Genomic DNA, 144,179 nt, shown 5'->3' with positions numbered 1-144,179 from the left:
ACAGAAAGGTAAGAAATACAACACAGCAACACTCTAAAGCAGTGATGTGCCTTTTCAAGGCTGCTCTGACATATTGCAATTGTTTATAAAGTCTCCATCAGCTCAACACAGATACATTTGGAACTTCTGACTCTTTGTCAGAGAGCTGTGTCCAAGGACTGGACTTTGGGTAGTCATCTGATAGTTTTATCTGATTCATCGCTTTGTGAAGAGGCATGACAGTCCCAAATCTCCATTATCCTGCCTGTTTGCCCTATTCAGTGAGACAAAGCTTCTTACAACAAGAACTGTTCTACCTTCCTTTTCTCTGTGAAGGATCCAACATATTTTTGGATGTTATAGAAACACCCCAGCAACTTAGGAGTACTACCTTATCTTTAATTGTTTTCTAATCTTATAGAGCAATCATGTCTCTGAAGATTAATGTCTGAAATTTAAATACTTCTCAGTACTTTTAGTCTGGACAGGTCCTGGTGTTGTTAGAATCTTCTGTTTCAAGCTTCTAGATTAACACCTATTCAGACTCTATGTAATTACTTTATTTGTTTAACTTATTATGGAAAGGGAATTCACACTGATTTCAGGTTGGGAACAAATTGTCCTATAAAGGTAATTTCATATTTTCATTTAATCTTCTGCTTCTTCTTTTCTATTTCTCAGGTATGGCTTTTAAAATAAGAACTGGTCTTCAGCTCACAAGCTCCCCAATAGTCATTCAGTGAAATCATAACCCTTTTTTCTGTCCTAAGCCTGCAGCTGAGGCACAACTTAAATATTACCTTTTGCTGCACAGATGAAAGACAAGAATACAACCTTGAAAACAGAGAGCTCAAAAACAATACAAACACCACTGATATTCATAAAAGGTAAAGGGAATAAAACCCGAAAAGTAGACACTAAGTAAAACAATAAATATATGCTATGGATTTAATCTCAAATTACTCCCTAAAGACAGAAATCTCTGTAGATTACAAGGCTTTATATCTCAGTCACCCAGTGAAGAAATATCTATATAAAAGATGGAGCATATTAACTCTCCAATTGTGTGGAGAGTTAAAGTGTTGAACTCATAACCAAGTGACACTTCCAGTTTGGCAGAGTAGGTGTAGGACTTGACAGTATAAACAGGTTCAGTTTTGTAGGCAGTTTTCTCCATAGTCCTGTGTGGATAAATAAACCAGAATTACAAAAAAAACCAAAACCAACCAACCAAACAAACAAAAAACCACCCTGAAAAAAACCCCAAAGATTTATAGAACACAATGAACACATGAAATGTGGTCTTTTTTCTTACAGCATTTTGATCCCTATATATTTGTTTATTTATATTTTTTAAGAGCCTTTTGGTCATTATAGCTTTTGCAGGGTACTGCATAGGTACTTTGTGGGTACTGTTCAATTGCTGGACAGGCTAGAGAAAAGCTGTCATTTGTTGAACATCAACAGGAGCTACATAAAGCATTTAAGTTTTCAAGTCCAAAATATGTTCATTTCAATTCGGATACATTTCATAGACTCAGCCTTTTTTAATCTTTTTTTCTTTTTTTTTAATAGATCCATTAATACATTAATTATTCTAATTAGAAAACTCTCCTTTATATTCCTATTGATTTGACTAGTAATTTTCCCATCAGATTTAATGGTACAGTACAAAACTACAGTTCCTCATCAGAATTAAGACCCCTCATTCAACAGCTTTTATAAATTTATGTGGGTCAGGTATGGTAGGCATAAAACATGCAAGTTACTAGAGTCACATATTTTCTTCCTAATGAAGGTGTATTTTTTGGTGACTCTGCTCAAAGTTGTTCTATGCTTTGAATTTACACATTTTCTCTGTGACTATTTTGTGTCCTCTTTTCAGGTTACTTTAGACACAAATAAAAAAATATAATCATTGCATTTACAAAGCTTTTTTTTTAATTTTCAATATGTGATTTTTAGTACTTATAGCTAAGCATCAAATAATGTTCTGGATATCAGTAAACATTTGTTTTAAGTGTGTTTGGTGTGAAACATATATTTCTTCTAGCACTGGCTAGTAAAGTCTGTCACTTGCATTATGTCATTATTCCATCACTGATGGCACCACTGATTTTCAGAGAATCTCTGAATTGAAATTACATATATATATTCTTGAAAATTTTGGTGACTGGCCATAATAATCTTATATATCTATGGATATTCTCAAAGTCTTCTTTTTAATAAAAGAAATAACATTCTCACATGTCTGTTTTTGTAGACATCACTATATTCTTTATTAACACGATGCTCCAACTCAACAGAAGGCAGAGAAGGAGCAGATATGGAAGGCACACATCATCCAGAGAACACGTATGTAGGTAGAGGTATCTAGAAGACACAGTGGATTGAGCAATTTGCTACAGCAATTCAGTATTCAATAGACAAAGAGTTACAAGCCTGGTTTTGCTAAAAATCCAAAGGCCATCAGTTAAGAAAAAACAAATCCTAAAAACTTTTAAAATAGTCCTTGAAAGAGAAAAAAGTTATCTAGGAAGTCTGAAATAGCACATATTAGAAACCTTCAGAAAAAGTTCAAGGATGGGGCAGACAAGGCTGATTCAACATAGTTGAATCATAGTTTCTGATTCAATATCAGAATTCCAGCTTGATCTCTGATAGTGCAATTTACACAGTAAATTGACTCGGTAACTTAAGAAGATTTTGTTCTTCCCCTCCATCTCCCAGTCCCTGATCTCTTGTCTTACTCTCATTCAATACCTTGTGTTGAACAATCGGTTTTGTAGACCAGTCAGAAAGCATCTGATTTTTATCTGATTTTGTAGGGGACTGGACAAAATTAATTTCTGAATCTAGTGTAACTTTTCAAATTCATAGACTAATTTATGCTTGAAGGGATCTCTGAATTCCATCTGGTCCAATTCCCTACTCATATAAGTTATTCTGGCAGAATTCATGCCGTTGCATCTCTCCATCTGGAGAGATGTTGAACTAAGTACTACTGAGAGTTCCTCTCTCTTTGAACCATTTCCTCTGTTGAGTTCATGTGGTGTGTCATCTTTTCTCAAAGAGACTATGCAGAAAGAACATGGGTCTGAAATACATCCAAACGTGTTCAGAATATTTCTTGTGTCTCCAAACTCAGAACCCTGTGAACAAATTTTCTTCTAAGTTTTTTGCCACTTGGGACTGAGTGCACTAAATAGAGGAGGAGATTGATTCCACGCCCACATCCCTTGAACACCAACTTAATAGCAAGACCAAGCCAGACTTTTATTCACATATCTCATTTTTCTCTGAGTGGTTTAGCCTGTGCTTGCCCCCTACCTGTGTATTCGAGGTGCTCTCTGCAGGCTTGTCTATGTAAAGGAGGTTGCTTTGATGGGATCTCATTAGCACCTGCTGCTCTTTAAAGTGCTAGCACTCGGAAGTTGTGGCCATCAATACAACACAGAGCCACTCTTTCTCCACTGTCTATGCCTCTCATGCATCAGAGTAAAGCAAGTGAAATATGAAATCAAATGCTATCACTGGTTTCATTAAGTAAGTATGAAATCATTAGTTTCACCCCCTTAAACTCATGCAGATACCTTCCTTTGCCTCATCTTGCTTTACCCTCGCTTGATTTATGGGGAGCATAATAACATAAGACTTTGATGAAAGATGTGCTCGATGGGTAAATTAATATCTCAAGACCATATTCTGTTTAACTAAAGACCATACTGTTTAACTAAAGAGAAATCCAAAATGATCCTGTGAATGTATGTAAATGGAAATATATCACTTCTTTTTGACTCACTCTCTTCTGTGTATTTAATTCTAAAACTTCTTTATAATATACAATAAAAGAATCACTCTGTTATGTTCTTTTCAAAACAGCATATCGTTGCTTCAATTTTCATAGGAGCAGATGTTTTTTCCTTTTGATCAGATTATCCAACTACTTGCCTACTCCATCAGGAAAGGAAATCCAAGGCCAGCTGCGTGCATCTGGGCTTTTCTCATCAATCCATCAATCTACATGGAAAACCTGTACTCACAAACACAGCAGCACTTTGAGGGATGCATGCATGAATTTAAATGAGAACTAAAGGCATGATGCACTGAATAATAGCTTAAACAACAGTTTATTGTTCGCTGGTGTTAACTTGTCCAGTGTGTCTGTCAAGAGAAACATCAGTTACAAGCATGCCTGTTAGACTGATGGATGGAGAACCGTAGTGTTTTAGTGCCTTCTTGTGCTGATGCCTAGAAGTGCAGGTAAGTGAAACCTCGAGATGAATTTCGACCTGCTTAGACATAGTAAAGGAGCAAACTCCTGCTGCAATTTTTCAACTCTTTGCTAATAATGCCCAGTAGCAAACTAAAATTTATCAGAGAGAAAGATTTTTTTTCCTTCAGAGGCAGAAAAGCATTTTAACTCGGACAGTTGCCACTGTAATAGCTGTGGCTCAAAAAACCCAAAGAAACCACTTTTATATTAGAAATGTCTGAGCTGGAAAAAGGTGCTGCCTGGAATATTGTAATGCTATGAGAATTGCTGTTAGTCCTACAGACCCCACAAGTATCTTACTCAGACTTGTACCCAGACAAAGTCAGTCACATGAAAAAGTCCCCCTTTGTTTTGAGTTGGTTATTTAGGTCAGGGATGTTCATGAATAGAATTTAGGCAAACCTCATACCCATATAATCATCTGAGGGGAGAAAGTTGAAACTGAATTAGAAGGACTTAGAAAAGGGGAGCTGAAGTGACTGTAAAATGTCATAGCATTGCTCCTAAATGCAAAGGACAGCACCATCTCTCTCAGTAGGCTCAGGATGCAGCACTTCATTCTCTCCTTTGGGCAAAACCATGACAACTCCCAGCCTAGTTCCCTCCCCCCAGAGCAAGTGCACAAATGGACACAAGGGTAAATTTCTTCTATCTCCATCTTCTTCTTACTTGTCTAGATAACTTGGAAACGCAGAGATGGTAAAGTTTTATAGACTCATGCTTACTTTGCAATATGAGAGTAATCACTCCCTCAAATCTCTACCTTCTGGGTTGCAAAATCCAGTCAGATTTCACTCAGGCAAATGGTCAAAAGGCTTGAGAACTAGAAGGCAAGTAAGATTACTAATAAGATTACTCATTCTTTTAGTAACTTATTTTGACATTTTCAGGCTACACATGAACCAATATTGTCACTGTTTGAGAATTTTTTATAGCCTCCAAAAGTACTTTTCTTACTTTCTTATCATGGAATTTTCTATTTTCTCTTGAAATATGTTGCAGGGAAAAACAGTGGTGTTAAGATACATATATTTCTGTGGTGTAAGTGTGCTACATACTTCATGAAATACGTTAGAAAATGTAATGGATTGAAATTTAAAAAAGAAAATATACACGAGGTCTGGAGACATAGATCAAATGCATGGCCTATTAATCTTTGAGAGTTGTTCAAAGAAAATCCCAGAAGAAATCCTGGCTCTTGAATCATTTTGAGTGCAGTGGCATTTTGAAAAGTAGCTTGGTAACACTGATATGTTGAAGATTGCTGTGACTCAATTATTTCACAGGCCTATACTCTCAAGATGATAGCTGTCAGCCCTGAACACTCAACATGAGAGCTAAGCTACAGACTTGATTATTTCCACTTTGCACATTGTCACTAGCAATAAAGATTACACCATGCGAATTATGTCCCCTCTTTGGCTTTGCACAGGTGCAGTTGATGGAGGCACTGGAAATATTTCTTCTGCTGAACAGGTCCTACAGCACAACTTCCCTCTATACAACCTTTCAGGAACAAAAGAAGTTAAAAAGCAGGAACACAGGGTCAGGGTTTAGGGGTGGCTTTTAAAAATTATTTCAGTTAGCCAAGAAAACATTTATCTTTTCATTAAAATTAGTAAAGGGAATGAACTGCAGTTTTGTGTGATAAAATAAAACCATTTTTACAGACCCACCAAAAATGGCTCTAAATTAAATAGCTTGAAATTTTCCTGTACAGGAGATAGTAATTTATTCACGGAGGATAGGCATAAAAGACTTAATACACATTCCCAAATCTAATTACTATTAAGTTATCTACCAGTTTAGGATGTATTTCAGATTATATTTATGAATGAACTGTTTTTAAAGGCTGCACTGATTTCATTGAGAGTATTCTGTCACTAGTTTTCCTAGGCCTCCAGCAAGTTAATCCATTAAGGTCTCTTTGGAAAAACAACAACAAAAAAATTCCCAATCCATTTGGGTCACTGTGTGAAATAAAAATGTCATTACTGTGGGAGTGCCTTTGTCCAAATGCAGAAATATGCTTCAGCCTGGAGCCAGCTTTCCACAGGTCACGACATCAGCTGATGTAAGTTTAGAGTAAGTTATTTTATTCTGCAGTAAAATGGAAAGAAGAAATGTCAGTCTCTTACAGAGTAATTCTCTTCTTGCTCCAAATAAAGGCCTGGCAATTGGCAATGCATTTCACTACTTATATTCTTAGCATTTTCTTCAGTTCTGTTTTCCACTATGATAACAAGTGGTTTGAAAAACTGGCCTAAATCAATCAGGGTATTAACAAGTTTCAACGGAAGAAGTTCATTTGTAGTTTTGGTTCTCAACACATATTTAGAGTACTTGCAGAGTAACACAAAGATAAATTAAGCACTTACAATTTCAGATGCATTTTTATACAAAATTATAGAAAAATGCAGAAGAGAAATAACATGTCTTCTGTTGTTTAGTATTGACCGAGATCATCCTTAGAAATGTCTGCAGTAGCTTGTGTATATATATTTATGTACAGACCTAGGTATGATTACTCTGTTAAATCTCACATTCCAACCCAGTAGAGGGCAATATAAGTATATGCTCAAAAGCCAAAGATTTCCTACATCTTATTTAACTTGCTAATTACTTAGAAAGAACAAGAAATGTTCTCCCTTCTATGAGAGAAACAGGCAGTCTATGGAGAAGAAGGGCGTGCACTGTTCTTCCTGTGCACTGGAGTTAGAATAATAAGCAATGAGTCGAAATTAGAGCAAGGTAAATCATTCTTAGGCATAAGAGAAAGTCCTCTAATTGCAAGGACAATTCAGCGTAAAAGTAGATTTCCTGATTGTGGGATCTTTATCAAAATCCCCAAATAACCTCTACTTCTGGTTTTGGAGGAGGAATGCTGTTACTTAGTAAGTGTATAAATATTACATTATAGAAACATCCCTGTACTGGTTAAGCATAGTACCAGTTTCAGAAATGGTCTTTGATCTATGTGCACACTTAGGTTGGTAGGGTCAGATGTTTATGGTTACATGTGGCAATCAAGAAATGATCCCTAAAAAAATCAGAAAAGCACAGAACTCAGAGATATATAAAATTACTTTAATTAAAGGTCTTATTCTGGTTCAACCCCTTCTCTGCAAAGTCCAAATTATATCTGATTGTTTGATAAAAATTTTTTAAAGAAAAGGAGAGAGTCTCGTATTCTTTCTTTCAAAAAACCCATTGTGAATATAAGCATTCAGAAAAAAATATTGGCTACTGCTATTTCCTTAAAGTTTTTGAGTTACCTAATATAAATGAATAATAAAACTCTATCTGCAGAACAGTAGTATTACAATTACTATTACATATTATAATTCTCTCTGCTGACACAAAGGTATAAGCCAATCTTTCTTCATCATGTTCCAAACCCCACTGAATCTCTGGAGAAATAAGAACGTACATATCTAAAGGAATAACAAACTCATAAAAAAAAAAAAAAAAAAAAAGGTGAAATTATGTAATACAGTCATTCACAGTAATGTCAAGTAGCAGATTAATCATAGAATCATAGAATCATAGAATCATAGAATGACCTGAGTTGGAAGAGATGTTAAAGAACATCTAGTTACTATCCCTCTGCCATGGGCAAGGACACCTCCCACTAAACCACATTGCTCAAAGCCCCTCCAACCTGGCCTGGAACACCTCCAGGAATGAGGTATCCACAGCTTCTCTGGGCAACCTGTTCCAGTGCTTCACCACCTTCACAGTAAAGAATCTCTTCCTAACATCTAACCTAAACCTACTCTCTTTTAGCATAAGGCCATTCCCCCTTGTCCTATCACTACAGTTCCTAACGAAAAGTCCCTCTCCAGCTTCCCTGCAGGCCCTGTTCAGGTACCAGAAGGCTGCTATGAGGTCTCCAACAACCTTCTCTCCTCCAGGCTGAACAGCCTCAACTTGCTCAGTCTCTTTTCTTAGGGGAGTTGCTCCAGTCCTCTTGGCAACTTCGTGACCCTTCTCTGGACTTGCTCTAGCAGTTTCATATCATTGTTATGTTGGAGACACCAGAACTGTATGCCAGATGGGATCTCAAAACAGCAGAGTAGAGGGGCAGAGTCACCTCCATTGACCTGCTGGCCACACTGCTTCTGATGCAGCCATGAATACAGTTGGCTTTCTAGTCTGCAAGCACACATTGCTCGTTCATGTTGAGGTTTTTCTCAACAATCACCCCAAGTCCTTCTCCTTGGGGCTACTCAGTCACTTCTCTGACTAACCTGTATTTATACCTGAGATTGCTGAGATACAGGTGTAGCCTCTCGCACATCTGAAAAAAAAAAAGCTTGAGCTGTGAAGAAGGAGTTGCTCTTAAAGATCTTCTGGAAGCATCACAATCAAACATCCAAAGCCAAAACTGCAAGGCGAAATAGTAATCAAAAGAGATAGAAAACTACATATGCTATACTTTAATCATAAAATGATATATACACTTCTACAGCAGAATTAGAAAGAATAGCTATAAAATATATTTTACACCTGGGTAGAGTCCATTTTTCTATCTTGTGTTCTTTTTTGGTTGTTGATATTCAGAATATTCAAAAAATATTCAAAAATGCAGGTGCAGTGGCAAAACAGGAGGAGACTTGAGGTTCAGAGTAAGAGAAGCCGAACAAGTGGATAAAAGAAAGTAGAGGGAAAACAAGGATAAAGAAAGAGCAGCAGGAGATGGAAAGAGCAGTAGAGTATCTGGGCTCCCTTTAATTCACACCATTCTAGAAGGTGTTTAGGCCCCTGAGGGAAACAGTAAAAGGGATTCATTATAACAGGTATATCTTATTAATCTAGCCTTGGAAGAAAAAATTATTTTTCTTAAAGAGGAAGGAAAAAGAGGTTTACAAAAATTTATCTCCATGGAATACAATTCATACATGGAAATCATTGCTGCAGGCTATTCTATTGAAAAATTGTGCATGATAGAAAACAATATTCTGTAAAAAAGATAGGTTTTTCAGCTTAGTCTGGTATAGGTAACACTGCAATAGTTACCTGTGTCTTTCATAAAGTGACGTATATAGTAATCATCAGCTACATTTTTGAAGGGAATTGTTTTGTGATATCCTGTAACAACATTATATCTGAAATATTTATGTTTCACCTATCCGGAGCATTCCTCCACTAGGGGAATAGAATAAGAGGCTTGGAGGAACCTGGGACAGTAGTAGTAGTGGTGTCTTTGCACTTTTATTCTTTGTTTACCTTTGAATCATAGCATCATAAAATGGTTTGGGTTTGAAGGGATCTTAAAGTTCCAATCTGCTTCCCATGGACAGGGACACCCTCCATTAGACCATGCCCAAAGCCCCATGCAGCCTGGCCTGGAACACTTTAATGGATATGGCACCCGTAGCTTCTCTGGGCAACCTGCTCCAGTGTCTGGGAATCTCGATTGCAGAAATTGGTGCTTTTCATATATGAAAAGCTTAATTATTTGTGTGCTGAACTTTCACTGTTCAGGCTATTCAAGGCAGTTAATATCCCCTAAATTTAGGCATATATGTGTAGAAACCGAGTCTGAATTATTTCTGGTTGTCCCACTAGTCAGTGGAAGAAGATAGGCAGAGGTGCTTACTCAGTCCTAAAATTGGTGGCTAAAATACAAGTGATGCCTTTCAGGAGGTGCCCTAATTTCTCTAGGACTATAGGAAGAGATATAAGGCAATTACAGAATCACAGAATCATAGAATGTGCAAGGGTGACAGGGATCACGGCGGGTCTTGTGGTCCAAACCCCTGCTCAAACAGGGTCATTTAGGAATGGGCCCACAATGGGCCCACATCTCCTTTGTTTTTCTTTTGTTACTGATGAATTTGAAAAATACAAGTTTTGAAGTTTTCAGGCCAAGTTGTCATTGCCATCCTTGGCCACATTTAATCCCAAATAGGCCTTGGTCTACCTTGTCTTATTTCTACTTACTCTGACAACCTCTGCATATTCATTCCAAGTGGCCTGACCCTACATCCATCTCCTGTGCGTTTTTTGCTTACTCCTCAGTAATTACAGGAGTTCTTTATTCATCCACACAGGTGTCTTGCCCCCTTTGCCCAATTTCTTACTCATCAGGATGCAAGATTCTTGAGCCTGGAGGAAGTGATCCTTGGATATCAATCATGTCTCTTGGACTCCTCTTCCCTGCAGGGCCTGCTCCCATGGGATTCTTCGAAGAAGAAGTAAATTAGATTAAATTTAGGTTTAATTGAATCTCCAATTAAATGGAGATTAATCACTCCTTTAAGGTCTCATCCTCCTCAGTCACTGAATTTACTTTGAGGTATTATATAATATATAATATTATGTACCTATACATAATGTATATAATTTTATGTATGTAACATAATATAGATTTTATATAGCAGCTCCATTTCAAGACAGCTCCAGCACCAGCACAGTGACATTTCACCTAGTGTATAAAAATCAGTGCAGGGAGATTCGGATGTTGAGATTGAAGAAGCTACTCCATGTGTGTGTGCACATGTGCACGTGCATATGTGCACCAACATCTGCTCGTGTTCTATGCAGAAAACATGAATTTACTGTTTTCCTTGCAAGGATATTTAGTTGAAGAGAGTTTTTTCTTGTTTTTCACAATGAGTGTAATAGCATGGTAATCCAGATTAGCATGGGGCAAGGAGTATTGCAGCATCTACAATTCATATAATGACAATGTCAAATGGATGACTTGTCCGTGTGTGCTACGTCCTAATGCAGGTGTTAGCTGAGGTATTCAATAGATACATTGTTTCCAGAAATTGATCCTGCTTCTGCCCGAGTGCTTAAATGTGCTAGTGCAGTTTTTTGCACCTGTGAGGAAGAATGTAATGATTATGATAATGAGGCTTGCTCATTATCAGAGCCAAGTCCACTTGTCTGAGCCCTTAACTAGTCTGCTGAAGATACAGTCAACTAATGCTTCTGAAGAGTGCTTAATATTCTAGGCACTTTAGATGACCTTTATTCCATGCACCTCTGAACACACTGTCCAATAGGATTAGTTAATTATAAAAGGAAGAGAGATATATAAAAAGGACAGAGGGAAAAATTTGAAATTTAGCCCTTTCACAATTTAAATGTAGATCTATCCATGGATTAAAACTGGTCATTTCTTAAAAAAAAACAAAAACAAACAAAAAACAAAACAAACAAACAAACAAACAAACACCCAAACAACTAAAAACCCACAAAAAAACCAACCAACCAACCAACCAAAAACCAAAATCCAAACAAATGAACAAAAAAACCACCCACCAACAACAACAACCAAAAAACCCAACAAACTAAAAGTAAGTCAAAAACCTTATTAAGCAGAATAGTTAATCATTGTAACCATGTCTCTATTTCTCTCAGGAAAACCAGAAATGTTGTACTGACTCAAATACTTCACTCTTTCTCAAGGATAACAAGGACAGGAATTTTCACTGTTTTTTAGTTAAGTAACCAAAATCCATTGAGGACCAAGCCCTCCCCCTCCCAAAAAAAAAAAAAAGTCCTTTGAAATCTTTTAGGAATTTGATTTTGTTGTATGAAAGACAAAAAAGCATGATGAAAACAGCAGCACATGAGTGCATTGCACCACCAGGAGAGGAGTTAATGTATGTGCAAAATAAGATCTGAAGTGGCCTCAGCTGAGTCTTCTTACTGATCCACTCAAAAAAACTGGCTTTTAGATAATTTTTGCTCAGCTTTAGTTGTAGCTTTGCTCAGCTTTGTAAGACACTTAAGCAATTAGAGATAATAAAAAATATGCTTGCCTTCCTTGGAAATATTTTTCTGTTGTTACTTGCAAGAGCCTCTACACACTTAACTCCTCTTGAAAATCATAGTGGGTACATATCTGCATATTTTCATACTCAGATACTTGTGTGAACCCAGACAGTAACTGAATTTTCCTAAACTGAAGGAACTTTCTTTTAAAAGGACAGAATACAAGTATCGAGTGCTCAGCTTAAGTCATTATTTACTTTTATTAACTATCTAATCTGGATCCTCCTGCTCTTTTCTGCCTTCTAATTTAGTATTTAAAAATTCCTAAGCAACTATTGCTGATTTTTAGGAAATCAGGTTACTACATTAGTCGTGATCCTTTGAAGATTTAAATGTAGAATACCAGAAAATCTTTGCCACATATATGTATTTCTATAAATGACAGTTGTACGTAGGTAACTTGTAAGTTCCCACAGTAGTTTTTCATCTGATGGAAAAGAAGACCTTTGTAGGTTCTGGTCTTCATGACTACTGACTCAGGAGCCAAGCAAGCATCTTGTACTTGCTGAATTAAGCTAATTTTTATGGTCTTAACATCTAAGAGGTTCTTCTGGGTGACCTATTAAAAAGACTTTTCTGATATTTCAGAGTAACAGAAAGAGATCCCATAAAGAGCGCTTAGCAGTCTTGATGTATCGCTGTGGGGTAACCCAGGCTGGATTCCAAGAGTGCCATCACTGGTGTTTATAGCTGACTGGTTTGTGGAGGATTACAAATTATAAACACTCTACGAAATAGTGTTAATTTACACTTTCATTCACTGAAACATACTCAGTTAGAAGCGATCATGTCGTAGTTTCCAAGAGACATTTTCTAATTTGACCACTTTTTTTGTTAAAAATGTGATGTATCAAAATCTGTATCAACTTTGGCTAAGAAACGGTAGCTTTAGCCCTAAATATTTTCATATTCAATGATAATAAATTAGGAAGTTTTATGTTTCTGTGGCAATTGCTCATGCCTTTGAATATGTTGTGTTACACAGTTTAATGTTACATTGTGCATGAGTTTTGTTAAATACTTGCAATAATGTCTTAGTTTTATTCTTTTTCCCCATAAAATCTGATATTTTGCTTTTTAACAGATAAACTTCTACTCATTTATGTAAATAAATGTTTCATGTATTGAAATATGCTCTCATTTTCATAATTCTGGTGACATTAACATCACTTCTTGTGACAATTTATTTCAGAAAGCTGCTTGAAAGAGATGACTTTCCACTAAACAATTATTTTTGTAGAATTGTGAAATAAACTTATTGCAAGAATTTCTCTGCTTGTCTGATGATAGCAATTAAGTCAATATGAGTCACATGAGAAAAAAATGGTTTATAATTCTCAAGGATAATGCCCTGAAACTCTGGGGAGAGACATTTTCCCTCTTAGCATGTAGTTAAATTTATAATAGTTTTGGAACAGTAGTTTTTAGAAGTTTTTGAAGACCTTGCCCAGAACTCTGATAATTATACATGCTGATTTTTTGGTAGATCTTAGAAGAAGAGAAAATTCCAAAGATCTTGAAGAAAAACAATTTTGTGCTAATAATTAGAAAGTATAAATAGAAATTATCACCTGGTGATAGGTCTTCCAGTCTGATTTTGTTCATGAAAATATAATGAAACTGTTCAAGCTGGACTCAGTTAATAAAAAAGGTCAGCTGACTAAATATGTGGCATATCCAAAAAAAAAAAAGGAAAGGAAAATAAAAGGGAAATTAAAGTTTTTATTACACCAGTAGATGGCAACGTAATATATTTCATTTTCTGGAAGACATTCTAGTCATTTTAAAAACTAAGGTAGACTACAAAATAAACCTTGCAAACATTAGATGTATTAAACTTGATGAACTAACTATTATATTTTGAAATATGTCAATAGGTAATTATGTCTGAAAGTTTGTGTTTCCAGAAATATTTTGCAGATACTAGATCTTGGTATTAATGAAATTAACACCTTTATCTGTAAATTGGTAGAAAACATGGAACCATTACTAATAAATTGTGCAAGTGAACTCAATGGTCTAGGGAAGCCTCAACTAAGAGTGAGCTGTCTGTCTCCAAAGGCTTCAAGCAAACTTAAAATATGCATTTAATGGGGCCAAATGAGAATTGACCTATCTGACAACAGAGCAAATAATCCATATGTTCAGATGTGGCACTTCTAAGGAATGATCTGGGATTTAGAGAGGATAATCAAATAAACATGAGCCTTCAGAATAGCTCTGTCACCAGGAGGGCTAACACTCCGTGTTGCAGAAACTTGGGTCGATAAGCTCACCTTTTCTGTGAGTGCAGACATGAGAAACAACACAGCTGATATTAGGACAGCCTGTAACAATAAAAAGTGGAAAAAAAAAAGGAATTTGAAAAGGAGATAGATAGATAGATTGGACTTATCCTACTGAAAAAAAAAAAGATAAACTGGATCATAACTAACATCACCCATGGATCAGCAAGAACCCCAACACCAACATTCGTGAAACCTCTCAGCCATCACCTTCCCCTTCCCCAGTGTTGAGGAGCACAGGTGACCTTTCTGGTCCCACCAGGATGAGATGGGTTCCTTTTGGAGCCCCTGCCCAGCCAGGCAACATGAGAGCCAAAAGAGTGAGCCAGGACCAGAAAAACAGCTGCCAAAGCCAGCCAGCTGACCTCTGGCATTGCATGGGCAAAAGATGCATTGCTCTCTCCTTGATAAACTTTTCTCTTTTCTGTGGATTTGTTAATTTCCAAGAAAATTCAAGGGCATTTTCTGAAACTATATTTTATGGAAATAATTTCTGAATCTTTTTCAGCCATACTTTTCATGTGCAGCCCATAGTACACTAAAGATACCATGTTTTGGTAATTTCCAATAAAAGAGGATAGAGCTAAAAAGCCTTTAATATCTCTGTATTTAGTGATGATGTGCTTGAAATACAGTTGCTGTGCTCATTTTGTTGGCAGTTGCAGTGCAAGGAGAGAATATTGCTACATAGAAGATCCAAAAGGATGGTTAAAGGACTGGGAAACAAGCGATTTCATCAAGGGTTAAGAAAATATTGAATTAGAACATGTAATATTATCTCAGAGTAAAATTACCTTTAGGCATCTGATAGCAGTGTCTTAAAACAATTTTGGCAACAGATATTTGTAACAGCAGAATGAGATATTGCAAAGCTTGGTAACTGGGTGAAGAAGAAGCTAGAGAAATTCATATGTGCAAAATGGAAGGTATAAAAAAATCTCTGATCAGTTGCATTCTGTTATTTATCACTGAAATTATTCAAACTGAGGTAATTTTCCATAAAAGATACGTGTTCTATTTCAAAATATATTAGTTACAGTATATACATTGAATTTCATCTTATGAAAGGTGCTTCTCTGATAAAGCCACTATCCAGAGAACAGAGAAAGTAAATTGTCATTCATGTAAAATTGTGCATGGCTCAAATGCAAGGAGAAACTCAGCATGTTCAGTTAATATGTCAGTGCTTCTGCCTTTGATTCCATGAACTTCCATTCAGGTCTTTGGATTTAGAGTTTGTGGGGAGGACATTCAGTCCAGTAATTTTGTTTTGGAATAACAGGATTAATGATTAATGGTGGTCTGAGACTGACAGCTCCCTTACTGCAAAATTTTTGAGGCTTCAGTAGTTTTGTTCATACTACATCAGCATGAAAGGAAAGCCTTCAGATGTTTTACAAACTAATAAAAAAAATGAACCACAGCAATGACTCTATTTATGATCAAAAGGTTCCTTTTTTCATGCAAGTTTTCTTCTTTCCCCTGGGAACAGATTAGAGACTGTATGCTGAACTGCAAAAAAGTTTTTCGTTTAATGTGTTACCATGATAAAAATAAATTTTTCTGAAAATGTTTTGCATGTTCACTTAAAGAATTAAACAATAGACCAAGGGGCTTTAATAGCACAGAACCCCAGGTGTGTCATAACTGTAATTAGCTGAAACATAAGACCATATATGGAATTTGGCTCTCAGATTATGCTTGTAATGATTTCATAGGTAAAATTGTATCAAATAAATCTCTCTTTTTGGACTACCAACATCATTAAAGACTCTTATAATTAATTTTCAAAATACTCAGAAGTAAAAACCTCAAATGGGATCTCTCAAACTCTGTTTGGAGATATTCTTATTCACCTGAAAACACTTCACTAGAGCCATTAGATTTGCCATGTGTTTCTTCTTCATCATCATCTTCCTTAAAATAGCCTGCTTTTGTTGAAAGTTTCTGGTTTCTAGGTTTCTGGTGTCGTGATTTAACCCCAGATGGCAATTAAGAACCACGGAGTTGCTCACTCACATTTCACCCAGTGGGATGGGGAGGAGAATCAGAAAAAACAAAACAAAACAAAACAACCCACAAAAACAAAACAAAACAAAAAAAAAGGGTTGAAACAAGAGCAGTTTAAGAATTGAATTAAAATAAAATATAAGAATAATATGAATTATAATATGAGTGGGTAATCAATCTTACCCACATATACATTTTCAATTACATTACATACACATTTTCAAAATTAACAATTAGTCACAGATTGTTGAAAATATATGGCAATATATATATAGTAATTTGCAGTAATTATTTTGTAAATAGATAAAAACCAAATTAAAAGGAAGACATTTGGAAATATATTTAGGTCGCTTTTGGCAGACAAAATCAACCTTCAAAGAAGCTTGATCTTTCTGCAAGTGAGAATAAAATTTGTTTTGAAATTTCTTCTCCTACGGAAATAAAATTAACGTCTTTTGTTTCTTTTTCCCATCCTATGTAATGTCATTACTACAATATTTTCTATTCCATTGGTAAAATCTTACTAGTAAATTGACAATTTTCCATGCCACTCTGAATAACTAAAAAGAATGTGCGATCAACCTTTGTGTTGAATTGATCAGAAATTCATAATAAAAATAATTAGATTTTAATTAGTTCTTTCAACAGTCTGTTTCTGAAATTTGTTACAGATAATCAGTCACTGTACTAAAGTAGCGCAGAAATAATTAATATTCAGCTTTCTGGTACTAATTGCCAGAACCATGGCTTGCTTCCTAGTATTTAGGGCAGTCCTTGAAAATAATGTGGTAAAGCACTAAAGAGCGTTCAACCAATTAGCATGCCTGGATGAGTGAGCTTTCCAAGCCATCTGATTTTAAAAGTGGGTTCCTCATGCTGTAGAGTATTGTCTCTGCTGAATTTCCGAAAGACTGTTCCATTCAATGATGGGATTGGAGAAGAAAACTACAAATAGAATGTATTAAATCCTAAATTTATACAGTAACACAGTTTTTGGTTTGTGCAGTAGATAGAATAAGGATTACATTCTCTGCCTTGTTTTGCTTAGATTTAAGGGGTTCAGAAGTCCCTGAATACCACGTTCTTCTTAAAATTTATTATTAAAAATTTACATTTTATTGAAAAAATATCCCATAAGTTTTAGGAAAAAAAATTTAACATGTTCACAAGATCAAAACACACCTGAAAAGTCCTGTTGATTAATACATACCATTAATTAAACAAATTAGCAAAGTTTTCTGTGTATCAGATAAATTCGCACACAGCACTTTAAAAAATATATTTGCTATTCAAAGTCATGTCATGCTGTTAAGCAGAACCTGCAAGTTATGACCTGTTTATTCTCAGGAGGCTTTTATCTAATGTACCAGAGGAGTGTCTGATTTATACGTTTGGGTTTGTTAAGTTTCTAATCTACTAATAACAGTATTTAACTAGAAAAATCTCAAAACACAATTTAGGCTTTTTCTAAAGTACTTGAAAATAAAGTAATCTAAAGTAATTGAAAAAATGATTAGAAAATGAGAATGGGGAAAATGAGATCTATAGTAGATTATTAGAAACAATTGCACAATTTTAATCTAGATGATGAAACAAATTCATTTTTGTCTATGCTTTCTATCTTACATTTAAAAATAAGATATATGCAACTGTGAGAAGGTTGGGTTTGTTTTTTTCATCAGGAAAACAAAACTACAGAAATGTCTTGTGAAATACCTTGTGCAATGAAACATTTTATGTGTGCAAAAAATGTTGACTTCCTAATTTGTTCTAACATTTCCTAATTTTTCCTGGTAATTTAGAATATCTATGAGACTCTTACACAGTTTCTTAAAGAATTTAGAGATCTTCTACCAGAAGTGATAGAAATGTGTAAAAGATTGAAGCCTGTTAGTGAGTGTGACTTTGCTCTACATACATATTCCTGTGCTGCTAAACTGCAATCCAGCTAGGTATAACCAATTCCTAGATCTATATAGCCACATTCACCTTTCTGTATCCAGAATTGCCTCATATTTCCCACATCCAGACACATTTCTTGATATTATCCTGTATTGGAGCCAGATCTGGGCATCATTAAGTCCCATCCGTACTTTCATGTCTTCATTTTCATGCAAAGCAAATATTAATACATGCTAAGGACAGGAGCCACTGCAGAACATCTTGAAAATTACATCTAAACACAGCTTATTTGCCCATCCATGGAGAGGAATTGTTTTTTTCTTTATCTTGGTGAGAAGAATCAGGATTACTCTAATAATGTTGTGGCTAAAAGCCCCAACATGCTTGTTCCATTTTCAGTCAACCAGTGAAATCAGTCTTAGTTGCTCTGTCCAGCAGTATTTCTTTCAGTCTTTCTGCCCCTAATATGGATTTCACAGACCATCAATAAGTTATATAAGTGCCTGTCAGACTGGTTTCATCTTAGGCATTCTAGGCTTGCACATGGTGAGATTCTCCTAAGTTGTACTCCCCAAATGCAAACCAGAGCTGAGCACTAGTAGGTCATACTATGGCTGTCGTTTCCCCCACTGAATTGAATCAGTTGCACATTTTAATTTCAAATAAACAAACAACAACAACAACAAAAGCTGAAATTGATTTGCAAGAAATTATTGTAAGGGACTAGGATGTGAGATGCCAACATACAGTTCTTCCAATAGATTTTGCTCTCTCAGGAGTGAGCTCAGTGATGGGGAAGGTCACTTTCAGCTTCCTGAAACCTCACTAGCTGCTGTGAAAAACTATAGAGATTAAAATGTCAAGGAGTTCCCAGAGATGTAGGAGACCAAGGAAAATTTGCAGAATGTCCTGAAGATCAAATCACTCAAGAAGAACTGTAGGAGAAACACATTAAGAGATGTGTAAGGCTAAAGCTTTCTACAGTAATTCTAGCTTCCTGGAAGATGCTGTGATTTGTCACACACCTCCTCATCAAAGGAATTCAAAACAAGATTTCTACCTGGAGGTACTAGCCCAGTCCTCTTGCCTTCATCATGATCCATATGGAAAAATCTTTTACTGCATCTGATAATAGAACTGAATGTTTTAAGACATACATGCTCTTTCCTGAGCCTTTTTTGTGCTCACAGTCAGTCCTGCAGACCAAAGGGGACAGGTAATATGTGGCTTCCTCAGCTCCTAACATAGTACTGATTAGTTTCTGTCCCTCGGGTGTGCTTGTAAAAAAGAGAAACACGTGGGTCTGCTTTCCTACTTCAATCATCCCAATCAAGTCATTCCTTTGATCAACATCACAAATTGCAGTACATTGCATATTCTACAGCAAATAAGTGAAGGGTGTGCTGTAGATTGATATCCAAATGGCACATAAAAGATCTGGAGCACAGATCAAAGAGGAAAATGTTATTTTTTGACTTGTCAGTAGTCTTGTGTGGTACTATATCACTCCTTTATGTCTTTGGCTAACAAGGGTTCTGAAAACAGGCTTTCTCAAAGAACTGCTAGGGGAAAACTCATTTTCTGTTCCTTATCAGCTTTATCTGTTGGCTATTCAAAAAGCTACCACACAACCCTTTCATTGACTGTTTTTCTAATTTGATCAAAAAATAGCTGAAAAGGCATAAAAATATGTATCCATACAAGGAATACCTAAAACCATCACTGTGCTTCAGGTCACACAACCTCATTTTCCAGTCCATTAAATGCTTATATATTGCTTCCATTATCATGGTGCTTATATATGGCTTTGATTACCATGCTCCCTCTGGCGAGACACAAAAGTTCTGCCATCTCCTTCACAGATGGAAAACTTTAGTAGCTAAAGCTTAAGATCAACACTGAACTTGTTTTGCCCTATTCTCTCCACAGGATATGCTATACCCTGCAAGGCAATCATTCAATCCTAAAATTGGTGGCTAAAATACAAGTGATGCTTTTCAAGAGATGCCCTCATTTCACTAGGACTGTAGGAAGAGCTATAAGGCAATTACAGAATCACAGAATGGGCAAGGGTGAAAGGGATCACAGTGGGTCTTGTGGTCCAAACCCCTGCTCAAACAGGGTCATCCTAGAACACATTGCACTGCATTGCAACCAAACAGTTCTTGAATATCTCCAGGTAGGGAGACTCCACAATCTCTCTGGGCAACCTGTTCCAGTGCACGGTCACCTGTACAGTAAAGAAGTTCTTCCTCATGTTCAGGTGCAACTTCCTGTGCATCAGTTTCTGGCCACTGCCTCTTGTCCTATTGCTTGGCACCACCACCTGGATCCATCCTCTTGATCCCCCTCCCTGCAGATACTTATAGACAGGGATGAGGTCCCCCCTCAGTCGTCTCTTCTGCAGGCTGAACAGGCCCAACTCCTTAGCCTATCTTTTTAAGAGAGATGCTCCAGTTCCCTAATCATCTTCACTGCCCTCCTTTGGACCCAGGAGCTCCATGTCTCTCTTGTACTGAAGAGCCCAGAACTGGACATAGCACACCAGAAGTGTCCTCACTAGGTCTGAATAGAGGGGCAGGATCACCTCCCTTGACCTGCTGGCAATGCTCTTCCTAATGCACCCCAGGATACCACTGGCCTTCTTGGCCACAATGACACACTGCTGTGTCATGGACAGTTTGTTGCTCACCAGGACCCCCAGGTCCTTCTCTGCAGAGCTGTTTTCCAGCAGGTTGGTCCCCAGCCTGTGCTGGTGCAGGGGGTTATTCTTCCCCAGGTGCAGGACCCTGCACTGGCCTTTGTTGAACTTCAGACCGTTCTTCTCTGCCCATCTCCCTAGCCTGTCTGAGGTCCTTCTGAAGGGCTGGAAAGTCCTCTGCGGTACTGGCCATCCCTTCCCATTTTGTGCAATCAGTGAATTTGCTGAGGAGGCCCTCTGTCCCTTTATCCAAATCACTGATGAATAAGTTATGTAATACTGGGCCCAGTACTGATCTTCTAGTGACAAGCCTCCAACTGATTGTTGTCACTGATTGTGACCCTCTGGGATCTGCTATGCTTTCTTTCTCAAAAATCCTGTACTCTCTTTCTCTTTTGTACATTTTAAAATTTATTGGCACAGATGGTCCACTCATATATGTAAAATTAACCATATGAAATAACCTATTTGCATAAAAGCAAGCACATGCATAGCTGTTTGCAGAATCATGGCTTCAGTGTGCACATTGTTAATCCAAAGAGGGCTGCCCATAGCTCCTGATGGGCAGCCTAGTGGACATCTAAGGAGCCATCGCACACTTCTCTTCCGTGCTTTTTAGGAGTGGTCTACATGCCAAGGCACATACCTATACAGTAAAACAGAAATGTAGGCACTTCTTCCTGTGCTTCTGTTTCTCAGATTGAGGTTTGGGAATGCTTACAGTGGGACAAGTAACTTATGCCAAGTCACAGTGGTTATTTGCATTGTGGTCATCAGGGTGCAAGGCAGGACTGGATGGTGACTCTCAGAATTAAATACTCTCTTTTGCTTGGAGTACTCAGCAGAGAATGAATAGCTAATTAGTAATTTGCCTTGGTGTTGTACGGTCAATGTGACTACCCTTGGATTTGCCGTTTCATTCAGTTGGGAGGGATTAAACTAAAATAAAGTTCAAAAAAGCCTCGTGCTTTTTTAATTTTTTTTTCCTCTAATCCATTTCAAAGCCTTAAGCTCTTACACAGGGCCTTTTGGCACATCTGAATGCCTTTGTTTGGTTAGTTCTCAGAGGATGATTTCATGGGGTCATCCTTTTTTCTGGGGTTCACAGAGACTTCATACACTGGTAGCAAGATGCGTCCTTAATGGTCTTTGTATTCGCTCATGACTGATGAGTAAATGCTTGTGAAGGTGAAATACCAGCATGCTCATCACCTTTACTGAGCATATTTCCATACTGCACCAAACCTTCGTATTAGCTGGTACAGAAACAGCTCTGTTTGCTGGAGGTGCTTGTTCCCCAACCTCCTGGGCCGGTGCCCAGTTGCAATCACAGCAGTGTTATAGCAGTTCCTTCCTGTTCCTTTGATGTAGCATTTGCTTTTTAAATTCCTGCTGCTTTCACTCATTTTTTCTCAGTCACTTTTTGGCTTGATTTCTGAAGGTACTGGGGCTCTTTCAGGGACAAAGCTTTAATAGGGAGTGCATTTTCTCCCACCTCACTTTTTGCTAATTCATCATATTAAAGCTTCAGAAATTTACCAGCTCCAACAACCTCTAGAAGCACTGCAAGGACTACATCAAATACAACATCCACTATATAATACTTAAGAAAAATCAGCTTTAATAACCAAGAAATTGTTTATTTCCCAGCTTCTCTCCTTATTCCCTCAAATTACTGCAGGGGCTTAAGGAGTTTAGGACTCTGGAGGAGGCACTTGGTGCCTTGCAGGATGAAACTATTAAATGTTAATTGCCTTGCAGCAAATATTGGAAGAACATCACTATTAGCAAAACCGAAGGGACTCTCATGTATTCACTTTCATTGTTCAAGAAGACTAAGGTACAGGTGACAAATCTGACATCAACACCAAACCTAAATAAGTTATAAAATATTTTGATTTAGACTGTTTTTAAAACAGAAACAACCCTCATTTCCATACAGCACATCCTACGGAGAATGAAGGTCACAGTCCTACTCCAACGAAGTCTAGTATGAGAAAGATCCAAGTCCATTTTAGGAACTGTCAGACAAGTTTTGCCCTCAGTTAGGTCCTATGGACTTCTGTGGGAGTAAGAGGGTGGGATGAGAAGCAGAATTACTCTGTTGTCCTTTCTTAATCATGCTGTGCCAATCATCACAGCATCTGAGAACTTTCCCAAATTAAGGCTAAACAAAGAAGACTAATGTCTAACATGTGAAATTTCCTCTCCGTTCCTCCCCCACAGAGAAAAGTTATGTGAGTGCTGTGTAGGAGGGATGGATGTTGTGATATTCCCATAAACAAAAAAGGTAAATGCATACTATAAAACAAACCAAAAAACCACACAAAACCAAACCAAAACAACAACAACAAATAAAAAGATCCCAGACATGCTTATTTACTGTTGGGAAAGAAAAGCTTACATAAATGAGCTTTATAATTGTACTGGAAAGGTTTCTAGTTTGTTGACATACTGTTCTTTGAAACAGATTTTCAAATCCCAGAGCTGGTTTTCATTCACTGTAAGCTTTCAGTAATGAACACTGGGGTAAAGACTGGAAGGCTAACAATGTGTATTTAACAGTGGAAAGTGTCATTACTATACACTAAGGAGAAAAAAATAAATGTGAAGGACATCTAGTAATTTGAAATTTATGGTGATGGTGTTTGTGTTTTTTCCAGTAAATTACAAAAGATACACAGTAAGCCATAGGACAGGGAAACTCTGGAGCATCAGCTCATGTTGGGGGCCACCAATACCAATGCAGATACAAATCCCATCTGTTGCAATTCAGGCATTCCAGTTCTTAGACTCATACATCCTCAGGTCCAAAACTTCTGCTGATGTTAATTAATCCTGTGTTAACTAATCCTGTGATTTCAAAGTCTCTGTGAATCCATTGGTTGATATGGTGCTTGCACAGAGTTTGGTTTGTAGGCTTACTGAAATTTTTTGGGTGGAAGGGCCAAAGTCCCACAATGAGAAGACAATGTAGAGACCAGGAGGATATACTCCAGGCCAATGCACGTTACCACATCAGACATACACAATCTTACTGCTGCGCTAAACATGGAAAATGCTGGAACACTTAAATAAGAAATAAGCTAACATCTAATTACTACTGAAATGGCATTGTCTTTGCTAGTCAGAAAGCAGGGACACTGCAAAGTTCCTAGAGTGAATTAAAACAGCCTTTCCTCCAGGTATGCAGTCTGCACTCTGCCTGGTTTCAGTGACAATGCTAATTTTCTGCATAAGATAAACATGGACATGCACAACTGTCTGTCCTGATGGTCTACGCTAGCAGCTCCTTTACTCAGAAATGTTAAGCTCTGTGCCATTGGCAAACTTGGGCCCTCAGCTTTTTCCTCTCCTTTTTTCCTTCTCATCAGCAAAATTTTCCCACTCTTAAAATTGCATTTCTTGTGTGTTGATCATGTTGCTATTCTCTTAAATTGGATGTTCTCAACTCCTGCTTTTTTATTTACTTTGAAACACAAACTTCATTTCCAGTTACAACACACTAGTTCTATGGTAGAGCTCCAGGGGAACTCTGAGTGGGTAAGGAGTGAAATACCAGATTCACTTTACTTTCCACACATATTTTATAAAGGAATCACATCCAATACGTAATTGATTTAACTGTCAGGATTTTCTGATATTCTCCTACATTTAGACTTACTCCATTCCTGGAACTGCTCAAGGTCAGGTTGGATGAGGCTCTGAGCAACCTGGTCTACTGGAAGATGTCTTTGCCCATGGTAGCAGATAGAACTACATGATCTTTAGGGTCCCTTCCAACTCCTGATTCTATGATTTGACTCACAGCAAACTGATAGATGTGGCCAGGGCTTAAGGGCTTTGGTAATTAAATTAACTTCCCTGCCACTTGCTGTATGCACAAGCAGGTTACCTGGTGATGCAGAAAGTCTTACAAATGGTAATATAGCTGTCAGCATCACCAGAAAAGTCAGACACCTTTCCTTATATTAAGTTTCAAAATAGGATATGATCTAGTAGCCTCTAAGATGTTATTGAAGAAATCACTTCCAAGCCTGGTCAGAGCTGGGGAGATGGGGTTTATCACTAAAGAGATGAGGTCTGGAAGTAACAGCTTCTCATATGAGCAAATCTCAGACATAAAAGCAGATCAATAAAGTGGTTTGCCCAATCCCAAGGAACTGGACATCTTCATCTAATCAGTTGTGACGCAGAACGGAATTTGGTGACTGACTTCCAGACTGAGCTTGTATAACTGTAAGGACAACTTTGTCCAAGACCTGAATTTATAAAAGGTTATTAAAAGAATGGTTTCTTAAGTAATTTTTTTCATCAAAATGTTTTCATAGAAAAGCCCAGAGCACCAAAGGGATTGTGTATCTGCACATGTATGTGCAATACCATTCGTAATATTTTCTCCTCCAACCAGTGATTATGTGTGCCTCTTAAAGATTGATACTGCATGTAACACTACAACAAACAGAGCAGAAATCGTTTTTAATCGTTTTTAAAATACATAGGCAATGTGTATAGCCCTCTCTTCTTACTATTGACAGTATCACAAATCCACTACTAAGAGAAAAAAGATTATATTACTTGTTTGTTTGGTTGGTTGGTTTGTTTGGGTTTTTTTTAAGGTTGTATATCCAAGGTCCCTTTCTTGGATTATGTCCTTATCTATTAGGGATTTATATGAAAAAAGAAATGTTTTCGTATTACTGATGACAGGATTTAAATGTTCTGTGATTTTCATACTGATCTAAATTAACATATCACTACTGTTCAGTGAATTCTATTAAATTTGGAGGAGTTGTTTTTTTAATTTATAGCCTTATAATTGAGATTCAACTGTGACCAACGATTTTTATGAAATTTAAGTGAATTAGATTAGTTAAAGATGTTTCTAGCAGCTCAGCATTACAGAAACTCATTAGAAGACTACTCCTTTTCCCTGCCTTTTCTCTAAAAATGAGGGGCTTTGGGGTGTCTCAGGTTGTTGAGCCAAAATAATGAATAATTTCTGAAATGTGATTATAAAGTTGGCAACTTTATCTATCTGCCTCTGACAACACATCAACCATGAGAAATACCTGGATCTTATAAGTAACAGTTGGTCAGTATAAAAGAGAATCTACAGTCCAAGGTGCTTTGATGTTATTTCATTTGTGTCCTTTGATTTGATTCATAAAGTGGTGGTTAGGAATTCTTTGTAGTGTTCCTCAGCATGACTAAATTTCCAGATGCTTTCCCTCCACTATAACTATGATTATATCTTGGGAACAAGCCTTTTTTGTTAGAGGGTGCCAATTTTAAACATCCATTTTTCAGGCTAAATTTGCTGCTCGGGTTCTAGTCTGTTGACTTCTGGATTGTGACAAGAAGTTTTGAAGTGCTCTCGAAAAAAAGTTATATAGTTCTCAAAAAGGCCCTGTTTCCTCTTGTTTCTTGTGTCTAAAGTATTTTACTGGGCAATATCAGCTACAAAAGGCTTGATTTTTTTCACATTTGCAAACAGTGGTATTGTCTAGTGTGTTTATGGTTCTGTCTTCATAGTTTTGAGTCAAACTAGAATTGAGAAGATGTTGGGTTTCATCAAGGGGAGGAAGAAGAAACTTGGTGAACAGATTTGGACTTCATAGAAATACAAATTTCCCAGTGATTATCAATTATCTTTTATTATAGAAGATATAGTGAAATCTAATTTATCACACTATCTTTCTGGATTGTGTTAAATGAAATAGAGTTTCTCAATATTTGCAGCAATATGCCCTAGATTAGATTCTAGTCAACAATTTCAAAAGGGAGAGAAGGTTTCGGTTGATTTCATTTTAGGAATTCACAGTGATTCTTGTTGGGAAAAAAAAGGAGTATGAGTTCACATTTCTCTGTACAATATTATTGGGTCATGTTTCTGGATTAGATTCACCAAACTGCACAATACTAGACAACTGACAAAATAGCAAGCTCTTTCCCCCTTTTTTGAAGTGTTATAGGCATATATATTAGAAAATAAAGATGAAGTCTTGCTTTAGACAAATGACATGTGAATTCAAAACAAGAGCGACAGAAGAAGATAATAAATACAGGAAAATTTTTGAGGGAGGGAGGCTAAAAATGAAACAATGTGATGATGTGGCTGTCTGGGTATAACTCTGGAATTACTTTATCATATTTAAATAAGTATAGACTAGTCTAAAAGTCTTTAAATAAATAAACTCTAATCCAGGAGTCTACTTAGGGAAGTGAGTTTTGACAAGTAAATAATAACCATATATGAAAGTAACTATATGCAGCCTGTTAGCTTCCAGTCAGGTGCTCAGCTCATTAAAACATGATGCCTAGTTGAGTGACAAATTTACAAGTCTTCTTATAATTTGGATTGATGTTGCAATTACAAAATACTCAAATGTAAATGCTTTCAGTTGTACAAGTAAGGTAAATACCTTTCTCCTTTACCCTAGAAAGGAACTATAAGTTTGGGGCATGAAATAGTCTTTTAAAAAAAAAGTCTAAAAGCATAGGAGCAAACCTCAATGCTGCTCTGCTTGGCCTTGTTACAGTTGTCATTGTTTGGCAGAAGTTGCTGAATGTGGCTGTTATGCCTTTGCTTCAGGACTTTGGATACATTAAATATGATACATAGCTGAAATAATGGACCACTGCCTCCTCTTGTTAGTGAAAGTGCAGTTCCCAGTCTTCCAAACCAAGTCATAAAGCCAGAGGTCAGCAAGATTGCAAGGGTAATAACAGAAACAAAAAGCTAAACAAGTCCAAATGGAGCCATAAAAGAGCCATTTTGCACAAATCAGCATATTTTCAAGTTAGTGCTTTACAAATCACTGGATTTACACCCATTTGCTATTTTTCACCTGCTGCAAATCTCTCAAACCATCAGTGATGCTGTTGGTCTAAACCTGATGCATCTTACAGCAGTGACGCTGGGAGAGGAAAGCTTGTTGTAAGTCTGCTTCTCAGCTTGGGGTTGTCCCACAAAATGACTGTAGAGGAAAAGGAAATGGAACACATCCTACATATCCTAACATCTGCAATTGAGAAAAGAAACTAAATTGGGAAAAAGTAGGCTATATAAGAGCATTCAGAATTTATGCTGATTTTGAGCTGAGTGTAGCAGCACTGAACAGGGATGTTTTCAAAAGATTTTAGATGGTGTCTAATAATAAAGATTGAGAAGCACCATTCTCTGATCAGCTGCATATATCTCTCGCAGGTCAACACTCATTCTATTGTTCTGTGAGAAGGACATTGAGGTAAAAGATGTCCTGATCTCTCAGCATTTGGGTAAAGCCATTTGTTTGGAGACTAAAGGCTAAATTTATCATGCAGGAAAATCCATCAAGGAAACAGTTTCCTGATTGTCAGGAGAATATTTCAGAAGTCAGGAAATTGCCACTAAGTTTCCAGTACCCTGCAGAAGACTTAAATTTTAAAAACAACAACAACCACCAAAACTAACCAACTAAACAAAAGAAAAATAAAACAAATAAACAAAACAAACAACCCCAAACCTGAACAAACAAAAACCCAAACCAACAAAAAAAGAAACAAACAAAAAACGCCCCCCTTCCTCCCCCCCCCCATTATTTTAGTGGATGTTGACAAAAACTGTTTTGTATTGGCTTTACTGCCAGTTATTCTCAGGTAAAGCAAAAAGAAGTAAAAAGGGAGTAAGGAGGAATAACAATCAAAAATACAGGTCCAAGATTTCTTTGGCAGACCACTGCTTATAAAAGCCACAGTGCTTGCACATGGTATATCCCATCTGGGGTGCAAGGGATTAAATTTATTGAAATATTCTCTCTCAAGTAGGTGGAAAACATATTTCTGTTCTACCTGTGACCTCTCACAAGGTCAAATCTGTCTTTTTACAAAGTCTGTTGTTGGCTGGCTAACCTATGAGTTGTATCTTAAGGCGATGAAGTCATTGGTCTGTAAGTTCTGATGGAGTTTGCTTTCATAACATTTATTAGAAGATTATTTTCAAATAGAAAGCATTACTTTTTTATTATGCAAATTTAGGGTTTTCTGACCAGGACAGTAGTCAGTTCATTGCTCTTGCATTACACACAAATGTTGACATGACACTCTTTTTCAAATATTCATACAAGTGATCAGATACAGGTAAAAGCAATCAGTTAAGAAAATGACACAAGAACAGCTTCAAATTTTCTTGAGGTGGACAGACTAAATAAGTCCTTGCAGTATTTTTTTCTATCACTTGTAAAAATGCTCAAATCACTTTTGTCACTCTTTATTGTCAAGTTCTTTAAACACACTAAATTATCTGAAAGTATTTGTAGAAGTGCTTGCCAGATAGAGAATTAAGTTCATACTGCCATGTATTATTGGTTTGAAGAGGGGATAACACAAAGGATATGTTACAGAATACCTGAGGCATCATTCACAAGGGCAATTCAGTGATATTTGCATATTCTCTTGGTTACATCTGCTAGTACTACTTACCCAAGTTACCTTGTGTGGACTCTCTTTGGCTGCGTACCACTGTACTTCAGAAAGTTTCAGCTTTACATCACAAAGAGGAAAAAGCTAGCACCAACCAGAGAACGGTGTCTACCTGGTTGTCTACATGCAAACATAAGAAAGACCAGGCATACTATAAAGAGGAGTGTGTTTGTGAATACTGAGTAATCTACTGTGTTGAATCATATAATTAAATTATTTCCCCCCACATGAAGGGCCTCACATGACCTTGATAGGATTCTTCAATATGCAGGTAGAGCACAGTGGTTTGGCATCGATGAGGGAGAGCTCTGCTTCCATCTCTTGGTGAACGAGAGGAAGAGCAGCCAGAGAAGACTTTTTCACCTGGAATCCTCATCGATCCAAAAGCCAGACGAACAGATGCTTCTTCAGTGGTGAGGACAGCTGTGCTGTGACAGACAGGGGAGCATGGGTAGAAATTAATTCATGTAAGCATTTTCCCAGCCACTAGTGGTGGGACCAAACCACAGCTAGAGGTTGTGGTGCCGATTCAAGGAGAGAGGAAGAAGGTGTCTAGTTTGCTATAAGGAATCTTTTCAAATTACTATCAGATGCTGATTCCTAGCCATTAAAACCTATATGACTTTGACCGCATTCTTCAATATGCAATGACAAAGAGGGAATCAAGGACAGAGAAAGGCCTTTGCAGTGAGATATGGCATTTACTGCTGAAGCTAACAAGGCTGACAGCAGAAGGACCAAAGCTGAATCCTTTTTGGGGTGCTAAGAGGTGCAGCTACAGATGACAGGCACAGAACACTTCCCAGCTGCCTGGAACTGAGGCTACCCCATGTGTGTGGAGATGGCGGGAACATACAAACCTCTGACACCAGACCCAGGCGGGAAAGTTGCCTCTCTGAGGCTGGTAGGCTCCAGGCTGAGTTAATAAACTCGTGCCAAACCTAGTGGGAATGAATGAGAGTGTGACATACCACCCATAGCACAGGAAGCTGCTCTCTCTGCTCCATCAGCTATATAATAAAATCTCTGAGGCTGAGAACTGTAAAACCTGCCTTACAGGGTTCTGAGGAAAGGGAAGGTCTCAGCCACAGCTCAGACCCTCACCACATTGTTGCCAGCTGCATAGCATAGGCAGAAATATACAGGATTAAAGCCACACGAATTTCAAAAGCTACATGATAAACAACTTTTAAAGATATACCACAACCCTTTATTTCTATAACAGAATTCACTGTTATGATTTTTCATGGTCTTTTTTCCCTTGAGAAAAGTTCTCCTTGGTTCTCTGAGAAACTCCAGGTGGTCACTTATATGTGTTTCCAATCCCAAGTCTTGCTGCTACTACCAACCCTGGCTGAGGACTCACATACATTTAAAAAATAACAATTAAAAGAAATGGGCTCATTTAATTAATTTCTTCACATTATACTGAACACATTGCCTGTACTTACAACAGAGAACAGATACTATGCAGACTCGTCCATGAAATAAAATACCCAATTTTATTGCTACACATCCACCTTGTTGTATATTTAGTTACAATTCTCCACCTGAAATATTTGCCTATTTTAAGAGGTGGACTGGTATTCACCCACATTCTCTGGCTTCAAATTCTCAGAGATTTTAAGTCAAACCATACCATTCTGAATTTCAACAGCATAAACTCCTATAGCCACTGTTGTGTTATGAGGTGGAGGGAGTTTGGGGCTTTTTTACCTACTACCATTTGCACTCTGACCTTGAGCTTCAGCTTAATAAGAACTTCATGGAAACATGAAGTAGACAAACTAAGTAGAAATAATATACAAAACACAAGTCTTTGTGCTTTCATTTTAACTTCAGCAAACTATACGAGATTTTAAACTAAGTAAAACAAAATAAACATTAGAAACTTCTACTTGAGAAAGTAATCAAGTATGTGCTATTCTTATACAACTTCTTAAGTATGATATTACTATGAAATCTATATATAAGTTCCATGTACTGAGAACAAGCATGTGTTTAAAGTCTTAAAACTATTACTAATTATTTACTGAGACAAAACAAAGTTTTAGGGAAGGGGCATTATGATATAACGCATGACATTTGAGGGTAGGGATGACATCAAGGATGTCATCATTAGAAAGAAAAATTGAAGAGTTTCTGGATCAGCAAGAAAAGTAAAAATTAGCAATTCATTGTTCAACCTTAATCTTGATATTTTATTATGAATTTATCAAGATTCATAACCTTGGGATTATCAATCACTAGAAGCAGACATGTTCCAAATACTTCTCACCACCTAAATGTCATTTCTTTGGAGAGATAAGTGGGTTTTACTACTACTGGTCTTAAAAGCTTACTTACCATCTATTGGTCCTTTCTATTCCATTCCACTTAAAGACCAGAAATGTTTTGTTGCAGAGTGCTCACATCACGTAGTTACTGAAGCGAATCTCCATCTTTTGCTTCTGTGCAATGAATCATTTTAAAATCTATTCACTAGCTGCTAAAGAAAGGGAGTGAAATATATTTAGCCCTACATATAGTGCTATGAATCTCTGCCTAGCTTGTGATGGAAGAATATATTTGGTGAAATGGTAAAATGATCATTTCCTACTGAGCTAGGATCAAGAGATCACCAGGGCAGCTCAAGCCCATAGGAAGCTATCTCAAGCACCAGAGCAATAGTTCAATTTGGTTTTGCCAGTTTAGTGGCAGTGACATTTTTCTTCTGAGTCAACAGACCTTTGGGTTTTGGTGGCTGTAGCCTTTGAAACACTGATTGCTCAGCCAAAGTTAACAGAAACAGCTGCAGAACAAGATGTCATTATCTCTGGGTCTTGCTCTGAGTAAGCGACAAGAGCACTGCCATCTGTAAAGAACAGTTCTTTAATAAGGGGACTTCTGAAGCCTTTGTTTCTTCATATAAACAAGCCAAATTATAAATGTCACTTGGGGAAATCTGAAAATGGACTCTCAGAGATAAACTCTGTGTTTGTTCGATTTGCTGCTACTGCAAAACTAAATCTCTGTAGCACGGAGATGCTGTAACTCTGTTCACATTTTGCAAGACAGCTTTTCATCCATCAGCCAACTGAAGATGATTGCTTCTTCAACTCATTTGCTCTGGGACATACAAAAAGATTTGGGAGGGGGGATGATGTTGGTGGTTGTTCAGGGGTTTTTTAGATTTTCATGGTTTTCTGTATAGCAGCATAGAAAAGTCTATTTAATTCTTTAAATCCTTCTTAATATTGTCAAATAACATTAGACAGCCTGGTAGTTATAAAAGGTCACGACTGTAAAAGAAAAGAGCCATTGCACAGACGTAGCTAAGAAAGATTCAAATCAGTATTTTGCATGAAGCAGACCTTCAATATACAGTCATCTTTGTAACTGTGGCACATTTTTATGACCATTTCCTAGTTGACACTACAAATACAAGTGTCTTTAAACTATTACAATACTGTTGCTTACAGGGAAAGTATATTTTTATGATCTGTGTTTCAAACACATTTTAAATGTTTCATTTTGTATCACACTGAAGCCATGCTGGGGCCACAAAAGATCATGACTTTCTGATCAATATTATTTCTTTAGCTATTGATTTATTTTAAAGATAGCCTTTGACTTATTTATGTTGAAGATAGGCAGAGAACACTATTAACCAACTGTAATCTTGAAGAGTTCATGACCATGACAAGTTTTAAAGGCCTCAATTTCTACAGGCAGATTATGAAGTTGACTGAAATTATACAGTTGCCCAACAATTATGCAGACTTAATACTGGAAAATAAGGAACCTAATTTCATGTCCATTAAGTTCAATAGAAATCCAGGCATTTAAGATCACAATGTTGAAGTAAAATGATTTTATTAGATTTATATGGACTCTTTGTACCAGAAAGCCTTCTCATGTACATGGTGTTCTAAATTTTCACGAGCCTTTTTATAATACATCTTTTATCAATAGATAGTGACAATTCAGTGGAAAAACAATGACAACAGGATTTAATAAAAAATAAACAACGAATGTATGGTAATAAGGAAACCATTTGGGTTAAGAAATGCAAAGAAGTATGGAACAAGATGCATATACCAGGGAGAGAGGATAGAAAGGCATGGAAGAAAAAGTCATTGAAAGCAATTGCAGGGCTCTAAAATAGGCACAAGCATTAGGCAGCAGCCAGGACAGAGCAGCTGAACAGCTATTGAAAGGAAGTGGATTTATAAACAGGAGTTCAAGCAACAACAAAGAATAGCTTCAGTGCAGGAAACTACGGTAAATAGGAATGGCTGGGCTTTCTCGGAGCTATGGGAAACATTAACAAAGGCATAAAAAGCTGAAGAATTTTATTAATTTAAACATTTTAAGCATAGCATTTTCAAACTTGTAAAATTTGGGGTTTTTTTCTGATATATGGATAAAATAATTTTCTTTCAATCCTACCCACTATTTAGTCTCCCTTTTAGGTTGAACATCTGCATATATTCCCTATGTAGCTACTCATTCTGTAGATGACACTCACTTTTATTTGTTTCATAGCTTTTGTCAGACTAAAACTGTCTTCCTAATATTAAGCAGGTATGAAGGCTCACAGTCTTCAGTATGAAGTCAATATGCTTTAATATATGAGCTTAAAGTTAAACAAGTCTTAATATTATTTCCTAAATATGGAAGCTTTTCCTAATTGGGGCCTTAGAATAGCACTGGTGGTCTTCAAAGCAGTAGAAAGGTACTCAACTAATATTTGAAGCATTGCAATTAACAAATTAAAACACTGCTAATGCTTCGGAGACACATTTTATCTTTTATCATACTCTTTTGAGTACTATTTCTAAGGATTGGAAATGTAAGCTAGATTTCCATAAAGACTTTCAAATTGCCATGCCAATAACCTTTGGTATCAAGTGGAATTGTGTCTTCCAGTTCTCAGACTCTCCACGAGGATCAAGATAAGAAGAGAAGTCGTGGTTTTATGAGGAGAGACTTTCAGGGAGGTAACACTGACTTTGGTCCTTGTGATTCAGAATTTGAAGCTTCTATCCCAGAAGACAAAAAGACACACAATCATGGCTGCTACTGCCATGCTGTTAAATTAGTTGAGTTTTGAACAAAAAGTCCCAGGAGCTGGGATGGTTTCAATGTGCCTATGCTCATACAGCTGTCACGCAAGATAGACCTTCTGGACTCCTTTGTTTTAATTTCAGCCCGAACATACATGTGATTCTTGCTTTAGTTTTTGTAGCACTCCACTTTGGGCTCTAGATGGGATACACAGGTGTGTTGACCACTTTTGCAAAGAGGATACCGACTGTTGGCAAGACACAGGACCACCTTAATGTAGCCTTGTACCTTTTTGTACCATCTTGCCAGACTGTTTTAGTGGAGTGGTAAATGCAGTAATGTGTTCTCTCTTGAGACATTAACATTTCTGGATTCACGGCATGATTTGACAGGATCCAGATGCCAAATATGTATTTTTCCAGTGCTGTTGCCTTGAGGCATATCAGGCTCCAGATTTTTAAGGTGCAGTAGGGAAGCTAAATAACATTCTCTGTTGAGCCAAAATTTGGCAACTGGAGTTTGAAAAGATGGGAAGACCTAACTAGCAAGACCTGGAGGGATTCAGAGTCAGATTTTCAGAGCATCCTGGTTTTACTTCTCACAGTAGCCACTGACAGACCCGTGCAGATCCACGCTGGTTCTTTATTTAGGCATCGTGCTTCTTGTGCCCAACATCAAAAAGTTACTTGGCCACTAAATCTCTGCGTCTCCCTCGGCTGCAAGAGGAGAATGAAGATACTGGTTTATACACTTTTTTTTTTTTTTAATCTATTTGGATATACGAATGCGGGGACCAGAATTAAAACAAGGCAGGAGCTCAGCACCTAGCTGAGCCTTTCACTTCTTAGCAGCGCGGCGCATGGCTCCCTCCGTCTCAAACTCCCAGCCCCGGAGCGGGGATGCTGCCGCTCCGCCGCCCGGCGCACCGCGGGCCCGGCCCCACCGCCTTCGGAGATCCCCTGCCCATGACTGACGGGGAAATCTCGCTGCGAAATGGGGTAGAGCCCGACCGAGCACACTCGAGGCGGGCGGGGGAGCGAGCGAGCGCCGGTGCCGAGCCGGGGCGGGCCGCGACTCCCCCGCCGGGGCCGAGCGGGGAACTCCCGCCGCCGCCGGGCTCCGCCGCCGCTGGCACAGCGCATGTGCGGGGGCTCCTGCTCCTGCCTCCGCGCCGCTCCTCGCACCCTCCCGCCCTCCCTTCCTCTCCGCCGCCCTCCCTCTCTCTCCCTCCCTCCCTCCCTTCCTCCCTCCCTGCCTGCCCGCCTGCCTGCCGCCGCCTCCCTCCCTCTCCCCGCCGGCTGGGTGCTGAAGTTGGGCGGATGGCAGCGAACCAGCTGCGCTAGGGACGAGCCGCACCAGTCCTTCCCGGGATCGCTCAGCGCCAACTGCACGCAGCCGGGCGGGGGTGGGTAAGGCGCTCCGCGCTTAATTCAGCCTGTACCGTGATAAACGGCATCAAAATGTCTGCTTTATAGTGATGCCAAGGGTGTGTATGTGGGGAAAAAAACTATACCGACCGCGGGGGGTGGGGGGAAGGGAAGAGATAGAGGGGAGGCGAGAGGATGGATGGATGAATGGATGGATGGATGGATGGATGGATGGATGGATGGATGGATGGATGGATGGATGGATGGATGGATGGCGGTGGAGTTCAACAGAAAATGCGTTTGCCGGGGGAACCGGCTTCGTGTCAGCATGCATGTGTAACAAGGGGCGGCTGCGGCGCCGAGGCTGCAAGGTGGAGTGTGAGAGTGTGTGTGTGTGTGTGTGTGTGTGTGCGTGTGTGTGTCCTGCCCGTGATGCACAAAGGGGTGGGGAGAGGTGCCGCCGGGCTCTGCCCGCGCCCCCTATCTCCGTCGCCCTCTGGTTTGCGTTGGGGGTGCCACGGCTCCGCCGGGCGATGCCACGGGGCATCCTCCGCACCGGGCGATGCTGCCCAGCCCGGGGAGGGGGAGGGACCGGGCCGCCTCTGGGGAAGCCGGGGGCACGGTGGGACAGCCGCCAGCTCGCGGGCGAGGCAGCACTCCTGCTGTCTTTCCTCTTGACCTTCCCCTCCTTGTAACGTGGGTCTGCTTGGCGCGGAGGGAGGAGGTGTAATTATTATTATTATTATCGTCGTTGTTGTATTTCAGTCCGAGGAGCCGGCGGAAGGTGAGAGTGAACAAGCGAGTCGTTGCTCTAAGATCAGGAGTTGCTTTCCCATCCCTCCCTCCGCCGGCCCCCTTTCTCGGCTGCTCCCCCGGGCCGGCCCGGACGGGGGCCGGGGAGCCCCCGCGGGCATCGTCCGCGCCGCCCAGCGCGGCGCCCGGGCGGCACCCAGCCTCCCCCGCCCGCCGAACCCTGCAGCACTGCCATCCCTCTGCCCCGGCCTCCTTCCCGCCCCTCCCTTGCATATGTCGCGGGAGGCGGGCGGGGGGCCCCAGGAGGAGCAGGTGGCCGGGCGCGGGGATGCTCCCGGCGGGCCAGGGGATGCTCCCGGTCCCCCGGCGCCAAGCAGTGCGGGACAGCGCTGGGACAGTGCGGGTGCGGCGGCGCGGCCCCGAGCGGCGCGGGGCTTCCCCTGCGCTTCTCGGGGAAACACCCGCTACCGCGGCTCCCGGTGCGGGGGGAGATGCGGTACCGCCGCCCAGCGCCCGAGACCCGCCTTGTGCTGCTCCTGCGGGTCTGCGCCTCTCCTCGGGGTGAAACTGCCCGCAATTAAAAAAGCCGAGGTTGTCTCGCTTACTCGGCTGCGAACCCAATTGATCGCTACCTCCTCTTGATTTAGAAGGAAACATTATCGCTCTGTGAGGGCTTACACCCAGCAGGGCAGGGGTAAAATGCACAGGTTTCAGTATTTGGTTTCTTCGTTTCTGTATCTGGATTTTCACCAACGTGTGTCATAGGTTTGCAGCCAGATGGTTTTGCAAAATGGATGAAATCTGAAATACCCTGCTAGGTGAATGTAAGTAAGATACATATTGTCTGGCAATACTATTATGGGTAACCGGTGAAAAATAGCTTTCTACAAATGTAATATTCATGCATTGCAAATGTGGGGAGTTCTATAAAAGAAGTTGATTCTTTTTCACATCAATGGATGCTAGTCTCATCGTTCTTACATAAATCACTGGGGAATTTTCCCATGGCCCAAGCCATTTAACCAAACAAACTATTTAGCCTTTATAGAGAAACAGTGTTATACACTGTTATCATCGTTATCAGATACATATTTTTATTTGAGTTCATACCCAGAAAAAGTGGAGTCCTAATAAAAGATACACGAGCCCCACCCCAGTAAGTTTCTGGCCTGAGACGTGAATGCTGTGACACGCACAACTACTTGCCTCCCTAAAATAATGCAAGCGTTAAAACATTTAAATGCCTTTCTCCATCAGGGCTTTAGATCCTTTTAAGTAGCCAAAATAAGAACATAATTTGATTAAAAGCATATGATCAAATAAATTGCTGTAGTGAGTTGAACATCTAGTCCAATATCCTGGCTCTGACTACAGTCATTAGCAGTTGCTGAAGGGAGAAAAATGTAAGAAACAGTATTGGCATACAGTGATCTTTTCCTGGTATACTCTTTCAAATGTTCTTTTCAAGAACCTTCTGCCTTAGCTTTCATATGTGACAAGCAGCACATACTCTATCTGTATAAAGTGCTAGGAGTGTCCTCTCACACCAGAGCAGGCACAGCACTGACAGATCAAGTCCCTTCATTTTACTTAACACAAAGTTGAGAGGTCTGCCTAGGGCTGTAAAACTATATTCAACCCTGGATCGTTATGTTGAAATCTACAGATAAGAATAGTAAATCTTTTTCTTGTTATGCAACCTGGACACTTATGCACAAATAATTGCCTTGAACCCATGAACTCATTTCAAGAAGGCTACTGAAAAGCTGTCTGCTGAAAAATAGCTCCCTGCACTATTGATTTGAATTGAAATCTGACTGACAGCTTGGTGAAAAATTCCCTATCCCAATCCAGTTTTCTACCTACCCTGAAAAGAAGATGAAATGTTTTATTCTTAACTGCGGTTCTCCTTTTTTAATAAGTATCCTAAATACAAAATGCAAGCTATAAATCAAGGGACATGTAGCTATGAACTCTGTACATTTGAATTAGGATCACTTCTAATTTTTCTGTGTAATGTTCATTATAAGGATGTGCATATTGAACAACATGTATAGTTTCAAAAGTAAAGTTTAAATGTCCCAGGAAATCTAACTGATTTGTAAGGAGCTGTGACACAAGATCTTCTCCTCAAGAGTACTCCTGTGTTCCAGTCCTGCTTGAGGAGGTATTGATCAGACCAACATTGCAGAAAACTTCCCTGATCTTACTGGTAGCTACCCTTTGGTTTCCTCACAAGAATAATAGAGGAATAACAGACCAGAGAACTACAAAAGCGCAACCCGAACCCAAAGACACAGAAGTTTTCACAGTTTGAAATCAGCAGTAGACACAACCTGGAGCAATATAATCCACAGCAGAACGTAATTAAGTGGAGAAGGGTAGAAACCCACAAGTTGTGAAATTCTTCACAAAAAATAAAATGCTGGAAACCTCAGATGCATTAATCCTCCTCTGCCAAAAGACTAAAAGAAGAGGCTGAGTGGTATTGTTATGGGGACAGGGTAGGAGGAATGTCAGCCAATTTCGGACTTTCTCAAACTGAACGTGAGAATGATTTTCCACTTGTAAGTGGTGTATATGTATGTGTGTATATGACAAACTATATATATATATATATGGTATATACATTTTTCTTCACTAAAAATACATTATCTTAAATAAATTTTACAATCCTAGTACCTTTAAATAGCACTTTCTTAGTTATATGCTTTATATGCATGCCTTTAAGTATGAAACATATGGAGATTCTTATGAATATGCCAGAAGTGTGCTAAGTGAAACAGTATTAGCTCTCACAGAGATGTTTATCACAGTTCCATTAGCGCCCTCCTGATCATGTCTTCATGATGTCAGGGATTTGTTTTGCATTTGTACCTAGGTTGCAGCTTTTTTAATGAAAAATATATCCCCACCATACTTGTAACGCTTATGGTGTGAATACAGGATGAGGTTTCTAAGAACATAAAATTCACATGCTAATTGGCTTGAGCTAAAATGAGTTAAAAACTAAATCCTTCAAGAAATTCAGCATTTCTGTTGACATACTTTTTGTTCTAAGTAGTCTTAATAATGAAATAACGTAATCAAACTTTCCATACTGTTAAATAATTAAAAGCTTGCTCATAGGGTGTAAAAACAAATTAATAGATTAAGTTGTAATTAAGTTTATCTATTCATGGTTATAGCTAATGGCTGTGGCTATACAGGCTGTAAATAGAATTGTGTGAATAGCTTTGCTGCTGACTCGTGGGAGTCTACTGCACCCTTCAAAGGAGTCCCGTCCTTCTGCTTGGCACCTCTGCAAATCTTGGTTACAGTGGGTCTGAGCTAGGGAGCTGCATGCACATCTCAATTCAGTTATCTGGAACGTTAACCATTTCAGAGAAGTCTTTTCTGCAAAGATTCGGTGTCTCAAGCTGAAGTCAGGTATTTGTTCTCGAAAGCTGTCCCTTGGCATTGCTGCTGTCTCTAGCATGCACAAAGGAAGCAGCCAAGCAGCGTAACTGTGGCAGGAACCTGGGGGAATGCTTAAAGCACACAAACAGATGAACTTGGCATCTGCCCAGCCACCGTGTAACTTGTGCCTCGACCAAACCAACATAAGGGCTTGATTCCCTAGTGTACTTTATCTGCTTTGCACTGCTCCAGTGATGCAAAATAGATGTAAACTCAGTTTAAATGACTTGTGTGCTTTCCATAATTTGTGTTGTTCTGGTATATTAGTGAATCTGTGCTTAAATAAAAGTATTGTATTCAATTTCAGATTGATTCTATCATATCTTCATAAAAAGTTTGAATGATATCTTTGTCTTTAGTTCCTTGTTTATAAAATATAAACTAGGTGCTTCTTACTTTTCATACAGCCAAGATTTTCAAACATTATTTACTTTATAATCAAATGGCTGTAAATTCTAAGAAATCAGAAAAATTATAGATAGAATGTATGTGGAGAATTACAGGTAGGGAGACAGAACAGAAAGAAAACTTAATAAAGTCTTAAATCCTACAACCAAGCGTTCAAGACACACATCTTAAACACTACATCTGCACTGCGTAATCCTTCTCTATACTAAAATAGTGAGTGATATATGGTTTAGGTTCTTCAGTGAGAAAGGGGTAAATTAGAGAATGATGCATTAACACAGCTGTGTACCTTCTGCTACCAAAGCAGCTTCATTTAAATCAGTTTGGCTGATGTGATGCCATCTCTGTGCTTGCTGAAATATGACAGACATCACAAGCTAGACCACTCTATATAGCCCAACTCTGTACATACGGACTAGTAGAAAGTATACCAGAGTAACACTGTCTTTAAAAGGAGACAGCCACACTGTCTCAGCTCCCTGATATAAAGTCAATTGATTATACCACCTTGCTCTGTAATTTTACCTAAATGCAAGTCCAAGCAACACTTTATCTTATTTTGTTTTTTTAAGGCTGAATATGATTTGGGCAGTTTTGTTGTGCTGTGGTATACTGTAACAATGTCTTAATTTATCAGCAACTCATGTCAGTTACAGTAAAATAATCCTATGAGAGAAAGCAGTTAAACCCCAGGAAGCATGGATGAAGGCTGACATATTATCCTTAGCACGGCAGGTTTAAGCCTGCTCCCAAGGCCAGGTTGGATGGTGCTTTGAGCAACCTGGCAGGCAGGTTGGAACTAGATGGTAGGTCCATTCCAACCCAAACCATTCCATGATTCTGTGATTCGGATACTGTAATCCAGACAGCTTTCAAGAGAGAGATCTCAGAACACAGAGCACCCCAAGAGGCAATGTGTCCCAGGAACATCACAGCCATGGCAAGGATGGAATGCCCTAGATTTCTCACAGTACTACTGGCTGCTTAATATCACTATATACATGCTGGTCTCACAAAAGCTTAAATTAAAGGGAAATCATAGAATGGTTTGGGCTGGAAGGACCCTACATATAATTTAGTTGCAACCCCCCTGCCACAGACAGGAACACATTCCATTAGACTAGGTTGCTCGAAGCCCCATCCAACCTGACCTTGAACACTTCCAGGGATGGGGAATGCCCAGTTTCTCTGACAACTCATTCCAGTGCCTCACTAGCCTCATAGTGAAGAAATGCATAGTAAATTTTTAGTACCATTGTTACTGTTTATCATTTATGTAATGAAAGCAACCTTCTGAAGTAAGGAATTTCTTATCAAATCCACCTTACTCTGACAGCACTGCAGACAGCACATGCTTTCTGATATTCACATTGCACCAAACCTTTGGGTGGTGTAGATGCTGCTATCCTAATGATTTGCATCATATGAAAATCGGGAACAGTGAGTAATAACCTCCTATACAAGGGCTTCACAAGTAGCCTTATTTTAATGCATGTAGGTGGGAAGGGTCATCCTAATTACTCAGTGTCCAAAAGTTACTTTTATTTCCAAGTCTTATTATCTTCGGAAACTACAAAGTTCTAAAATATTAATCAGATACTTCCTAGCTTTTAAGATGGGTTTGGGAAGAGAGGAGTGAGATGTAGAAGTTATTTTTTTATCGTTCACATAGAATGGTTTAAAAATATATCTAATTTGCTGTAATGCAGTTGTCATATAAAGGTCTGATAAACTAATTGATACAGCTTGATATATCTGATAATCTGGCAACTGGAGTCTAATGCATAGCATTTTTTTCACTATTATATGCATTGTATTTTTCCAAATATTTTTTTGAACAATTAGTGACCCTCACAATGTAAAAAATTCAGATGATATTAATAATCCAAGTCTCAGTGGTTTGGTAAGCACTGTCCTGACCAGAATAGGAAAGGATGTTTTCAAATTCTTTGATTATTTGATATCTAAAATTAAGTCATAGAGCAACCACAAAAAATTAAGTACTTGTGTGGTGAGAATCTTGAAAAGGATAGAGGGAATACTTCTATCCAGTGTATGAAGCTACTTCATAAATTGCGAAGTTATGAAGGTGGCAGCTTTGAGGTGCTAGTTCATGTAGGACTGTGCACTGGTCAGTGATTCAGTATACAGAAATCTGACTATTTATTGGATTTGTCATGAGCTCTCCTTCCAGAGGACCATCCCATATGCAGTATTAGTCTCAAAGCCGGTGCCTCCACTGCTAATTGCAATCTAGGATAGAGATATCTGACAAAGGTTAAACACTTGAAAAATCTAGTTAAAGCAGCACTGAGCCCTGTCCGAGAAAATTACCATATTTTACCTCTACTGTCTGTGTGTCATCTTGCATCCTGCATTATAGACTACTCCGAAACTGAGAAATACACTCCTGAAATTTTTCTATTTTTAATGTAAATAGCTCCTGAGGGCATTTACCATGAAATGAGTTCCATACTCTTTCAACCACTTTCTTAGCAATTCTTAAACCTTCTTCAATTGATGAATAACCATCTTCATCTGAGGACATCACAACTGTTGTTTCAATAGCAGTTTCAATAGCAGTCAATGAAAAATACAGAAGTCATATGGCTTTCATGTGTCTAAGATTTTGGCTTTATGTAGCCAAGGTAGCACAACTCTTGTGGGTACAGGATTGCACCGAGTATTTCTTCTAGTTGCCATGACTCTCAGTTTTTGTTAAGAGTCTCATGTTATGTCTCTGTAAACTAATAGAAGCCTGCGCTTGTGCACCAGACCTTGATCGTTTATGTACTGAATTATTAGAATGGTTCCAGAGCTGACTGGAAAGTTATCACATTCCAGGGATCATTACCAGTAAAATGCTGATACGAGACTGTTCTATCCTGTTACCCACAGCAGGTCAGTCTAATCGTATGAATGTAACTAAATTGGTCATTTTGCCTCAGGGCCAGAGAACAAGCCCTGGAATTGTTTAGCTTTCCAGTACAGACACATCACATCTCTTCAGGAAGGCTTCTGCCTCTGGCCTGCATTCTTTCTTCTTAGGCATATGATATTAGCCAAAGTAAATCCCCGTTTGCTGGGATTTACTTAACAGTGGGTCCAGATCATCTGAAGACCATGTTAGCTCATGTTGTTCCTTCAATATTCACCTACCACAAATAATAACGCTGTTAATTTTTATGTTGTCTTTTGTTCACAGCAGAGAAGGTTGTCAGGTTGTATAAATGAACATTTTCCTGAAGGATCTAGTAACACACCTGCTTAATAATTATTCTTCATCTTTAATTTCAGATCAAGATTTAGCCACTTTTAATGCATTTAATGTTTATCATGTTAATTGTTATGTTTATTCTGCAAGCCCAATGTTTTGTGTACTAACAGAAGTCGACATATTTATATTGACAATACCATCAAGTTGGCAATCTTATGTAAAGTATTAATTTAACCATCTGATATCCATCTCAAATATATATAGTTTTTAAAATTATATTTAGTATAACTCATATCAAATGGCTTTAATTATATCAAGTTCATTCAAGTCCTTCATATGTTTATTACTAATAATATTCCATCAGATCTCTGGGTTGAGGTGGTTATGATTAATGTTCAATATTTATTTCTCTCATACAGAACAGGAGAGAGAATTGTCCAAGCATATTTATAAAGAAAGTATAAAGTTTAGGAAAGGTGAGTGGCTTATATCTGTATGTGCACTAGGTAACAGGAAAATTGTAAACCTTATATGACTCCTGCTGAGCATTTTTCTTGGTCAGGCATATAATACTGTGACAAACACTGTGACCTGGTTTTATACAATGTGACATTTCAGGAACTTTTAAGAAGAAGAGAATACAATTGTTCAAAACAATAAGAAAGGAGGAGACTAGTCTTTATATTATTATTATCCTGAGAATCTAACAATTTAGTAAGCATTGAGAACAAATAAATAACACATTATGAAAAGGCTGTTCCAGTCCTTCCAGATTTTTGGCATTTAGACCTAGTAAGGGCTTTGAGATAATTGTTCCATCGTGCTGTCTTTTTTTACAAGCTCGCTTTTCAAGCAACCACATCACCTTTGCATGTTGAGAAAACAGCACTGCTATTTCACAGAAAAGAAATACAGATACATATCAATTAAATAATTACAAGATTCCACATTAAAATAGTGGCAGATGCAGAAATTAAATATGCAGGGCATAATTCTTGTTGATTTCTAGGGTCAAAAGTTAACATTCTTGTCTCCTATTCCACATAAAAGCTTCCCTTTTACCGAAGTAATGCTCAATATGAAACGTCAGTGAGAGCATAAGATCCAGAAAATCTCCAGATCAAAAAAATCTCCTGGACAAAAATGGGAATTTGGAGTTTAGTCAGAAGTCAATCTTTCTGATCAAGTATTCTTACTTATTTGAGGATGACCAGAGTAAAACCTCTCCAGTATAATTACACTGCTCATTTGAACATGTAACCTGAATATCAATATAAAAATGTTAGTTAAGGCCATGTTAGGAAAAAAAAATCCTCAGTAAGCAAAAGACTGCAAAAACATGAAGACTTGATGGTTGAGCAATGTAGTCCTACATATAAAAAAAAACAATTAAAAGGAGAAAATGGAAGCATATAGCAAATAGCATGATACCTTCTGCATATATCTCCTGACGTTCAGCTCATCAGTTCTTTAAAACAACAGTGAGAGAACACATATGTGGGTTGTGACATAAGTTGCCACCAGTCAGTTCCTCCAGTAAATTTGCTGTGAAGTATGCTGATGGCACAAGTAAATGCAATGTAGTTTATTTTGTAATGAAAAGAAGTTACCGTGTGTCCCTCAAAAGATGGGAGAAAGGTCTCCTTGAATTCAAGAAAATATGGTCTAAAACAGCTTTAATTTAAGAAGACTAAATTTATCTGAAAGTGTAATTTATTGCAGATCCAGGTGCAGATGGGAGACAGTTGGTTTAAGGTTCATAGGGTTTTAAGACTCCAAATAATTGAATTGCTATTAATGTGTCAGACATTTTTCCATTAAGTTGGATGGACTTCTATGGCAGCAGCTATTCTTATGTGCAATGCTAGCCATCAGTCACATTTCAGACGAGATTGCAAGGCTCTATTTAGGCTCTGCTAAGTAGAAACTGTTCTGCTGGACAGTGAGATCACAGACAACAAAGGACTGAATGCCAGAGCCACCTTGATTTTGACTATACTGCATTTCGTAAGGTACTAAATCATCTAAAGACAGTATTTTATGTTTTCAAACCAAGTCGGGTACTTTTCATAGCAGACTGCCTTTTTTATTTGTTTGTTTCTGTGTTAAACCCCGAGCTATTTAGGTGAGAGACTGTTTTAAATTGTGCTACAGTCCTGTCCTCTAAGGTACAAAGTGTATCCAACAGAGTGCCAAGCAAATCAACTGCTATCAAACCAGGCAGGCAGCGTGTCCTCAGCAGTGCTCTGGACTAAACTGCTGTTCATTAGTATGGCCAATTCCAGCAGGTACCTTAGTAGCAGTTTTAGGAACATTGGAAAATAGGAGCATGGGCTGGGGGGAACACCCTGATTAATTGGATCCCAAACTCTGTCTGTTTCCATCAACCAGTTCTTACCTTTCCTTCCTTTTTCGAATCAAGTTGACATTAAAAGCAGGAAGTTCTTTTGTTTTGTTTTGTTTTGTTTTTGTTTTGTTTGCTTGTTTTGGTTGGTTGGTTGGTTTGGTTTTTGTTTTGGATGTTTGTTTGTTTTAGGGTTTCTTTTACATCAGTTCTTACCCAGAGGCTGTTCCAAATTTCCTGTTGAAAACCCTTTTCTCATTTCCAGCCACATTCATTCAAAGACAGCTTATTCTCCATTTGCTGTTGTGCAATGATCCATATTAAATTGTTCTTCCTCCCATTCATTTGTCCACCTGACATACTCATCTCTCTCCCCTTTAAATATTTGTCCCAGAAATGCTCTTTAGATCAAATGGACATCAGAAGATGAAGAGAATGCTCAGAATGCAAAATCTGTATCTTGTGAAACAAGGCGGCTCAAATGTCATGACAACAGCACTACTCTCAACCGTAGAATCCCTCCTCCATCCTTTTCATCTGTAGAGCTCCCTGGAGTATGAATGCAGTAGGCTGTGTGATTACTCCATGAGCATTCTCTCACTCCTGTTTACCTAAAGGGGATCCCTTGTTAAGGAGTATTCAAGGGACAGCTAATACCTGAAGAAATCTTAGAAATGTGCTGCTTGAGTTTCAGTGCTGTGACGCAGTACGATCCTCACCGTGCATAGTGGCAGCAAAACACATGAGATTGTATGCGTAGGAAAAGATTCACCACGAACTTTGAGGGAGCATAAAGGGTCCTTTTTCTTTTTTTTTTTCTCCATCATCCAGATACATTTCCATGTTGATTTGGATACAGGAAAGCTCCAGTATGAGTATAATTTCTCTTTTCAGACAAAGTGGCTCTTTCAGGAAACTCATCTATATGTTATTTAAAAGTGCTTCTCAATCTTGGTATCTTCTAAGGCTAGACAAATATGTAAAATATTAGTCTAGACATATAGTAGTCTAGAAGAGAAGGGCTTCTGCAATAACAATTATGTTGCAAATAATTGGTTCACCTACATGAGATTGCACAGGACTAACAAAAATGTCATCATTTTGATTTGTTGTTGCATGACTCACCTTCTAAAGAAAAGTCAAATCACAAGTGAAAATTAAACATTTGTCACGGAAATGAAGAGTCTGGGCCACTAGGATGAATTGGTGATTGTTGATGATTGTTCTTAGACTTAGTTCTGTTGACCCACTTGCAAAGACTTGAATGTGTTTAGGACATTCTTAACCTTCTTTAGGAGGGGTTTGCATTCACATCTAAAAAGTTGTCTTTAGACCCAAGAAGAGGTTTGAACTGACAATAACCATGCCATATCCTTTATTCCACTTGTTATCGTCTTCCCTGTTACTATACACTGTGAAAAATAGCCCTATCTCAGGACAGGCACTTCACTAGGAAACAAAATATGGCTGTGCCCAAACCCCAGTCCCCTGATCAGAAGCAGCCACTACCCTGAGGTTGTAGGTACACACACACCATTTGTTGAAGGCTACTCTGGAGCTCAGACAGCCCAACAAATGTGGGGACAACGCTGAGTTGGCCTGGCTGCCCAAGTGATAAGCACTTATCTTTTGAGTGTCCAGTGGATGGTCCTCCATCAGGCACTGCGCATCCCACCCAGACCTGAGTGCCTAAGCTTTCCTGTCTCTGCTGCTGTTGTTACACCACATAGGCACAAGAAATCTTGTGATCTTGTTCACAGGAGAGTGATGGGGACTGGCCATGGGAACTTGCCATGCTTTCAGCTGGCAGGGACTTCTGTTTTTTTTCCACTTGTAAGCAAATCTTCTCAAAGATAGACAGAAGGTTTCCACAGGATATGCTTATTCTTGCTAGGATTCTAATCTGCAACTCCCCAAAATGAAAATTTCAGGTGTGGATTTAGACGAATTACGGTTAGCAACCTTTGTCAGTCTTTCTCCAGAAGTCATGGGTCATGACACAATTATAGCAATAAGGCTGAAGTTAAAGTGAAGCCAGAGTAAGAAAATTCCAGAAGTTTTGAGATGTTTAGATTGTCTTTGTGAAGCATCTATAACTTTTTCCAAAATATTAATGAGAATGGGAAGGTTAGAAATAGATCTACAGTGGTATAGAGGGTCTGTGGCTAGGGATGGTTTCTGACAGTAAGAAAAGACATATACTTTCTTAGACTGCTTGGTGCTACTTCATCCTAAAAGATGTAATAAAAAATATTCTGCATGAAAATATAATACTTGCCTACATGTCTGTCCCAGTGAGGAAACATGTTTGTCCAAATCAGTAATTGCAAAGAAGAATTCCTTCCAACATTTCCTTACAGTGAAATGATAAACATGAACGCAGGCATTCACCCTAGCAGAAAAATCTGCAAAATCTTACTTTGTGACCAGATATGCAGGTGGTTCAATTTAATTCTCATTAGTTCTTTCCACAAAACTAAAAAAAAAAATCCCTGAAGGAAGAAGTGCTTGAGTCAGCTCCACAGAGAACAGAAGTTTATCCTATTCACAAAGTGGCATGAATCTTCTATTGAGATGCTAAGTGTTGTTTCATTGCCTTCCATACATCCTTTCCATAAGATATAAAGAACTTTTTATGCCACATTTTTATTCATTGTGAGCTTTTTGCCCCTGGCTCACCAGCTGTTTCCTTGCTTACATCCTGAGGCAAGAACTTCTGAACTTGGGGAGCAAGAAGACTGAATTATTGACAGGGATGGTCTAATAGACAATTTTAGAGAGTGTATACATTGCAGAATCGGTTATCCACACCTTCTAGGTAGAGGAACAAATCTCAAGAGCAGAAATAGTAAGCAGCACAGACTTAGAGAACACAGAGATGTTAAAAGGGACCTTTAAATTGTGAAAGGGTGAGAAATAGGCATAATAGACAGTGAGATTGTGATGGTAGGTAGTAATGAAGGGTACTTAGTGATGAATCTGGATGCTAGTTAGTGAAGAAAAAAGGAAATTAGTAAAGAACAGGTGGATTAAATGGCTACAGTGATAAAGTCTTGAGCATGGAATGGGAGAGCAAGACACTGAAAAATTAAAGGTCAGAGGCAGAGTGAGACTTTTTGATATTAAAGTGGAGAGGAAAACAGAGACTTTAGCAAACTGAACAGTATTTCATGACAGTTGAGATTATAAATGAAGGAGAGGGGAGTTGATGGTAAACACTGAGTTTAACAGGTTGGCATTAAAGTAATTTTAAACATTATGGTACACAACAGAGAGGAAAATTTGGAGAGGAGATAAAGATGTTTTTTCTCTGTCCAGTGAATTTAAACTTCCAGTACATCATTAAGGAGAAGAAAGCCATTCACTGGTGACTGAGAGGCTGCAAAGAGGAAGATTCCACCAACAGTAATGATGACGAGTGCCAGTGTAGAGTTAAGCAGTAAGGGAATGTGTTATGGGAAAAAGAAATCCACCATTAAAGAATTAGAAAACGGAGCAGGAGATGCTGAAGAACTTTTTAGGAAGGTCTAAGGAGAACGAAAGAAATGTATTATAGTTGCTTTTTAAAATAAAAGCTGATTTCTAATAGCCTTTGATTATTAAAAGATGTTTGCAGCATTTGAGGAGTTCAGTCTTACAAGGAGAAGTTTGTTCAGCTTGATTATTGATAAAGATATTACACAAGTCCTACTTTAAAGAAAGAAGTGTTAAAAAATAAAATAATTGCTCTATGTTCAATACATAGTGGCATATGGGCAACACCAGAACAACAACAAAAAAACACACTAAACCAAGGTTGTTTTCTTTTCCTATCTGCAACTAGAATTTCCTCCTGAAACACTCAAAACTATGTGCTATGCAACAAAATTTTCCTGATCTGGAGGTAACAGGAGATAAGAAATAACAATTATATTCCTGCTACTCCTTTCTGATCCTTCACCATGGTAAAACACCTCTGGCAAAGTAAGAGCAGACAGTCTTGGAAAGAAAGATCAGCTTTCCCAAAGCTGTGCTTTCATTGTGTCTGGAGGTCTGCACATGAAGAAAAAGAAGACAGACAACTTCTGATAGAAATGAAAGCTCATGCTATTTGCTTTATGTGGCTAATCTACTGGGCACCTTTCTTATCCACAGCACGCTATTACAAGACTGAGGTCCTAACGAGGTAGGTACTGTTGAGTGAACTGCAAGTGTCCCAAAGATTTTATTGAAAATTCATTGTATCCTGATTAGTACCCTTAACATTTGAAAACTAATTTTGTTTCATTGCTTTGGATTTTTTTAAAGTTTTTTACTATCCAGAATTGCCCTAATATTATTCCTTAATATTCCCTAATATTATTTTCATAAATTCTGTTTATGGAAGATTCATAAATATTAGAGGAGCATACTTAATGGCACCATTGGTGTCTTGAGTTTCAGCCCTCCGGTAAAGAGAAAATGGCCATTTCAGTAATGCCTGAATATACATTCAGGGATCAAATTTAAGAACTCTGTAATTTGGGGGATGACTAATTGTCATCTTGAGGAAAACATAGTTCTTAGAAGAGAAACAGAAAATGCAGTTAAAATATTTCACTTAATTTATACATTTCCTATATACCGCCTTCCAGACTGAGGTATTTGTGCATTGGTAGAACTGGCCAAGCATAGAGATAGGCAAGGAGGAGTTCATCTTCTTTACTCAAGCTGGGCTGACAGTAGTTGTTGTATGCACCTTGACCCTAAACTGTTACAGAAATTGGGCATCCAAACTAGGACTTAATTGGCTTTCAGTGCTCTAAGAGGAGTGTGAGTATGTAAGAATACACAATATCCCATTCCCCTCACCCCCTTAGGTACCCAAATTTCCCCAGTCAAGTGCATTGAGTGCCTATTTACTCATGCTTGGAACTGCTTCCTGCTAACTAGGTCACAATCAGCTCTCAACAGGACATGTTGTCTGCCAGGGCTCCCAGAGGAGCTTGATCCAGAAGACACGCTGAGAGTGTGCTTCTCATTTTCTAAAAAGCTGAGCTCATCACAAAACACAAGGCATAAACGAACTGTCATTCCAGAACACAGCCAGAGAAGGAGGCTGGTCAGAAGTAAGCTTTGTGGTTTTTTCATCCCTCCTGCCCTCACCAAAACTGTTGCCATTTTCTAAATTTTTCTTTCATAAAATCAAGCAGGAGGGACAGCTTCAGCCAGGATGTGATACACCTGGATTAATCCCATGTGAAGCTGAGAGAATTCAGACCTTCCCCTCCCCATCACAAAAAGTCTTCCCTAATCACCAGTTTTGTGTCCTGAAGATATTCAAGGGGACAAAGTCTCCACTATTCCCGTTCACACTATGCCACTTTGCTAAAGAACCTTCCCAAAGCCCCATCATATAATTAAAGAGTGATTAGCCAGAGTGACAGCAAAGGACCCACCATTACAATGTTCACCTTGGAGTAGGAACACCTTGATTTCTGCCCTGTTCTAAGCACTAAAGACTGTGGAAGCCACATTATTTAATCGTTGCAATGTTGAATAAGAGCAAGAAAGCATATCCACCGTCTCATTTTTCAAAGCATATTCTAGTCCTTAACATGTGTTTTTTAAAGGGATGACTAAATCTAGGAGAGGGCCATTCGGCAGTTCAGACTAGATTTCTTAATCCCAGGAAGGGACAGGGCAAAGCACTCTCTTGGTCACCAATCCTTCACTCCTACATGTGCAACATCTTATACCAGTCTAAACCAGAACTGCCTGCCTGTCTCTCCCTGCGTAAGTGACCACAGTGAATCAGTTCAGAGAGTTAATCCACCTGACAGCTAATAATTTGTTTCTATGGAGTTAGTTTTCTGCTACAAAATGTGCTTGGTTTGTGTTACCATATGGTAGAAATACATCAGCCAGGAAGCAGGAGTCAAAGAACTGATGGCTTGGACTGAAGCTGACTAAAGTTGCCAAGGAGCCTAATACTTGGGATGCTACTTTTGGGAATTCATTCTGAGGTGTCTCATGTTGTCAGGGTATTGCAGATGCCCAGGTGCTTCATGCAAGGCTGTTCTCTTCCTAGGAGAAGGAAAATAAAAACAAACCAAATAAAAACCCTACAAAAATACACTCCCTCCCAAACCCCACAAAAAACACTCTAAAAACAAATGGTTCATAGCCTTTGCACCCAGAGGTGTCTGGTCTGAGCAGGGACAGCTTTGGGGAACCCAGTGCTCCCTACAGTGCACAGTAGAAGCAGAAGGAGTATCAGGCTGGCTTTCTCATTTCCTCATTTTGGTGACAGTGCCCATGTGAACTGTGTGATTTTTTTTTCTGCTGCTGTTCTATTTTTATTGGGCTCCACTTTTAACTTTCAGAGTTATGCTTTTGTTTAATACTTTGTTATCTTACAAAACATATGATCATATGCAATAGGACTAACATATAACAAATAACTGAATCAAAAGCCGAAAAAGGTAGTTCAACTTACCAACTGTTGTTCAAACAAACAGAAAAATGTCATTGGGAAGCACATTAAAACCAGCACAGTCTAAATGCCTACCTGAGACAAAGACTAAACCTACAGTAAATGTTACATAGAACAAACACCTGCCAAATTCCCTTCAAAGAACGGACATCCTAAAAGGTATTTATCCTTGCTTATGTAGCTCTGTGTTTATCCTAAACCCATTATCCCATAGCTTCTTTCTCTTTTCTGTTTTCTAAGAAGTTATATTATAATCAAGTCTCCTTGAACTTCACCTGGGTGAAGATACTCACCAAACCTGGATTCAGGGCCCACTGAAGGCAGACCTTTACTAACCATTTCATCTGACACAGCTTTTGGTCTGGGCACAAATGAGCTCTTCTGGGAGTTGTGTCAGACAGTTTTGAAGTTGTTACCTTCTGTAAAGAGACCATTTGTTTTTAATCTTTCAAGTACCACGGGAACATCAAACAAGATTGTAAGGAAATAGCTTCCCAGGGTCAGGACCCATGCTGATGGAAGCAGAATGTGGATGGATTTAGGAAACTCTGCTTAACGTTTCTGAATTATCTGTTAGTCCCTGTTCCAGAGAGCCATGGAAAAGACAAGAGACTGTTCCTCTAGTCCATGAAATTATTAGTATGACAGGAGTCGCATATTATAGAAGCTATTGTTTAAAAGTGGTTGTAGAACTGAAGCAAATAATGTAAAGCACTTTGGTTATTCCAGACAAGACTCTCTTAATGCTTAAAAATCTTTATCTCAAGTCTGAGCTCAACTTTTTGACTGCCTGGTCAAAAGGAAAAGATTCCTTTCTCCTCATCCAGTAGTCAATCACTCATTCTTCCAGCTGGATTTAGAAAGCAAAGTTTAAGTTCATGATGAGCAGAAAAGATACTTTTATCTCTTGCATCCCCTGTTAGCTTTGTGTCTGCTAACAGTTACATTCCTCTTGATACAACCTATGGACCTATGCACAAGTGAGAAGTCTGGAGTCACTAAGTTCAAACCTGGAAAGATTTTAAAGTCATATAAATGTTTCATGAAATGGAAAGATTACATTTTACATGAATACCTGAAATACATAGTTTCACAACCTGTAGTCTCCAACTCCTATTGAAAGGTAAAAGATAATAACAATTCAGTTGGGTTTTCTAAATTTTAGGATAGTCCTCAGCTACTGGATCATCTTTCCTCTCCAGTTTGTTGAGTATCTCTGATCAGTTTGATATGGTGCCTGACTTGGATACAAGTGGAATTCCTTTGTTAGCTATTTATTACTGTTGTGGTAAACTGTTGTAGAGACACTGCCAGGTATGAATCATAGCAGATTTTCCTGCTGCCTTCTATGTAGAGTTGAACACACTGAGAAGTGTCCATCACCAGATTTTCTAATGTCTTTCTAAGTCTCCATCACCAGATTTTCTAATGAGTTAATGTAAACATTAACTCTGTACTATTGTTTGGTGGGGAGTTTTTTCTTGAAAGGAATGTCTTGCTTATATACTGTCAAATTTTAGGATATGAGAGAGCAGTGAAAATGAACACTGAAAGAAAAATCATACAAAGAATACTTGTGGTCTGTTAGGGGAATACAACAGCAGGGAACACTGTTATAACCAAAGTGCAGTAAGAGAGAGGGGTTTTTATGCTAAATTAAACTTTAATTATCAGGATTTCACCTGGAGCTGAGAACTTATTTCATCAGTTAAAAAGCATGCAAGTGTCTTTGTGTAAGACTAAGAAACAGATGACCAAATTTTTAAAGCCTCTCATGGAAGTGGCACAAGTGCATAGAAATGGGAATAAATGAATAAATGGGGAAGCAACATTTCTATTCATTGCTGCAATAACTTCGATGGAAAAAGACACATCATTAAAAGAGAAAGGGTAATAAAACCATGTTACTAGACCGTTAAGTTTGCCTTGTACTTTGCCTTAAAAGCTAGAGGTCACTGGTCTGAGTGTTCTGAAAGCTGCTCCATTCAGCAAAACTCAAAAAAACAATTCTTACATTTTGTTATGAGTCAAGCCAACAAAATGTTTTTAATGGGCTTTCAGGTTTGATTTTGGAAATATCATAGTGTCACTTATGGTAAAGCTAGAACAAATAATGGATCTGTCTTGATTATAGCCATCTCAGCCCCATTACACCATAGCAATGCCATTAGAAGCAAACTGGTTTTCCTGTATTCTCTGTCTATTAAATTATCTTCCAAAGTGATAACATTCTTACCAGGAAAATTTGCCAAGCATGTCTAAAGAATGATTAACTGTTTATATATTACTTCAATATCTCCATCTATTGCAGTTTCTGACTTCCTTTCATTTGTCTTCAGCATCACATCAAAAAAGTAAATCATTGCCCCCATTTGATAAAAAATACCCTCTGTATCTGAAGGAGGGTAGTGTTTAGCTTTCATCTGTCTTAATATAACGGTGGTTGGGAAGTTATGGGTTAGTGACTCCAAATTTCATCTTTTCAAGAAACTATGCTATATGAGGTATGTTGCTGGATTGTGGCTCAGGTCTTTTTTCTACCTTTCTCAAAGGAAGCATACTGAAGTAACCCATGTAAACTGCAAGTGGGCAATTAAACTGCAAGGGTAATTAATGTCAGCTGTCACTGAAGAAAATGTTTGAATGAGGAACAGAGTATACTATTTAGCATGTGTTGGAGAACTCTGAATCTCTTTCATATCATTTTGGTGACTGAATATGACGTAATACTGAAGACCAAAGTAGTATTCTCTTGACTGCAGCTTATCCTCCATAAACTCACTTGAATTAATGGACTTTGAGAGCTAAGCTACCAGAAGGGCATACTACAGCAGGCAGCCAGACTGAGATTATTCCCAAAATCTGAAGTCAGTCTGTTACAACTACATGGCTGCTGAACCTCACTAAGGTAAATCAGAATTTCCTGACAAGATAAAGCATAAACTATAAACCATCATTCTTTTTGCCAAATGGCTATAAACTGCCACAAGAGCTTTAAAGTAGATATTTCTGCAGCTGAAGCGTAAGCACTCACTGATAATAAGGGAGGACAAAGAACAGAGAAAGGGACCTGAAAAAGCTGAGACAGCTGGCAAAACTGCTTTAGTAAAGGAGAACAAGGTGAACACCTGCAAAATCCTGCATCATGGCATATGTTATCCTCTTGAGCAAGGAGTGGAAACTGCCCTCTGTGTTTACCCAGGAGTAATCCTGACTCATGTAGGAGACACGGTGTGTCCAAACTATCACTTTGGTTTTGATAGAAATAGTGATTTGGCTTCTGCTTGTTCTATAGCAATTTGACATCTCATTTCTCAATATCAAGCTTCTTTACTGTCAAGAAAATAAGTCAAAAATCTGTGTTCTATATTATTCCCTCTTTCTTCATAGGAGTAAAAAATGCAAGGGCTATCTATTCTGTGTTAAGAACTTTGTCCCTCATTCCTCTGGTCCTAAAAAGAAAAAAAAACACCCAAATTTTAACTGTATCCAAAATGAAATATGTTCAGTTCTATCGGGGGACATTTGGGGCATTCAAGAAAACCTTGTGTTCTAAATCCTTACTTGGTGATTTCCTGTAGAACTCTGCAAAATATCCCTTGTGCACTTGCTTTTATATTCATATGGTTTGTTATAGGAAACCAAAACTCCTCTTCCTCCTAGGATTATTTGGGAAACTGATGCATATTTCAGGTGTTTGGAATCTGATTAAAATTCTATGCTAGTGCATAAAGCTGCTTTCTTACCAAACTGTGTCTTTGCAATATCTAAGATGGAGTTAAATCAGAAATATATCCAGGCAGATTTATTGGGTCACTGGTTAAAATGGTTATTCTTTGATGTACACTACGGCTGCGCTTTACATTATGTCTCTTCTCCAACAGCTCATGTAAAGCTTTTGTTCACTGTTCACTTTTTTCATTTTAAAACACCAGTTTAAATAGCTTTTCCGATTTAAGCGTAAAGAGGTGGTAAATGGTGAGCAATAATTCCTAGATGTATTTATGTATTATAGATGTATTATGACCCTAGAAAGCAGCTATACAAATAATAGATACCTGTTTTATGAAAGAAGTACCAGGGTAATTTCATAATCTTTGAGGTAGAATTTTTCAGGCAGCAGTCACTATGTATCACTCAGTTTTGGGTCCCTGATCCATTCAATTGTCCAGACAAGAAACCTCCCACACAGTTCTTGTGCTGGGGTGCAATGAGGACTAAAGACCTTGTCATAATATACAGTAAACTTGACTGTGGTCATTCAATCACTTGTGCATGGACAGGAGTAATTATTGTTCTCACATATAAGATTTCTTTTTGCACAGGTCTACTGTAAACATCAGATAACTGTTATAATATATCAGATATTATAATAGTATTGACACTGCTTAACTGAGTGAAGTTCTAGCTTTTCTTCTCCCTTATTCCCAAAGAGTCCCATTCCTTCAGTTCAGTCATTACATGTCTACTGAATTACTTGAAAGGGATTGAGCTAATTAGCAGAGGTAGCTTAGATGTCTGTAACAGAAGAGATTAAATTGTCTAAAAAAAAAATCTAAATATTCTCTTTTTTTTCTTATTGTGAGACACTTAGAATAACTGACTTCTAGCTACCAATGTATTTGGCTTTGTGCACAGTATTGGTATTTGAGTATGTTTGGTTTATTAAGTAGATAAGCTTTGTTGACCTAAAAATTTTTTGTTAGTATTTACTCTTAGTTAAATACATAACTTACTTTGAGGGAACACTGTTTTCTACTGTAAAATAACCAGGTATTCTCAACTGAATCAGTAGCAATCAGTTAATTAGAGCTGAATTTAAGGTGTTTGTTCGCATCCTAAGAAATAAGCAAGCATGATTTGGATACAAGAAGAATTCTCAATGTGTTTGCTAAGTATTATTTGGGGTTTTTTTCCTACTCAACTATTCATGAATTCTATAACTTGAGCTCTGATTTCTCCTCTGAATTGTTTTCCCATTTTTAGTCAGACCACAGAAGTTTTCACTATTCATGTGGAAGCACTCAGGGTTTTTTGAGCACAGCTGCTTCAAAACAAGATAAACTGGATTCCAGAGGAGAACGCCACTATTGAATCTAGAAAATTAGTGGTTTATAAGCAAATAGGAAATTGATATTATTATAAAAGTATTGTATTCTACTTTTAACTTGCTGGCATCTGTAAGAGTGAGTTGACACATAGTCCTGAACAATTCTAGAACCAGAAAGATTTGGCCTGTCCCAGAAGCATCTTTAGCATTTTCAAAACTCTTTCTCCCTGAAGAGTGAAAAAAAAGACTCTTAACCATAACCATCCTTCATTCATAGGAAAATGTGAAAATTAGGTTGGATTAATTAAAACACAGGGGTTTGGGTATTCCTTTATTTCAATTCCCAATATAAATTGATTAATTTCAACCCAAAGATTTCTTTGAATTAATTAAATGAAAAGCTGACCTCCGTTGATCCAAATGAAACCAAAATAGAACAAACCAAAACAAAACCACTTCAGTGAGATACTTTGGCAACTTCCAAACTTGCTATAAAAGATTTTTTTTTAGACAGAACATCTGTCAAAACCAATTATTTCAGCAGTCAGTTTTGACAAACATAGACTTTTCTAAAGAATATTTAATTGAAAAATTCCTTACCATGCCTGTTCTAGATTGACATGGGAGTTGGCTAGCAGCTGGACACTGTGCAAAAGAAATATATTTGTGTAGCCAAAGGAAGAAGAGCAAGCTGGGAAGTGAGGGCATAAAAGTTAAGGTGATGTTACATAAGGCAACGTCTTTCCCGGAAAAATCTCATAGTGAGCAGAAAACATTACTGATTTTGTTTGCTGTGATGGCAAAGGGGAACTAGCATGGCCAAACTAGAGTTGCTTACTACCCTGACTGTTTCCCTGCCCTGGAAAGCATCTGCATATCATCTATAGTTCCTCTGCAGGACATAGCAGTATTATATCAACATACACAGTGCTGGTTAAAAAAATTGAAATTGCACAGGAAATTGGTGTCATCAGCATCACATTTTGGTGAAAAAAGTTTAAAATCTAGATTTCCCTTTACTCCATGGAATAGCTTTTTGACAGTGAAAAGCCCAGTGAAAAGGTTATGTTCTGCTAATTGCAGGGCTACAGAAAACTATATACATGCACACAGTTGCAGAGCTTTATGTTCTTCTTGAAACACCTTAACAGAATAATTACCTTACCAATTACAAATTAACCCTGTTTATAAAGCATCTCCCCATTTTTAGGGTGAATTTTAAAGAAAAAAAAAGTGGTTGTTCTTTGCTGCTGTTGCACGTCCCACTATATTTATTACAGCTGCCTCTCTAGCAGAGGCGGTGGTAAGGTGCACTGAAGACAGACAGCAGTGGTACTTACACCAGGAGCTATACCTATGGAGGTGGAAAAAGTGCAATGATAATAATAAGAGCAGTATCAAAAGAGGTGGGTACATGTAGGATGAGTTGGAATTTCTGCACTCCTAGGGAGAGGAAATGAGATGCTGGAGAGTATTCAAAACCTTTTTATTCCTCCAAATCAAATCCTCTTTTTTTTTTTTTTTTTTTTTTTCCTGCTAAAGCACAGCAGGAGAATAGTGATTACACTCTCCCTGTGCAATTCCATCTTTCTAGCCACAGCCATTTTGGGGGCAGATATAATTAATCTTTTTCTTGTGCACTTGAGAATGCCTTGGGATACTCTCCAAGTCTCATCTTCAGCAGACACCTTGGTTCCCCAAGGGGGAATTTATTCACTGCCACAAATCACTTACTTTGAACATCCTAATCGATAAGTTTCAAGATAGTTTGAATAAATTATGCTTGGAAGCTGTGGTGAATAATTCTCCATTCAGAAAAAAACTAACTCTCCTTGAGAGGATATGTATCATGTATAATTCTGGAGCAGAACTTACAAAATGGACAGAAATACCTAGACAACTAGTTTTACCATAGCAGCTACTCTTCAATGTGAATTTTAGGGAACAATTAAACAAAAGGATAGAAGATACTGAGGTCTTTAGTAATGGCAGAGGTTGTCCTTTCAACCATAATAACAAAGAAAGTCTTGTTTCCATAGGCCTTGCTGACATTAAAGCCCTGGATGTACCAAGAGGATAATAGATCACTTTCTCAGCCTCAGTAGGTAAATGAGCATCCTGGGTGTTACAACCCTCCTTTCCTGAGGCCTTGAGGAGAGAAAGAGGACATGAATGTCAGGAGTCCCTGTAACACCCATAAACTGATTAAAATTTTAATTTACCTCATCTTATGTAAACAAATATCTTGAGGGGAGGTGTCCAGAGGATGGGGCCAGGCTCTTTTCGTTGGTGCCCAGTGACAGGACAGGGGGCGACAGGCACAAACTGAAACACAGGAAGTTCTTGTGACCTGAACATGAGGAAGAACTTCTTTATTGTGAGAGTGACCAAGCACAGAAACAGACTGCCCAGAGAGGCTGTAGAGTCTCCTCTGGAAATACTTACTGCAACCTGCTGTAGGTGAACCCTACTTGAGCAAGGGTGTTGGACTAGATGAACTCCAGAAGTCCCTTCCAACCCCAACCATTCTGTGATTCTGTGACTCTGTGTGTACGTGCCAGTAGGAATGGGAAGGCAAAGGAAGAACAAGAGGGTTGTAGTGACACTAAATTGCTTCACCGAGCTCCAGTTTGATTTAATTCAGCCTACCAAAAGGCTGACTGAAATGAAGTCTACAGTCTTGAACTGCTGAATGAGAAGTAGGCAGTCATTAGAAATGCTGAAGTGGCTGGCATACCTGATTAGTGCAAGAACACCCAGGCTCACCACACCTCTGCAAAGGAAGAAAGACCTACAGTAGAGTCAAGAGAGTAGCCTCATTTACCACTAAACAGGAAGATCAGAATTTGGCCTTTTGTCACTAAACTGTCAATTCATTAATACAAATGATAGTTTCAATACAGGCAATTACAATGATGAGTGATGTGAATAGGAAAGGACCCACTCCAGTAAAATTGTTCTTCTGAATTAATTTGAATTTGAAAAGATTACAGAACTGATAGAAGTGCCAATTAACTTGGGCAAAAATGAGAATATCAATCCAATGGAAATCTGCCTTACTTAAATATTTGTGTTCATTTCAAAAGATTGAAATAACTCTGCAAAACTTCTGAACTTTGATTTAGAAATACCATCATTAAAAACTCCAGTCAAAGTATTTCAGGCATTACGTGCAGGATAGCACCTTTCCATTGAATCAAGATCTTTTCTACCCACTGTTTCTTATTATGCACTTCCAGTAATGGAACTTCAGTAATACATGGTGGGGTTTTAGGCAATGAGGCAAAACAGTGCATCAGAGGAGATAAATCTAGTGAGTGCTCCCAGCATTAGGGAAATTGATGAATCATGGCATCAGTGGCAGAAACAGTCTAATGCTGAACTGAACAAATCTGAAAGGAGGCAGGGAGAGGGGAGAACTCCCCCAACCAGAAACTTAGAACATAACCAGCAAAATCTTTCCACCACTACCACACCCTAGAAACCTGTAACGTTGCAAAAATGCTGTTTTCCAGCAGTCACTGGGAAACTTTGATTAGTCCTTGGCAGAACCACATTAAATGTTATTCAGTAATTTGTAGCAAGACACAGTTGTTGGATTCTGCAGAATATTTTGTATTTTTAAAACTTTTTAATATCACTAGAAAGGCTTGTCTAATACCTGCTATTAGCAGCAGCGTTTAATTTGAGTCTTTTTCTGGGAAAAAGATGCAGTCATAGTTGTGAATATTATCGAGTAATTCACTAGTGTGTCAGGATAGAGCAGGTTGTTTGGAAGTTTTTTTTTATGGATAAATAAATCAAAAGTAAGATACCTGGTGACTTCACAAGAACCTGAGCAGGAGTGTTCAGCAACATCATCTGCATAATTTTTCATAAGCCATTTTTTGGTTCAACTGAATTAGCTTTCCTGTCAGAGCACATGGAGTACACAACTTCTGGGTTCTCATCACTTTCATTAACTATATTCAAATTATCTGTAATGATTAATTAACTTGAAAAGAATTTCCTGGCAACATGCCTTTAACCACTTCCTGCTTGTGGCTGAAAGCATTGCCTTGACATGGGAGTGAAGGGTGACAGGTATATTTACATAAAAATAGGAAAAAAGTCTCCCTCATGTCACCATGTTCCTTCCTCCTGCAGTAAGAATTGCTCATGGAGTTGTCTCAGCCCATTCTGGGGGACCTTATTCCTGCAGTTGCCTCTACAGAATGTCATCCTTAGGTGGGCTGGAACCATGGCTAGAGCCCCATGTTGGGTTTGGAGGAGGGAGGACATTCAAGGGCCTTGCAAGGGATGCCAGCCACAGCCAGGCACCAGTCCAGAGACAACAAAAGTAGTAATGGAAACTGTTACCCCAGCTTTAAGTGAAGAGAAGAGCAGATCGTCCTCCATTGAGATCTGGAAGCCTGGAAACAGGAAAGGCTAATAGAGAAGTTTCAGACATTCTGTCATTTTGGCAGTAGTCAGTGCTATTTGAAAAGGAAGGTGGGCAGGAGCATTCATGTTTCTGAAGGTAGATGGTACTGAAGAATCTGTTGGGTTTTGTTATTTTTGATAACTCAAGAATAGGTGCTTAACAACCTATGCTATGTTCGAACTAGGAGCAATGAGCCCCAGAAACAACATGTTTTCTAGCAAGATATTACATGCAAATAAAAATGGGGTTCATGACTGGTCTAGATTTCAAAGGTAATTTTGGGAAGGTTAATTTAGATACAAAACCACACTAGGACTGCCATTTGAGGCAAAGCCCTTGGCCTACTGAAAGATCCATAATTAACTCTTATCAATAGTTTGGGAAATGAAGACAAATGTAAAACACATTTAGAAACAGGCTTGAAGTAGAACAGCATTCAGAACTTAAAGCTCACCATGGGCAGCACCCTACAAACAACATAATTGTGGCTGCCCAGTGTGGAAAAAACAAAGGAATTGTGTTGGAATTTGCCCTTAGGAAGACTTAGCAAATTTTAGGAAATTCAGTGAACAGAAGAATGTTTCCATACAGTCCAAGACAGCCCTGAATGGATTATTAATTGCAAATATATGGAATGCTCAGTTATGCAATGTTGAATACTCGTGCACAGTTAGTACAGTGCTGGAAGTGCTGACTGTATCTCAGCTACAGGTACTAACAAATAACAGAATCAGAGTTTTCTGGGTGACTTTTGCCCCACAAGAGGACAGATGAATAAGAAACGGAAAAGGTAACTAACACCTGCAGTACTGCTGGAGAAAGTATTTCTATTAGGGCTAATATCTGTTTTATGCTTTGGTTTTGTCTATAAGCTGTTTTCCCTTCAGAAGAGGCTTCAGGTGGGCTCCAGTGGAATGGTAGTCTGGAGACCTCTGCCTCCACATGCTCTGTGGGTGGCACATGTGCCTACTGTGTCAGCCTCATTCGTTCTACATCTGTGAGCTCCTCTGCACAGCACAGGGCAATTTTTCATCAGTTGTCTCCATGCATAACTGAGTAACTCTACTGGGATTTTTTTGTTCTCCTTGTCTGTAACATGTAATAAAGCCACTCCAAGATATGTGCATTAGAACTAGCAAAAACTGTGCTGACTTGTGTCGAGTGTGCTGGGAAGAACTGCTGAGGATTTTTTTCAGTTGTATGTTCACTGAATGTGCCAAAACTTTGCAAGATGGATGAGTCAAATGTAAAACATAACAGGAAAACATAATTTAGTTTGAAAGCTCTTGAAACAAAGCCTCTTTATTGAGAAATATTGAGAAATATTAAACATTGTGTTTCATGTCCCTCTGTAAAGCCTCTGCTTCTACTTATCATTGCACTTAGTTGCACACCATTCAGGTATCAACAAGGAAAGAGATAAAGTAGGTCTCTGACTCTGCACAGTTGTGTTAAATATTCATCTTTTCCCTCAAAGGATAAAGATTTATTTAACTGTAGTAAATGTAATGGGTTTTGATTCATGAAAGAGCTAGAAAGTCAGAGGAATCTCTGATCCACATGGTAAAACCTTGGAAACTACCAGTATGAAACAACCTTATGTCTAATGCTTAAAGCACAGATATCTTGGCAGTAAATAAAAATATTTCCATGCAGTTTTCTGTAAGTTACGCATTTTTTAAAAGATTCTGTCTCCAACATCTCTTGAACCTAAGGTTTTAAGATTATGTTCAGAGATTTTCACCTTCTTCAGGATGAGACCCTCATCTTCACTTTGCTTTGAATTAGAGAAACTTTTAAGAGTTGACTCAGTGAACAAAGCATATTACAGAAAGCGTTGTATTTTCCATAAGGGGAAAGACAGGCCTTAGTCCACATAAAGCATGGCTTGCTAGTAGTATTGTGCCCTAATTTCCAGTTTACTCACTCAAAAAAAGGGCTTCATTATTCTTTTATGGTAAAGGAGTTTGGAAGAAGAGATACTAGAAATAGCTAGGATTGAGATTTTTATGGGAACTGATTCCATATTACATACAAATATTATAGAATAACATACTCTACCTTATACCTCAGTAGAATCAGCTGAGGCAAATAAAAACCAGATATAAGAATTTTGACCTGAAATGAGAGCTAGATAAGGCCCTTCAGCTGGAATATTTTGAATTTTTATGTCTTGGGGGACTAAAAAAAAACACAAACCACCTTGAAAGAAACCTTGTTTCTAATTGTTGCCTTTTCTAAAAAGAGACTGAACGGTCTCTGATACTAAACCTCCTCCTTAGCCTGGATGCAAAGCTTGGTAGCTTCAACCATATTTTCTAGTTTTATTGCATAACTTGTTTCTCCTCCTCAAAGCACGTGATGAAGCTGCACAATTGTCAGGACTGGATCTAGCCTAAAAGCACCTGACACAAAAACAAACAAACAAACAAAAACCACAGAGGGGTCTAGCTGGACACAATATATTGGGGCTAGAAAGCAAGCCCTACTCTTCTCCTTCAACAGCCTTTCCTAGCAACAGCCTTCTCTCTTTGTGTCAGTGGCTGAAGGTAGCTCTCAGCTGTAGCTGGAAAAACAGGAATTTATTGTTCAGTGGCAGGCTATCCAGCCAGGCCATACTACTCAAAACTCTTCACATTCATCTGGTTTCTGACTTTTCGTTTAGGTTTCTTAAACTGATGATACATGTGAGACATTTCTGTGTCTTCCTGTCACTCTCTCTCCAATAACTTCATGTCATTCAACTTCAACCAAATGACAGGTCAGACTTTCAAAGAAAATTTCAAAGACAGAAAATTAACCCAAGTGCCTGGGAAAAAATCCAACAGCCCAGTGAAGGAGAAAGGTCCTTCTAAAGCTCTTGTGGAGAGAATCACAGAATCATAGAATCATCACAGAATGGGTAAGATTGGAAGGCACAAGAGTGGGTTATCTGGTCCAACCTGCCTGCTCAAACAGGGTCATCCTAGAGCACATGGCACAGGATTTGATCCAGATGGTTCTTGAATATCTCCTGTGAGGGAGACTCCACAAACTCTCTGGGCAATCTATGCCAGTGTGGGGTCACCCACATAGCAAAGAAGTTCTTTCCCATATTGAGGTGGAACTTTCTGTGCATCTGTTTCTGCCCATTGTCTCTTGTCCTATTGCTCAGCACCACCAAGAACAGCCTGGCTTCATCTTCTTGACACTCTCCTTTCAGATACTTACAAACATTGATGAGGTCACCTCTCAGTTGTCTCTTCTTGAGGCTGAACAGGTCCATCCTGTTCATATTTAATCTGTGAACTTAACCTTTACTACCCAACAGAGCTGGTATAAACCCAAGCTGCTGGAAGAGTTGCTGTGATTGAGAAGATCCTCGGAAGGAATTGGTGTGTGAGGTTGCTGTACAACCAGGCTTTGTACCCAAGCTTCTTCCCAAGCTTCCCTTGTTCCCCATTCTATGACAGATCTCACAGCAAGGTCCTACTTTCAAAGGGAGTTTGGAATAGTATTCAATGTACAAGTCATGGTACAGCTGAATGTCTTGGAAAGGGCAAATCGTGGGGAAGGTGAAGTTGCAGATAGCTGGATGGGCCAAAAGTACCATGCCCATAGTTCTTTTTAATCCACGTATGCTGTCCTTAGACATACAGTCAACAAGCTGCCCAGAGTTCTTGCACAGTTCTTTTAAGTTAAAACATTACCTTGTCCTCTTATTATTACGGACATATTTTTTCTAAAATTCAGCCAAAACCTCCTACCTAAATATATTTCACTGGCTAGAGGATATATATTTTTCTGCAAAGCTCTGTAGGTTTTTTTAACGTTATGAAATACTGGATAAAAGGATGCCTATGGACTTCCCTCACGGAATGTGTCATCTGTGTGGCAGTAAACAAGGACACCAGGCTGTACTGCCAGTGAGCAGAGCTTTTATTGGAACGAGGTGCTAGACCAGACATTCACATCAAGCTTCACTCAGTAATGTCAAGCAGTGCTTCAAGAGGTCTTGTCTGCTGATCTTCAGGGATCTATTTATCTAAATAAGGTCGGTTTACTCTATCCCACTGCATACTCAAGTGGACGAGCTACTTTACAGTAACGTAGTTGGTGATTGCAAACCTGTGCTAATGCTCAGTGTAAGAGTAGAGAGCTGCTAAGTGTATGGATATGACACTTTCATACCAAAATTTGCATGTTTCCAGAGATTTCAAAGGTTTTAAGTTTTCACAGCATGTTTTCAGTCCCTTATGTTTTAGTAGATTATTTTTTTTATGTTGGTACAAAAAATAGACTTGGATTATGAAAAATCATGAACTTCATATTGTGGGAAAGTAGTTTTAAGTTCCATCCTTTAAACTTTAAAAAAATGAACCATTAAAAGTAGACCTTTTTATGTAAGCCTCTTTTGTAATTCACTTTTAAGTGGTCTTCAAAAGGTTTGGATGTATTTTGCTCTTTTCTGGGCAGCAAATAATTCACAATTCTTTTCTCCTTCTTAAGCTTGGAAAAAATGTGGTAGCACCACAGCCTTCCCTAAGCACATATTGCTTCAAGTATACAGTCATACAAAGAAAATGAGGAACAAATTAACTTCTGGAATATTACTTACTATTAATGTCTGTCCTCCATAGTAAAATACCCTTGCCAAGAAGGAAAAATTACAGATTCTTTCTATGCAAATTTTTATTTAGCATTTGTAGACATTTTAGAAGAGTTAACTCACATGCTTGATAGAGTTAAAAAGAAAATAAAAAAAGGAAGAAAAACTGGTATATTGGTTTTTAATAGTTAAGTTTTCCATGCTACAATAACTGTCAGATTCTGCAAGAAGACATAATTTATTCTTTTTTGTTGGTGAATATGAAAATACATGCACAGCTTGCTATAAAAATTTGTTTACTGGGATGGTTGGAAATTTTTATTTTTAAAATTGACACATTAAAAAATGACCATGGGAAGAGAAAAGAGAGGAGAAGAAATCATAATAGCTTTTGTTTAATTTCTCTGAACCTTCATACATCCCTTCCAATGCACAACATGCTAACTAATTTTGGGGACTTCTCACACTAGTTTCAGAACATCTCAAGCCCTCTGCCTAGGGAATCTCTACGAATTGAGAGATACCACTTTCCCTGTCAGGCATTTTCTGTATAATTTAAATATTTATGGTTTTCTTTTGCTTCATACTTGAATTATACCTCTCTCTTTAGGAGAGAGAGACATCAGGTGTCCACTACCTGATGTTATAAAGTACCAACAGACATAAAAATTTGTGTAGTTGGAAAGTGACCTGTGAGTGTCTCTGGAGAAACCCATTCTTCTGGGCAAGCTAACAAACAAGACACCCCTGGGGATTCAGGCTGAAGTAGATGCTCAAGTAATGAGGTACACAAAGGAGGTACACAGCTTTCTACATGGGAATCATTCCAGCAAGGGAAGGGATAAAACCAGGACAGGGGAAAGGAAACTTCCTTTCTCTCTCTGAAAAGACAGTAAGTTCTAGAAAGCTTTTGTAATGGCAAGGGAATTTAACCTGGAAGTCAAGTTTTTCTTTTCCTCCACAAATCTCTTTTTTTTTCCTGTGCTGTCTAGTGGTATTGAGTTTTTATATATTTGACCAACATAAATGTTGTTGCTGAAATATTTACGTTGTTAACATATAAATATACTTCAAGGCACACAGTAGTTGAAAGCTCTGTGCCTGTTCTATGTATCAAAAAGTTTTCCATTAAAAGTTTGAAGCTTTTCAAGCCACATAGCTTGACATCTCTTTGACATCCACTCTAACTTCTTGCTCCAAAATAGTTCTAACCCAAGATGTAGTCAGGTAAATTCACTTGTTTTGTCTTCCCTCCATATTTATTTGCTTTCTTCCCATTTTCCCACTCTTGTCAGCTGCCCTTTTTATTTCATGACAAGTAACTTCCTGAATAGCAGAAAGAGGTAAAAGAGCCCTTGATAGCTCCTCTCAATGACTGTCCTGTGCTGGTGGCTGTGGTCAGTGGCTATCAGCTCTCTCTGGACTGGGGAATCTCCAGTCAAGTCTCAAAACCAGCAGTAAGAGACACAGAGCCTGGGAAGGTGAGAGCACCAGTTAAAGGAAGTAACAAAACCTTGAGGAAACATGTGGCCACGGTGCTCACTCCAGCATATTCACAAACCATTCTGCTACTAAAGAAAAGCACCACATTCATTTTGTAAGTGGGAAACCCTCATATGTGATAGAGCAAGAAGGACATAAAGCGTGGTAGCAGCAGATGGAAAAGTGAGTGTTACTGCATGGGATGTGCAGGTAAGCCAAACGGCGTTAAACACAGAACAAGCAAGTACAGTGAAAGATTCAGACCAGTAGAAATACAGGATTTCAGACAACAAACCTTCTCCAACCATGGGAACAGCAGTTGGTTCTAATAGCCTGTGCCAGTGTGGTGGAAAAGAGCATGCCCCTTGCACAGAGTAGAACTGGTCTCCTCTCCCTTCCTCAGGCCAGCAAGCATTAGCACTAACTAGAGGAGCAGAACTATTGGGAGCTTGCTATAAGTTTAACAGAAGTAGCATAGCTTGTGGGAGGGAAGTGGAGATTGATTGCTGGTGGGTATGCACTCAGTCTGTCCAGTCTCTGCCAAGGGCAAATATTCCTTTAGTTCTATGGTCATGACACTCATAATGTGAATGTGAATGTTCTGTAATGTGAGCACAACAAGATCACCTGGGCAATCCCTGCCCCTGTTTTTCATGCTGGAAGCAACCCATCTGCATGTACTGCTTGGATTCACCTTCTCTCACTATTCCAAGCCATCCAGAAAGGCCTTAAGGCTGTTTCTACCTCATGCCGCCTCTCTGCTCCTCTCCCTCTCAGTTATACCATGTTAACCAAATATCTTCTCCCCACTATACTAATCTCTTGATTTTGTTTATTAGACTTTTTAATTATTATTATTATTTGTGAAGATGGCTGAGGAAAGGAGGGCTGAAACACACAGAGATAATGTCAGAGGATATCTCAGAAGTCAGTCAGTGTAACTAAAATCAACATGACCACCAAATAGCCAGTCATTTCAAATAGCCTATATTAAGGAAACCTTTTTGAAACTACTTCTGTTCAAATTTGAGACTTCCATTTCAAGAAGGAATTTGAATAAAAATAAAGAGTTTTGGAAGAAGAGGATGCAAGTCTTCATTTTACAGTGAAAATGTAGATTCTGTAATTTCAGAGACTAGAACCGTGTCCAATGTGGTTTCAGGAAAGCTCTTCTCACAATAAAAACAATTTTGTTAATGCCTTCCTTTGTCTTTCAGCCCATAGTAGCATGTGCACCATAAATAAAAGTTGTGGGCACTTATTTCATTAAATGCTACCATTTCTGCAGATGAAAATTTTTGAGAATATCTGCTGAAAAAGTAGTTCAAAAATATTAAAGCTTGTTTGATTGCACTTGCAAATCTGTTTGCCCTCTGTTGGCCACAAGTTTTTGTGCTAGGCCTAGGATTTTTTTCTTAAATTTCTGCTTAAATTTGTACAGAGTCTGTGCAGTTCACATGACCCCCAAATGACATCTGGCATTTTACAGGCAGAAATGGCTTTGAGCATGGGAAAATTTATTCAGAAATTACAGTGCTAATGCCTGCAGTAAAGCTCTCTGTGTTCTCAAGTGTCTTCTTAGTGTCCTCTTTATGAGGAATGTCAGAGACTTTCCTCAGAGACTAAACACTTCTTTCCAGCAATATGTCAAGATTTGTATTTCCCCACTGTGAGGAAAGTATCTTTTCAGCTTTATAAACTGTACTGGCTTCATGTGTCTTTAGTCAGTGGAAGCCATCCTAGCCACAACAAATAGGTATATAGATGTAGTGTAAAACAGGATTCTCAGATGTTTTTTCAAACACTTACCAATAAAAACAATATGCTTAAAAAAAAAAAAAAGGTTAAAAGGTTTCCTGATGAGTTTTACATTTTACTTTTTTATAAAATGTTCCTGAAAACTGTAAAGTGCTCTTAATCATAATTTTAGTGCAACTTCTTAAAAACCACATGCAGCCATCTCAGACTTTTCAATAATGCATTACTATCAGGCTTAATGTTTTGTAACTGAGCAGTAAAGTCTGATTCATAACTACAAATTCGTATCTGCTTGATGATGCAAAGATTTAAGCAAGGCTTCCTCAGGATACCAAGTTCACCATAAAAATAATAAAAAGAAATCTCAGACATCCTTTATGAGTACAGAAGCTGTCTGGTAAATTCATAAAAAGAATATTTCTATACAAAAGACAAGGATTTTATAGTGTTCAGCCAAATTGCACAATTTAAATTTAAATGAATATTTGCACAGCAGTGTTCTACACTAAATAAAACACTTAATGTCTGAACACTTTCTACCAGTAGTTCACACAATATCTTTTTCTTTCAATTCTATGATGGGCAAAATGTCCACTTTATGGCTTTCTCAGAGCTTGCTCTGAAAGGCTTTAGAAAGAGTCAGGCATCTCCAGATCAAAAGACCTGACAAGATAAAGATGTCTGTACTGCATCAGTGGTGTACGTCTTGAGATTTTTTGCTGAGTTGCAGTAACCAACAGAAGAGCAAGATGTTTTGCTGTAGATGTTCAAGTCTTCAATTCTCTGAAAGCAAAATTCAGTAGGTGCAATAACCTTTTCTCTGAGCCAACAAGTATACAAAACCTACCATTTCCAGAGTTACTACTATCAGAAAGTGGCCTGCCATTAACACAAGAATGACAGCAAGGGGGCTATGCAGTGTTTTGGGCGCTGCAAGCTATTAAAGAGAAAGAAATTCCCTCCATGGTTCTGCTACCTTGGTATCAGTATGGGACCATCAGAGTTAAAATCAATAGTTCATACAGCTTGATGTAGGCAACTAGGCTTTTAAAATTAAAAACTGTAACATATGCATGTGTTTTCTGGGCTGAACTCAGCATGTTAAACATAGAATCTGTGTACTGGCCTACATGGCACATCAACATGCGGTATGCGATATGAAGTTCTAGTTACAAATACATGTGTCAACTTCTGTCTCGACTCAGACCTTCTTACTCTTCGCATTTTTTTTAACATAGACATGGTGCAAATTAAAGTTTTGAAGAACTCAGAAAAGGAAATCTGTTAAAATTTGGAGTTACAATTCACGTTCTGACAGGACTACTGTTAAGTAGAATAGTTTTCAGAAACTGCCTTGTGCATTGATCTTGCCTTCCAAAACACAAATTCTTAAAATGCAAACATTTCAAACTTCCCATACTGCTTCAATTAATTGCAATTTTCCATGTAGACTATATTAAAATCAATTGTGGTGCAGTTAAGGTTTCATTGTTGCCAATAGCTTCTAATTGGTCTGTGATCGACTACAGATACATTTAAATAAGTAAATGGAGACCCAGGTAACTCAATTACACCTCTTTTGGTAGACTTCTTCTTCTCTATTACTGTATACAAATTTATTTGTGAAGTACTGAGTGGTTCTCAGGACTCGGTGGCAAAAAAAGAATGTACCCATGTCATGGTTTCTCTTGTGCAGAGTGACTAGTGTGAATGCCATTGCTCTATGATGGCTGTTTAAGCGGTCAGCAGCACTTCAAAGAGTGTCCATGGTTCTGCTGTTTTGATTTCACTACTCACTCAGCATTGCAAGGGGTGTATGGAAATCTTTTAGCTCAGAGACATCTGGTAAAATCTTGTGGTCTGTCTTCATTTAGCTTGTGGTTCCTTTTAAACACCCTTTCAGATGAATGAAAACAGCATAAATAAAAAATCAATGTAGTGTTAGGGCTATCTTGGCATTGCAAGTGCAGCGCATGCATCTGTGAGATTCTTTAACTGGCAACTGCATCCAGGCTGTGTGGCATGGTTCTGTTAATCTAGCATGTCCATTATTAAAAAAACCATGGATTTTTAACATACAGCATATCTCACCGTGGATTTAAAACAGATAGCGTATCACAGATCATTAAACATTTCAGTCACATTCTCTGAGGGTTTTCGCTTAGTGTTTCAAGTCAAAAGGAGGTCTGTATACTAAAAATTCAATAAGGCACCTGACTACTTTGAAAAAGAAACCAAACAGTATTTCAGGGTTATCTCTGTCACTCTCCCATTGACTGTTTTAGGAAACTAAAACCCAAGCAACCAATCAAATTCTTGTAAAATCGCTCCAATTATGTCCACGCAACTCATTAAAAAAATTAAAGGAAGTGCTAGTGTAACTGTTCTTATGAATGTTGACGTTTTCCAAATATGTAGGAAATCTGAAATGACAGTTGAAAGTCTTGAGTCCACAAAGCTTTTCACGGTGTACATTTTGGTTCTTACAGTGAAGCATGGATGGGGTCTTAAATGAATAATGTCTACCTTAGTACTTACGGCTTGCAAGCTTTCAAAATCCCCAAACTTAAAAACAATTCTTGTTAGAAACCCATGTGCAAAGAGAATGCCAGTTAAGACACTGAGAACATCAAGTATTGTTAAGAGATTTATTGAGTCACATCCAGGGCTGAAATAAACTGGTATAAGGTATGAATTTATGCAGGGTTTTGGTCCTTTATTGCCAATGTCAAAAGAAGTAAAACAATGGGGAATAACTGATGTGATAGATTAAAAAAAAAAAAATAAATTAAGGGCTAAGTTTCTTGTTTCTTGCCTGCAGAGTAAATCACCCTCCAAAGCCCTAGGTCATTGACTGCACCTTTCTGATGCAAGGTGATCTTTCTTGCCTATTTTAGAAGTTTGAAAAAAGACAGATTGCTCCAGCTGGTTCTGCACCAATTCTGTCCTGAAATCTAAGCCATTATTTGTCCTACCTCCAACAAAAGACAAAATACCACTTCCTTGCTGTATACAATGGTGTGTGTTTATCTGCACCTTTATATGATGTCTGTTTTAAAACAGCCATTAGATAATGGTTCCAGAAGATATAATAAAAAAATTCTCAATCCCCAGTGTAGTTTCAAGATGTTTTGCTGACTTCATAGTGCATGAGCTTCTCCAGACAATGCCTTCACAATCCTGAGAGGGGAACAAAAATGCCTACAGGAGGGTCACGTGCAAGGGGAAGCTCCAAAACGAGCAGAGAGAGCTGGATGGAACAGTGCCAGAATTTCAGATAACTTGCAGTAATGTAAAAACAGGCTTTTAAGGCTAGGGGGGGAAGAAAAGGAAAAAAAAAGCTTACTCTAGCTTCATTAGAAGATAGGCATCAAATGAAATGATTGAAATGATGCAGCCTGTGTTTTTTATCATGTCCAACTCCTTGGGAATTTCTAGGAAAAACCCTCTAAAACCTACATAAGCCCCAGCACAAATCCTGCAGGAGGTGGAGAGGCAGGGCAGTGCAATCATTTAGAAATTACCTTCTTTTTGTCTTGTAGAGGTACTCTATGTAATTTGAAAGGACTGTAGTTTGTATTCAGTAGGGCCGTCCAGGTAATAAACCAAATTATTCTTCCATGAGTTGCTCCCTTTGAGCTGTCTTCCCAAGACAGTGCTCTGTACACAAGGGGGTTTCTGTAATAATTATCCCCGAGAACCCAGGGGAATAAGTGATGATTTTCTGAACAAAGAAATAGATCCTTGTGCCATCGATTCCAAAACTGACAGGAAGGCTTACTCCAAATTTCAGAGGGGATTTTAGTTATTATATTCTTCTAGCACTACAAGATTGAAGATAAACACAGGATTGCACAGACTTTCTTGCTATGAGGCTTATAAGAGCCACCTGTCTCATAACTGGTAAAATAAACAGTTGCTGTACCCCTGGGTTCCTTTCCTCAGCTACAGAGTACGGACAGCAGATGTTCTGCAAAATGAAGCCCTTCATGATTATGGGATTGCTCAAAGGGCCATAATATCTAGCCACCCCCATGAGAATGAGTCAGACAAGTGAGCTGGAACACTATCCCTATTTCTTATCAGCACAAATGGATATCATAAAACTGTTAGTAAACCGTGCCACCAAGTGAAGGCAAAGAACCAGATGCAAAACTGGCAGAAGAACCTGATACCTGTGATGTGATGGTCTGAAAGATCATAGATAGTGTACTAAGGAGAAAAACTCTTCCATTGGACAAAGGCTCACCTTCAGCACCCAGTGTTTTCGCCAAGCTAGAGGGTGTCAGGAAGAATGAAAATGCTGAAAAAGCTAAAAGGCAAATTGAAATCTTGGAGACAGTACGTACTATTTGTACTATCCTAAAAGGTCTACTCAGTATCAGTTCACAACATTCTACTCCTTCACAATTATGTACTAACTTTCACACTTAAGTACAGAAAAATAATTCATCTCATCATTTACTTGCTGAATTAAAGATTCTAAATTTCTTTTTCGTGCCTTGGACTAAGGCACCAAACATAAACCCTCTGTCTACAGTTCAGGCTCCAAATATAGCCAAGAATTAAGATATTCCTGCTTCTGCAACCTAAATAATCTAATGGAATCAATTACTGTTTTGTGTGGATGACATCTGGTATTTGCAAATAAAACATGAAACATGAAATCCAATGAAAATAAGCATGAAACTAAAGCTCCCACCCTTCCTACTTCATCCTCGGTAAATGCATTTTAGCTTAGCATCACAGGGTGGATTTTTCACATTTCCTGTAGACTTCAGCTTAGAAGCTGTCTGAGAGAATGTAACACAAACAGAAGAACAGCACTGATAACTTTGACTTCAGTCAGTGGTTAAGCCAGTGGAGTGAACATGTGCATTCACTGAGAACACCGTCCCACTGCTTAGATTTTCAGCCTCATGCTTTTATTGAGCAGTGCACCAGTCATGCCAAGTGAAATCAATGTTTGCGTTGTGAGATACATCAAGGTTTAGGGGAAACACCAGTGTCAGCTGTGGAAAGGACAGAATTTGAAATGGAATAAATACAACTTTTCCCCAGTGTGCCAGTAAGATCTTTCCCCATTATTCTTGGAAGCTAAGGATAGTCCTAGTACACAGTATCCATGTTTACAATTAATTTCAAAATATAATACCCCCTGCAGCACTTTGCTGGCATTGTAATTAATGCTTTATCGTACATATTATACTAGGGACAGAATGCAAACTCTCCTTGGATGTATATACAGGATTTAGGGGAGTTGCTCACTCTTCCTTCTTTCCTTCCTCAGGAAAAAATCCTGTACTGTGAGGGTAGTGAGGCACTGGAACAGGTTGCCGAGAGAAGTTCTGGATGCCCCATCCCTGGCGGTGTTCAAGACCAAGCTGAATGGTCATTGAGCAACCTGATCTAGTGAAAGGTGTTCCTGTCCATGTCAGGAGGATTGGAACTAGATGATCTTTAAGATCTCTTCCAACCCAGGACATTCTATGATTCTCTGACTCTATGATTCTTTTCTTTTATCTCTTTCTTTCTTTCTCAAATACAGACTAAATAGGTAAATATAACTGTACATGCAATCAAGGACTTCCCTCTTCCCTCTCTAGATAATGCATTGTCAAAAAGGGGATGGGTTCTGTCCCTCTCCATACTCCAGAGCAGTCAGCATTGCAAAACAAGCAGTTCCACTCCTAAGACTGCCTAACCTGTGGGCTCTGAGCAGCCTTGGAGGAAGCCATTTCTTCTAAAATGCTCTGCAATGAAGAGTCATGTTTCCTCACAACTTTGTCCTGCCAGACTTGCAGACCTCTGAAACAGCTGACCGTGGCTGTCCACATCACAAGATGAATACTGGAGAATTTTCAGTGGCTGAGTTGCTGGGCAAGATTGAGGATGTGAACCATTCCTGTGAAAACCCACTCCTGACTGTGACCCCCTCTACTATGTGCTGTGTGTTGGGAATTGCATTTGCAGATTTTACCTTTCTGCAGCTGTACAACTCCCACCTGTTTCACCATCATAGGCTGATGATAATGTGAGAAGGAATGGAAGAAAGTGGTCCCCATACTCTTTGTGCCTACCTGATGTTCTGTTTCTTCCCTTGCTGTGGTGCAAGTGGTCACATCTATCCAAGGTGAACGAGACAGGGACTTGAAACTAAGTTAATTTTATTTTTTTTCCTTTCCCCTCTGGATTAAATACCTCTGGAGAGGTATTTATTTCAGCGGCAGGAGCATCTTGTGTGTTAAAGTTATTGTGAAACTACAGCAAAGTCACCAACTGTCATCAACGTGTCTGAATGGATAACCTTCATCCTGACCCCTTTATTTATAGTACAACAGATTCTAGCCATAGTATATTTTAATATATAGCTAAAATTGTGTAAAGAATGCTTGACTTCAGGTACATGGTGAAATGAATGGGATCACAGCTCAACAAATACCTAAATTTGACTCATTTCTGAAACTAATAAATTTTGTTATGCTTTTTGGTTATACAAATGTTTCTAGAATCTCTATCTTAATTACAAGAAACAAATGTTCTTCTGTTTCTTTGAAGTCATTGCACTTGCTGAAGCAAATACCATTCACAGGCATGACACAGCTATCTATGAAATAATTTAACTGCATCGTGCACAGTCAGCAGAAGTTCAGTGCTGTAATTTGGAGAAAGTGGCTCCATACTGTCACTTACTGTCTGAGCTACATATTATGCTGCAACATATTTTCCTTACTTCCAATCTGTTGTAGAAATGTGGGCAGTTTTCTAATTATGTCAGAGTATCCCTTGTTAACAACACAGGTTTACATCTGGTAAGAAAGAAAGAGTTTTTTGTGTGTCATTTTGTTCTGTAAGAGCAGCTATAAACCATAAGAAGTAATATCAGTAGCATAAGCAGGTGTACCCACTGTGGGTAGTTAAATGGTTCTTCATCATTTGATTTGACCAAACACTCCAGAAATTACTTGATTCTACTCAGTGACAGTGTAAATGGGAAAGGTAGTAATTTCAGCACTAAGCTGAAATAACCACCAAACTTGAGCTTTGAAGCATGAGTTCCAGTTCTGAAGCTTAGTATCCTTGCTACATGTTGTGTGAAAGCTGTCTAGAAGACACTATTACAGAATAAAATCTTCAGGAGTTTTAGCAACCATGTAAATGCAAACTCTCACAGCTGCTGCCTGAATGTATGTAGGTGGAGAGGCACATCCCTTGTTCATCTGTGCATGGAGTACCCAGGTGGCAAATCAACCAAGTTTGCCTTCCCCAGCACTCCTGGCTGTAGCAGGATGCCCTGGAGGTGTGGAGCACAGAGCATGCTGCTCACACCAGACCATCTTCTACCCACTTCTGTTTTAAACCAAGCTCCTCTCCACAGTAATCTGTTAGTACTTCTTCAAAGGCAAAAGTACTAAATTTATTCTAATTTATGTGTTTGTAGTAGCCATTACTCTGGGAAACTTATAGTTGTTGTACAAATATGTGAACCATTAGAAGGATCCTGACATCTAAACCTCCCTAAATAACATAACTTAGCACTAAATGTTTAACTTCTTTCGAAAATTAGATAATGCATGGTATACTACTTTCAACTGCATATTTCAAGTCACTGGAAAGAAAAATATATTGGCCTAATAAAATCTAGGAAAAGCTGGCAATGAGCAAGAGAAAATCTGGGACAAGAATATTGTCTCATAGTTGGAAAAGTACTTTAGAAATACATATTTATCATTGATTTTATTTTAAAAGAAGTAGCAAGCCTCTCAGTTATGACCCTTATAACAGTCTTGGCTCTTAACAGACAGCTATTAGTGCCTATATAATATCACTTAGATTAATTTCATAAGTCCAGCACTGACTAAAGAAGTAAAAAAGTAAAAAATATCAGTTTCCAGCTCATGTTTAAAGTGAATAATCATCCCACTGTATTTTTAGCACAATGGAAAGAGCTGTGATAGTCTTATGGTAAGGAACAATTCAGTCTTTCCCAAGTGCTACGCAAGCTGTGTGCCTTGCTGTTCAAAACAGTGACAATAAACAGCCCTTTGAGCCCAACCAAAGCAATAAGAATAGATGTGATTCAACAGCATGGTAGTGTAAGCGTGTCACTAAAATGTGGTGTTCTGGAATCTGCCTTTAGCACAGTAGAACTATTACTCGGCCAGCTCAGTTGATGGTCATGTGCTTTTGTTGCCATGAGCTGTGAGAATCAGTTGAATCAGAGATTGCTGTAGAAATGTGAATGTCATTTATGACGGCCTGTAGTAATTCTGTACATCTCTTATGTCTGTGTTCTTATAGCCACTTGGGCACTGAAGTAGCTGAAATGAGAAAGAGGCAGCAGTCACAAAATGAAGGAACATCAGCTGTGTCTCAAGCACCTGGAAACCAAAGGCCCAACAACACATGTTGCTTTTGTTGGTGCTGTTGCTGCAGCTGTTCATGGTATGTCCTGTAGTATATTTGGTTCCATATCCACCACAGGTAAACGATGAGAATGGAAAGTGTCAAGCACTGGGAACATGCAAAATTTTGGGAGAGGAGGCACAATTTAACTTTTCACTTAAAAATTTGATTTAAAAATTCCCAAGTTTGGTTGGACATCTTGTGAGGAGGAAAAGGAAAGAATAGTAAGTTCAAGCTGTATTTACCCTACTTAAGCCATAAGTGAATGAGGAAGTTTCAGTTGTAAAATTCCTATGTGTGAATGAGAGACTTGATACTGAATATTTTATAGTTTGCTTCAAAATTTGCTTGTACTTTTGATATTGCAGTCCTCTGTCTTCAGAAGGATAAAAAGGAGATGGCCATAAATGTGAATATGTGGTGTCTTAGTATACTACTTAGTTATTGAATAATACATATTATATAAATCTGAAAACACAAGCCTTAAATTCTACTTTATCTTGTAAAGGGTGTGGCATAATTTTAGTGGAGGAAAAAAAAGGCTCAAAAATTGTGGCTGCTTGTCCCTTCCTAAACCCAAAGTTCACTTGCAAAGTCAAAAATTTTAAGTCAGTTTCAGAAATAGCTTTAAATTCTCAGTGTCTTAGGATGCATCAGGTCTTTATTTCCTTTTTTTATGAACACAGTGTTGAAATGCTAAGTAACTGACATGCAGTACTGCTCAGATCCTGTACATCCCATTACCTAGACAGTTCACTTTTTCTGGAGTGTTCATTCCCCTGTGTATCTGTGTTATTTGCACTTGAATCAGCCATCTGGCCCTGGTCTAAAAATCTGAGGCTATTTGCCCCAGAATATTTTAAACACATAGCAGCACTTATGCACAAGGTACCAAACGGCACAGCTTTTTTCCGAGATGTCACATCCTGGAAGCAGTAGCAGGGTGTTCCTGCCTTGGCTGTTACTTCCAGTTTCATCCAGAGGCAGAGGATATTTGGAGCAAGGATGAGAAAGAGCTCATGCTTTTAATAAGTTACTTTGCAATATATTCAATCCATATTGCAAAAGAGGTGGAATTTTATTAAATAGGAAGCAGAGAATGTTTTGCCACTATTCTCTCTGCTCTGGGACAAGGGCACAATGTAGAATTAGTGATACTTTTACAGACCAGATATTCATTAAGCTCAGCATCCTATTTCAGGAAGTTACCTTTCTTGGATGCCACAAAGAAAGGATAAAACAAGCAGACATGTATCCCCTCAACCTACCCACAGCAAAACTCCTCACAACTTCTGGCTGTCTGCAACTTAGGGAATTTCTGGCCCAGAGTTCATGTCTAACCAGTGCAGTTTATAGCCCTTGATGGAATTTTCTTTCATTAATTTGTCAAACCATTTTCAGAAGTGACTTCCTGACCTCATCTAAACTTTTGGCATCTAGGATTTCCTGTAGCAATAAATTCTACAACAGGCCTGTGCACTCTATGAAGTATTACTCCCTTTTATTTGGTTTACCCTACTAGATACTATTTTCATTTGATGCCTCCCTGTTCTTATGATTGTGAACAACAGTGACTAATTGTTCCCAGAATGGTCAAGATCTTATAGAGCTCTCTCATATCTCCCTTCAGCTGTTTTTTACTTTCATAGTCTTCTCTGTTTTAATCTCCATGATACAGAAACTGACCCAGACCATGGGTTTATCTTTATCTGTCCTATATACCCACCTACCTCGTGTGTCTCTCTATGTACCTTTCCTATTCCACTATCTCCTGTCTGAGATCTGTAACTAGGTCTGTTGCAGCAGTCAAGACATGGATGCCCCATGTTTTGTGTTTGCTTTTGACTTTTATTACTAATTCCTAGCTCTCTGCTTGCTTTTTAACAATGCCAGAGATAACGTTTTCATAGAATTTTCCACCCTGACTACATAACCTTCCTGAATGGAAATAAAGCCCATCACTGTGCATGTACAGCTAGGGTTGGCTTTTGCCTTGCATAGTAGAATATGAATGAATAGCCATGAAAGGATCCATCTAATTTCTAAAATTTAAGACAACTGATTTTATTTTGTAAGCATGCTGTAGCTCAAGAAATCTTATTTGACAACTGTATTTTGAAGCTTTATGAGTTTTGTGATACATGGAGTGCCTCCACTCCTTAAAATGGAGAACAGCTTATGCATAATAAATCTAAATTAGAGCAATTAGATTTAAAACATCTTCATCTTCATCTGCTTTTAGTAACTGTTTTTGCTGTCTTTCAGGTTTTTCGGGGCTTGAGGGTTTTTTTTGGTAAAGTAGATTAGACTGAGCAGGGAAAAAGTCCTGTCAATTTAATTTAGTTTTTGGGATTAAATCAAAGAAGTGGTCAAAGGGGATAGTTACATCAGTTGCATTTACTAAAATCAAAAAGCTAGAAAAGGTGATGTAATACAGCTTTTTCAGTGCTATCTTCTATGATTTGGCAGTGGAATCTCCATTAGAGGAGAAATGGGAAAAAACTTTTAAAAAAGCAATATGAAATATTTCATAATCTCACTTAAAATGAAATCAATAGTTGTGATGCCAAATTTATTTTGTAAATTTGAACTGTGCAGGTAGAGTACAGACTACCTTTCTTGTCTCAGTTGTGTACTCTAAAAAACTACAAAAAAATTTAAAAAAATGTAGCAAACTTTATTATTCACCCATATATAGAGGACTCTAGGTAGTTAATTCTCTAGGGTAGTTCTCTGTAATAGAAAATCCTAATCAACAACTGTAACAAGTTCTCTGGACCTAATGTAATTGTTCTTTCCCTAGTTCCAGAGGTCTTAGTATTTGAGTAACATGAATTTCTCAAGAGATACCTGTCTGGAACTGTTGCTGGATTCATTAATGATGAAGACAATGCTTTAACTGTCAGTATCAAGATTAGAAGAATTTTCTTCTGTTTCTTCAGCTGTGTGTGACTGAGGATGGCTCTTACATCACTACCCCTTATTGCCTCAACTTCCTCACCATTCATAGGAATGTGCAGGTTTTAGTAAGAATTTTTCACTTTTTCCTGTTTGAGGAGTTAGTTCAGTAGTTCATATATCCACACAAATCATTAGAGTTCTAAAAATATCTTTTGTGAATCATGTGATGTTTGTTTTCTTCTGTTCTACCCCATGTTAAAATCAGAATAGGTATTAAGTCTTCTGTTTGCACAATGGCATAGGCAAATATTTACACCTTTGTTTAGGGAAATAGTATCTTTCCTAATAGAGACTTATTAACAGCAGAAAGTTAGATTGAAAAATTATTCAGTAGACTTTATTACAGACCTTTTTTGGTTTTTTCCTAATAATTCCTTCTTAAAGGTAAAAACTATTTGGAGTACTTCTCTGTTGTTGTGGGATAACCCTGATAGGTAGCTCAGCCCCACGCAGACACTTACTCCTCACCAGCAGGATGGGGAAGAGAATCAAAAGGGTGAAAGTGATAAAATACTTTTGTGGAGATAAAGAGCTTAATTGATAAAGCAAATCAGTGTGCACAAGTAAAGCAGAACAAAAAATTAATTTGGTGCTTCCCATTTGCAGGCAGGTGCTCAGCCATCTCCGGGAAAGCAAGGCTCCATCCCATGTTGCAGTGACTTGGGAAGACAGATGCTACAACTCTGAACTTGATCTTTGCCTTTTTTTGGGGCATCAAACTTTCATCCTTCTTTTTTCTTCCCCAGCTTTTTTCTTCAGCTTTTATTGCTGAGCACAATGTCATATTGTATGGAATATCCCTTTGGTCAGTTGTAGTCAGCTGTCCCAGCTGTGTCCCCTCCCAACTTCTTCTTGTAACCCCCAGCCTGCTTGCTGTCAAGGCAGTATGAGAAACTGAGAAAACCTTGACACTGTACAAGTGCAGCCCAATAGTAGCTAGAACACTGATGTGTTATCAACACTGTTTTGGTCACAAATCCAAACCATAGCATCATATGGATTGCTATGAAGGAAATTAACTCCATCCCAGCCAGACCTCATACATCTATTGGCATTCATAATTGTCAGGACAGCAAATTGCTCAGTTTAGAAGAACAAAGCAAGACTGATTACCAAGGTTTGCTCAGACTGGAAAAGATGGAGATAAACAAGATTATTAAGATGGCCATTTTATTTTAATAGGTATTCTCAGGACATTTCCCAGGTAGCTTAAGTTCCAAACTTGTTTCTGATCATCAGTAGTGAAGGAAACAGTCCTGCTCAGTGGAGAAAATAAAGTGCTTCGGAAGTTCCCAGCAGGAAAAACTTGTCCACTTACACCAGAAGCAGATAATATATCCCTGTAGAGATCTTCTATAGGACCTTCCTCTCTTCAGTGACCAGATATAGACCTTAGGCACTCACTCACTTCAGGAAGACTGCCTCATTAAAGCAGCTAACAGTTAAGTACCAGTCAGGTACCCAAGGTCCTGGACTGAATCTAATCCAGTGTCTTAATTTTCTGCAAAATTCCATTCCATTCCAGTAGAGAACAGAAGAGAGTGCTTCCTTACTAGGTGTAGTTTCAAAGACCTGAGTAGCCTAAGAGTTGCAAAATTTGCAACTAACATGACAGTCTGTAATTTCCTCCATTATGCTTTATCTAGAGAGTTGCTCCAGAGTGTATTTAGAACTTTATATTTTTGAGCTCAGCTTAGCAAGGTAAGAGGAGTAAGCCTGCTATTTCACCTCCCAAACCTTATTTAGCAATCCATTACTCCAGCTTCCTGAGCAGACACGGAGCCAGTTGTTCTCTTGCAAACACTTGTAAATCACATTCTTCAAAAAACTCTCCAGATGCTAGCACATGGAGGTTGGCTTTTCTGCCAAATTTATTTTGCTTCCTCCTTTGTCTCCCACGTAAAGCAGGAGACATATCTTTTTATCCCTTCTTCCTTTCATAAGGTACTCAGTGAATTTGAAAACTGTGGGACACTCTGATGCCCAATAATCCCTCTCCTTCTACTATACACAGAAGGCTCAGAAGGGGTCTAACATCTACCCTGCAAGAGACTTTAGCAGTATGGCAGTCTGGGGGACATGAAAAAAGGCTTTCAGGGGATAAGTGAAGATGATCACTTAACTTTCCTTGTAGTTTGATTCAAATGAGTGAGCCTTTACCTGAAAAGGAACCATTAAAAGAACTGCTGAAGACTTGTGGAAGAGAGTTTAACATACACAGGAGATGCCAGGGAAGATAGGATATGTGCCATCTTGGCAATAAACAAGAATTACTCTTGGCAAGAAACCTCTTTCCTCCAGTTCTTATAACTTGTCTGTGACTGCTGTGAGTTATGTCTGAAACTTCTTCCTGATGACCTCCTTACACAAGTATTTTTTCTGTATTAACGGGAACATTTTCCTTGCATGGGTTTACCTATTTACTTGGGCCTACCAGAAGATGTTTCTGTCACTGGTACCATGAATATGAGATGACAGAAACAGTTCTAAGAAAAGGTTTAAACTACATTAATTCCTTTCTCTACATTATCCTCCTCCTAAAAAACAGAGTGTGCATGGTAATCTAAGTGGAAAAAAACCACAAACAAACCAAAAAACAAAACAAAACAAAACAAAAGCACCCACCCCATTTTTTATTTTTGCATTTCTCACCACTCTAGTACTTTGACAGGAATAAATTTTTCCTGGCATATTCAGTGTTAGTTTGCTATCGAAAAATTGTGTCTAAACTTTGTGTGAGTCTACTCAAGATAGTCTCGGGGAGGGGGGGCATAGTCATGGCTGCTTTATCTTATTTAACTCTGGTAGAAAGTTTAGGGGAGAGGGAGGCAAAGAAATTATGGGGGAAAAAAACAATTTAATGCAATAAATTATAGCCACATATTCTGAAATACGTGAAAAACAAAATTCATATCCTTCTTCCCATGCCTCTCTGCAGCAGAACTTTTAGACTAGAAAGAGACTAGAAGTGGGCTAGTACAAAAAAGTGAGCCAGGATCCAGCATTTTGTTAAAGGTTTTAACAATAAAATAAAATCCTTATCTTTGAAACAAAAGTGCTGATTTTGAAAAATATATTTTGGCTTTTAATTTTATTTTTAATTCTTCTTTTCCTTCCTGAACACAACTGAAACAGATGTACTCAGTTCTCTGTGTTTTACTTTTTCAAAACACCACACCTTAGAAAAATCAAGTGTGGAAAAGTGCATCAAGAATTATTGTATTCTAGTGCAGAATACAGACGTGCAGACCACTGTCCTCTATTTTATTGAAATAGAAGGTGATATTTTTGAAAATATCTAATGGGAAAAGATGTTCTGTTCTGAGCCTTTTTATACTTTAAAAATTCACAAGACTTCTTTACATTTTTATCATTTGCTGTTCCAGAGGTCAAAGATGAAAACATTTCCAATCCTTCCTGGAGAATAATTTATTCTGAGGGACAGTAGGCTTAGCTAGCACAGGAGCTTGTGCTTTGTGTGTCTATGGGACAATATCAACCCCATCATCACAGTGTGATGCGCAGCACTGGTGCTTTCTTAGGAAAGGAGCACCAGTTCTTCCAATGGATAGTATTTAAAGCTGGATAAAATCCATTATCTGACCCATCACACAAGGTACTGAATGTGATATTCCTGAAAATCAGTCTTAAATCACCTTGTCTTTAAGTCCACATATCCTCAGTGCTGAATCCATAAGAGAAAGCTGGCAGACATTCTTCTTGTCACTGCAATACATCATGGGGTGAAGTATGGCCCAAGGATCCAAATACTTAATCCTCAGAAATGGACCTCTCAAGGTTCCCTGAGCTACTTAAAATAAGAAATTTAAATTCTCAGCATTTGGAAAAATAAGCAGAAAACACTCTAAAAATAAATAGGTTCTCAAGTATTTTTTTCATACTTTTGTAAGTTAATAGTACTTCCTAAATAATACCCAAGTAAAGCATTTCTTTTCCCTTCAAAGCAAAAGAAAAGGATGATCTATAAAGTGAAAAAAAAAATCATAGCATAGAAACATGTCTTCCTTATGTGTATGATATTTAATAGGCTCATTCTTCTTAACAATTAAGACAAGTCAAGTGATTTTGTTGGCAATTTATGGAAGTTTAGGTCCTCAGGGCAGGCTGGGGACAGGTGGCTCTGTGCATGCTTGCTTGTTTACACAACTCTCCAAGGGCATCACAGCCTGACTTGCCAACCTCTGGGCTTGTGCCCTTCTGTGACACTGGGCCAGATTGTCAGTGTTAGCCTAATAATTCCTGGAAATCTTCTCTCTCCTTGGGTCAGAACACAAATATATATACCTCATATGTGATTCAATATGCAGCTAATTCCAAAGCTTCAGAAGTCAGTGAGTAAAGGCAGCTTTGACCACTTCCTGCACCTCTCTGTCAAGCAGAAGTGAAACGCTACCTTTCAAAAGAGGGGAGCACATTTCTTCTACATAAATGATGACACAAAGTGTAAAGGTATGCTAGTCACTAAGGTGCTGCTGCTCTACTGTGAAATCATGGTGGAAGCACAGAGACACACAAGACACTACACAGATGTTCAGCATATATAATTAACTTTAAATTAATTTCCAAAGAAGAACCCTGGTTTGAAAAAACCTTAACACTGTAAACTGAGTCTAACTTCATGTAAACTGATAAATGTATCTATTTGCAAAGGTATGAGGTAAACTTGTTCCTCCCCATAATAAAATAATAAAAATAGATGGCTAATGCAAAGAGCAGAGCAACAGCTTCTTATGCAGCTGGTCTCTTAACACTGATCACAAGGCAGTGGTAGAATCCTCATTAACATCAAAACCAGGCCTGGGCTTTCTGGGCCAAGCTTTCCTTGTATCAGGATTTTATTCTTAATAATTTAAACTTTGAAAGTTCATTTCATTTTGAGGAACAGATGGAGGCTCATGTGTTTACTGACATTTTTACCCATCTGTGATAACACAAGCAGGTTAGAGAATGATTAGATTGTAAAGATAATAGATTAGCAAATTTTAAATAAATGTTTCTGAAGACTTACAAATGAAATGCATAGATTCCTTTGTGTGTAATACTACTAAGATGTGAAAACCTCATCAGTCTAACTGCAGAAAATAGTCCTATTTCAAGTAAACAATTCTGTAAAGAAAATTACAGTGAAAAAAAATCAGAACTACAATCCTCCTAAATAGAAGAATAAATACATGCTCAGAGGAGATTTGGGATTACACAAGGCTCATTCTAATTCAGTGGTGCAAAAGATACTGACAGTAGCTCCTTAGAAGGAGATAGCAGGCTAAATCTAGTTAACTTTTGAAAATTATCCTGATTCTGTCCTTGCACAGCACACAAGAGTGTATTCAGGGACAGCTGCTCTTGAGGAGATGAGGGAGAGAAAGCAGTGGCAGAATCACTTCCACTGGGGAAAAGCAACTTGATACCTCCTCTGAGGCTGTTTAAGAGATGGATTGCTTCAGAGCATCAGCATCTTGGCTCTCCCTCACCCCTCATACCAGTTTTCCACCTGCCTGTGCCAAAATGCTATTCAACTTGGTGTCCGTGGAACAGTGGCTGAAGGAAGATTCGTAATGTCATGACAGATTATCTGTCACCAGCACACAGCTTGACTGTTGCTGTGGAAAAAAAGAAAAAGCAGAAAAATCGGCAGTGCTGAGAATGCCTAAGTCCAGCTTATGCTGTGATTTTCAGATATTAGGAGTTTGGAGCCCTTGAAATCTCCCCTGATTAGGGTTTAGGCTGGTTTTTTGTTTCCATTTTGCAATTAGATATTTACACAAATATGCATTAACTCGGGAGTCCATGGAAAACTGCAGAAATGGAGAAGTATGTGGAAGGTCAAAGTGCGTCTGAGATCAAAATATAAGCTGAAGTTAGGCATGTTGATAGATGGTGATATTTTAAAGGCACCAAGGTGGCCTCTGAACTTTAATCATTGTGGAACAATAAAAACTTAAATATTTAACATGCAAAAACAACCACAAAATACCCTTACCCAAATTAAACACACTGGCTGTGTCTATACCAGTAAATAAGGAAGGGCAGGCGTGTGATATGGGCTGCAGTCAGCCTGTACAGTTAAATTGTTAGCAAGTGTTAACTCTCTGGCAGAAATCTGACCATTGCCAAAGTGCACAGTCTCAGGCAACGACCTACCACAGGTGCAGAAACCCTGGGCTTTGGGTATGGGCTTTCATGGACTGGCTACATGGTGCCAGTCAGCCTCAGGAGCAGAAAACTCTCCCAGACCATTTAAATAGAATAAATGCAATCTGTAGTTCCAAACCAAAAGGGAAAAAAATAAGGCTACTAAAGTCTGTCAGCAGCAGAATTTCCATTTTACATAGGTTTATTTTTTAACCACGCATAATTCCAAATCAGTTTGAAATGTCAGTTAAAAGAGGAATAAATGTCTGCTGCTTTTAAGAGAAAAAATGAGAGAATGTTTCACGGAAATGAGTCTGGACTCCTAGTAGATAACACTTACAAGGTGGAGATCCTCTCACTAGAAAAGTGGGTCAGACATTCGTGATGTGAGGCAGAAAGGCAAAGGACATGTGAGTCTTGTCTAGTCACCCTTAATAATTCCATAGCACATATATTTATCTAGATGTCAACTGATTCTTCTGCAGTACTTGATTGAGGGCCTGATACTGGCAGATGCTGATGCACCTATTATGAAGCAATGTGCGTCTTCAGTTCCTGTTGACATCCATGTTGAAAGTGCTTCCCAGATGGGGGCCTTGTCTGATAGAAAATCTGGAAACCAGCACCAACAAAACAGATGTCTGTAATAGACTGGCACAGAGGTTCTCAAACCTGTTTGTCATCTGGACAGATGTTAAGTGGAAGATCCCCCATCTTACTTGACTGTGATGTGGATAAGCATAAACTTGTTCGCTCCAGGCTAATTTCACAAAATATGGTGTTCATAAACATCATGGTAGGAATTATCCTTTACAATTTCCTAAAACTCTCTTTAACTGGAGAACTTCACAACACCTTATGAAAAGGAAAAATTGTGAATTTAGTATGGATGTTTGCAGGCCTCTCTTCCCATTTGGAAACTACATCCAAGTCTATGAAATCAAAGGAATGACCCTATGCAGGCTCAGTTCTTTACTGTTGCTGCCATTTTAATCTCTGAAAAGTAAGAATAATTAAAAAAAACCACTACAGAAACTGAGACTAGGCTCATTTATGAGAATTAATTGATACCATTAGGCTTGCTTGCTAGTGATTTGGAGGGCTTTTATTCATCTAGCTACCCTTTCAAGGAATACAATTTCCATTTCTTTGAACACTACAGAACTGCCACTTTAAATTGTCTCAAATATATGAAGGAATTGCTTGCAAAATAGCTGTAGCCAGGAGTAAGGACACTGCAGATTGTCTAGTAATTAAATGCATTCATCATACAAGATGGAATATGAATGGTAATATTATTCTGAATGAAGGAATGAGGATGACAGCCAGACTAGTGATATGTTGCGTGACCTGACAAGAGAAATACATCCTTGAGTTGCATATTGCCTAAAGCAGAAACAATAGTGAAACAACACTGAAACAATTGTTTCACAATAGTAAAACAAAGCTAGAGTAACTAGAAATCACTCGCAAGCAAACTTTGGCAACCCACAAATTTCTTAACTATACGGAAATTACGTTCCACATCTTAGAAGAAAAATCTAAAAAAAAATAGCCTAGGAAGGACTAAAAGTTTCTAAAAGTTGTAATTCCTACTGTTGTGGCCATCATTATGTAAAAGGAGTACAATCTCTTTAAAGCAGAATCCAGCAGAAAGTATATTTTCTTACAGATTTTCAGAAAAACAAGATACGTATGAGAAAAAAGAACTTAGGAATGCCAGATTGCTTTAAATCACTAGTTCCATCATCTCTTGAACAGTTAAAACTTTTGCTCAGTTCTAGTCTAAGTTTGAGGGAGATACTGTCCTTTATTTCAGAAGTTTAAGTACAACGCACATTGGTAGATTCCATCCACCTCTGAACCCCTACTGAGCTGCAATATCTGTAGCTAGGTAGTTGAAATCAGTTGCACAAGAACAGAAGAAGAAAACAAGTTCAGCAAAGCTGTCAATTAAAAATCTCCTTTCACATAACATTTAGACTGCATTGACCTTGAGACCACGGTTCTCTCCTTCACCCTTAAGTCATCCTGAAATGTAAATATAATTGCATTTTTTTAAGTAACACCCCCCTCCCCCCCACAAATAATCCTCAGTTGCAGTCTCTTTTTCACTATAATTTCAGTAAATGTAGGGTTTGTGGCACTAGGGGCCCCTGGAGCACTATGTCCAGTTCTGCACTCTTCATTGCAACAGTCCTGGACATACTGGAGGGTCCAGCAAAGGACCCCTAAAATGCTTAGGGAACTGGAGCACCTCTCCTGTGAGGGAAGGCTGAGAGAGCTGACACTGTTTCACCTGGAGAAGAGAAGGACAGGGGGTCTTATCAATACGTATAAACACCAGAAGGGAGTGAGCAAAGAAGATGGAGCCAGGTTCTTTTCAGTGGTGCCTAGTGACAGGACCAGCGGCAAGGAGCACAAGCTGTAACACAGGAGGTTCCCTCTGAACATCAGGAAACACTTTTGTAACTGTGAAGATGTACTGGCTTAGGAGTGGTATTCCTCAGTTTAGTACTTCCGCTAAAAAGAAAACCACAAACCGCTCCCCTCTCTGCTCCAGTGGGAGATACCAAAATGCAGAGATTATGGGTTGAGATGAGAACAATTTACTGGAAACAGCAATAAGAAAAGAAAATTAACAGTAACAGCAATAACACTAATAACAGTGTACAAAAGAGAGAGTGATTTACACGCAAAGTGCTCACCAAGCTGAGATAATGAACAATGGCAGATGGACTCTACACCAACCACCCTTGCCCAGGACTGGCAGCCACACCCAACATCTTCCCAGATGCAAGTTCTTACTTCCATCCCCTGGAGATGATGTGAGTGGTATAGAATAACAACCTAGATATGCCCACCCGGGTCCAGGCTGTACCCCCTCATAGCTACTATGGAAAATTTAAATCTGTCCTGGCTGAAAACCAGGGCAGAAGGTTACTGAGTACTGTCACAGGTTGCCCAGAGAGGCTGTGGACTCTCCATCCTTGGAGATATTCAAAAGCCATCTGGACACAATCCTAAGCAGCCTTCTCTAGGTGGCTCTGCCTTGAGTGGGACAGGGGCATGTGGCTGGAGTGTGGAAAAGATGACCTCCTCTGTCCCTTCCAGCCTCAGCCATTCTATGATTCTGTATTTCTGTGATTCTGTGTTCATCTTGGCAAAGACTGAACTCAGATCTTAAATGTTTGCAAAACAGTTCTGGATATATTTGTGGGTATCTTAGAAGAATGTCCCTTTTCTCAAGGGCTTTCCAGCAGGTTAGTTTTTCCACCACAAATACACTTCTAAACAGGTTCTAAAAGAAGAAGAATCTGTATAAAGTTTACATCAAAGATCACATTGCAAATAGCAGTCTATGATGGAAGATGTATTGACTTGTGGATTTCTGATTCTGCAAGGCTTTGCTTTCTAATTATTCATGGGGTCCCAAAGGAAAATGTAGAGTTTGGACAAATTTGACAACTTGTCTGCCAAGTGTATGCTGAATTCAACGTTTATGGAAAATGCAGCAGGAGAATATAACTTCATGGCTTTAGAAAGAGACTGTTAATCTGATTGTCCCTTATGAAGAGAAAGGTTACCAGATTTTAGATCTATTCTGTTTTAAATGATTAAATACACAGGAAAGGGAAGAGAGTGAAACACTGCAGATTTGCTGAAACCCTTTTAAGTACTTGCTTTACCAAGCACATCCCTCTATGACTTACTTTAGTTTAGCATTCGTATTTCAGTAAGGATGATCTACCTTCATGGTGGCATGTGGGATGCAATTTAATAACTTTACATAATGATCTTACATAAACTCCAAAATCTTGGCCAAGACTTCCCATTAACAAAGAGATGATTACACTCTTAAGCAGTAGATCACTTGGGTTCAATTCTCAAGCACAGCGTAAGAGTATCAGGACAGAGCTAAACGTCTTAACTGACTAGACCTTAATAGCCTGAGGTGCTCTAGATATCTTAAACCTTTTTTCCATCAATCTCCTTTTTCTTTTATGGCTTATAGTTGAATCTATAATGACTGACCAATTAGGCTAAATCCAGCACTGTATTAAGAAAGCACTACAATAGAAAAGCAGAAAGAAATCAAAGCCATTCTCCCCCACCTTCAAATTATGGCAAAGAGATACAATCTCATGAACTGAGAAGTTTCTTACTTTTCATGGGGGAGTTCACAACTCTGACCATGGATGAGCTGGCTTTATAATAAAGCCTTTGAACAAAAGAATTCACAGAACTTAGTCCAGGTTTTCACAAGGAAGAAAGGAAGGACCCTGTTCATCCACAGTGTTTTTAAGTGTATTTCCTTCTAAACACTTAAATACCTCACAGGGCTAAAAGCTATTCCTTCACACAGAGAAGTCTAAATAGCACTGCAAGAGGAGCGCTATAGAACAAAGACAGGAGAATTGCCAGTTATTCTTTCAGTCACCCCTGGGTTGCTGCTACAGCACTGGTGTCAGAAATACAGCAGTCAACAGGCCAAGACACCCGTGTGTAGGCACAGGAGGTTTGACTGCATCTCTTTATTCTTGCGTCCACATACTCCACAACCATACCATCAATCTGTTCTAGAAATCTCAAGACTGTTTTAGAGAAGTAAGCATACTTCAAATGCAAAAAACAAATGCAGTTTTTGCTGTGCTTTAGAATGTTGGTGTGTAAGGCATTGCTTTTCATGCTTCTCTCCTCAGTTCTTAGTATAAATGTCATTCTGAGTAAAAGGTAGAGGTGCTGTTTGCAGGACTTTGAGAGATGAGGTTCTAATAAATACTCTACATATCATGAAGTTAAGAGTTATAGTTGCTGGATTTTCCAGTGAGCTGTTTTCTTAATAGAAAATCTCTTTCCTTCTAATTAGAAAGGCTACTGGAAAAAACATCCCCTATGACAAAATGTATTTTTTCTAAAGAGTTTCTTAAAGTTAAGCACAATATTTCATTTAAATCTATTATTTTATTACACTAAATAGAATCACTCACGAAAGACTAGTTAGAATAATGGTAACTAACAATGAATAAAACCAAGACAATTATTATTTCATTTTAAAATGTAATGATAATTATTTTTAAAACCATCAAAACCAATTATGAAATGTCATAAATTTTATTAAACTTTTTGACAAATGCTGTTTTGTTAGAAATCCAATTAATTTTAACTGTCAAATCTATGCAAAACACAAACTCGGTTCTAGTCAGCAATATTCTCTGTAAAACCCAGTGGAAGTGCCTGTGAAACAGCTTCTGCACCCATCCAGGGTAGCAAAAATCAGACCAGAAAATTTACACCTTGAGCTCCTGCTTTGCTCACAGGAGCTATGGCATGCAGAAATGTGCATATGGGAGCCAGAAGTTTGCCTTCATTTAGTATAACTGGATCCCACTAAGCTTTTCCATTGAAAGCACGGTCACAGCACATAGAAGTGCTGAACTCTCTCCTATCGACTGCTTCTCAGCTGTATGCTCTTCAAACAAAGAGGTGGAAAAAAAGCAAAAAATAGGAACTACACCACACTACAACATAGCAAACTGAATCAAGGGGGAAAATATCACCAAGTAAAATTGGAAAGGAGGAAGTTGCATGTCTTCTAGCCATTGGAAGATACAAAGTATCTGTTTTTATAATTTATTTTATCTTACTTTTTGTGACCAGTGAGAAAAGAAAAGGCCACTTTTCATGGCAGGTTCTGTAGTTACAGGTCAAAGTGATGAGTCCACAGTGTAAGCCAAATGAAAAGCTGGGAGGTTTGTGACTCCACATTCCTTCCCTCACCTGAACCTTTGAATATTGGAGGGGGTTTAGTTGTAATGCAAAACCTCCAGGATGGTAAACTTGCAAATACTTGCATTATTAAAAAAAAAAAATTGTTTGAGTTTTTTGGTTACATGAGGTAAGACTTGCAGAATCAGATGTCAAGTTTATTAATTCTCCTTGCAAGCAATTTTTTTCACTCTAAAACAACTGAGTCCAAGTTTGTTTTTTTCTTGTAAAACCAATTTGGATTATACATGCCTCTTGCACCATCTTATCACCTAAGGCAAATGTAACTCTGGCATGCAGGAGACTTAGCACCACAGGTACCTGGACTTTTTGAAAGGAGTTTATAGTTTCAGTGGACACTGCCAAGTAGGCTGATTATAACCTTATGGTGATGGTTGGCTTTCCCTCAACAGACTGCTTTCCCATGTCAGTTTGCTAAACACAATCTCCATCATTTAGTTTTAAACACAAGACAATTAATTTTTACTCAGAGTAGGATGTCACTATTTTTCATTAAATTCTAACTTATTTTCAGTATAAAGTTTTACATCCTACATTTCTTTACTGAATTCAGTGAAGATCTGAAAATCATATCTTCTTAAAAAACTAGGATATACACTAACAACAACAACAAAAATCTTTCACATTTTTTGATCTTTGTTTCTTCTTTGTAACAAAAATTGTCATGTACTGAGTTAAGACCAGCTTCCTGTCATCTGCCAATCAAATAAGTGATTCCCAATGCTCTTGACCACCTTTTCCCTCCAAAATCTCTCACAGACTACCAGTGCAGACATATGGGAATACCAAGTTTGCAATTCTTATTGTTTCACATCTTTCTGTGGATGAACTGCACATCACTTATGTTTGCCTTGCAGACAGCCAGGAGTCCACCCAAGCCTCCACCCTAGAATTCATTTAATACCACAGATTTGGCTGACGTTTGCTCTGCATTTCTATGTTTTGCATATACTGATATTATTACAACAGCTGTAGAGCTTCAGTCTGTCCTTTTATTCTTACAAGGACATGAAGGTCAGATAAGAGATGCATCCTCTTTCCCTCTGATACAGCCAGGGGCCTGAAGGATATAGTGCAAGTTCATCTTGAGCCTATGAAAATGTGCAGTACAAGGCATCACTTCTTCATAAAAATAATGATTCTAGCTCTAGTTTTTCTCATAATAATTATTCTGGATATTATTCACTTACTGTAACAAAAAAGTTAATTCTTTTCCTAACCTTGATAAAAAACAGGTCTTTTACCCTCTAGTCAGGTTACAAAAACAAAGGTTATCCTTGGATAGTATTGTTCATGTAACATTTCATTCTCATGGATACCTACTTTTGTGACATTAAAACGGAGATAGAAGACAGCATTACTGACTAGACTCAAAATGATTTGAGATTACCATAGTTGTATTTTCTTTATGAATGGATCAAAATAATACTGCAGTTATTTTTCAATATTATTGCTTTGCACAGTATAGCAAAATCATCATTCTCCTCTGTTCATAAACAAACACAGCCCTAACTAGTATTCACTGACATCAGGCTTAATATTCCATCTGTCAAAAAACAAGGTGTCAGAAAATAATTTAGAGTTTAAGTTTTCATAAAGGAAATTTAAAAGTGCCAGTATAGTTGTCTTTTGCATTATCATATGTTGAACCACAGTCTTAAAGACAATCTGGTCAAATTGAACCACAATCCAAAATGAAAAAGATACTAGCATGCACTTTTTCTGCATCTGAATTCAAACCAGGAAAAAAAAAGTTTCTGTTCATATAGCCAGTCACTTGTAATAAAAGTAAGGGAGTCAGAAAGCATGGAGATCAGCAAGAGCACCACCGCTTTGAATTGAAGAGTGAAGGTATTTACCCAGCAGGGAAAGATGTAGGGTTGTTGCCCATCTTTGTCTTGAAGTCTTCAAAACCACCTTCCTTGCACTTCAGGAAAATGCACTAATCATATGTTCTTGTTTTCACATGCAGTAATGTTTGTTTAAAAGTTTTTCCTCCTCCAAACAGCCATGAAAAATATTTCCTATCTGAATCTGTTTGGTAAATTCGACTTGTGTTTGTCAGCATTTCTGGGGAATGGTCATTTTACATTGTCTACACAGTGGAATTTTAAAATCACAATTACATCTTGGGATTTTTTGGTGGGGAGAGTTGTGGGGTTTTTTAAGAAAACTAAAAATATTGTGTCTCTTGATCTGATGATTATAAAAATTCCTAGGAGTAGGACAGGGTGAAATGTGGTGCCAGTGAGATATATTCTTTCAAAGAGTAGATCAGTGAAGGAAACATGTCAGAACATCTGTTATCCGGAGAATCTTAACTGAATATTGATTTTCACCTGAAAACTAAATTCTGCCTTTAGATTGTGTGTGCAATTGACTTAATGTGGCCTTTAGGCTGGAATAAGGATGGCTGTTGTGTTACAGCGGTGGCCTGAGGGCTCATAGCCCTACTATGTGGCATACACAGGTTCAGCCTCAAATGCAGTTGCTGCCCAGCAGAGCATAGCATCTACAAACTTCAGCCAAGAAGTAGAAATTGAGCCCAGATCTCCTGAATGGCCACCAATAGCCTACCAAACGAGTTCATAGTGTCCCAGTTTGATTTCTACTCCTTATTTCCATGACAGCAAAAAAAACCACCACTAAGGCAAGAGGTTTTAATAGTCACGTTGTCTTCAGTGCCAGACATAATTGCAATATACTGTGGTGGTATACTGCATATGATGCACATAACTTAGAAGATACCTGAGGGAGTATAATTGGTGTCAGCCATGCATGGGTAGAATATTAATCTTGACGCCTGTCACAATGGCATGGTGTTCTTCCCATACTGATAACAGTCATTTCACTGATTCACCAGATTTAGGCTACTGGTACATAAAACCTGGCCCTTGGGAAGCAATTAAATACCATTTGTTTACTGGATATACAGAGAATGAAAGATCAGGTCCAAGTTCTAAATTACTTTCTGTTTCTTAATGGCAGTAGAAGATAAGTGCAGCAGTAGGGATGCGACTAACAAGAAAGCTAAAACCACCAGCTGGAAACATCTGGAGGAAGAGTCAGTGAGATGTTTGCTCTTAAATTAGTTCAACTCTCCTGATGATTTTTCCAATTAGCTTGGCTTTTTCACCTTCTCATGCACCACAGTGTGGCAATACAGATTTAGCTAAGTAATTACACAACAGAACAATTATTTAATTGCTGACCATGAATATTAACAGCCAAATAACAGCAGCTAAAAAAATAAAGATTGGTTTTCTGAATCCCAGCATTTCCTCCAAAAACACATCAGCTAGGAACCTGGACCAGTTTATTTGTGTTCATTTGTTCAATTTGTGTACTTCTTCAAGTAGTCCCTGCTCATTAAAATTTTTACTTATAAAGTGTATTAAGTTGCAAAATAGAAACACACTGACTCCAAAGAGAAATTTGTCATAAAAATACTGTTGCAGTAGTTAAAGAAACTTATTGGTTTTGTAGCAGTCAGGAACTCAAGACATATTTGAAGGGTACATCAAGCTCAGGCCACTGAAGTACTTTTTACTGTACTCTCCAGAGCAATAAAATCAGCATACAAGTGGGCAGAACAAACCTTCCACAGGAACAGAAAACAAACATGTACAGTGCTTTCCATTTAAACTCTGTCTTTAGACATCCCAAACTCTCTCTTTATAAGGTATTAGTAGGGTTTTTTGTGCTTTTATCATGGGAAATTTGCATCTCTAAATTTGAAAGATATGCTGGGTGTATTCCAACTAATAAATAATAATAGCACCATAGATGTTAATTTACATCAGATGTCTCTCTAGAACACTTCCATTTCATTGAACTACTTTTTGATAAGGCATATCAGCAATTTCCTCTTCTTAAAGCCTTAACTAAGATCATTTTGTTAATCTTCAGCCTGCTACTTTTAGTCTGTTTAGTTTTACACTACACAACATAATTCTTCTGACATAATCAGCTAGCTTCAATGATGGATTAAGGTATCAGAGACATCAGTTATGCAGGATGCCTTTTTTGCTGTGGACTGCTTAAATTCTACAGAAAAATGTGAACAGATAGTGTGTTTCTAGCTAAAGATAGCAACATAGGAAAGAGCAGTGTAGTGGAGTCATTTTGAGTTAAAAGGTAGCAGTCTGTTATTGTGATCAGTTATTTAAAGGCTGCTTTCAAGTCAGCTTTGCAGTCACAAATGTGTAAATATTTAATTTTTTTTCTCTAAGAGAATATGAACCAGTTCCTTGAGTGGAAACAGAACATGTCTGAATCGAATGTACTTCTGTATAAAAATGATGGTTTCATTCACAGAAAAAACATATCAAAAGTAATGTATCCAATGGAATGGATCTGTCTTGACAGATGTAGATAAATAAAAGTTGAAATGTAGTGCTAGTGTTTGTCACTGGAAACACAATGCAGAATTTAGGTCAAGATGAATTATAAATTTAGCACAGTTTTAAATGCAATACCCAAACGTGAGAAAGTGTTCCAACCCAGTATAACACTTCTGTCTTTAGAGTCTTTCCTATTTTGCAACTCTGACTAAATTCAGCTATTAAACTCCAGATATGAATGCTGAGATGAAGGAATCAGGGACAAGTGTGTATCTTATATTGTCACTCTGGTGTAGATACCAGAAAAGTGATACACTGTGTTTCAGACCTACCATCTGAACTTTTTATTGAGACGTAGTCTTGTAGGAAATCAAAATGCATAATGCCTATCTATTACCCCTTTGATTAAAAAAAAAAAAAAAAAGTGCAATGAAGTTAACATGGCTTTCTTGTCCGTTTTCCTATTTCTCTTGCTCACCACTCACTACTTCACTGTTTCCCCTTTATCAACGCATGATAGTTTTCCTAAGTCTAGCAGAGATTTTGCATGAGCAAAACAAACAGTACTTGATCCCAGACAATAAATTAAATTAGCACTGTAGACTGGCTGTTCTCAAATGAGTCACTTTCTACTTCCAGTAAGACTCCACATCCTTGGGCATCTACTGCCCGACAAGTAAATTATATCAGTACAGCTTAGTTGCTGCTCATGTGATGAAGGAAAACAAGTAGCTTCATTCTCTTTTAGACAGACTTGGGTGAACACCCTATTACATTCACAACGGACACAAGCTGTTTCCTCTTCCGTGGTGTTATTCTTTCACGGAACTGAAGGATATTCAGTTCTCTGCACCCAGCAGAGAAGACAAATGCTGCTCTACCTATGGACTGCAAAGGAGGGAAGGAGGCAGAGAGAGAAAGAAGCTTTGTGCCTTCCCTGCTTCTCCCTCACCCCAGCTTTGTACTCTGGCCAGATGCAAGGTGACCCTAAGCAGTTACATGTGTGGACTTAAAGATTACAAGACAGAAAGAAAGCGGATGGTCCCTTTTTTTTTTCTCCTCCTGTATACGGAACTCCTGTTGTCTTTCCTGGGTGCTCCCTCTTTAGACTGACGAACAACAGGTCAGAGGAGACAGAAAGGCTTTTTACCTGCCAACCCCAGAGTTCAGGATGTGTTGTTTCTCCTGCAGCAGTTGATGACACCCTAACACCTTAGCAGCACTGGAGCTGCATTGCTACGCTGTAACAGGGGAAGTAGGACCAAGGGCCTGAACTAAGGTCTTGGCAGGTAAGTGAAGGAGCAACCAGTATCAAAGAGCTTCATTTGAAAGTGTACGTCTTTGTAATGTTTAAGTCTTAATATGTGCTCTGCTTTACCTGGAAGCCTAAACTTCCAGTTTTCAGAAGAGTGTTTGAGATCACCTATTAAGTCTGCCAAATGCTTGAAAAAAGTTGAAGAAACTCATAAATACAGAGGGTCTAAAAAGAAAGGTTATTTGTACTAAAAGTGTCTCAGAGCTGGGATTTCTTTTTAGAGCTGAGTGTGAGTTTCTCAGATTAGTGGGGGAGGGAGAAGCTTTATGCTACCAACATATTTTTGTATAGCAACACTTAGGATGACTGAGAGCATCATTGTATGATGAATACTCAATATTCAAAAGATGAGCTCTCTTGGGATTGGGAGGGGGATTTTTTGCTTGGTTGCCTGTTTTGTCTGAATTGCATACATAGGGAACACCTGCTAAAGGGAAATTTCCATCTCCTTACTATGTTCCACTTCTTAAGCTTAACTTTGGAACCAGGTTTCCTGTATGAATAACTATGTCACTCAAAACATACTTTATTTCAATAGTTATCAGGAATTGTGGTTTTGCTGGCAATACCATGTTCCAGAGCATTGACAGAGAACACACACAGAAGATGCCTCTACCACTAAAGCAAATCTGATTAAAAAGGTATCTGCAGAAAAATAAGTGATGCTAGTTTTGAGCTCAAAAAAAAAAAAGAAAAAAAATTAAAACGTCCTCACGAAAGTCTTTCTTTTCCTTGCTTGTGGTAATATGAGGGTAATGGATGACTTTCTGTTCAGAGGCCTGTAAGTTTTACTTTTTGGAATGGAAAACAAATTTAGGTCAGAGGAGGAAATCATAAGGAGCTGCCACATGCTAAGATCTGTATCTGAGCCATCTACTGTCACCATATCCTGGAGACAAAAAAGGGAATGTTCATAAAGAATGAAAAGCTATCTAGAACTGGTGGGGCACTAAAACCCCATCAATGTCCAATTCAGCTATTCTTATCCTCACCTGCCCTTATTGTTACTAATATTCTCAATTTACTAAGTGAAATCACTCCAAAAGTGACCTCTAAGTTTTTGCATTTCAGTGGATAAACTGTGAGCTTCTAAAAAAATGCACATGCTGATAGCAACTGTTAATCAATTAATATTCATCAGAATGGAGGGGAAAAGTCATTATAAAAAAGTCATCTCCAAAATTTTAGAGGCAAGTGTGAAAAATGGCACTTTATATATCTTTTAAAAGTTGGCATTACTATAGTCATTGTTTTAAATTAACTTTCTCTAGACAAAATAAAGTGTTGTACTACATTGCAGCCTCACTGTTAGGAATGAAGACAGAGGAGACAATGCAGGAAGGCCAACACATACGACCAAACTGGAGAGTATCCAAGTCATAGAAGAATGGTAAGTTGGTCAAACTGTTGTCTAGTAAATGTTTTGATTTGCCTTTAACTAATTTTAAGAATTGCCTTGGGTTTTGTGCTTTGGGAATGTCCTTTTAATTGCTTTTCCTACAAAAAAGTCTATACGAGAAGAAGCAAAATCTGTCCTGACAATGAAATGACAGCAGAGACACTGATTCTTAAGTCAGGTTTATTTATGGTTTCTTATTTGTCGGGAAGAACTGTGGGGAAGAATGAGAGGTGCATGGATGGTTCCATAGGTGAATCACTATAAAAAGCCTCTGCTACCTGTTAGATAATTTTCTTCTGTTTATCCAAACAAGATGAAAAACTAATGGGCAAGTGTACTTCACAATCAGATTTTTGACATGGCTACCATTCATAACAGAGCTTGGACAGTGGTTTCACTCGCATAAACCAAAAAGCACATACCTTGAAAATTGGGTTAAACACACTGAAAGTCTGAGCTCCTATTTCTGTCTAAAGTTTGGGCCAATATTTGTTGTGTGTGGAAAAATGCTAGCCTGTCAGAGGCTCTGAGTTCTCTAATCCCATAAAAAGCAAATTCAGAGGACACGTCTGATGGTAAAAGCAACCCAAACCACTCCTTGTCTTCATTGCTAATCACGGTCTTTTATGAGAGGACAAGGTCATAAATTTCCACAAAATATTGCAGTGAAGAGAGATTCCCAACAGACAGTAAGGAAGTACAGGTTGCTTGTCAGCAACATCCACCCAAATAGGTTGTTTGCACTCTCCTCAGAGAGAAGATTTTTCGCCTTCACATCTGTGTTTAAACATTTTCATTAGGATTACAATTATTTTGCAGGATAGTTTAAATGTTAAACCCTTTCTGATTTATCATTTATCAGAAAAATAACTTCCTATCATCCAGTCTGCCTTTCATGCAGAGTAGGACTTAATAAATGGACTTAAAATTATATAGACAAATGTCATTTATTGTGCATCATGATTACACAGAAACTATTAACAACAGCCAGCAAAGCTCCTGTGTTGGATCAGGAAGGGGAGGATGGGCACTCAGAATTAAGTTTGAAACTGTATTTAATTGTGAAGTAATTCAGAGTATTACCTTCTTAAGCTATTCATTGGTAAATTAATGGATTAGTGACGCAAGTTAGTCTTCTGATCACTTATCCACTGCATCCACTGTTAAAAGCCACAAATAGTTTCCTTCAGGAAATGGGAATAAGGACTTTTTCCCATTTCTTCTCTTTCCAGTTTGCCAGCAACATCCATCACATCTCATGCCAATAGATCATCATTCAGGTCAATAGCACCAAACAGAGTGAAGCTTAGCAACCCTTAGGTACAAGCACAGAGAAATATGCTAATTTAAAAGCTCTCTGAATTACTATTTTGTTGGGGCTCATTAGTATGCTTTTGGCTGCCAAGAGGCTTTTATTTTTCTTTTTCTTCCTAAACCAAATTGTGTGGCAGCCAAATTTTGACCAGTTACCGTCAGAAGCAGGCAGGAACATCAGGTGTCATCTAAACCCTTCATTGAAAGAGAGTCTATTTCCAGCTTCCTGCAATCACATCTTCTTTATCTGCAGAGACAGGGATTCAGTGCTGCTATGGGATTTTGTCTTTGGGTTGCATGGCTAAGAACACTAGCAGAAAACTTGTAGGAAGCCATATTCATGTCTCGTAACATTAAACATGGTTAGTGGGCTATTGAGTTAATGAATGCACAAGTGGAGTGAACAAAATTCCCCTGTCCCTGATGAAGGCTTGTTGCTTCCAGTTTTCACTTTGGGCTAAAGTGCAGTTGAAAGGAGAATTTTTGGACAAATGTATGAAAACACTGTTACAAAAATAGAAGCATATTTGTAATGATATTTGCTTTTGCAGCCAAAACCCTACTGCAGATGAAATTTTGTCTTGGGCTCAGAATTTTGACAAGATGATGAAAACACCAGCTGGGAGGAACCTTTTCAGAGAGTTCCTGAGAACAGAGTATAGTGAGGAGAACCTGCTTTTCTGGCTTGCATGTGAAGATCTAAAGAAGGAACAGAACAAGAAAGTCATTGAAGAAAAAGCAAGACTTATATATGAAGATTACATTTCTATACTATCACCAAAAGAGGTAAATCTGTAAATGTAACATTTGTTTTCTGTTATTCCAGAGCAGAAATGTTATAGCCTGAATTGCCAGGATGGGGGTCTGAAAGTCTGCCTGATCTGGCAGATGAAAGTTTATGTGCTGCAACAGCTGTTTGGGAGAAAATCCAAATTTGCACTTGTTATTCCTACATGAGAGTCCAAGAATGAAGACCACATATTTTCTCTAATGAAAGACTTAATATCTAGGAAATTATATTAGATTATCTTCAACCCTTTAATTGAAATAGACATTTTGAACTTACCTTTACACAGAGTAAAGAAAAAGCATGCCCTTTCAAACCATGTTTTGGAATACAGAGATACATAGAATCAGCACTATGGAAGAATCTTTCTTAGGCCACATAATGTACCTTTATTACCTTTGTCTTGTCTCTGTGCATTGCATTTGACTTCCTACTCGATGGCTAATTTATGCTCCCTGCGGACCTTGCTTCCTACATTTTACTTTGGCACTGCATTCAAGAATACTTTGCAGCTTCATTCATATGAATGAAGCCAACAGCAATTTATAGCTCCACTATCTTTCCTTGTGCCATAGTGTCTACTTTTGCCTTGAGATACAACTATCAATACAGAAAGCTAATAATGAGTTTTTCTTCTAATACAACATCTCTACTACATATACATGTGATGAATGCTCAGCTGTCTTTTTAAGCTAAGATCGACCAGAAGTTAAAATTCAAACACTAACTAAGGGTTTAACAAGCCTACTCACCAACTTGGTGCACTGGATGGCTGCAGATCTCATCAATCCAGTTGCTCCTGCCCATACTGGAAATCTTAGAAGGCAAACAAGAACTGTTTGCAGTGCTTTAGAACAGCATGGGAGCTGAACAGTTCTTTTCATCCAGGCATCCTCTTCCAGATGTTACCTTTTGGCATAAGAGCTGAAATATTTAGCATCACTTGTTCAGTGATAAAGTTATTGAGACAGAAGGTCTTAGTGTTCTAAACAGACAACCTTGTATTCATCTTTAATAATTCCTACTAGTTTTGCCATCTGGCTTTAGTGAGTCATTGAAGAAATACAATGCAAATTAATGTTCCATAATTAATATTTTTTTTCATTCTATAAGTGCTATTAACTTTTACTGTGCTCAATGGCCCCAAACCCAAGCAACCTGCCAAATTTGGTTAGGTGGTTTTTTTTTTAATCCCAACTGTTATATTTGATATTGAATAGCCAATTAGTTACCTGCACAAATTAATTTTTTTATATAAATACACATGCCGGTGTAGGGGGGAGAATTGCTCAAATCTTAGTGTGTCATTTCTGTGCTGCAGAAATGCAATGGTCTGGGATTTAAATCTATTTAAATAAATTCTGAAAATGCATGGATACAACACTGCTACTCAAAACTACCTCAGCACTGCATCCCTGCACGCAATCACTGGCTGAGCAGTTCCACTGATCCATTTGTTCCTGCTGTGCTGCCCAGTCTGCTTGCACGGATACCTTATTTAGACAGTGAATTCAATCAGAAAACAGCCCAAAAAAAGAATTGCCACTTTCAGATTCCTTATTTTATGTAGCTGTGGGGCTGCCATGCCAGAACCAGAAGTAGAAGCAGCAGGGTGGGAAAGCAGGGAGGTTGTTCATAGCCACTGACAGAGCACCGCTCACTGCCCAGCCATCTCAGAGCTGGACAGGAGGGACACTTGCTGCACCCTGGGGTGCTGCTTGCAGGGGCAGCAATGAGTGCTTGGAGAGTGTGTGTAGGGCAGGTGTAATGAATGTCCTGCAGGGATAGTGTACTCGAGTAATAGGTACAGTTTCCTAGCATGAATAGGCAACAGATTACTTGCAGTTCATCTGCATCATAGTTGTACTTTGTGGCTGATAACCAAATAACAGCAAATACTGGAAGAGAAGCAGCTTGTCTGCTGTGTCAGTAACATACTCCAACATGCCAACAAACCAACAATAGCAGATTCCACAGTTGGTACTGAAGATATACTGAAAATGTATATTTATTCCACAGTACCCTACCATACCATATCACACCACAGCAGTGTGTTTCAAAGACTTCGCTTCACCACATAAAACCACACAAACTCACACATCCATACATGTTCTGAGTTTTCATTCTGGCTACCGTCCTTCCCATGTCAAGGTATCTTAGTACATGGAGCTTTTCATGGTTGAACTCAATCCTTCAGGCAGTATGAGAGTCTTTTTGTATGGCTGCAGAGTAGTAGGGCCAGCCAGATTGCAACTTGGTGTAAATCACAGTAGCTTAACTGATCTCTGCTTAGCCTTTTTCTTCTCAGATCCTTGCTGGTCCCAGTGGTCTTTCCTGCTACTGCCATTTTATTTAATCCAGAAGGCATTAATTCGGTGGTGTTTAGAGCATTTCATGAATAAGCTGTACATTCACTCGAATTTCTAAATGATATGCTAAAATCATCTGTGCATTCATCCCAAGCATAATATGTCCTTTTCTGCCTAGGCACAGCAGTTCATTACAAATTGTAAGTAAATGAGAAGCTAAAACTGAAACTTGCTAACTACTTAAATATGGACATAAGATATCCTGAAAGTATAAATTACCAGATATTAAATAGTCTTGAAAAGAAGAACAAACATGAAACAGTTAATATTAATGAGAAGATTAACACTAAAAATGATTAAAACTCTGAGCAATTTGTGAGGAACAAGAGTAATGCCTGAAAAAAATGGCAAAAAACTCTAGGACAGCCAGATGAGAAGGATGAATAGAAAGCTTCTAAAAGATTAACCACAAATGCTCAGAAGAAAAAAAAGGAAAAGGCATTTCAGCTCTCTGAATGAGGGTAATTCAACATTAATTTCAGAGAAATAATTTTAAGTACATAAAAATTATTTTTTAGGGTAAAATAGCATAATTTGGAAAATTCAGGTTACTGCAGAGCTCAGTTTAGTTGCACTGCATTTAGTCTGTTATACAACTGCATTTCATTGTACAGATCTTAAGAAGGATGCAAAGATCAAGTCAGAACTGAAATAGGGTTGATGGTCTCAGTGCATTACACAGTAACTGTGTGACGTCTCTGAAAGAAGCACAGAGCACCACCTGAATAAACTGATAAAGTCAGCATGTTCAATGGAACCATGAGAAAAAAAAGATACATATTACAGCTTTTCCAATATTGTTGTTTAATATTATTCTGTTCTTATCTTCTTCAGGTTAGTCTTGATTCCCGGGTGAGAGAAGTGATCAATAGAAACTTGTTGGATCCCAGCCCTCACATGTATGAAGATGCCCAGCTCCAGATATACACCCTAATGCACAGAGACTCTTTTCCAAGGTTTTTGAACTCTCAGATTTATAAGTCTCTTGTTGAAAGTATTACAGGCTCTACTTCTGAAACTTAGTTTTAATTTTCAAATAAAATAACTTGATTTTTTGGGGGTGGGTGGGATGGAAGAAAAGTAGTTTAATAACATCTGGAGCTGGGTTCCTGGAGAACTACAGTTTAGCACTACTCAGGCTACTGTGAAGAAAACAAATACATATTATGATCTCTGTCTACATTTTTACCAAGGTCCTCCTTGCTCAAGATGGCATGAGAGGGGAACAATGGATTTGCCAAAATACATTTGTTTCACACTCCTTTCACCCTACTGCAGTCAAGATTGCAATGATGTATTTGTAGTTTTATGAAGTCTCCTTGTGTATCCTCACACTGCATGTGCAAGGTAAAACTGCTTCACTTACCACTTAGTTGTTGCAATATTTAATCCAATAACATAAATTATACCTGTATTTAAGGACTTTTTTTGTGCAATACAGTCTTATGGTACATAGAAACAATTGCAGCGAACCAGAAAGAGGCTTGCATTTTTTAACATCACTAACTGAAAAAAGCCAATTTTTAAGGTGTAGCATTACTCAACATGCTCTACTGAGTACAATACACTGACTTTTTGAAGCCAATATTTCTGTACAGAGAAAAAGAGCTATTTATCACTGTTTATTTAAAATAAATCAAGCGGAGGATTCCTCTGGTTGTTCACTGCCAAAACTGTGGCATTTTCATTACAGAGGTTGCAATGTCAAAAAAAAAAAAAAAAAAAAAAAATGAAAAAAAAAGCACAAATCACTTAAAGGGATCCATATCTGGGTGACAAAATCTATGCGCTGATATTGTTAAATTGTTAAAAGAACAAAGATTTTCAATGTACATTTCAGATGTCAGATACTGTAATTGATTTATTAAAGACTGGCTATCCAGTTCTAACACTGTTGTATAATGTATGTACTTCAGCAAAAAACAAAACAAAACAAAAAAAAACAACACAAAGAGCTTGATAATTTAGTTTTTTGAATAAAGAAATTTAATAAAAGATTGCCTACATGTAGCATTTTAGAGCATTTTAGAACATTTTGATGAATTGCATCTGTCCTGTAAGATTTTTTTTTTTGAAAGCTAAACCTGGTAAAAAATGTTTTTAAACAAAGTAATGTTTTACGAGGTGGCGGGTTAAAGAAGACTTATCTTAGCTTCTAGCCTCATTGATTTTGAATAACTCCTTGAAAACAAGGGGTTTGGAGAGTAATACTAAACCAAACTTCAAGGGCTCCTAAACCTACAGATCTTACCCAAGCAAAATGCCTATGGAAACGCAATGGGTGTCTTTCCTGGGTAAAAAATCCTGTACTGAGCCCTTAATCAGAGCTAAGGCAGCATAGTACTCCCATCATTTGGCTGCCATGGTGTTTTTAATAGGTGTTTGCTTGGCCTTTTTATCAAAAAAATGTCCCATTTCAGGGCACATTTTGATGTTTAAAGAGACATTGTCTTGGAACTTAAAAAAACCCATCCTCATACCTACCATACACGAGCAAAATGAGCATTAGCATCCCTCATAAACTGCTAAAGATATATCAAGAAATAGCTCTGAATACTTGCTAAATATATATATGTCTGTGTATATATATATATACATATATATATTTAATACTAGTAACTATACTAAGACTTAAGAGGCAAGGTTCTTCTCACTTATGTAGGACTAAACATGGCATAAGCCTGTTGCTTTTGACTGGACTGGCAGGTCTGGCAGTTGTGTCCTTGAGGGGAATCTAGCCCAAGCACAGTTGGCTCCAACCACCCAGTTAGTCCCTTCGGGCAGCCTCTGGTGCCGTCTTTGGCGGGAACCGCTGCTGCCAAGGCAGTGATACAGTAACTGGGAGGATGCAGGTCTTAGTTTGTCTTCTGGGGCTTCTTTTTTTCCCTTTGTTTTACTACCTCTCATTTTCTTAATTTATTGAACATGCTTCAGATAGCAAGTTTGGGGAATTTTTTAGTCATTCTTTTTACTTGAAACCTGTGTGCTTTTTTTGGATATATATATGAACAATTTAACAAACTGTTTCTAAAACTCATTTGGTTTTGTAATTTATAAAGAATTCAGGAGATGATTAAAAGGGCTATTCTCTATTCCCTATGCAAATATTTTAACTGTTGTAGTGTTTGACAAAATGGGATCTAAAAAAAAAAAATCTGCAAAGTGGAAAACAAATCTGTTTACAGTGGCGTTGCTGACTATCCTACCATATTCAGCACTTTTAAATATTGTTATTTATGAAAATGTAGTTTAAAATGCAAGACAAAATATTTATAAATGTTTCTTTTAATAAATACCTGTTTTGTCTGAAAGTGTTACTGTGTTTTGACAACTTTATTCATGTTGGTTAGCTATTTACCATTATGAATAAAATATTCAATTATTGTACTGATAGAATAAGAGCTATGATGTTTACAAATCCTGAGGGGGGAAAATTCAGTGAGAAAGCACTGCCTCCTTCTACTGTGAAATACTGAATTTCTCTGGCTTTTTTCTTACTTAGAATTTAACTATGGTCCTACATATGTCTAGTATCATTTGATTACAGTTATATTTACTGTGGTACTAAACATATACAGCATCATATATGTATATATTTACATAGTGTAATTTCAAGTTGTTGGTGTTTGAGGCACAATACATTTAGCCCACACATCTAAACAATGTGTAAGAGACAGAACTGCATGCATAAGTCTTTACAAATGTAGACTTGAATATTCTTAATGTTACTATTTGATGGTGACCTGCTAGTCATTAGCTATCTTTATAAGATAGTTCACACAAGTAGAAGTTCTTGTCAACATGGACAAGTCATTCTTTCAAGACAGTTTTAAAGTTAGATGTGCAGGCCCTGAAATATTATACTGATTTCTAGCATAAGGTTCCAAAATCTGTATTTGGAAACTGTGACATCATTTTGAAAAATATTACACCAATCTTCAGTGTAATACTGCAATGAAATCACGTTCAAAATTTATTGTCTAAAATCCTCTATTTGGAGGGGTTTAAAAATTGAAAATAGCATGTGAAAGTTTCTTTCTTGGAGCAAATGCTCATAATAAAATGTTTAATATATATTTCATTTATCAGTTTGGATTTCCCAAAATTTCTTTATAACAAAATGGATGTAGTCCAAATGGACAGTAAGTCATGCTGTAACATGATTTCATTGCCTATCATACAGTTCTTTGAACACAAATTGTAAAACAGTCAAGCTATTAAACTGATTTAATGTGCATGCAGTGTACAATACACTTTGAAAAACTGCCTAAATACACTTATTCTATAGCCTGGAATAAAATAAGTATGTATTTAACTTGTATTTCAGTTTTTCATGAGAATGTGTATAGCAAGTGCACTACAGAAAGTGAATTACATTTTTGTCACTTTTGCCCAGTGTTTAATATTTCTGTCAAATAGACCCTAATGCCAAATAGCCATAAGCAGAGCACCTGACCTTTAGGTTTAAAAAAAAAAAAAAAAAAAAAAAGAGTGTATATTGTGTTATGCATGTGTTCAACCTAGCTGTTCACAGCCAGCTTTCACATAACTGAGCTGAAAGTAGTTTGGGTCACCCAGGATAAAGCAAAATCCACAGATAGTATCATGAGCATTCAAATTAGACTGAAGGCACATATGGTGTTAAGGAGACTAAAGGTATGATGGAGAAAAGACAGGTCAGTGACACAGGTGGCTGGGCTGCAGTTTAACCAACTGAGTTCCAGATCACTCAGTACCATGGAAGTGTGGCCATAGTGCTTCCAGGTCCACATCCTGTCCACAACTCACTTGAATACCTGTGGAGTCCACATGGTCCATTCGCAGGACAACAGGGAGTGGAAACAAACTAGACTTAAGTTAGTAATAGCTCTGTTTTAAGTTAAAGGCATGCTCAAGTGTCTGCGATCTAAACCGAGAAAATAAAGGAGAACTATGCTCTACCTTAAACAGTTAGGGTTTAAGCTGTCACCTGATGCCAAACTTGCTTCCCTAGGCAGCAAATTCGATCACAAGGAGCATCTGTCTGTGGAACCAGTATCTAAAAATAGATGGGGAGCTTTTTTAGTAAGTGCAGCTTGCTGGATTGACCACGCCATGAGCCTGCTTAGGAACCTGCATCTTCTATGTGCAGTAAGTGCTTGAGAAAGCCATTTAGCATAAGCATTCCACAATAACAATTCAAAAACAATCAAAGCTGATGCAAGAAAATCTTGAACTTTAGCAACTCTCTATACCACAAGGAGCAAAGCTCACACCTCCACAATGTCTGAGCAGTGAGCCTGCTCCTGGCATCGTTAACCCAGCCAACAGAGCCTTAACAGTCCTTACCAAATCCAAAGCAAAAAATGAAGGTTTCACATAGGTAGCTGCAGTGCCTGCTCCAAGTTAACTTGACCCTTGTCTAACTACTAACTTCAAAATAGCTTTTTTTTTCACATAATGCTGTTGTTTTTTGAGAGACCCAAGGGTAGCACAGTAGCACATTTTGAGACTTGGATGCAGTGATAAAGATCCAGTCCCGCTCACAATACCCTGACTACATATGCAATAACAAAACATCAGCCCTGTTCACGCATGTCCTGAATATTTCTACCAGCAGTAGAAGTGATGGTTGTGGGATGAAAGAACAAAGCAACAGTGGTGCCAAAATCATTTGGCAAAAGCCTTACAGAAACACTGTCTGCATATTATTTAACATTACACCAAAATCCAGATTTTGCCCCTTCATTTATCTGTGAACTCACACTGTGGAAATCTATTGTTCCAGTTTAAAACAGGGATATGGTTCAAAGGCTGACCATCAGTGATTGACTCACAGTACTTTTTTTTTTCTTTTCAAAAGCTTTACATTTCATCCCCCCTTACTCTAAATTTCCTGAGTTTTCCATACTTCTTTTCACAAGCAGGGTTCACACAGTAGTTAAACTGTCATTTGTGGGGCAGTGTTGACCTGCTGGAATGCAGAAGGGCTCTTCAGAAGGAGAAGCTTGAGATGGTCTGATTCCAATAGGGTGAGGTTCAACAAGGCCAAGTGCCGGGTCCTGCACTTTGGCTATAACAACCCCCTGCAGCGCTACAGGCTGGGCACAGAGTGGCTGGAGAGCAGCCAGGCAGAAAGGGACCTGGGAGTTTGGATTGACAGGAAGCTGAACATGAGCCAGCAGTGTGCCCAGGTGGCCAAGAAGGCCAATGGCATCCTGGCCTGCATCAAGAACGGTGTGGTCAGCAGGAGTAGGATTCTTCCCCTGTACTCAGCACCGGTGAGGCCACACCTTGAGTGCTGTGTCCAGTTCTGGGCCCCTCAGTTCAGGAAGGATATTGAGGGGCTGGAGCAGGTCCAGAGAAGAGCAACCAGGCTGGTGAAGGGACTTGAGCACAAGCCCTACAAGGAGAGGCTGAGGGAGCTGGGTTTGTTTAGTCTGGAGAAGAGGAGGCTCAGGGGTGACCTCATCACTCTCTACAACTACCTGAGAGGAAGTTGTAGACAGGTAGGGGTCAGTCTCTTCTTCCAGACAACCAGCAGTAGGACAAGAGAGCATGGTCTTAAACTTGCCAGGGGAGGATTAGGTTGGATATTAGGAAGAAATTCTTTACAGAGAGGGTAAAGGGCATTGGAATTGGCTGCCCAAGGTGGCGGTGGATTCACCATCCCTGAAGGTTTTTAAGATGCGACTGGACGTGACACTTGGTGCCATGGTCTAGTAACCACTGCAGTGTTGGATCAAGGTTGGATTTGATGATATCAGAAGTCTCTTCCAACCCAGTTGATTCTACAATTCTATTCTATGATTCACTGTCACAGAACACCAAAATATTTGGTTTATTGAATGCACAAATTTGGTCATTTTTCCTTTACCCTTCAGAAGGGCTTCAAGAAGCTCCTGGTCAGGCAGTAGTAGGTGCAAGGGAATCTTTCACTGGTGAGATTTCATATGCAATGCTGTTTATCCGCACCAGACTAGTCACACAGTCTGCATTCTCCACAAAGATCTTCAACTGTGATTTTTACTTATAAGCTATTGTTACAGTGTATTTTGCCAATAAAGCTTGTCCAAAATGGTGCAAAAAGGTTTTTATCCAATCATTCATTTAAATGTTTAATATTCTGAATAACAAGTTCTCATGTTGGGTGTACTGCCCTTGTATTTCCATCATGGAAGAAAAACTTCCAAGTTTTCATTTCTGCCTAGCAAAACTACTCAGGTGTACAAGCATTACTCCATTACTCTTGCTTTTGATATTACACGTGAGAATAACAATTTACTATGTATCATATGGAAGTTAGTTATTCCATCAGCGTAATTTAGTTGTAAAGTATGATTACCTAATTCTATTAAGACGTGAACAAGATCAGAAGAAAGTCAAGGACACAACTGTGACTCCTCCAATGATTGTAATATAAAATACAGCCTAATAAAGTTTTATGGATAGTTGCACATTTTTATAATAAAGTATATTCTTCAAACTGTTTCGAGTTTAGCCAAGAATATCTCATTAATGATATCTAAAACAAAGTTACTATGCCAATCTGCATATCAGAAGAAATATAGTCCAGATCATGCCACAGCACCCATTACATCACAGTTATTAAATGATTGCATCCTCATTGCCTTCCCATTTAAAAGTCTGACATAAGAAGTTTGACACTGTGCTCAAATTTCTATTTTGTGAACAGGTTGTATTTTAGTCTCATTGCTATTTTCTGACGCAAAGGCACTTAGAATTGCCTTTTTTTCTTCCCCTAAAAATTCCTCTAACTGCTTAATTCTGCACCTGCTTTCACCGTGGGGGTATCCTTCCGCAAGTGTTTGCATGTCCCTCCTCAGGGTACTTTAAATTCTCAAAACTTCGCCTGAAGGGATGGGAGAAGGTCTGTAAGAGTAACCCGGATATCCAAAGACACAGCTCCAATTTCCCCCTTTCACCTATGCATAGGTTGCATTAAACCGCCGCAGCAGAATGCTCAGCACCGTCGCGGCTCTCGCCCAGGAGCCCTGCTTTTGTCAGGGTGACCAAAAACCCAACCTCGCTGTCCCCTGCGGGGCCCGCAGGGGGCGCTCAGCACCCCCCTCGCCCCGCCCTTACAGCGCTGGCCAATCAGGGCGCTCCCGGCCCAGGGCGGAGCCCCGCGCGCCGCAGGGAGCCGAACGCCTTCGGCCGTTTCCGCCCGCGCACCCCCGGTAATTCCCGACCGCGCCCGAAGCCGTCGCCGAGCCCCTTCGGCAGCTTCCGGAAACCCAGCGGGCGGGCGCCCGAGTACGGTCGGATGTCCCCGGCGCGGCCGTGACGCGCCGGCGGAGGGAGGGCGCCGTCGCTCCCGCCTCAGCGGCACATGCGGCTGTTCTCGCGAGCCCTCCGCGCGGCGCGGGGCTGCTGCGCCGCCGCGCTTCCCCATCGGGGCCTCCGAGCAGCGCCGGCCGCGAGCAGCGCGGCGGGGAGATGCGCGCCCCAGCCGCGCCGCGGGCTGAGCACCCGGCCTGCCCTGGACGAGCTGTTCGCCGCCCCGTCCTTGCGGCGGCTGCTGGAGGCGCGGGCACGGGCCGCGGGCGGGGCGGCGCCGCAGCTGGCGGCGAGCGTGCGACGGCTGCGCGACAAGGAGCGCGAGCTGCGCGACACGCGCGAGCTGGCGCGGCAAGGTGCGTGGTGCGCGGGCCGCGGGGACATTTGCATGCGGGGGCGCGATTGGCGGAGCAGCCCCGAGGGGGCGGAGCCTCGCGGCGGGCGTGGCGGGGCTGTGCGCGCGGGGGTCGCGCCACGCGTGTCCCCTCGGTGGGGTGGGGAGGGGAGGGAGAGAGAGGAGGGGGGATGTGACACCCCCGTCACTGGCGCGGCCGGGGCGGTCCCCTCGGGCCTTCCGGAAGTAGAGAAACCACCCGAGCGGACGAGTGGGGAAAGCACATCCGCCGGCCTAGGAGCTGCTGATACTGGAACGGGGAGCAGCGCGGTGACACCTGTTTCTCATAGAATCACGGAATATTATGAGTTGGAGGGGACCCACTGGGATCGTCGAGTCCAGCTCTTAATACAGGGATCAAACCCACAACCTTGTTGTTACTAGCCCTGTGCTCTAACCACATAAAATAAAGATAATTAATCCGGGATGGAGAACTTCTAAAGATTTTTTTAATCCATTTTTCTCTTGCTGCCGAGACAGCCCAGCCTACCTGCCTGTCTCCATTTGCAGTCACAGACATCAGCATCTGTTTGTGCTGCCTCCACGTGTGATTTGACTTTGTACTGTGCCAGTAGCTGCACACTTTTAGTGCTGCCAAATGACATTTTTTTACCCAGAATCAAACTTCCTTTTGATAGCAGTTAGAAAATCAAAATGCACAAAAGGAGTACTTTAAGGTCAGTAAACATTAATTAGCTTGTGAAATATTCCCTAGATGATTTAATACTTGCTACTAAATACCAATTAATCAAAAGTACTAACTCTAGGTAGCTGTTCTGACTAGTGAAGGTGGCAAACACTGTCCGAAAACAATAGCTCCTGTTTGGTATTTTTACTATCTCTTACACCTCGGTTTGAAAAAGGAGAAATGTTTCCTTTGAACAAACTAATAATTGACCCAAGCTAACTTAATGAAATGGAATGAAAGATTTTTTTTTCTCCTTTCAGAACCTCCTGAAAAAGCCAGTGTTATCAAAGCCAGGCTTAGAATTTCAGCAAAGTGAAGAGATCATAAAGGCCTAGTCAGTAACTCTGAGCACTTCTGCAGTTAATAATTGCAAATATTTGTTTAATTATTTTTAAATTATTTTAAAGCCTGTATTACATCTGCATCTTAAACTACGCAACTACTGTTAATTGGTAGATTATTTCTTAACTGAATAATAATCGTGTTATCAACAGCTTGTTTGACTCTTCACAGATTTTCAGTTCCTTAATTCTTATCCTTCCTTCGGTTGGCCTTAGTAACTAGCCCTTGATCAGTCAGTAGTTATGGTAAAGAAATGTAGATGGAGATAATCAAGTTTACATGTTCGAAGCATTACAGTTAGTCAGATAGTCAGCCATGCGTGCCCTTAGCCAGCTGTAGATAAAGCATGCTTGTTGTTTAAACCAATTTATGCATTATTATCCTTTTAATTTCCTTCTTACAGGAGTGATAGAGGAGTTAATTCACCAATATTAAACCTAAAATATAAAGTAAAAAAATTTCATTTATAGTTGAGCTAGTGACTATTTGCAGTCACAGTGCTGAAAAGGTGTGGCTCTAATGCAAGACTGCTCCTGACCACATTTAAAAGTTTGCTGTAGACAGAAAAAAGTCTAGCCCCAGCTCCCCATTTTTCACTGTATGTACCATTTTCTCCTTTTTTGGGTGATCAGAGGCTGCTTAAAATATTGATTTTTTTTCCCTTTGTTTGAAGTTTGATATTGACCCAAAAAAAAAAAAACAGAAGAAACACTTTAACATATTGAAACTGTAGTACAGAAAAAGAAGTCTTAATTGAAAAGCATTAGTGTTGGCCAATCAAGTGACGCTTCAAAAAAAAGAGTTCTTCCATAATTTTGTTTTTAGATGTTTTAGAAGTTTAGCAGCTGTTCTCGAATAAATTGAGAGATATAAAATACTTGAAATTACTACTGCAGTCTTCAGATTTTTGCATACAATGATAGAGATAATAGTCCTTTTAACAAAGAGTGCCAATTGTGGGGCTGTTTTGCTCTTTGAATCCTTAAAGTTTCTGTCATACTGAAATACAGAAAGTAATTTCTTAGAGTCACAGAATGGCTGAGGTGAGAAGGGACCTTTGGAAATCACTCAGTCTAGCCTTCTGCTCCGCAGGATCACCCACAGCAGGTTGCTCAGGGTTTTGCCCAGTTGAGGTTTGCGTATCTCCAAGGATGGAAACTTAGAACCAGTCTGGGCAACCTATGCCACTGTTTGACCACTGGCACAGCAATTTTTCTTCTTTTTTTGGTTGTGTTGGATTTTGTTTGTTTTGTTCTTTAAAGTTTCAGATTTTTCCCATGTCTTTTACCTGCACAGGATTAGAACACACTTAATATCTACTGTGTATCTTCATTACAGATCATATTATTAATTTGATTTTCTGGCAGGTTTAGCATGTTGGGGATAGGGGCAAGTTGTGTAGTAGGTTGCTCTTGGGTTTGGTTTTTTTTTTTTTTTGTAGAGTAAGTTCTTCATGTGGTTATTTTTCAGAAGGTTTTCTAAGAGTATAAGTCTGAGGATTAACCATACTCAAATATTCCAGATGAGAATCAAGATTTACGGAAGCTTGCAGAAATGGAAATTGCCTCCTGTGAAGAAGAGATAGCTGAACTGAAACAACAGGTGAGATCCCCTTAAAGAGCCTCTATTTCCTTGTCATTCGTAAATTAAAAAGGCCAGATTGTCTTCTCAGGAACATTGGAACTAGGTGATATTTAAGGTCTCTTCCAACCCAAACCGTTCTATGATTCTCATCAGTATGTATATGATAAACTCTTTTCCTCCACTCTTTGCTAGTTATACTCAAATATCTAAGGAAAATGAAAAAAGCAGATGCTACAGGTACAGCCTGTAAGCAAGTGCCTATTTCTACCTGAAAATGTTTTAATCAATGTATCTTTTTAAGTTGCTGCTATAGTTTGTCTTGTCTGGATATACTGTTGCAGATATCCAGCTCTTTATTGCTTTGAAACAAAACTTACATGTTATGAGGCGTACTAGTGGTCTTGGAAAAAATATTTTAATACTATGTAACTACTTTAGTTGCTACCTTAAATAGATTTTACAGAGTATGTATGTTATTTAAAAAAAACCAATACATGAACTTTACAATAAAAATCTGTTTAACTTAATGTTACTTATGAAGTAGAAGCTGGTATGGTTACACTCTTTATTCCTCTGACAACAATACAACAGTCACTTTATGAATATTTTTGTAAATATTTATTATTTTGCCAAAAGAAAAAATTATCTCTAGGAAGAAACATCACCTAATGCTAGTAAAGGAAGATGATTGAAAAGCATTTGCAAATCAGGCAGAGTTTTGATGCAGTATGCAAAATTGTGATACAGTTTTTTACTTCTGGTGTATCTTTCTTCTGTAGATCTGGCTCTTCCATTTTAAATAAATAAATGAATAGTACATTTGAGTTGAAGGACTGTCTTCTGAACATCCATACCTTCTTAGCTCTACAGTTGAGATGGGGTTAAGAGGAAATCTGACGAGAAGGAGATGTTCAGTTGTCTTGCAAGAAGCAGCATGAATCCTGCAATGTCCAAATGTCCTCGCAGTTCTCCTGATGGGGGAAACTTCTGTGAAGTTTTGTGGGTCTTGAGAGAAACCAGTGTAGCTCCTGTAACTGTGAACTGAGACAGGGAGCCTTTCTGCAATGCAACATCACCCCCACTCACCTCTGGCTGGCTGCTGCTTCCTCACTACAGGAGGCATGAGAAGCCCATCCTCAGGGCAGCCCAGGGGTCAGTGCAGAGAACACAGCCTAGATCAGTTACAGACTTGTCGTGGTGTTTTGTATTGTCTCAGTTGCAGATAGTATCAGAGAGGAGTCTTAGCTGGGTGTTTTTGTATTTACAGATAGTGTTGCTTTTGATTCCTTCAGAAGAAACAGATGAGAGTGATCTGGTCATGGAAGTAACTGCTGGAGTTGGAGGGCAGGAAGCCATGCTGTTCACTTCGGAGATATTTGATATGTATCAACGATATGCTGCCTATAAAAAATGGAAATTTGAAGTATTAGAATACTTTCCCAGTGAAATAGGTCAGTAATGAAAATACTGTAACTTCCTAATAGAAGCTGAAACACTCATTCGTATGACACTTTAATTTCCTAACTATAGGAAGCTAATTTGCACTATCTTAATTTTAGAAGTGGAGGATTGTTTTAATGTCTGAGTACAATTTTCCTCAGCTTCTGTATTTGAGAATGAAATTCCATTTCAGAAGTACTATTAAAATACTAAAGTGCTAAAAAGAAAGCTTGTCTTTCAATAGTTTCATTTCTACATTTTGAGAATACTGAAAGACAGGTGCTTGGCAGAAGGAAATTCAGAAAGTGATGAAGATATGTTGGTTTAGCTTTATTTTTTTATTTTTTAGAAATGAAGATTGCATATTCTTTTTATTTGGATACACTCTTCTACTTAATTAATGTTTAAGTGCTTATAGGTCAGTTTGGTGGCAGATTGAAAGTCTGTTTATTATTGTAGATTAGCAGAGAGGAATCAGTTTTATTAAAACGATTCTTAAAGTTTCATATAAAACATCTTGAATTTATTTGAAATAAGATCTGATGTGAAATACAAGGATCTGATGTCAAATACAAACCATTTGGATATTGCTCATCAGTAATAGCTAATGGATGAACAAAGTGGGAGAATTGTTGAGGCTTTGAGAGGAAAGATAAGAGATCTAATTATTTTTTAAAGTCTTCAACTAAAATTTCACAGGTAATCGACTTACAGCTTGATGCCAGTAAAAGATACTCCTCCTTTCTCCCTTTTTCTTATTGCATCTCTGCCTCTCTGAGCAGTCTCACCTATCTTTTTCTATCTGTTTTGATGTCCTTTCACTTAAACTGACAAAGACTTTTCTTTTTATGACTGGGGTATTTTTTTTGCCTTGTCAATGTGGTAAGCCAGTTCTCATGAGCCTGGGAGCTAGCTTAAGGTAAGCAGCAACAGGACTGAATGCACGGAAGTGGAAAAACTGGATCTTCTGCTGATGATGAGCTGTGAATTTGGTTCAGGAACATTGTCTTTGAAGAGATGGATATTGGTAGTTTTACACAACAAACAGAGGCAGTGGCACAATAGTTATTTTTGCTTAATCCAGATAGTCTATAATGTTGTTTCACAAAGATCTTTCTGCCTCTGCACTGTTGCTGACTATTTTGCATTGGCACTTGTGATTGTGCCTCTTTGTAGAGTCTCATCACCAAGTCAATCCACCTGAAAAAGAGCACACACACAAAAAAAACAATTAGTTTTCAGATAATTGGCAGAAGAGGAGAAATGCACACAGGGGTGCTGGAGGCAGAGGTGTGTGGCTGCTGATGGTGGCAGTGAGAAAACCAGGACCCTCTTCCTCAGCAAGAGGTTCAGAAAGCTTAAGCCCACTGTGAAACTGCAATCCAGAACATGGCCAGTCATGGCAGGGCTTTTGTGTTTTGATTGACAGATTGCTAGCCACATTTCTCAGTAGGATAGATTTGTTAAGTCTGTCTGTGTTAACAGATCTACAGCCTTAGTTATCCATGGTGTCATTAGTAAAGCTAGCATGTTTTGCTTATTTGGCTATTGCTGTGGAGGTAATGCATATGTCCTAGTGGGTGTGGATCAGTAGATGGGCACTTGTGCAGCTTACTGCTCCTAGCTCAGATTGGTTGTGAAACTTTATGTCTAGTCATACTTTCATAATTTTTTTTTTGTAAACTTTGAGAAATGAGAAAAGCTAGGATGTTAGGATATTCAATCTCTCAGAAAAACTCTAATATTTTTTCAGTCAACACAATATAATTGCAGAGAGATTTTAGCAAGCCTTGAGAAATGTGAAGCATCTTTTAACACTTCTTCTGTTTACTTACACCATATTTTGGACTCAGTGATATTTTCAAGTATCTTGAACCTTTCTGTTTCAACAGTGTAGAAATTCACAGCAAATAAATATTCACAACTCTCCCAGTTGAGCTTATCGTGTCAGTGAGCTACTTTCCCCTTCTAATAAAGGTCCTTCTGTACCCTTAAGAAGGATCAAAAATTGGGCTCCATGGAAGAAGTGCAGTTGGATGTCACAAACAGACAACTTAAAAATCTAGGTGTAGAATTGTTTTATTGTCTGTATTCACACTTCAAAAAAAGGGAAGCCCTTGTCTATACCTATGTCTTATAGTATGGATTTCACTTACACTTCTGGGTTCTTAAAGTCTTTATTAGAATTGATATTAAAAAATATTGTGTCTGTAAAATGTCCAAATAACTTTCTTTAGGTTCTTAGCAGGTTTCTTATTTCAAGTTGATGAACTTGAATTCAGGTTTTCACAGTATCAGCACCCCCTTTTAGAGTGATTGCTGACAATTCAAATAATACACTTTTTTTCCCAAATTATGACACTTGAATTCAGTATTGTCTATTATCTAGCTTTGTTACTATTAATAAACTTTTGTTTTGTCAAGAGGTCATTTGCCAAGTAAACTGTTTACTCAGTTCAAGTGGAGCTAGGGACAAGAAGCTTCATATTACAGTGCATCTTGTTGCTGAAAGAGCAAAGTCATGTTCATCCCCATTCAGGACCAGGCAAACACTTTGCCAGGAGCTGAGCCAGTTCAGCCTTCAAATCCAACAGGAATCTGTTTACTTGCTTTTTTGAAAGTAAATGGAATAAACATTGTACAGGTTAGATGGTTATAAACAAAAAGAGGGAAAGGTCTGGGTCTTCTTTTTGTCATGTATAATGGGGAGAGGAGTGTTGCCCTTTTCATTGAGGCAAGACTTGGATCAGGTAAACCCCAGCAACCACATACCCTTCACCTTCAGAGCACAGTTTTACAGTCAGCTTAAGCAAGGGCTGTCTCACCTTTTAGCCAGCTGTATGTTTCTTCTCTCAGCTCCAGCAGTTTTGAGGCTCCAGTGCTAATTGGATCAGTCCACTGATTTGGCTTAAAAGCCCTGTTATGGAATAGCTTTAAGTCAGGTCTGACTCAGCTTGCAGTCCTATGACTGGAAGAGAAAGGGAGTTGGGTTTGGCTGCCTTTTTCATGAAAGCTCAGTCCTTGGACAAAGAGCCCATGACCTCATAGGCATTCTCATTAATGCCTTAAATGGGAAATTGAAGTGATATATTAACCTAGTATATATCTACCCATATTTTCTCTTTTAAAGGGCTAGGTTCTTAATGACTATATAGTTATTTTAAAGTCTACTGTTTTGCTGAGAGCTTACTTGTGCACTGAAATTAATGTCTAGGAAAGTAGTATGTAAATTTTGGGAAAAATAAAGACAGCCCTAGCTTTTGTCAGCCTCTTGTGTATTTTCTGGTCTTGCATGACCCCATGCACGACCACAGATGCTAGAAATAAATTGGAAAGTAGGGGCACTATACATGGCACTGCCAATGGAGGGCAAGTTTGACCCTCAGTTTCAAATTATCCCTGCTGTGCTGAGTGGAAATAAGAATGCTGGTGGCACTGGGCTGTTGCATCCCATCCGCGCTTTTTATCAGTTGCGTTAGCAAGAGCAAGGTCCCACGGTTAAAATGTCAAATCCCCTCATTTCTGAGAGCTCCTGAATTTGACTGAAATCTGAATGTGAGCATGTGTGAATGAGGTGAATGCTAAATAAAGCTGCAGTTAAAAATTGGTTTCAGTCAACTCTTAAATTACTTTATTGACCTACTCCAAGGGATGCCACTGTACAAAAATAGCACATTGAAAATTTAGTGCACACGTTAAAGAACAAACCATTGAGTCATTAGTTATCCACTGCCTCTCACCCTGTAGTGGCAGGCAGAGACACAGATGTGGGACTTTGTCTCAATCTGGTTATAAGATGCCCCATTAAAAAATTAATACAAACACCCTTGCTTTGGGCAGATCAGATTTCAGGATAGAGTGAGACATTTTATATGAAAGGGGCAAGCACATAATTAGCAAGAACTAACTATATATGACAGGCCTACAACATGTCTACCAGGGTAAAGGGTTTGTTGAAATTTTATTAGATTTGGCTGCATTTCATATTAAACTCATGTTGGTAATGGTTGATTCAAAGTAGTATGGCCTAAACGCCTGTCATTTGAACCAGTTTCTTGATCATCTTACACTAAGCACTGCAGTGCCGCAGGCACACGGTTACTACTACAAACTAAAACTCTCCTGAACATGTCACAGACAGGCCGCAGCTCAGACAAACTGACTGTACCCATGCTATGAATATTAATGCCAGGAAAAGCAAGAGAGAAAAGACAGAATGTTAGCTTTTTGCAATGAACTGTTTAGCACATAATTAACACTTGTCAGAAGTGCTGTAAACTTGTGGACACACATTATTTTTACTCCTGACATAACCTGCCTTCTTTCTCAAATCTAAGAGGTGTCACGTGATCTTTTTAGTACTTGCTTTCATAAATAAAGGAGTAAGATTTATTACTTAACTACATTCATTATTTTAGGTTTCAAAAAAATCTCTTAAAGAAAAAATCTTGCATTTATTCAAATAGCGTTTGCATAGAAGTAGGAAGATTTCACACTACCTGTTAGAATTAACTTCCTGATCTAAAGATTTTGAAAGATCATGTTTGTTAAACTACATACTCTGTCATCAGTTAACTCCATGCTCTATCGTCAGATTTATCCTGAACATGACAGACTCATCTTACAGAATTGGTAGTAGATAATGGCTATAAATTACGTCACTGAAGCACTAGCTGTGTTGAACAGTGTATTTGAATCAAAGTGGTACAGTTTTATACAAGAAGGAGAAAAATTTTGAAAGTCAGAAGGACAAAAATTTCATGGAATAGAAAGGAAGAAGCAGTTTAGGCTATTTCCAGCAAACATGACTGTAAAAGGAAATATATATTAGTAAAGTGGGGAGGGAATGTTAAATTTCTCTAGAGTAAAAACATTTGTGAACCTTATCTGTGGAGATGAAAGAACTGACCTGTGTTCTGGCTGCTGATTTTTTCCTGCTCTGCAGGGCATTTTCAGATTCTGTATTGTCTTTATTTTCCTTTTTTAAAAAGCTGCTATCTTCTGCCTGTGGTTGAGTTCCTCACTCTGAGAGATAGCCTAAAACAGTATTTCTACGAAGTATGTGCTGCTTCTCAGCTGTGGTTTCATGTTGCAAGACTTAAACAGCAATATTCTTTCAAGGACACCTATCTCTTCTTCAGTCATTCCGTTGGCACATCATCCACTGTCCTGAGAATGGGATTTGGGAATTGAGCTGCATTAGAAACCAAAATGGGTGAAAAATTCTATTCATTTATAGTTCCATCACTTCTCTGATCCTTCAGTTACACTGCACAGTAGCAAACAAGGAAGAGCAAGAATGTCATAAACTAGTAGAACAATAAACTCTTTCTATCATGAAACCATGATTGCATTAGGCTTTACTTCCAAGTTCCAAGCTGTTCAGTGCTTGTAGTACATTGATGTCAAGTTTTGCTGGATACTGGTAAGAGGTGCAGGAGTTGGTCTTCTACTCACTCCAAGGAAGCAAAAGATTAAAATGAAATAAAAAAGTGAATACACATGGGTAGGCTGCATAGAGGAGAATGGATAATAAGAAGAGTATGAATAATACTCATCATTCACTTATTACGAACTGGTTCTTTTTCCCATTGAATGATAGGTTATAAACTAACAATTAAAAAATTGATGTTTCTAAAAGCAGCTTTCATAATTTGATCTTTATGCAAAATTGCTACTGGTGTTAAAGTTCTGTTGTGGTTTATGATTTTGTGTGTGTACATGTATGTACATTGTTCTTAGGCACTCTTTTTATGTATATAAAAAAACTAAATTGAACTCTATAAAAGAATCTGACAGTCCTTTACTTGAGATAGCATGTGAGTATGCACGTGTGGCTTTAAGATTTCTCTTGCAGGTGTAATACTGCCTAAGTGTTTAAATGGTAAATTCATAATTTTAAGAAACAAATGACGATGATGTGTAAAGACACTGTTTGAAGTATAACAGCACAGCACCAGCAGTCCTTATGGATCTACAGTTGTGTTTCTTCTGTATTTAAGGTGGCCTAAGACATGCAGTAGCCAGTATAGCAGGTCTTGAAGCTTACAAATACATGAAGTTTGAAGGAGGAGTGCATCGTGTACAGCGGGTACCAAAGACAGAAAAACAAGGACGCATTCACACCAGCACAATGACTGTTGCAATATTACCCCAACCCACTAAGGTAATATTTATCTTTTATTCCCTCACAAAACCGCACTGAGATCGGCAACAAAGTCTCCTTTAAGGAGCAGCTTGCTGCTTCCTCCTCCGAGTACTTGGATGTGAGCTACCACTCATAAACTTTAAAAAGTTTGATCTTGCATGAATGTACCTTATAGAATAAACTAACTGTACATATTTGATACCTGTATGGAAAGAAACAATATAAACACATTCTTTTTTCATTTTTCTTTTTTCTTTTTTTCTGTATCTCATGACAGATGAGCCTGGAAATTAATCCAAAAGATCTACGGATAGAAACAAAGCGAGCTAGTGGAGCTGGAGGCCAGCATGTCAATACCACAGATAGTGCTGTAAGGATAGTTCATATTCCAACAGGTGCTTCATTTTTTCCTTAGTACAAGATCTACATTGCAAAACTGTTTCAGAATTTCTTTTGAAACAATGGTTATATTTTCAAACCTAGACAACAGCAAAGCAAAGTTTTCATATAGTTTTCATGTCTATTCATAGTACTCTATGAATAGACATGATCATCTAGAATGACATCTATAAATAGACATCATCCTGTCTATGAAAATATAACAGTGGTTATATTTTTCAAACCTGGACAACAGCAGAGCAGAGTTTTCATATGGTTTTCATGTCTATTCATAGTACTTTATGAATAGACATAATCATCTAGAATGACTCTAGGGATAGACATCATCCTGTGCCCACTCCAATTTTTAGTAGTAAGGACTACTGGCTTCAGTAGGTAACCGATCCGTTTGCCACTAAACATGACACTCTACAAGCACCCAGATCAATTTCTGTCAAAAAGTTATATTTAAGCTTTCAAATAATGAAAATGACACTGAAAAATGGAGTAGGTTGAAATCTGATGATCTGCCATTTCTTGCCAAAAGAGAGATTGCTCTATTTCCATATTAAAAATGTTGCTTTTAACTGCAGAGTCTACTCAGGATGCCAGGTTCTATTTGTCTGCTGGCTCCTTTCCTACAGATGACACACATAATTAGGAGGCCCATCCCTCTGGCTCAGGTTAGGAAACATAGGAGGGATGTGGTACACCCTCAAATGCTAACGGATTTTAGCTATCATATATATATATTTTTATTGCCATTCCTAACCCTTTTACTTCCCTTTGGGCAATCCTCAACAGCTGCCTTGACTTTCATGGCATTTTAACTTTTCCTCTTCTCTACCACAAACATTACTCAGGTTTTACAGCCTCAGGGTAATCCAGAGTGTTCTTTATCTTCACGTATCCAGATTTTTGCCACTGATTTCTTTGTATTTGTTTAACACATTGATCCATTCTGCACTTGTTGCATCACCTTAGTAAAGTAGAAGATAAACAGTAGAACAGATAAAATTCTATATACCACTATATCGTGACAAAAGACACTCCAGATTGATAAAGTTTTGGATTGCCTTCATGTTTGGATAAAAACACAACAAACTAAAACCAGAGTTGATCTTAGTTTTTGCTGAATGCAGGTATTAGGGGATGTTATAGAAATCTTAAAGCATATTGCAAATTTTTTTGTGGTTATATATGGCTAATAGGGGGATTTATATCTCACCTTGTCTCTTAACTTCTTCCTGTTCCACCATTCTCTTCATTTCTCTGATCTCTCTTCCCTTACAATTATACTGTTACTTCTATTTCTCTCCTCCTAAATCTTGTTCAAATCTTCACTGCAATCCAAAAGGTGGTTTATAAATAAGTCTTTCATAAAGTAATACTATGTAGTCTTATAAAACATACTTTAATATTACCAGAGTTACTTAAAATAGACCCAAATAACAATTTAGCTTGTGCTGTCTTCTTCCTATATTTCTTCTCCCTAACCCTTTCTTGGGCTGTTCATTTCTTGTCTTGAATTATATGTTTTGGGATGAGAAAACACACTTCTTGTTGTTCATAAAATAGTGCCCACTTTTTTAATATTCTGATCATATTCTATATGCTCGCTATCTCATGTATTTTACTGCTCCTTAAACCTTACATTTCCTGGAACTGTGGCCAAAAATTACAAGTATGCAAGGTGTCTTCTGTAAGTCAGATCATATCACGTATCTTTTATTTTATTATCCACCTGTTGTCCAACATGCAGAATTAAATTTCTTGTCATATGGCTTAAAACACCTGTACAACTCAGCCCGCACTTCTCTCCCAAAATGTATTATTAGACATTAATTAGTAAGTCTGGACTTCTACATTCCCAGTCCAAAATACATATGGAAGAAAGAAAGGGTTTATTGTAACGTAATAAAAATCTTCTAGAAATTGCAAAACTATTTTAATAAGTGTTACTCTTATGTTCCAAATGTCATGATATTTTTGACAGGGATCGTGTCTGAATGTCAGCAAGAAAGATCTCAAATTAGAAACAAAGAGAAAGCTATGCAAATGCTATCTGCTAAACTATACAGTGCCAAACTAGAAGAAGAAACTAAAAAGAGAAACAGTGTTCGAAAGATTCAGGTAAGTTTTGTTTAGTAACAATATAATTCTGTACAAGCATATGTTCTTAGCATAACCTCTGTGTTGAACTGCAAGTAGTAAACGACAATATAGAGGAACAGGAACCCAGGAAGGACTTATATGAGTTAAAAAAAAAAATTATAGAATCATAGAATGGTTTGTCTTGGAAGGGATTTTAAAGTTCATCTAGCTCCAGCCCTCCTGCGATGGACAGAGACACCTTCCACTAGACCTCCCTGAAAAACAAAACGTTGCAGAGTCCACAACTTCTCTTGACAATAAAATTATATTTTACTTCAGCAATAGAGGTTGTATATTAACCAGACTTAATATTTCACTAGTACGTAAATTCTAGAGATCCAGTGAAACAAACTGCATGTTTGATTGCAGCATGCAATCAAGAAGAACCAGAATAGTATTAGAAAAAGATGAAGTAAAATTGTTCTTCTATATGTTTGAAAACAATTACTGCAACCACTGAAGTGATCTGAGTCTTATGTAACTATAACAAATTTTAGATAATCATGGGAGGGAAAGAAACCTTTCAGTTTAGATGCTTAATCAATATTTCATAATTTTTATAGAAAGATGATGATAAACTGATTCTTCTTGTTCCATAGATTGGAACTAAAGGAAGATCAGAGAAGATCAGAACATACAACTTTCCACAGGACCGGATTACAGACCACAGAATAAGCAGATCAGTGCATCATGTTGAGTCTTTCATGTTAGGGGAAGAAATGCTAGATGAAATGATACAAACTCTGAGAGAATATGCTGATTTTGAATCTTTAATGGAAATTATTTCAGAAAATGAAAAAAATAATTCCTCCTGAACATTGCTGTTTCTCAGCCCATTAGAACAGATGTTGTTAAGGTCTGTAAAGAAGCTCCTTGGAGTACTACCCAGAAAATGGAACTGCTTTTCAGATCATGAAAAACACCACAACTTGTTTCCTCATGACTAATAAACAGTTTTCTTACTAGCTGTGTAAAAGACTTTATTATCTTCATGTGAGACATTATTGCTGCAGCAGTCCGTTTTAAAAGTAAATTTGACTGCGCCAGAAGGAACTGCAATTTTTAATTTTCTCCACTGAGAAGATACTGATACACCACTCTTACAAGGTATGCACGCATTAAAAAATGAGATATTTGTAGTTCCAGTTTTCATTTAAATAGCTTAAATGTCACTACAGTGTCAAACAGCTTACGTGAGAGAACAAAAAAAAACTTAATTTCTTTGAGTGATTCTACCTATCTACATATCTGTTAATCACTTAAAATGTCATGAAAGGAAGTCTAAGTGCATTCCATCATGTTTTCATGTCCTTCAGAACAAAAGTCTAGGAATATCCCTTTTTCAAAAAAAAAAAAAAAGGCTGTGGAAGCCAAGTGACAAATCATATGAGTTGGTTTTTGAAAGAATGTTACTATTCTTGAGTCCAAAGTGAATTGTTACAGTATTGTTTGGCTGATACTTAGTCTACACTTTGCTTCCCTTCAGTTTCTCCTTTATGCTTTTAATTGACCCTCCAAGTTACTGATTTTCTAAAAATTACATGGTGTGACAGGCATCTTAGTGTTTGTGTATCAATCTAACAGCATTGTAAGGCATTCCATACCGTTATCAGCTTTGTTTTTTAGTAAACACTGCGTGGTAACTATGATTAAGTTCCAAATCTTTTAAAGGCACATACATTAACTTTAGATGTAGGAATATCTATATGCATAAGGTGAGGCATATATATATCCTGTTGGTAAGCACGAGACCTGGGTCTACATTTACTAGTAGTTTTACGACTTCCAACTGGCACATAAAAACGTGAAAAAACATTGACTCATTAGATACCGATTGGTACAGAAACTAGGACTGAAGTCTTTATTCCTACCAGATCAGTACTGCAAATGGAAGACTACAGAGCTCTTGTGAGAGTCTTACTGATGTAACTTAAAGCCAGGCTCTCTTACATACATCGATGGAGTTTGCAATTCTTTCTAACTTCAGCTCTGTATTCATCCAAACAAATAAGAGCCATTAACTGGGTCTGAGCACTGGATTACTGCATGAGAAATTTAGATAAACTTGGAGCCCATCTGTCTAAATCCTGCCTGTCTCACAGCCTCCCTGTTCTCATCTGGCTCTTAAACAGACACTGGAGGTGGTGTTGCCTTGCAAGTGACCAGCCTCTGACCAGTGTGAGAAAAAACAGACACGATGTGGTTCTAGCAGGAAGCTGACAGAGGTATCCTAAAACTGGCATCTGACAGGACTTCACTGTCCTCCTTGGCTCATCATGGCAAGCCTTACTCTATATTAATTCTAACGCAAGAGGTGTTGTCTCTGAAAATGCAACTTCCCCAAGCTGTGAGCATATTGCATTTCCAACAGCAGCAGTAGAGATCCTTGCACTGGTGTCCAGTCAGCCTAGCTTCCAGTGGTGCTCTTCCTCACTCTGCAATAGCTAGTAGCATGACCAATGTAAAATAAATATAATTCTTTTATGGGAAGGAGCCCAGATGCAAGATCCACCACCAGACTTAAATCACAGAACCACAGAATGGTTAAGGTTGGAAGGAGCCACAGTGGGTCATCTGATCCAGCCTCCCTGCTCAGGCAGGGTCATCCTAGAGCACGTGGCACAGGATTGCGTCCAGAGGTTCTTGAATATCTCCAGTGAGGGAGAGAATCGTTCCCCGGCATAGGAGCTTTGCACACGGGGAGCGTGTCAGGATGATGGGAGGATCCCAGGCTCGTCCATTTAAAAAAACAAGCGCAGATGTAGCTGGGCACCAGGCTGAACTTAGACGCGTGTCACTCCCAGGCAGGGAAGGCGGCAGTTCCTTGGGGAGAGCACCGCGAGGCCGTGCGGGTGCCGGAGGGCGGGAGGAAGGGGCGGGCGGGACCCACGGCCGGGCGGGACCCACAGCCGGGCGGGACCCACGGCCGGGCGGGACCCACGGCCGGGCGGGACCCACGGCCGGGCGGGAGCCGCCGCCGCGCGGGAGCCGCAGCCACGCCGCCCGCCTCCCTCGGAGCCGCCAGCGAGGGAAAGCGCCGGGCCGGGCCGGCGCCGCCCCCCGCACCCCGCATTGGCCCCCGCTTTCTGTCGGTCTCCGATTGGCCGCGTGCAGCCCGCGGGCGCGGCGCGATTGGCCGGCGCCGTTTTGGATACCAAATTCAAAGTTTTTAAAAAGCGCCCGGCGAGCGCGGACCACGCACTGCCCGCCGGCGCCGCAGCAGGGGTGAGCGCCGCGCCGGGGTGAGCCATCCGTCCTCCAGGCGGTCCGCGGCGGTGGGGCTCCGCGCTCAGGGTTCTGCGCTCAGGGCTCCGCGGTAGGACCGGCTCGGGCCACTGGGGCTCCGCCGTCAGGGCTCCGTGACCGGGGTGGTAGGGGTTGCGGGCGTACTCAGCGACGGGACTGGGAGTGCTGGCGGCGCTGCGCGGGGCGTGAGATGGGCTGCGGATCCCCGGCGGCCGTCCAGTCCGGCTGCCCTCCGCAGCCTAGCCTCGCAGCTATCCCGCCGGCGGGACGGGATGGGATGGGATGGGACGGGACGGGACGGGACGGGACGGCGGCACATGGGCAGCCACGGAGCTCCCCGATCCCGCCAACGAGCCGCGTGTGGGGTGCTCTGGGCTGCTCGCCGCACCGGCTGGGCCGGGCCCGGGTCCGAGCCGGGGTGGGGTGGGGAGCGCAGGTCGGCTCCCGCCGGCGGGCAGCGCGGGAGGGGACGCGCCGCGCTGTCTCCCGCCCGCCGGGCCACGCCGCCCGAGGGGGCATCCCGCCGGCGCGCTCCTGCTCGGCCCGCCACCAGTATTTTGGGAGGAATCCTCTAGTGCTGGGGAAAGGGGAGACTCCCGAAGGCGCAGGGTGAGGGTCCCGGCGCCGTGGGGCACGGTACAGCCGGGACCCACTCTACCTGCCGCCGACCCGGGCCATCTTGAGCGCTGGGCGGGAGAAGCCTGACAGCGCCGCGGGGGCCCGCGACTGAGCCCTTTCCTCCGGAGGGTCGGGGCCGGCCTTGATGGGGGGACATTTTCCAATTCATTAGGATTTCAGCCCAAAACCTCCTCTCCTCTCTCGTAAGGAAGGGGGGAAGGGAAGGAGAAAGCTTACCGAGGGCTTGCATCTCTCAACCTAACTCACACAATTCAAAGCCATAAGCGTATTTGCTCCTTTCTTCCACTAAACGTAGGTACAAAGAAGGGACTTTTTATCTGAATCGTTCATGAAACATTTTTCCAATGCTTCTTTTCAAAACTGCTGGAAGTGCTTAAATCCTTTAAAATTCTTGCTCAGATGGGGGAGTTTATATTTCCTACGGATTACAAAGCATGTTGAAAATTATTTTCCCTTTAGATTTAACAGGGCAGCGATGGCTTCCTTCTCCCCTTCAGCCCTCGCCCATCCCCCCGCAATTGTTAATATAGATAGCACCGCATTTCGGGCGGGAGAGGAAAGAAACAGGACAAGGAAAGCTCAGTTTCCCTATGATAGCTATCGACCTCTCACCCTCTTAAAATCATGCTTGTAAGTAACCTTTCTTTCGCTCCGGCCATTGTTTAAAGGGTGACTGCTTTTCTTTGTAATTTATACATCCATGTGAGCACTTAAGTTTTTCGTGTGCCATCCAGCCTCTTCCCGTTTTAAAAATGCCAGATACCTGGCTGCAGGCAATGCAGCAGCATTGCCTCTGGTCTTGGATGCAAACTTTAGGCTTCTCTGGTCCGGATATACTGCTGCGCAGCACTGCTGTCACTCGTGGACCCACTGCCACTGGTGTCCCTTGCAGGGACTGCAAGTGTCCTGGCTATGTCGCTGCATTTAGGGTAGGAAGTGGAGGCATTGGTGTGTCTAAAAGTAAACTGTTCTGGTGGTATGGTGACAAAGTAAATCAGCCAGTCAGTTTCCTAGCCCTAGTTATATGCAGCATAGAACTCTAGTTTTGAGAAGAACTTACATAGATTGAATTAGTGACTCTTCAAATCTATAGTCCCACTAATTGTATTTGTATTTCAGACACTGGAGGGTGAGTTAGATAAGAGTTTACAACTCATAATGCAGAAGAAAGGCATGGTCAATTCTTTATAAGAAGAATAATTTGTGATGTAGTTTACACTGTGTTGTAATACTGTCCTTGTTGTTTCTTGCAGGATACAAAGAACAAAATGAAATCGAACCTTAACCGCTCTTGCAAAATGAAGCGTGATTTTGATTGTGCATCTCTTCGTGCTGCGTTTGCACCACTGAAATCTGCTGTGGAGAAAACAAGACTGGAAAAATCCTGCCCCTTGAATTACAAGGAAGGCTTTTGTAAAAGCTGTGCAGAAGAGCATCAGAAAATACTCCCTAGGGACTCATATCATGCAGCCGCCAGAAATCTAGAACTTGAAAATGGAGAAAGACCGATACATAACAAAGAAAACAAACAAGTAAGCCAGAGACTTGATGAAGTTATCTATGAAATGGAGGCACTGGAAAACAGTAAACTTAATGAGGACAGTGGTTATTCCTCTATGTTAAGTACTCAGTTTGCTGATGCAATAGAACATGAGGATAGTATACCTTTGGCTGGGAATCTCTGTGGTACACCAAAACATTGTCTCATGAAGAACCAAAACCAAGAAGAGTTTTCAAAGAAGACTTTATTGCCAGTAAGCCATTATGAAGAAATGATTTGCTCAACTTTGAAAAAAAATGGTAAAAGAAATCTCAAGTCTTGGGCTGCTATAGACAAAATTGTTTTTAGGGGAAAAGTTGAACTTTGTAACTTAATCGGAAAGAAAATGGGGCTAGATAGAATAGACATTCTTGCCGAGCTCTTCCAAAAGAACCTGAAGCATATATTAGCAAATATTTTAAGGCATCTCAGCGAGGTGGATTTAATAAAGTAAGTATATTGATCTCATTGTATTTCATTGGGAAATGAAACAGCCTAGCCAGATGGCTTAATGTTTTAGATATGGGGCTTGTAACATTTACTGAATGTTTAGTACTATGTGTTAGTATGTTAAAACATGAACTGACAATGTAAGCCATGATATTTACGGAGAATATCTTTTCCCAAGAAGGCAATTAAAGACTACAACTGTGAATATGTTCTATCTTTACATGAAAGAAAAAGATTACATAAAATATTGTTATATTATTAATCATTACATTAATTATTGGAGCCCCTGGTGGTCTAGTGGTGAAGGCGCCGCGCTATCACTGCGGAGACCCGGGTTCGATTCCCGGTCAGGGCCACTCCCGGGCAGGTGGGGCTCGTTAGCCCTTAAAGGCAACCCACCTACGTCCTAAGGACCTCGCTGCCACCGTCCAAGCTCGCTTGGCCCCGGCAGATGAACCTTAGGATTAAAGGGTGGGCTCAGTTCCGCGCACACTGTGTCTCACCTAAAAAATCCAATGCGCAGGCTGGAAGGTGAAAAGACCTTCCCCGGATCTTCGCTCGTGAAGACTGGCCATTATTACATTAATTATTAAATAAGTCCTTTCTTTGGAGGCAACTGATATGTCTGTATTGTCGTTGCAGTTTTGCCAAAGTCAGCACAACATGGCGGAAGATTCTACAAGAAGATAAATGGATTTTCCAAATGTACAGTAAAGCTGTGAAAAACCTCTCTGTAAGTTGCTGCACCTGTTAGATAATTTGTACTTGAACCATCAGTGTCTTTCTGCTATTTCAAGACGTAGCCTTAAGAGATCACAGAAGAGTTTCTTAGGTTGAAAACTATCACTGGAGTGTCTGAGTTTGTCCTGTCAGGATGCCCTGTCTCAAGTGTTGCTAGTCACAATAGTGCCTTTGGGGACCCCAAGGAAGGTTGACTGAGAAGGTGACCCTGAGAAGGGCAGGAAGGAGAGAGTCACTTCCAGCATAGCCCTAGAGACTCAGTAGAGGCTTGCTTGCTTCATCACCCCCATTGATCCAGAAGGGGAAGAGACAGAGATAAACCACATAGCTGGCTGTACGACTCAGGGTCTCTGTACTTTCTAGCAGCAGTCTCTGAATTCCAATATGGTGGCTACATGAAACTAAAAAGTATTTCATACTGCGAGCTATTCCTAATGCCTCTCTGTCCTATGAAATAACACATACTGGATCTAACCACACTGATACTGTACTTTATCAAGTCATGATTCTTAAAACTATGAGTGTCTTTCTTGGGAGATGAAGAGACAATGACGCAAGACTTAGGATCTGTCACAGGATGAGGTAGTCAACCAGTTTGAGTTTTTATGTAGTATTTTACAGTGCTAGCCGGTTGCGGTGAAACACTTGGACACCACTGAACATTCAACCCATAGAATTAGATTTCCTCCCTGCCATTGTATGCTTTATTTGTTTAACCTGAACTGGAAACCTGGAAAATTTGTGGGAGAGGTTTACTTTTCACAGTGAAAGCTTCAAGCATTCCAATTCACCATAAATAATTATAAATACTACCTTGTGCTATAAAACATTGTGATGAGTAGGTTACATACTCTACCTAAATAATTACTGTGTTAATGTGTAAGTAGGATGACATAACAGATTGTTGTTTTGATGGTCTGAACTAGAGAGCTGTTCTATGCATTTGTAACAGAAGCGACTGAGAAAGTTGAGGTAAAATCAGTAACATACTCCTTGGTATGATGCTTTATTAATGGGAAACCAGGAGGAAGGATCAAAAACTAGTTGTTGACTTCTGTTAAACAAAAAACCAGTATCAGGTGAATCTCTTTTCAAATTTAAATCTTGTTTTTCTTTTCATCAGAATGGCATGAAGGCACCAGAGCATGCTGCAACAAGGGAGTACGTTGTCTACAGAGTGTCTTTAGCTTCCATTCAGAAAGCAACTCCACCAAAAATCTTGAACAAAAAAAACACCAGATCCAAAGCATCTAAGAATCCCAGCAGGCTCGTGGAGTTTTCTGAGGTAACTGGTGATTTCCATTCATCTTTAGTTTCTCACATGTTGTCTGGCACACAATCAGCTTGGAAAGCATATTTCTGAAAGTAGTATCTTATAGTGCTTATAGTTCTTATTAGTATGGCTGCCAGTTTTTTGCTTAGTATGCCTATTTTAAATCCCACAAAACTGGTCAATTTTGCTTCAGAACTGATGGACAATTTAAAGGAAAAAAAAGGCGGGAACAAAGACTAAATAGTTCCTATTTTTTAAATAAATAAGCAATGCATACTTTTTCTGTTCATTCTTTGTTAGTTTTTTTTCCCAGCTAATTATCTGGCATTCAAATGACTATTTTAGCTACAAATTTATAGTTGTCAACAACAGCCTGTTTCCCTTCACCTTGTTTTTTTTCTTAAACTGTCTTTTTTTTCCACATATAGGTGCAGGTCTATGTTGCAAGACTTTATAAGACTCTAAAAATGTTTATTGAAAGTTGTTGTTTATTAAGAAGCAATAGATTTTCCTAACTAGAAAAAGGTTTTATGCTCAAGCTCAAAAGTCTTATTCTGCAAATTGGTGCAATAAGAGAAGATATAATGGCATTGGAAAATATGATCCAATTGCTCTACTATACAGCAATTATATATTATATATATATATATAGGGCTTTGTAGCATTAAGAATGTGAAAATACACTGTTAGTGGCCATCTAAAATTGTGTTCCTAAAAGACATATATGTCTATACACAACACATTCAGATTATATAAACATTCTGCTTTTAACAGTTAAATGATATAAGGTGTTATGCAGGTCTGTAATTTTGTAATGCTGAATCATTTTGAAAGCAGATGTTTTTGTGTCAAAAATTAATTAATTGGAAAGAAAAAGGAATTGCTTCCATTTTGTGTCTCAAGCTAAGTGCTCCACAGCTGAGATTTCTGAATACATTTCTCAGTTTTCAAAAATGTCAATGATTTAAACAGGATTCAATTAATTTTTTTTTTTAAATTAAAGTTAACTAAATCACCATCTTTGGATGGGGTTTGGAAAATTCAGGACGGCTGTTTTTCTTACTGCCTTTGATTTAGCCTGCCCTTCAAATTTTAAATTTAAAGAATATGAAATTGGCTACCTCTACTCCAGTAGAAAGTATATTAGAAAACTATATAGAAAGTTATACTCTGATTATTACTGTTCAGTTTCCATCAGAATTTGATATAAGAATTATGCTAATTTTTTAATTTATCTTTCTAGAGTAAGAGAAGTTATCTGTTTTGTGGCACCTAGATAACATCAGGAAATGCTGAGAGAATTTAATTACCCTCTGCTCATGATTTTCTTTTTCCAACAGGCTGCCAAGACCTTGAAAAACACTGAAAGCTTTAAAGCCTGCCATCGCTGTGGCTCACCTGCAAAGTATGACTCCTATCTTCAAAGAGCAACATGCAACCGTGAAAGTTGTGGCTTTGACTTTTGCACAAAGTGCATGTGTAGCTACCACAGCTCCAGTGACTGTATGAGCAGCAAACCCGTGAAACCCACCTCTACGCCAGGGCCACTTCCTGGGACTAAGAAAAGCAAACAGAATCTAAAGAGATTGTGATCCATCCCTCCCAATACAAATTGTCAGTTGTGCCATACATTTTTTTTTTGTTCATCCACAAAGAAAATGTTTTCTGCTATTCTATATTTATAAAGAAATTAATTCTATTACTCCTCTATACTCTTTAATAGTCTTGTTCAGAAGTCTTTTAAAAGCATTTCTAGTGCTGTCAAGTGAGGTGAGTGAAGCCCTTTTTAACTTCAAATGATGGGGGAGTCTAGATTTTATGATTTTTCAAAGCTTTGGCTTTGATTTTTTAAATGCAGACATTCATAATACCATTTTCTCTGATGGTTTCTCTTATGTGAATCTTTAATTGCTCTTCCTTCATTTCTTCATTCAGAAAGCTCAGGTTTTCCTTGAACAGAGGTGATACATTTTCCAACTTTAAAAAAAACCAGTACTGTATGTTGACTATACTGCTAAAAAATATTTGTTCTCTTTTTTTGAAGTTATAATATTAATTAATTTTAATATTTGTATATATTTGTAAATACTATTCATGTTTGTCTTGTAAATGTGAAAATAAATTGCTGATCTCAACAACTTTGTTGGCAAATCTGAACTTCCTATTTATCATCCTAGAAGATTACTTCTCATTCTCTATTCTCAAGTTTCTAGTATGTACTTCTTAAAAACATTATTTTAACAAAGTGCAGGTCTTCTGGGTTGGTGTAAAATGTACTGAATCCATTCTCTTGCTGTTTTCTGCAGCTTGATTCCGTAAGTATTTTGTTTATTTAAGTCCCCTTAAAGATATGCTCAAGACTGGAGAATGAAGGATAGAAGGCTGTCAAGCTGTTTAGAGGGCTGGAGCACCTCTCCTATGAGGAAAAGCTGAGAGAGTTGGGTTTGTTCAGCCTGGAGAAGAGAGGACCTCAGGGTGACCTAATTTCAGCCTACAGTACGTAAAGAGAGTATGTAAAGAGAGCCTACAAGAAAGACGGAGAGGGACCTTTTCCAAGAGCATATAGTGAAAGGACAAGGTGGAATGGCTTCAAACTTACAGAGAGTAGGTTTAGATTGGGTATTAGGAAAAAGTTCTTTACTCTGAGGATCGTGACTGTGCACTGGAACAGATTGCCCAGAGAAGTTGTGGACTCCCTATCCTTTCCCTAGCAGTGGAGTTGTAACTAGATCTTTAAGGTTCCTACCAACGCTATGCCATTCTATGATTCTGTGATTCTATTATACCTCGTGTAGTAATTAAGACTGTACCATCTTGATATGCACGTAACTACAGTGAGTCTGTTAGGCTAAGCACTGATAAAGTGTTATATGCAAAAGTTTGTTACAAAATTTTCATCTGTGTCTACTGAAATTTCTGTCCTGAAGAACACAGATCATGGATTTGAACAGAACTGCTATTTCCTAGAACGATTTAAAGAAATGTGGTACAGGCATTCTCTCTTAGATTGGTGTTGTAGTGTATGATACATTTTGAATTAAAACTGTGTGTCTGTTTAGGAGCTAAGTGTGGCTGTTACAAACTTAACAGGTTTACCTTTGCAGATTTTGAGCTTACTAAGGGGAATGCACTCTCTAGTAGGCCTAACAATTTGTACACAGAGAAAGTGGAGAACAGCTGCTTTTTTTTTTTTTTTTTTTTTTTTTCCATTTCTCATTGTTAGCTGTAGAAATTTATCTGCTCATGCAGAATTTTGAGAAAAATTCTGTGTTACCCCTAGATAAGAGGGAAGAGTTCGACTACATGACTTCAGTGGTCACAACTGGGGATGAACAATATGAAGAAACAGATATTTTTTACCAATTTGTGAGTGCTAAGAGGTACCTACCTTCTACCTGAAACCTTGTTGGAAAGGTCAAATTATTTGACTTTTAATGAAGCTTTGGCCAAGTAGTAATGGGTCTGCTGCAAACCATTGTGGCTGTTTCTTTTCTCTTGCCCAGTTGTTTTATATGATCCTCAGATACTTGTCTACCGGCTTTAGTTTTAATAATTAGAATAGACATTTAAGATTACTGCCTTCATTAGGTGGGTGACAGCTCCTTAAGGACCTTGATCTTGCAATTTTCCTATGCATGGGGATCTGTGGTGGCCACAAAGCTATTTTGTCCTTTATGGTAACCTTATCTGGCAATTGAAACCTTGCCCAGCAACACTGAGCACTGGACCTGTATAAAAACTGTGCATCTTACTGAAAGCCACATGATGGTTGGTCTCAAAAATGTGGACAATCAGTCCCCACCCAGCATGCTAGCATCTGCTGCTGAGAGAGAAAACAGTTCCTCAGAGTGAGGGTGTTGAATGTTACTATCAGTAGGTGCCCCAGCTGGTGCTAAGGAGAGTGATTTATGCCCCAAAGGTGGAAACAGATTGTTGTTAATGTCTGTGCTGAGCCTATCTTGTACCTGCCTTTGATATGTAATCAATGTGAGAGTCATACCTAGGGCAAGAGTATAACACTTGCCATATGGAGATGAGTCCTCTCCAGGTACTACAGCTGCTGTCAAAAGCCACTTTCAAACTCAGCCTTTGCAGGAATGTGATAAGCTTCTTACCCACACTGCACATGTCTTTCAGATCTCTGGAAGGTGATAAATACCTGCAGGCTGCCAGAGTCCCCTGCCTGAATGGTGCAAGTACAGATTTCTTCCAGTTAGCTACTTATCTCTAGGAATGGCTCTGCATGGTGAGGAAGGGTGGGACGTTTCTCTGCTCTGTAAATTACTGTGGCCAGCAGCTGTTTCTCCCAGCTTGAACAACTATGGAAACAGATTATTCCTTAACTTCATCCTGGCCCTAGCTGGGAGACAAACAGAAGAAGGTGTTCAGGAATTTCTGAAATCAATATTGAGTTTTGCAGCTTCTCTTTCTTGTACTTACAATGCTGTCCTGAAAAATCCAAGTAGCTGCTCAAGATGCTTAGTTTCCCGCAAGCCATTAAGGCTATTTCAGCTTTCTCATCACAGCAAGCAGAGAAGCTGAAGTGCCAGACAGTGATGATATAGTCACTTGCACAAATAAGGACAAGTTTGTATGCACTTTAATTTATCCTCCAGCAAAAGCCTTTGTGCTCTGACTGTGGAACATGTCAGAACCAAACCAAGAAAAAACAACCCTCTTTCTTCAACTCTGCAACTGCTGGCACCTTAGCACAGCTTGTCATCTCAGAGCCTGATTTCTAGCATGTGGCAAAACTTCAGCATGTGTCAGATATGCTGTCACTAGCCAAGAGTTTCACTGCAAGAAAGCAACATTTTAGCATGTTGAATATTTTGTTTGATTAAAAAAAGAAAAAAAAAAAAAGAAAAACTCATAAATAAAACTCTGTCAGTGACCACTCTCAAAAAAGCTCTGAATATCTGGCCCTAAAAAGATAAGGTCTGCACTGACTTGGAGAGTTTAAAAAAAGGAATCTAGATTAAGATTATGATAAGGTGTCCTCCCTGACTCCCAAAGCCAAGGGCTGACAACCCCTTTGAGGAAATTTTTCTGTATTATAGAGATTTTTTTAAATGAAGTCTGTTCTGGAAAGGGAACACCACGAGATGGTGCTCTTGACCCATTCACTGTATGAAGCCAGATTAATTTAATTCCTTTTACTGTGTTCATGGAGAGTGTACTCCTTCCACTTCTGCTGATTGTAACTATACATCTAGTTACTGTGGTCATGGAGAATGAGATTAAATTTGCAATTAAAAGAACAAAACACAAACCTTGAATTAAATTACTGATTTTAACATTTGTTTCAAACATTTTTGTGTAGGATATGTACATATTTGCTAAACTTAAAAATTTACAGGTGCCTTTCTTAAAAGCTTTATCATGATGCTAAGTGCATATGACTTTTTAAGGAGTGATTGATTGCTCTAAACGTGACCTATATTTTGCCCACCTTGTGCACCTGTAGTTTTAACTGGAGAGCAAAGTCACCACTCCAAAGCAGTTGGTGCAAGCCGTCCATCAAGCCTGCAGCGCAGGTCTGGAGCAAGGGATGGACAGAGCTTTGCCTGGGGTCAGACACTGTGCTCCTGATTGACAAAGGTTTGGTGAACACCTCAGCTGCACAACAGCTGTGGTGTCACCTTGACATGTCTTCTGACAGAAGCTAATGGTGCTGACTTGCAAAATATCTAAAAGACATAGCATTCATATGTCACTTCTTGTAGAGTGCCTCCACTGCGGTTAGGAGGAGCTGGTGTCTTGAGCTGAAATGCTATTACCTGAATGCAAGGATGGACCAGACAATTACAGTGATAGATGTTTGATTTTGGAAGCCACTTGCCATGATAGAAAAGATTTCCCTTCTAATACATTTGAAATTTGGACTATAGGATGAGGAGTTACAGAGATGGACAACTGCTGGATTATGACTCTTTACCTGAGGATGTACAACTTTCCAGGTCCACTCAATTTTAATATAACCTTGTCAGAATGGTTTCTCCTCTGAAGTAGTCCAGGGGAACATAAGGACACAGGGCAAAACATGGTTCTGATATTCAAAAAATAAAAAGAGCTAGGGTCTTTTTGAGTCTGCTGGCACATGCAGAAATACTTGCAAGGTTCAAATGAAGAAGCAGACATTCTTGTAGTTACCACTGAGATGGCTCATCAGCATCTGAGGGTTTGTCCTTTAAGGTTTAATATTGCTCTACTCTTTGCATTAAGAACTGCCCTCATGGTACCTCAGTAATGCATTCAAACAAACCAAGGGCCTGGGAGGCACACTGAGAAATAAAGATGCAAAAACAATGCAATTAACTGACTTGTCGATAGGGTTTGATTCAGTTCTGGGGGAATACAAGCAGCTCCCTGCAGCCCTCAGTGAGCTGCAGTGCCAGGGCCTGCCTATGGCCCAAAGAACAGCCTGAGGATGTCCTCTAGTTAAGAAGGTGCATGGCTGGAGAGAGGGAGGGACCCCTGCCCCTCCACTGCTCTCTTTTCCACCTCCTAAGTACTGGGCTAGCTTTTGGGAGGTGGCAGTAGTACTGTTGCTCTTGGTTGGTACAGCTGTGCCTGGCCAGGGGAGCAGGAGGGCTGGTAGTAGATGGAGCAGGGTTTGCTCTGGGGCACGGTACGGGACAGAGGAAAGGTTAGGGATGTCAGCTGAGAAGGCTGTAGGTCCTCGGATGAGGGGGCAGTCTCTGTCCGGTACTATGACTTTTCAATAGCTAACATTGCATGTCTCATGTGTGTGTGTGCTTGGTGAAAACCAAAGGCCTTTGGGCTTTTGACATTAACTTGCAGCCAGACCTATACAGTCATGGTAAATGCTGGTGTTGGGTTAAAAGGCCTCTCTGGCTTCCTCAGCCCACAGTGTCACACCCACACTGAGAGCATCACAGGGGTCGTGGGTGTCTCCACCTGAAGTGTTTGCTGTGGGCATATAAAACTTAGGCAGCTCTCAGCCACTGGGCAGAAGGATTGGACTCAGAAGACACTCCTGCATGTTTCAGGAGGAGGTATGACTCTTCCAGGGCTAACATAAGCTACAGCTTCACATGAGAGGCTTGGAATTGGTACAGCTGTGCTGGCCACTAACCCCCAAGATTCCTCTTTGTTTTCTGCAAGTGCCAGCTGTGTGCCCACCAGAGAGCGCAGTGCCCCTGCTCAGCAGGGTTGAAGGCTACTTCCAGAGGCTGCACTGGAGCTGGCTCATGCATGAATCATAATGCAAAAGTGATGGCACAAGAACACTGAGACTCACCTCTTATGTTTATTGTCATTTTATGAGGGTCTACCTCAGCTCAGTTAATTACATTGTACAACAGATTTTCGTTAGTCATATGTAGATCTAATTTTCAAGATTGTCCCCAGGTACCAAATTAGTAGAGAAGACATCAGTTGCAATTTGCTTACAAGCACACTTTAAACACCATCTGCATACACTACACATAATATTTTTAAATTAAAAAGCTCTGTGTTGCCTTAAAAATACTTGCAACAGGAAGCATAACAGCACATTTATTCTCTGCAATGCACTTACTTAGGTACTCGTATAAAAAAATCTAGGTACCAGTATGAAATCAAAAATTTGATTTCCTTCATGTCCCTTTCTTTCTTTATGGCACACTGTGGATGTGTAATAAAATGTAATGCTAAACTGTAGTAGGAAGAACCCTCTCTAGCAGGGTAAAAACCCATGTAAGCTGTCATATATTAAAGGTAAGGAAATCAGTGGGAGTACTACAGGACTTCCAGTCTCACTGTATACATTTTAGAAATAGTTTTGGAGAGGTAAGCTGTTCATATTTGTTCTAGCCTCCTCACCTCTATTAGATAGGAATTATATTCTCAGTACATGATATACAAATGTAAAATAAATAAAATATCTTAATGTCCTACACCACTACCACAGCCCCACTATTCTGCTATGAATTAACCACGTAGGAGACAAAAGGTACGGTTTTTAGTATTTCTATTTATATTCTCATCATGTTAATACTCAAAGTAGTTATTCTCCTGTCAGTACTCATAATATTCTTCATTCTTCTCAGTACCCTTGTAAATAGGTTGTACCCCAAAGGCTGACATTCTTAACAAGATGAAGACGACTCCTGTTTTTCATATCAGAACAGGAGACATGTTCTCTTTCCTTGGAGTTTCAACCAAGAGCAAGGTTTTCAGTGTTCACAAAAAAACACCTTTATCTTCGCTATAGAAAGGTTTTCACAAAGTTTCTGGTGTAGATGGTAGTTCACTATGTTGCTTTATATTTTCTTGACATTTTTTAATGTGATTAAAGTGTTTTCAGAGACCCTATCCATACATATCAACACTGAAACAAATTAAATGCCTGTGTTTATTTTTTCCACATCAATATCTTAAGTTCTGGTGATGAAAATCAAAGGTACTGGCAGTGCCTTAAAACTTAAACTGTTTTAAGAAGTTACTGCATATGTGGCCCTTCCTCTGGAAATCTCAAAGAAAATATTGCAATGTACTAAGTAATAATAATATTATTGAAAAATACTGACTTGAGAGACAGCTAATGGCAATCTTGATTTCCAGGAGATGTAGCTCATTGACTTGCAGGATTTGATTTAGGTTTTTTTTATTTTTCAATTTTTTTACCAATGCATGTTGTGGAAAAAACAGTGTTCAGATTCCATCATCTTTTTTTGAAGGTAAAACTGGATCTTCATGAAATATTTTCCTCCTGAGTATTCACACTAGGCAAAACAAATCCATTATCAACACAACATTTTTCAAAAATGATTTTGATAATGATTAACAATACCTAAATCACATGTAATTTTCTTGTCTACAAGTTGCAAAGAGAGATGAATATGAATATGAATTGCTTGCTCCGTGATCATGTTGTGATTTAGTTATAAATACAGCCTGGACTTTCTGTCCCAAGATTCTGGGACTCCATCTTCTCTCCATACTGCTTTCAGTAGTAATTTAAGTGATAAATTGAGATTTGTAGTTTATGATACTTGGTGCTCAAACAAGCAATGAAACTTTTAGAAATGTGAGGGATTGTCTACCGAAGAAAGATTAGTGATTTAATTTGGTAACATTTGAAAATAGGTTGCTCATATTCATGAAATAATATATAGATAGATAGATACAGAAACAGATATAGATATGCAAAAGAGGTTTGTTTGAAATGATAAAACCAGGCTCATGCCTCAAACACTTTTAAGACCAAGTGAAGATCAGAGATAACAAATACCTTTCTTTTTCTTTCTGAGCTGGAATTTACCTTCTGAAGCAACTTTTTACTGCAGATAAGTGATGTACACTTGTACAGCCCTCCTAAGTCGACATCAGGTATTCATTCCTTGTGCAGCTGATAAAACCAGAAATTTATGCTCCTGTATAGAACCAGGATAAACATTTATCACTGCCAACTAAGCTGATTTCATTACCACTCCAAGTGAAATGCCTGTGACTTGACTAGGCTTCCAAAGTTTAGGATTAGGCTTCCAAAGTTTAAAAGATGTTAATTATGGAGAGGATGGTAGAGGGTAAATATAGGTAGAGAGTAAATACAGCTTTTCCTTTTCTATCTTTACTGAATAAAATAAATTTATAATTTAATATAGACTTACAAGGATTATAAGCTAAAAAGAAAAAGCCATAAGCTATATTACTATTTATTTCTGTTTCTTTGATCTTAAATTAGTAGGTTTTTTCAAAGAAATCATTAAATAAAATTGCAAAGTTAAAAATATTTCTGAATGTTTTAATTGCCATAAGAACAGAAATTCTTTCTTATATGCTGACTAATTTTTTTAATTCAGGGAATAAGGTTAAAGAATTCTCCTATTTTAGGGTTATCTGTATACTTAACTACAATTATCCACAGAAAATTTAGTTAATTTCAAAACATGTTACACTACACCATCTACATAGACTTTTAAACTAATATTTTTGCTCCCTTTTTCATAATTTAAAGTGTATTTTATTAAAGCATATTTTTAATTTATAACCTCATTAAAATATATAAAAAACATGAATAATAACTGCAGGCATATATTTATCTGATGTTTCATTTTTGAATGTTCTTTTAGCCTCCTTTTTTATTTTTCTTTTACCTCAGACCCTTTCAGAGAAAGGGAGAGGGAAACATGCCAACTGTGTTCAATATGTTCTCTATTTTTATTAGAATTTAACTGACCTTTTTGTGGGAACTATGTTAAAAAAAAAATCTATTGTATGAACTTGTAAACAGCAAATAATGAAAGAATGAAAAATAAAATTTGTATACCATGTCTTTG

At 38.7% G+C, this 144,179-nt stretch overlaps 3 protein-coding genes across 8 annotated transcripts; all 3 read left to right on the top strand.

The window, feature by feature from the left end:
- The first annotated feature begins 35,698 nt into the window (after positions 1–35,698).
- Positions 35,699–108,917, top strand: RGS17 (regulator of G protein signaling 17). Of its 4 annotated transcripts, XM_050314888.1 has the most exons (6): positions 35,709–35,861; positions 44,080–44,136; positions 78,061–78,204; positions 100,028–100,117; positions 101,992–102,226; positions 105,431–108,917. In XM_050314888.1, exons 3-6 carry the CDS (start codon positions 78,086–78,088, stop codon positions 105,617–105,619), a joined length of 633 nt encoding a protein of 210 aa, XP_050170845.1. In that variant the 5' UTR covers positions 35,709–35,861; positions 44,080–44,136; positions 78,061–78,085; the 3' UTR covers positions 105,620–108,917. The 4 variants fall into 4 exon arrangements, with proteins under 4 accessions (XP_050170847.1, XP_050170844.1, XP_050170845.1 ...); XM_050314890.1 differs by lacking the exon at positions 44,080–44,136 and having other exon boundaries at positions 35,699–35,861; positions 100,040–100,117; XM_050314887.1 differs by lacking the exon at positions 44,080–44,136 and having other exon boundaries at positions 35,699–35,861.
- Positions 108,918–112,805: 3,888 nt separating this feature from the next.
- MTRF1L (mitochondrial translation release factor 1 like) lies at positions 112,806–126,982 on the top strand. 2 transcript variants are annotated; one of them, XM_050314885.1, is made up of 7 exons: positions 112,806–113,232; positions 115,823–115,902; positions 117,152–117,335; positions 123,327–123,490; positions 123,750–123,867; positions 125,847–125,983; positions 126,604–126,982. In XM_050314885.1, the coding sequence occupies exons 1-7, from the start codon at positions 112,929–112,931 to the stop codon at positions 126,817–126,819; spliced, it is 1,203 nt and encodes a 400-aa protein (XP_050170842.1). In that variant the 5' UTR covers positions 112,806–112,928; the 3' UTR covers positions 126,820–126,982. The 2 variants fall into 2 exon arrangements, with proteins under 2 accessions (XP_050170842.1, XP_050170843.1); XM_050314886.1 differs by lacking the exon at positions 112,806–113,232 and adding an exon at positions 113,929–113,947.
- Positions 126,983–126,984: 2 nt separating this feature from the next.
- Positions 126,985–135,894, top strand: FBXO5 (F-box protein 5). Of its 2 annotated transcripts, none has more exons than XM_050314884.1 (5): positions 126,985–127,111; positions 131,143–131,879; positions 132,522–132,612; positions 133,744–133,905; positions 135,234–135,894. In XM_050314884.1, the coding sequence occupies exons 2-5, from the start codon at positions 131,158–131,160 to the stop codon at positions 135,483–135,485; spliced, it is 1,227 nt and encodes a 408-aa protein (XP_050170841.1). In that variant the 5' UTR covers positions 126,985–127,111; positions 131,143–131,157; the 3' UTR covers positions 135,486–135,894. The 2 variants fall into 2 exon arrangements, with proteins under 2 accessions (XP_050170841.1, XP_050170840.1); XM_050314883.1 differs by lacking the exon at positions 126,985–127,111 and adding an exon at positions 130,314–130,519.
- The last annotated feature ends 8,285 nt before the right edge of the window (positions 135,895–144,179 follow it).

This window comes from Myiozetetes cayanensis, unplaced genomic scaffold (genome assembly GCF_022539395.1).
Source record: "Myiozetetes cayanensis isolate MyiCay16 unplaced genomic scaffold, myiCay2020 scf2-11, whole genome shotgun sequence".
Classification (NCBI taxonomy): Eukaryota; Metazoa; Chordata; class Aves; order Passeriformes; family Tyrannidae; genus Myiozetetes; species Myiozetetes cayanensis.
Note: the sequence above shows the minus strand (reverse complement) of the source record. Positions and strands in the feature narration are given on the sequence as shown.

Coding starts and splice junctions, on each gene's coding strand:
- MTRF1L (XM_050314885.1), top strand. CDS start 112,929: ATGCGGCTGTTCTCGCGAGCCCTCCGCGCGGCGCGGGGCTGCTGCGCC. Junction 117,336..123,326: donor ATACTTTCCCAGTGAAATAG/GTCAGTAATGAA, acceptor TCTGTATTTAAG/GTGGCCTAAGACATGCAGTA. Junction 123,491..123,749: donor TATTACCCCAACCCACTAAG/GTAATATTTATC, acceptor ATCTCATGACAG/ATGAGCCTGGAAATTAATCC.
- FBXO5 (XM_050314883.1), top strand. Junction 131,880..132,521: donor AGCGAGGTGGATTTAATAAA/GTAAGTATATTG, acceptor TTGTCGTTGCAG/TTTTGCCAAAGTCAGCACAA. Junction 133,906..135,233: donor GGCTCGTGGAGTTTTCTGAG/GTAACTGGTGAT, acceptor TTTTTCCAACAG/GCTGCCAAGACCTTGAAAAA.
- RGS17 (XM_050314887.1), top strand. CDS start 78,086: ATGAGAAAGAGGCAGCAGTCACAAAATGAAGGAACATCAGCTGTGTCT. Junction 100,118..101,991: donor ATCCAAGTCATAGAAGAATG/GTAAGTTGGTCA, acceptor TTGCTTTTGCAG/CCAAAACCCTACTGCAGATG. Junction 102,227..105,430: donor CTATACTATCACCAAAAGAG/GTAAATCTGTAA, acceptor TATCTTCTTCAG/GTTAGTCTTGATTCCCGGGT.